The sequence below is a fragment of the Pteronotus mesoamericanus genome, unplaced genomic scaffold (assembly GCF_021234165.1).
Source record: "Pteronotus mesoamericanus isolate MK-2021 breed Mesoamerican mustached bat unplaced genomic scaffold, CSHL_Meso_final scaffold_507, whole genome shotgun sequence".
In the NCBI taxonomy this organism is placed as follows: Eukaryota; Metazoa; Chordata; class Mammalia; order Chiroptera; family Mormoopidae; genus Pteronotus; species Pteronotus mesoamericanus.
Genome location: NW_026555319.1, coordinates 13,526,620 through 13,668,845, shown reverse-complemented (window position 1 = coordinate 13,668,845; position 142,226 = coordinate 13,526,620). Strand labels below are relative to the sequence as shown.

At 51.0% G+C, this 142,226-nt stretch overlaps 3 protein-coding genes across 3 annotated transcripts; 2 read left to right on the top strand and 1 right to left on the bottom strand.

The window, feature by feature from the left end:
• Positions 1-70,128: 70,128 nt before the first annotated feature.
• On the bottom strand, positions 70,129-76,058 carry CRYBA4 (crystallin beta A4). The gene is given in 6 exon segments (XM_054593964.1): positions 70,129-70,181; positions 70,184-70,275; positions 71,787-71,929; positions 73,439-73,580; positions 75,276-75,395; positions 76,018-76,058. Coding segments are annotated over 6 exon segments (588 nt in total). The 5' UTR covers positions 76,056-76,058.
• Positions 76,059-81,555: 5,497 nt separating this feature from the next.
• Positions 81,556-91,708, top strand: CRYBB1 (crystallin beta B1). Its single transcript, XM_054593975.1, has 5 exons — positions 81,556-81,723; positions 83,473-83,597; positions 87,596-87,727; positions 90,191-90,334; positions 91,525-91,708. Exons 1-5 carry the CDS (start codon positions 81,556-81,558, stop codon positions 91,706-91,708), a joined length of 753 nt encoding a protein of 250 aa, XP_054449950.1.
• A 6,188-nt stretch (positions 91,709-97,896) lies between these two features.
• TPST2 (tyrosylprotein sulfotransferase 2) lies at positions 97,897-141,895 on the top strand. The gene is made up of 6 exons (XM_054593985.1): positions 97,897-97,955; positions 129,214-130,119; positions 133,102-133,300; positions 136,100-136,150; positions 139,055-139,103; positions 141,481-141,895. Exons 2-5 carry the CDS (start codon positions 129,278-129,280, stop codon positions 139,094-139,096), a joined length of 1,134 nt encoding a protein of 377 aa, XP_054449960.1. The 5' UTR covers positions 97,897-97,955; positions 129,214-129,277; the 3' UTR covers positions 139,097-139,103; positions 141,481-141,895.
• The last annotated feature ends 331 nt before the right edge of the window (positions 141,896-142,226 follow it).

Below are 142,226 nucleotides of genomic sequence, written 5' to 3'. Positions count from 1 at the left end.
ATATTTTAATAGAGATGTGAAAATACTTTATGTTTAATATTGCACCCTGGTTTTTCCACTTTGCGTTAAGTGGTTTTCCATGTTATTATCAACTCTGTCACGATCATTTTAATGTCATTCAACCTCTAACAAGTATTTTTCAGAATCTAATCTGTGCCAAGCACTGTGCCAAGTGGTAGAGATGTAAAGATTAGAATCCACTAAGCATTAGAATCTTCTAGGGTTCCTGACCTTATAACCCATACCTTTTATTAAACTGAATATACATACTAATCAAATTAACCATTCTGTTATTGGAGATGGAGGTAGGTTAGTGTTTCTCTTATTTGTAAATAACACCACCTTTTACATTTTGGCGGTTTTTTTAAAAAGACTTTTTAATGTATTTATTTTTAGAGTGGGGAAGGAAGGAAGAAAGGGAAACATCAATGGGTGGTTGCCTCTCATGCGCCCCCCACTGGGGACCTGGCCTGCCGCCCAGGCATGTGCCCTGACTGGGAATCGAACCAGCGACCCTTTGAATCCGCAGGCCAGCATTCAATCCACGAGGCCACACCAGCCAGGGCAACATTTTTGTATGTAAACTATTATCTCTACTCTGAAGTATTTCCTCCTTATAAATTCTCCAGAATGCAAAGAATGGGTTTGATAGTATTAAAATTTTTAGGGTTCTTAATGAGAAATCTAGTTTCTACGTAAATGGAGTTTTAAGAGTGAAACTGACCTGAAGCAAATACAAAAAAAAGAAAAAAGAAAGTCATACAAAATTCAACCCCCAGGGGCACTAATGAAAGAATAACAATATCTCATACACAGACAGAGATGTACAATTTTTAAACTGCTCACATTTATTATTTTATTTGTGAAAAATTTGTGGAAGTTGCGAAACAGTATTCTCCAAAGGGTAGTGTTAGCACTGCTAGTCATTGGCAAAGCGATTTTAGGTAGGAGACACATGAATGTGTTTTCAGTTTTTCATCGGTACATGCTTATGTATTTGTGTGTTAGGAAAAAAATACAAGCAGAATATCAAACCCACGCTTGACGAGATTAGTTCAGAACAGACTGAGGAAGGAATGAGAGAAGTGGGATTTACGATCCAATCTGAAGAAAGACACTAAGCACAGAAGTGTACGGGTGGCATGAATATGGCCGGCGCCCGCTGGGTGGTTGAAAGGGCCAGTGGAGATGCTGTGCCTCTCAGCATGGCACGGATTGGCGGTGCCAAGAGATCATGATCAAGCCTAAGCTGGCAGGTACCAGAAAGTCCAAGATCTCAGGGAATTTGCTATCTATTAAGTATCCACGTGTGGCGAGACCCTGGCGGCCAAACTTTGGATTGCCTTGGGTCAAGAGATTAAAAATAATACTTCAGGCCTCCTTGGCTGCACATTAAACTTTCCTGGGGAGTCTGAAAAGGCACCCACATCTGGGCTCCCTTCTTAGAAGTTCTGCATCAATATTTTAAAGCTTCCCTATTGGATCTAAAATGCAGCCACAGTTAAAGACCCCTGGTCAAGACTGCCTTCTTTCTGGGTGCGGTCCCGCCCACACACATGGGCTGGAGTCCATGGCCTCACGGGTCTCCCCACTTGGCATACCAACACTTCCCCAGCCGTGCGCTAGCAGGATAATGAGGCTAACGGCCAATCAAGGCCTAATGAGGATTGATTTGTTTATTAAGCTGCAATTATATGCCAGGTGCTTCCCGCTCCCCAAACCCTGGAGACTCAAGGACAAGCAGGATACAGCCCCAGACAGCTGGGGTGCAGGGGCAGCAGAAAGAAGGCAGGGCAGCTGCATCTTCAGGGATTCAGGGTGGACTTGGAACCCAAGCACCAGGGCAATCTCAGCGGCAGATCAAATAAATACCCAGCATTGCATGAGTCTGGGCATACTCAAGTCTGGATTGTGTGCATGGGTGGGAATCCCTTTGGAGCACGGACGACAAGGTTCTAGGCAGAGGATGTGCTAGAAGATGGATGGGGTAAAGAGGAAGGGGTGTTGTGTTAGGGAAAGAAGCCCAGCCAGAAGCAGAGGGCGGTAGTGGAGGGAACCATGCTCGGTTCAGCCGACTATGGGGCCCCTCCTGAGACACTAGGCTTCGGGAAAAGCCCCCTCCCTCCTGCCACCCAAGTCTCACAGGAGAACTGATGTGCAAATCTGGGAAACTGGCCTGAGCATCCCTCAAGGTTGGGGGTTAAGGTTTGGGAAGGGATTTCATGACCAATCCCTCATTCTTCTTCTGCAGTGAGTACCTGCAATATACCCCCAAAACAATATCCAAATGGACAGAAATATCCAAATGGAATGTGTGTCAATACCTGGACAACCCCCTGATCCTCCTGCCCCTGGCCTCAGGGAAAAGCTAAGCTAAAGGATGCAGCATGCCGGTGAGAGCAGACACTTGGTTAACCAAAGTGTTCTCCCCCCAAAATCAGGGTCTGCACCTCGTTCATCCTGAAATATTTAGGGCTTGGCCTCCTGGAAGCATACTGTAAATATTTCTAAGCATGATGAACATGAATAGTAAGAGTAGGGATGACATTGAGTGGGGTAGAACCTAAAGCAGTGCAGTAGAAGGAATTGTGTTCACAGAATAAAATGCAATGCCATAGAGTGGAGTGGAATGATATATTGCAAAATGGAATAGGGTATAAGGGGATGAGATGGGATAGAAAGGATGGTGGGGTGGGCGGGGTGGGCAGGTGGGGCGGGGTGGGATGGGGTGGAATGCAATGGTGTAAACTAGAATGGAATGTATGAAAAAGAGCTTAATGGGATGGAAAAGAAAGGAATGGAATAAAATGAAAGGGATGGGATGGGATGGGATGGGACAAAATGAGCGGAAGGGAGGGAAGGGATTGAAATGGAATGGAGTAGGGTGAAGTGGAATGGAATGGAATGGAATGGAATGGAATGGAATGGAATGGAATGGGATGGAAGGAGTGGAATGCAATGGAGTAGAGTAGAGTGGGGTGGGGTGAAATAGAATGGGATAGAATGGAATGGGATGGGTAGACTGGAGTAAGATAAAAAGAGTTGTGTGGGGTGGGGTGGGGTGGGGTGGGGTGGGGTGGGGTGGTGGGATAGAATGGAGTGGAATTGTGCACTACAGGATGAGGCAGGATCAATGGGATGGATGGAAACGGATTGGATAGAATAGACTAGAAAATGCCCATTTACCTAAACTGGGCCAATAGGACAGAGGATCTAAACTTGTATCCACTCACAGTAGAAGCCCTTTATCTTCCTGGCCTCAACTTCCCCATATGTAAATCGTGTGTTGGAACTAAATTACACCTAAGGACTCACCAGCTCTGAGGCTCTCTCAGTCTTTACAGCGGCCATGAAGTCATTATTCAAAGATATTTGCTACGTGCTCGTTCTATGCCAGGCCTCATGCTAGGTACTCAGCCTAGTCAGGGGTCCAGACAGCCCCACCCAGAAAGCACACAATCATAGTACACAGTGATAAGTATGTTGGCTCCAAGTGTCTAGTTGTCCCAGGGGGTGAATTTTACGTCTCCCAGAATGGTCAGTAGGCTACCACCTCTGCTGACCTGAGGCCCCAGTGGATGGACAGCTCAAACTGAAACTCGTAGGTTATGAGCCCAACCGTCAGCCCATGAAGGCTGAAAAGCACATCTGGTGAACCTCAAGGTCAAGCACATGACTGGCATTTTGACCAGCTCTCCCCAATAACCAGTAAATGCCAATGCAGGCAGGAGCCAGTCACTCTTAGCTTTTTGAGCTCTGAACAGAAGACTCCTCGGACAGCCTCCATCTGCCAAGGGTATCTTTATCAAGGTGTTTTTCTCACATCCTCAGCCTCACCACCAGATACCTGCTTGATCCTCCAAGAACATGAAGGGGGTCCCAGCTGACCTCCAGGTCACCCACTGAGGACAGAAGCTGGACTGCTGACCATGACATTCAAAGCCTGCATCACCAACCTCATTCATTTGTTCACTCATTCAATCGTTAATTTAACGCTAGGATAGATGCTAACTAAGCACCATTCTGATTCATGGAGATCCAGTCATAAGCAAGACGGACACCACGACTGCCCTCACGAACTCCCAGCTCAGTGGGAGAAACAGGGCACTAATAATGCCATAAATAACCGTATAATTATAACTGTGTGCAGTCTTGGGGATGGAAATTGGGAGACCTCTGAGCTTCATTCTGACTAGTCTCCCTGTCAAGTCCAACACCCCTGCCAGATCAGACTTCCTTCAGTTCCCTGGTTAAGCAATGCTCTCTCTCACCTCAGGCCCTTTGCACATGCTGTTCCTGCTCCCTGGAAGTGTCTCTGCATTTTATTACCCTCTCTCCTGCATAGCTCCTCCTGATGTTATGGGTGTCAGCTTAGAGGTCATGTCCTTCAGGAGGTTATTCCCAGTGTGGACCGAGCACGCCCCTTCTATCCTCCTGGGCAACATGCTGTTTAATTCCAAAACGGCATTTATTACAGTGAATGGCAATCACCTTTTGCTTTTCTGGCTACTGTGCTAGGCTAGAAATGTCACTCTTGCATCAATAGGTTTTTATGGAATGAACAAGTCAAATCCTTATCCTTTGTTCAGTCTCATTTACTACTTGACAGACCCCGAGGTCCTTCAGCCCCCCATAAAAATAAATGTTTCCCCACTTTTGCCTTATTCTGCTGCCATTTTTCCTTGACAGGGGAGACTGTGAAAACTGGAGAAACTCAAAGCAGTTTTTCAGTTCTATCTGCAGAGCTCAAAGGCCCCTCTGGGCCAGCTCCCTCATGGGCACGGGCAGCACACAGAACACCAGGAGAGAGAAAGCCAGGAGGGGTGCAGGGGCCCTGAGCCCTGTCTTCTGCTGTCACCTCCACAATAGGCTGCCTGCTGTCTTGGGACAACCCCAGTGGGTTGTTGGGAGAGACAAACAGTAGGTAGGCTTGTGGCTAAAATAAGGTCACTGCAATGTACAGACTTCAAGTTCCCTTTTGGTGGACAGAAAATGGCCCTTCTGAAGACGCCCATGTCCTAATCCCCAGAACTTTACATGGCAAAAGGGAATTTGCAGGTATGATTAAATTAAAAGTCTTAAAATGGGAAGATTATCCTGGATTAGTTGAGTGGGCCCAAAGTAACAAGCTGGAGGCAAGAGTCAGATAAAGAGATATGAGGATGGCGTAGAGGTCAAAGAGAGACAGGGGGATTGAAGATGCTATTTTGCTGGCTTTGAAAATGGAGGAGGGGCCACAAGCCAAGGAATGCAGGTGATTTCTGAAAGCCGGAAAACGCAAGAAAACCAATTCACTCCTAAAAACTCCAGAAGGTATACAGCTCTTCTAACATGCTCATTAGATCCTTGTAAGACCCATTTTGGAATTCTGGCCTTCAGAACTATCAGGTGATAAGTTTGTGTTGTTTTAAGCCAGTAAGTTTGTGTAATTCATTACAGCAGTAATAAGAAATTAATACACCTTTCCACCATTCAAGCTATGTCTGCTGAATGCTGGGATTCAGGGGGGATAAAATTTCATGGTGGATCTAGAACCCTCTAGATAACACAATGATCGCTCACACTTAGAGCCGTTCTGAAAGGATCTGACTAGATCAGCCTCTCTCTGGGCTCTGATAGGTACTTTATTAATTCTCTCCTTTCTAGGTAATGTATTTCATAAGGAATAGACAATTCATGGGATGAGACCTTCTCTCCTCTTCCACCTGTGCTTTCTGTGGCCAGCTGCTGTCCTCCATCATTAGCGGAAGGGGAGAGAAGCTGTGAGAGTGACCGTCGCCACCAAGGCTCAGACTGGGTGGGGACAGCTATTAAATGGCAGCACCCTACAGTTGTTTACAATGTCGTACCTCCCTCCTTTTCCTCCGATGCCAGTCTAGACCCATCCTTCAAATGGCATGAGCTTGGAGTCATGCCCACAGTAGTAGAACGAGTTGTCCTCACTCCCTCCTGCCCCCCACCCCTAGCATTCCAAGTGTGCTGTCCTCACTGGATAAGTGGATAGATTTGTGGATGGATCACCTAATTCACTCATGCATAGGTCAAGCCAGACCACCTTCCATTCCTACCAGGGGGCCAGCCCAGACATTCCAGAATGCTGCCTCTCCAGCACTGTGCTCTAGAAGGTGGGGGAGGGGGGAACCCACACATCCCAGGCCCTGAACCACCAGCCACTTTTCAAAGAAAGTCAAGGCTGTCGCATTTTTTTTCTTCCCTCCCAAAATTAAAATGTGCCTCCAGTATAACTTGTTATCAAAAATAGAAGCATTTTATCTATCTTTATTGCAGAACAGAGATTACATGGAGACATTCAATTTGGAGTCAATTTAAATTTCAATTGTCTGTGAAATCTAAATCAATAGGGTATAGTTCAATGACGCTTTAATAAAACAGGACATAACAGAGAAATCATTAGGAATTACATATGATAAGAGATTGGAGCAAAGCCTCCGTAATGGTGGAAGGGACATTAGAAAATTACCCCCAAGCATTCACAAGTAAACCAACTGCCTCCTTTCCTCATGAGACGACTAAGAAAGCTTAATTGTGCTATGTGCCCTGGGAATCCATCTCTGTCAGCCTAGTGATTGGGGGACAATTTACAGTGAGTGACAAAGGCAGGGGGTTTGTCTTGCCTGTAATGTATTGATCATGTTTCTCCACCCGGATGCTTTGAACATGTGTTATGCCCTTACCAGTTCTAGAACTTTCTCTCCTCTCCCCTTGCCAGTGACCTCCGCTCCTCCAGGGGACCCCTCAGAGGGTCCAAGCCAGGATAGGATGCTCAGTGCTCAGGAGGAGGAAAGGCAGTTGGATAAAGGCCCAGACTTTGGAGAAAAACAATCCATCAATGAATCCCAGCCCCTCTCCTGTGTCTTGGTCAAGTTGCTTCACCTTCCTGAGCCTCCGTTTCCTCATCTGAAAAATAGATACACAAAAATCCACCTCAGAAGCAGGCGCTTCATTCATTCAGAAAGTCTTCGTGAGGGCCTCCCGTGCAGGAGCAACCAGGTGGGGTGGGTGAGGCATTTTCCTTGAGTGCAAAATGTAAGGGAGCACCATAAACCTCAGGACTCAACATGGGTCGCGTTTCGATGCAACGTTTTTAAAAATCAAAATTAATGCAAAAAATCCATAATGACAAAAATATTAAAATTGTAGATGAAGACCAGATACGTTAAGCTACACTAAGCGGAATGAGGCTGGAAACAATGGGGGAAACTCAGCAAAAACCCTGAAACCTGTCTTGGTTTAAAATCTTGATACTTGGTTTCTTATGAATTTTTTGTAGTAATTTTTGATTTCTTAAAATATTGCATTAAAATAGTATTTCTCCTGATGACTGAAGTTTTATGTGTCCACCCCTCTTAAATTTTGCACCCCAAAGAATGTCTCCCTTGCTTCACCCTATCCCTGCCCTGCAGAATGGTATGCAAAGTATGTAGGCTCTGGGGACAATGGCAAAACCAGACAGACCCATGCGGTGCCCTCATGGAGCCCTTCGTGTAGCAAATGAGGCAGGCAGAGGGAAGTAAGCCAATCAACAGAATAATTATAAATCATCTAAGTCTAATGGTAGGAACGTGGTATCCAGAAGGGCAACAACCTACTCAGATAATGACCGCCGACACCGTCTCCAAGTTCTCCAAGCTTGAAAGTTCTTGCTATTCCCACCCACAGAAGTCTGTTGTGAATTCAAGGGTTAACTCAGTGAGTTTAGTGTGTTCAGCCCTGAGCGTTCGGAAGAAAGGACTTGACTGGCTCTTGGGAGATTACGTGTAAGCTCCTGGAATATCTTGTCTAATATGAGGGTCTTTGTTTGCCTGGCACCCTGGGCCACGCTAGTCTATACTAACAATGTGATTTCTGGGGGGCCTGGCCCATGTCCCATCACTTGACCTCTGGAGGGGTGGAGGACCAAGTAATTAAGGTCGGTTATGTGGGTGCTACACGCCTAGATAACTGGCACCCGATAACAATGCTGGACACCAAGGCTCAGGTGAGCCTTCCTGGTTGGCACTACTCTGCATGTATCATTACACAACTTTGCTGCGAGAATGAAGAATTGTCCACATGACTCCACTGGGAAAGAACAACAGCAGCAAGCTCGCTCCTGGTTTCTCCTGGACTCACCATACGCACTTTTTTCCTCGGCTGGTTTTAATCTGCATCCGTTCACTGTAATAAACAGAAACCATGAGTACAGGGTCTGGCAGAAGTATCGCCTGAGTGTGGTTGGTAGAGAAATAATAGGGGTGTAAAAATTTATAGTTTTCATTTGATTATTTCATCTAAAATGTCATATGGTGTGCTTGAGTGTGATATTGTTATGTTACAGAATGACACGCTTATGATTTTGTAATAAAGAGGGGGGCGTTATTTGTGCCAGATTCCACTGAATAACAACTCTTCAGAATTCCATTGAGTCCTTCCAGTAAACGACTTGCAAGAATTCTATGCAATGCATTCACTGAACTTAAATGTAATCGAGGCCACTAAACGTGTGCTTAAAAATGGTTAAAATGGTAAAATTTTGTTGTATATATTTTTATTACTGTACAAATATGGCAGTTATCTCTATATTCTCAGCAACTATACATAGCAAGTGATAACTGAAAGTCTTGAATAGCGCTAGAGAGAGCTTGTTGATTGTTGTTGGGTGGATAGACACACAAATAGCCGAAGGGATGAATAAATGAATCAGCTAGTGGTGAGTGAGTGAAGAGACCACATCAGTGCTTTACCAGGGCCGCCTATTTAGAAATATGTCACACTGGGGGCACGGGACACTGAGTCTCCCAGAATTAACTCTATTTGGGGCCCTTGTGCACGCTACCCTCTACACTGCACTCCTTACTCTATATTGGCTTTGAATAATAATTCTCCCACCTGGCAAGACTGCAACGGATCATCATCAGACTCCAAGTGAGATTAAATGTCCCCAGCAGTTGGTTTCGGGCCCAGATGGAGGACCCTGGCTGGAGGGGAGATGGACGGAGACGGATGAGACTCCTCGAGGGAGACCACGCAGGGCAGGCGAGCGCAGCTCGGAGCCAGGCTGCCCGGAATGGGCCCCGCCTGCGCTGCTTCTCCTCTGTGTGGCCTCTGCGCCTCAGTCTCCTCATCCTCTCCTTGGGGTACTAACTGCATCTCATTCAGGGGAGGCGTTGGGAGGACCGGGCGAGAGAAGTAGCATGGAGCCTGCACAGAATGAGAGGGTTTTTTCCCCCAGCAATTATTACAATGGAGGCGGGAGGGGCCATCTCTCAGAGCCCAAGGACCTGGGCCTGAGCCCCACCTCTACTGCCTCCCCAAGCCCCGTGGATCCCTCCAGAGTCACCCGTCGGACAAACAGAGGGACAGCATCAAGCAGCCCTTCAGCGGTGCAGTCTCCAGACCCAGATGTACGGGCTCATCTCCGCCTCGCTCCTCACCTCACCAACGGCAGCCTCGTGAGCTAAGTCCTTCTGCATCCCAAGTCCACCTCCTGGGTGCCTCACGGAGTCCAGAGCCCTGCAGAGCTGACGTCAGTGACACAGTGAATGGTGACCCTCGGAGCCACCCATCGCCCAGTGTCACTGACACCTGCCACCTCCTTTATTGGGGACTCTGATTCTTTTTCGCAGATGACTGTGGGGCCAGGTCATGAGGTCTCCCCTCAGCACCCACAGACGCTGCCCATCCCCACATGGAAACGACCCCAAAGGGAAAGTTCCCCCCAGGAGCCTAAATTTCCTTCCTCACTCAGTGCTTCACTTGTCTAGGTTTCTGGCATTTTCCAGGAAGATAAGACCCTGCTCTTGACCTACTCATGACTCAGGCGAAGAAGCCAGGGCTGCTGGGCCATTCATAACACCAAACGTTGACTGAGTGCTCACCCCGTGTTGTGCGCTGAGCAAGCCACCTTCAGAGCCGCATCTCATTCGATTCTCACGCCCTGTGAGGCAGGGCTGCTGCTAATCCATGGCCCTGGAGGAAACTGAGGCCCAGGCTGCTGAAGCCAAACATGCCTGTGGAAAAGCCCAGGGCCACACAGCTGTGAGTAGAAGAGCTGGGATCAAGGCTATGCCTGCCTGGATCCAAAACAGATAGTGAGCTCCCCATTGCTGGAGGTATCCAAGAGTCTGGGTACTCACATAGCAAGCAAATGGTAGAGGGAATTCAGGAAGAGGGAGAATCCAAGACCAAAGCCCCATGAAGAGTCTCCTTCTACAACAGGGTTTCTCAATCTCAGCACTGCCGACATTCTGGACTGGGTAAGTCTTTGTAGTGGGGCTGTCCTGTGCATCGTAGGATATTAAACAGCATCCCTGGCCTCTACCCACCCCAGATGCCAGTAGCAAACCCCTGGTCATAGCAACCAAAAATGTCTCCAGATATCGCCATGTGTCCCCTGGGGGGAGTGGGACACAAACCCTCTCTTACAGTAGTTTGAAAACTACTGCTCTGTAAGAATTTTTGGAAAAGTCAGTTGCCATCCACAAAGACCAGGGCCGCCGACAACGAGGCACAGAGCTTTACACCCCTGCAGTGCCTTCTCTGGCGACAGTTGCGCACTGCGGCAGCCCTCTGTCACGGCAGAAATGCTGTATGTCTGCTCCCACTGTCAGCGTCCCAGAGGGGCAGGAAGGATATCCTGCACATTTAGAAAATGCAGGGAGAGAACGAGAGAAGTAGGGGGAAGAGAGGGGGAGCAGCAGGGAGGTAGACCAAAAGCCCGTGACCTTAAAGCATGACGTCGGAATGCAGGCATGATTTGATCTAAATGCAACAAAATCATGCCATTAGTACCAGACCGGGGTCAGCCGACTCACAGATAACCCTGAGCCGCTGCCACTGGCCTTTGGTAAGGCTCCGCCTACGTTAGCCATGGTTTGAAATTGAAGACTCTTGCATGACAGCCCTGGAAGGACCTTAGGACGCAGAGAGCTGCTCATCCTGGGTTCTGAGGGTGTGGCCGGGTAGAGGGTGTTGCCCATGCATGCTGGGCACCTACCTCTTGCTTCCCCCACCCAGACTCCCTCTCCACCCTCCCCGCCCAGACTCTCTGCCCAGAGGCTGACCCACGTGGGCGGCAACAGGTGCCTTCTGGTTCGGTTCTGTCAATGGGAGGTCCAGAAGGCGACGAGAGGGACGGGGAGAGGGAGCTCAGGGTATCCATCTCCCTTCTCCCACTCGCCAGGATCTCAGAGGGCTGTCTGCCTCTCTTCTCCCAGAGACCCCCTGCACTGAACCCTTAACACTCCCTCGTCACCCCTTCTGGTACTGGCCACACTTCAGAACATTCCTGGCTGGCATGAGCACAAGGCAGGATCCAGGGTGAGTCCAGTTCGCGCAGAGGGCTAACAATGGAATGAGAGTCTCTAAAAGTGCCCCACACGCACCCCCGCCGAAAATACCTCCTTCAACAACTCAATGCCCTGCTGCGGTGCATGACACTCACTCCCCAAAGGAACTCCGAGAATGGGCACAAATTACCTGGTCGTGGAGACAGATTAAGGAAAGGAAGAAAAGACTAACACTCCCTCGGCATCGACTACGTGCTTTCCAACCTGAGGACTCAGCAAATACTAGCTTAATATTTCAGAGATCACATCACTTATTCCTAATGACAGGGCAGGGGAGTGGGCATTACAGTTACAAATGGAGAAACCGAGGCTCGGAGAAGGTAAGTGGCTTGCTCAAGGTCGCACAGCAGATGTGTCTCGGACCCGGGTTGGATCTCTAACCTAGCGTCTAACCTGTCTACTCTTCCTCACCCCTGCTCACCCCTAAGCTTTGAGGAACCTGCTTTAAGACGATGGGGAGAAATCCAAAGAGGTAGAGAAAGAAAAGGAGACACTTGAAGGACAGTCCCAGTCCCGAAGGCTCCGTAACATGAATGGGCTCTGTCATGGAGCCTCCCAAGCAGGACCTCAGTTTCTTTTCAAGCACAAAAAAGAAGGAGCTTTCTTGACCCACCCCCACCTTCGGTTCCTCCATCTCTGATGCTCTGCATGCTGCCAATTTACTGGTAGCATTTAAGACTAGTCTCTCCAAATCGACCCTGGTCTGTTGGCAGGTGTCAACCTATCTGAATATCCTTAACAGTACACTTTTTAAAAATATTTAATCTTTATTGTATTTTTCCCATTCCACGTGTTCCCCTTATACCCGCCTCCCCGCAGCAGTCACCACACCATCGCCCATATCCGGGAGTCCTTTTTCCTTTTTGCTCAGTCCCTCCACCTCCTAACTGCCCCCTCCCGCAGGAGGCATCTGCAGTGATGCCGGAGGGAGGGGCCTCCACTCTCCGCCCCTCACCCATGCCCCAGAGCAAGGCTCTTGTGTGTGGGTCTTTTTTTCTCAGGATGTGGAAGTAGGAAACAGGCAAGACATGAATAACCCCTCTCAGGCTGTTACTCAGACCAGCTGCTCCCGGGCTCCATCTCCAGTTACTTGTTCCACGGGGGTGGGGAGCATCATCAGGGCGAAGCTGGGTCCCAGGGAAGGGGGTCCCTGCCGCCTTGTGGTGCCCTAGCCCCTCCCCGAGTAGAGATCTCAACCTGTCCCGTCCTTGCACATATGGCCAGCTTACCCCACGGCTGTGAGAACACAGGCTTATCTCTCTGAACAGATCAATTCTCACTAAGACCCCATTTGATGGTCTGATTATTCTTGGCTCATTGGTCTTTGTTATATAAGGAAACTGCTTGGTATTTCTGAGGAATTAAAACATTCTCCCAGCCAGGTCTTGCTGGTGAGGACGATGTTATCTCTGCTTATACACTTTTACCCAATACACCCTCGTGATCCAAACCCAAAGATCCGTGTAACTAGGATGTCTCCTATTCTGAGGGATTGTCATCAAACCGTGGTTCGTGGGGCATTCCCCATATGCAGGCTGTTTGTGAGAGATTCACAGACAACAAAAAATAAATAACCACTATGGTATGAGGCTGCTATGTCCAAGAAGGGATCATAAATCAGTTGGAGAAAATGGCACGAAGAAAAAAGAAATTTGAGCTGACCTTTAATCTATAGGTAGGACTTGGTAGGTTGGTGAAAGGAATAAGGACATGCCCAGAGGGAACAGAGTGAGGCAAAGGTGCGGAGGCAGGACGGAACTGATTGTGCAGTGGGAGTGTCAGCAAGAGGAGCCGGGCCCAGGGAGAAAGGAAAGGGCCCGGGAATTAAGGGAAATAAGTTTTCATAGACACAGTGAGGCCAGATTATGAAAGCCCTTGAAAGGCAGACAGGTGGAGTTTATATTTGATACAAGAGGTACTAGGGAGCCTTAGAAGGTATTTGAGCAAGGCAATGATGCACAGTGCAGTCGATCTCATGATTCGCGGATTTTATATTTGCAAATTTGCCTGAGTGCGAAAATTTATTTGTAACCCCAAAATCAATATTCAAGGTCACTTCTAAACAAGTGCGGAGCAGCCAAAAAATTGTCACCCATTGTGAGTGTTCCCGGCTCAGGCCCAAGGAGGCCACTCTCTGCTTTCTTGTTTCAGCTCTCCGACTGCAAACCAGTGTCCTTTCTGTGGTCTGTCTAGGGCCACACGCTTTGCATTTGGACGTTTTACATTGGTGCTTTTGCTGCTTTTGTTTTTGGCTTCTATTTGATTGATTTCGCTGCTTAAGATGGCCCCCGGGTGTAGCGCTGAAGTGCTGTCTAGCGTTCCTAAGCGCAAGAAAACTATGGCGTGTCTTACAGAGGAAATACGTGGGTTAGATAACTTCTATTCGGGCATGAGCTATAGTGCTATTGGCCATGAGTTCAATGTTAATGAATCGACAATATAAATTAACTCAGGTATCTTGAAACAGAAGCACACATAAAACAAGGTTATGTATTGATCACTTGGTGAAAATGTTGTGACCACAGACTTTCAGGAACCTAACCCTGTAGGTCCCCTAGGAGCAATGGTTCAATACTCGCTAATTCAGTGTGTGAGACTACTTTATAGACCATGACTAATGGAAATAACAGGAATCAACTGCACCATGTAGTTTTGGAACTACATGGAAGCCCCAAGACCAGCAAGCAGAGCCACCCCTTCAGAGCCTGTGCTCTGGAGCCTGTGCCTGGGTTCGAATCCTGGCTCTGCCACTTACTAGCTGTGTGGCCACAAGCAAGCTGCTTAGCCTCCCTGTGCCACAGTTTCTTATCTATAAAACAGAGACAGTGCTTGTCTCTTTGTCTCAGGGTGGCGAGGAGCATTTGAATGTGTTTATATCTGTAAAGTATTTAGAAGCCTATCTGACACATAGCACATTCGCTTTACATGTTACATGGCTGTTAAGTAAATAAATGAAGAAAGGGACCAAAATAAAGTGAAAAAGAGAAACTGCCTCATTTCACAGGCAGGCACATGGAATCAGGAGCAGGTGTGACTTGCTCATAACTGAGTTATTGGCAGAAGTGGGCCCTTTCCAAGGACGGCATGGGATCATTGACACCAGGGGACACGTTATGAGCCTGTCTCAATGACTCAAGGCGGCGGTGGCAGCCCCAGACACAGGAGCAAACCCACTGTGTGACAGAGGGACCCACCAGGACCACCATGGGAGCTGCTCTGCACCGGCCCGCCACCCACTAGCCCTTCCTTTACCTCCCTCTTCAAGCCACAGCCAGATGGATTCCAGAGCACTCTCAAGATAGCCTCTCCATCCCGCCATTTAAGAATTACTAGGGATCGCCAGGCTGTGCCGCCGAAGAACAAGAAATACTGCCACAACCCGGCAGGGACCTAATGAGAAACTGAACACGGCCAGACAGAAGCTTAACAAGAAATACTGGTCCAAGAAGAAGAGCGGGCTCCGGAGACCGAGCAGGCGGCCTGCCACCTCCCTCACCACGTATCGATCCGGGAAGTAGATAAACGGGAAGATATACGACAGGAGGGGCCCAGGGCTGATGAAAGGGGAAGAGAAGGCAGCTTAAATCAAGGGGCAAGTGCTGGGAGAGAGAGGAGATAACAGGATTTGTGTTTATGGTTAACAAGGAGAACCTGCTGAGGGGCTGCAGCCGGGAACTGGGTGAGGATTCGGGAGGAGGGGGACAAGGGGTGGGGGGAGCGTCTCCTGCTCCCAGTAAATCACCAAGGAAAGGAGGGCAGCCGACATGAGCCAGGGACAAGTGCCTAAAGTGGCCAACTCTGTCCTGGTCCATTTGGTGTGTCCCCAACTGCCTTTCTACTCCTGCCCCCTGTTTCTCACCTTCCCTGGGCATCACAGAGCAGCGCGAGGAATATCCACGTCTGCCGTCTCCTCTCACCAGCAGGATGGATGCAAAACTCACCCTGAGACACCACGGACAACAGCAAATGCTTGCTGGGAGTTTCCTCTGTGCCCATGGCTGTGTTAAGAGCTTCCTGTGTCTTATTCTAACCAACATCTGCTCCAGGACTGAGGCACTGGGTCTGTGCCCATTGTACAGATGAGGAAACTGAGGACCATAGAGGCTATGAAACCGCCCCAAAGCCATAGAGCTGTGTTGGAATCTGAGCCCCAGCAGCCTCACTTCAGAGCCCACTTTCCTGTTGTGATTCTATATTGATTCTGCTTCCCTCCTCAGCAGGTAGGCTGAGTGCCTGCATCACAGCCCCTTGGCCCACCTCAGATTTCCACGTCCTTGTTCCACACGCAGTTCCACACACACCGGCCACGTCTGGTCTCCAGGAGAATCCAGAGAACTGCCCCGCTTCTCTGCCTCAGGTCTTCTCCAAAGGTGCAGAGACGGCTCAGTTCTCCAGCATGCGCAGCCTGGAAGTAGGGGAGTTCACACCCCCAGGGGGCCCGGGATGGGAGGTGGGGGATGGATGCCGTTCCCATCCCTCAGAGGGACAGTCCTGAGGCGGTCCTGGCGCAGCACCTGGGAGCCCCTGGCACTGCCTGACAGCCCCCTTGGCTGTGCTTGCCCCTCACCTGCACCTGGCTTCTAGGAGTCAGCTGATGCCAAGGCATCTCCAGAAGGTTCACTCAGGAGAGGCCAGAGGTGTGGATGGCGTCTGCATCCCCATTAGCCCTTGGCCACCCTGGCACAGAGCCAGAATAGAACAAACAGGACCCGGGAGCCCACTGCCAGTGATGGGGAGACTTGCCTCTCTGGAGATCACGTGATCCTTTTCAAACACTCCCAAGACTGTCGCTGTAACAGCTCCAGGAGACTGAGGGCAAGAAGATTGCTATCCCAGAAACAGGAACCCAAAGCAGTCCAGGTCACCCTTTTGCATGATGGTGACAGACAGTAGCTTCTCCTGGTCTGTGCTGGCTTGGCTGTGCGGGATCTAAAGACGGAAGAGTGAGAAGAGGTGCGGGGGTGTGCGCGCACTCGCGTGAGCGCCCACAAAGCCGGCCTCCTTGGCAAAACACTGAGACCGACTGAGAACTGAAGACCCCCTCCCCACCCATGGAGGACACAGTGAACATCCTGAGTGGGGGAGAAGCATGCCATTCATCCATCCACGCATTCGTTCATTCAACAAATGTTTGCTGAGCACCTACATGCCAGACCCTGCACTAGTTGCTGAGATGACCGTTATGAAAGGGCCATCCGTGGCCCTATCCCCATGGAACTAGCCATTTAATGGGGAAAAAAAAAAAAAGTCACAACCAGAGAAATAACGAAAATAGATTCTGATGAGTTCTTTTAAAAATTCATGTCAGAGGATCCTTATTTTATTATTAAATAAAAATCCCTTTCTTTCATCCAGTAAAATTGAGTTCTAGAAGCCAGCTTTTTGGTTAGGATGCCAGATAACAAAATTCAGAGCCTGGCCTTGACAACGCAGTCTTCACAATTAGCAGAGAAGGTCCCAGAAGGAGATAAAGGGGCGGGCATTTCCGCCCTGCAGTGACCAAGGCACGGACACCTTCCTGCATTAGAAAACAAAGCTCAAAGAACCAGGTTTGATAAGACGTGAAATTGAGAACATTCTCAGGAGCACACAATCTCCTTTCTCAGTGCAATATTTGTAACCGTTCAGGCTTGTGTGAATACTTATAGCTGTTAACCACTCGCAACTTGCCTTAAAAGTACACTGTGAGAAAAGAGATCTTGAAAAATTCTTAAGACTTCAGAAATGGTTGACACATTCTGTGAAGTTAACTCCTAGAGACAATCATATCACTCTTATTGATTATCTTACCTGGTAACAGGCCGCCCTGGGAAGGATGTTGCATTGGTGTATCTGTGTCCCCAACAGAAGCAGGTGCAAGACCGCACCATCATATCAGGGGTGACTCATTGGCACTTTCCTCTTGTCCCTCAAGACTGATGGAGGGTAACGTCTATGTCCATGATAGATTCTTTATTTCCAACAAAAGTCTAGTCCCCTAAAGAAATGATTCGGATTTGGTGACTAGGAAAGAAAATCTCTGAAGAGGTGACAAAAAGGCTGAGACCCAAGAGGTCCAGCCATAAAAAGCAGGAAAAAGAGTGTTCTGAGAAAAGAGATAGCAAGTGCAAAGGCCCTGGGGCAGGAGTGAGCTTGGTGTATTTGAGAAACCCAACAGTCAAGGGAAATGGGATGTAGAGGAAATAGGTGGAAGACACAGTTCTTGAAGGTTTGTGGAGTATGTATTTCATTCTTCTGGTGCTGGGAGCCCACAAATGGGTTCACACAGGAGAGAGAGCTTCCGAAAACCAGGCTCAGAAAGCCCAGCATGGCTGGGAGATCAGGATGCAAGGTCGGTGCTGACTTCTCATTCTGCAGCTCACTGGGTGCGCACGTGTAAGGCTTTGACCCATCAGCACATTGTAGCTCAGCACAGATGGATTTGTGAACTTCTCATAAAATTGCCTGCACTCCATAAATAATCCGATTCCCTGGTCTAACACAGCAGAAAGAATGTTTAAAGCCAAGACAACAACAACACAACAAACCTACCTGCTCACATCTGAAAGACTTAAGGGCTTAGAGCAAGACTTGTTCTTGGCCTGAACCTGGTGTGGGGAGCCGTGGGGAGCTGTGGGGGGGGGGTTGGCTCTCCATAGGGGGGCTTCATGGTTCCTTGAAACTGTCAAAAAAAATTGCCTGTACTTGCCACTGAGGTGCTGTTTGGTTAATGCTGACCCTCTGGGAGCCCATACTCCCCACCCTGCAGAGACCCGCTCGCCTAACACACCCAGCTGAATGGGCAACGTGTTAAAGACCAAGGATGCCAAACATCGGCAGGGATGGCAAGAAACTGGATTGTTCAGATGTTGTGAGTGGGAGTACAAAATGGTACAGACACTTGGGAAACTTTTTAGCGGTTCCTTAAAAAGGTCAACATATACATATCATATGACCAATTAATCCTGCTCTAAGGAATTAAAAGAAATGAAAACACAGATCCTCAAAAACCCTTGGGCAACAACATGCATGGCAGCTTCACTTGTGATAGGCCAAACCCAGAAGTACTTCCCAAGTCCATCAGCAAGAGGATGGATAAACAAACTGCAGTGTATTGATACCGTCCAGCAATAAAAAAGAAATGAGCTGTAGACACCGGCTACAGCGTAGATGACTCTCAAAAACATTCTGCTGAGTGAGAGAAACCAGACATAAGAGGGTACTTCCTGTATGATTCCTTTTACAAGTTCTAGACTGGAAAATAGTAACCTATGGTGCTAGAAATCAGATCAGCGGTGGCATCTGGGGACAGGGGTTGCCTGGGAAGCAGTAACGGGAATTTTCTGGGGTGCTAGACATGTTCTCCTTCTATAGGGATGTGGGTTACACATCTCTACTGTGTCCACCTTTATCAAACTGGCTTAACTGTATACTTAAGATTGAGAATTTCACTGACTGTAGAGTATATGTTATTTTTTTAGTGTAAAAATAAATAAAATTACTCTGGAAATCTTCTCTATCTCCTCCAGACTAGAGCAGGGGCTTATTTTAAACTGGACGCCCCTGGAAGCGGACCCAGAGTGAATATTTGCATACAGGTGGTTAATCTGGTAGGAGAGAAGGGAAGCAAGACAAGGAAGGAAAGGTAGCCAGCAAAAGATGCATTACTAAGCAGGCAACCACCATAGGTCCCAAGCCTGTTACTCCAATGACACTGCGAGACACTGTCACCCGGGGGTGGTGGGGAAGCTGGGGATTTATACACCAACTCCTGTAAGTCGTTGATTGGGGCGTAATTCACCAGCGCTTCTAACTGACCACAGGCAAAGCAGGCCAGCGGCCAGAAAGAGCCCGCTTGGGAAAGATGCATGGAAACAGGGAAGTCAGCTCGGTGCGGGCCAGGGGAGCCCAGGCAGGGACCCCCAGCCAGCAGGGGGCGCCGTCTTGTCCCCACCCATAGCCTCTTTCATGCAGAGCCATCCCATAGAGGCAGAAAAGGCGATTCAAAGCTCAGGTTACAGCGTGAGGCAGATTTGACCTCAAATTCCAGCTCTGTCACATTCTACATGAAAATTCGGGCCAAGCGTGCTTCTTCCCTGAAACGGGGTCCTGCGTCGTTGAGGGGACTCAATGAGATAATCCTGTTCCACGCTTCCCATGTGCCTGACATATGAGGGGCGCCGATAAACAACAGCAACAAGTAGTATTGTTACGACTACAAGTGGTCTCTGATTCACGCTGCTTTGACTCATGATTTTTTGACTTGCTATTTTTCCACTTTAATGATGTGAAAGGGATATGCATAATAGATTACATGAGATAGTCAACAACTTTATAATAAAATGGGCTTAATGTTAAATGATTTCGCCCAACTGTAAGCTAATTTAAGTTTTCTGAGCACATTCCAGGTGGGCTTGGCTAAGCTATGACATTCAGTAGGTTAGTGTATTAAATGTATTTCTGGCTTAACGACATTTTCAGCTTACAATGGGTTCATGGGTTTATGGCGATGTAACCCCATGGCAAGTCAAGGCATGTGTACGTTCACTCTCTTTGCCCCCCAAAAAGTCAAAATTAACATTTTTCCATTAGAATTTTCCTCTCTTCAATTATTTTTAAAATTTAACTGCTGAAAGAGAATACATCTGCATAGTTTGAGATCCAGAAACTACGAAAGGATGAACTACGAAAAGCCTCTCTCTCCCTGTTCACCAGCCACCCAGCGGCGCTCCTCACACGGAACCAAGATGGTCGGCATGTTTGTGAGTTTTTCCAAAGATATTTTCACACAGCATTATAACATATTTTGGGCTTGCTTCTGTTTTTCTATGGCTGAATCCAGTGCATGATGGTATTTGATTTGGCATAAACAATGTATGCATTTTTAACATTTTCTGTTGAAATAATTTTAGATTTACAGAGAACTGCAAAGATTATATAGACAGTTCAAATGTATCTTTCACCCAGCACCCCCTCCCCAATGTTAACATCTTACATAACTGTAGCTCATTGATCAAAACTACGAACTTGACATTGCTGCCATATTATTAACTATACTAAAGATTTTATTCAGATTGCACTTTTTTTTTTAAACGAAGAGGATCCAACCCAGGATAATGTGCTGCATTGAATTTCATGTCTCTTTGGTCTCCACCCATCTCTGTAACAGTTTCTATCTTTCCTTGTTTTCATGACCTTAGTACTTTTGAAGGATATTTTGCAATTAAATTTAATGAATTCATATGCATTGCTGTCCCTGAAGGGCACCGGGGTGCCCGGATGCTCCACATTTAGAATTGCTAGTGCGAGGAAGGGGCAGTGAGCACCTCGTTGCTGTCACTAGCACAGTAGGACTGGAAATTCAGATCTCCGCTATTGCCTTGTGTCTTGTACAAGTCGCATTCCCTCTCTGGGCTTCAGTACAACGAAGCAGTCCCAAAGCCCTCAGCATTTCTGAGTTGAATGGTCAAAGCAGTCTACACAGTCTAAGACCTCTTGGAGATCCCAAGGTATGTTAGCATATTAAAGCCACTAAAAAGTAAAAATACCTGTTTTTTTTTAAATATTTTTATTTATTTATTTTTTAAAAGGGAAGGGAGGGAGAAAGAGAGGGAGAAAAACATCATGTGTGGTTGCTTCTCATGAGCCCCCTACTGGGGACCTGGCCCCCAACCCAGGCACATGCCCTGACTGGGAATCGAATCAGTGACACTTTGGTTTGCAGGCTGGAGCTCAGCCCCCTGAGCCACACCAGCCAGAGCAAGATACCTGTTTTAATACTGTTTAACACAGCATTGCTTTGAAGTATTTGGCTGAGGGAGCTATTGTTATCTCTCACCGATTTACTTTCAGAGAAGTCCCTTTGGGACTTATGAACCAAGTGATACGTGAAGCCCGTGAGTGGAGCTTCTTGAGTGGGAGGCAAGCTCACTCCAAGAGGACGTTGGTCATGAAGATGGACTGGGGAGAGACCTGGAAGGAGGGACACAAAAGGGAAGCTGCGTGAAGACTTGGAGGCAGACAGCCTCTTGGCTTCTCAGCCCTCCTGAGCCAGCCCAGACTCTGTGGAGGGATCCACATAGAGATATATGTGGCCACCTCCTTGGAAGAAAACATGGCCTATCCATCAAAATTGGAAATACACGTGCTGTTGAACTCACTGATGAGGGGAACATATCTCTCGACACCTGAGCAAAGGCGTCTGTGCAGGCTAATCACTGTTAGAGGCTAAGAGGAAAAAGAAAGCATAAGCCTGTGTATACGCATGCGTGTCCACACACACACAATACACAACCCATCTCAAGGAGGAGAGTGTGGCACTTGGAACAGCAGTAACTTCCAGATGGAGCAGCTGAGTGATCTGGAGCTGAAGTGGGAGAAAGAGACTTTTTGATGCCTTCCCCGCTGCACCTTCTGAGTTTTATACCTGTAGATGTAGTACTTATTTAATGAATTAAAATAATATTTCTAAAAGAATGAAACACATTTTGATGTAGTCATACAGTGGAATTGTGCACTATATACAGATGTTAAGAAAGACAAAGAAAGAAACGTACTAAAATGGCAATATCTCCAAAATACAGTGTTAAGTGAAAAAAAGCAAGAATAACAAGTGTGTATCTAGTATATTATTCTTGAGTAAAAAAGGGAGTAAAATAAAGGTGTAGATATATATGCAAATAAGTGTATAAAAACTCTGGAAGGATATTTAAAAACTGAGAATCATAATTACTTGTGGGGCAGAGTGATGGCATAGAAGTAGGAGGGAGAGTTTACACTATATCCCTTAAAATATGTTCATATGTATTACACATGTGTATTTAATGTATCTTATTATATATATTTTAACAATGAATAGATTACCTCTTCAAAATTAAATGTATAAATATGTAAAAAAATTAAATGTATAAATGTGCTGAAGATCTATGTGGACTTTCCCACACATATTGTTAAGTGAAAAAGAAGTAAGTGTCTAGAATGGTGTGTATTATAAAACTTGCGTGCCAAAAATGTGTATATATGCATGTATGTGTGCACATACTGTATGTATGTGTGTGCTGTGTGTATAGGTATATACTCCAATGTTTAAGTGCATCACAGGAACAAGGGGGCTGGCAGTGATCACACCACACTTCTCCCTGGTTCCCCTAGAATGTGGGCTTCAAGGGGGGAAGGAAGGACTCACTTTCTATTTTATTACACATTTCTGTATTGTGTGACCCTTTTTTACAACAAGCACACATTACATTATAACCAAGAGACAGGAAACAATGAAAATAAATCAATGAGTTGGGGGGCTGGGTGGGGAAAGTCCATAGGAGCCACAGTGGGGAACAAAGGGGCAGCCAGCCGTGCGCACATGACTCAGACCTCCCACCCATAAAGCAGGAAGACAGGACCCAAACCGCCACGTGGCACAGTCCCGCAGCTAAACCTGTCCACCTTCTCCTTCCCCCTGCAAGACGCAGGTGACCAGACTCAGAAATTGCATCCAGGATGTTCAGATTTGTGGCCACACTGCCCAGTCACTCAGAGCCCCGGGAAATTCAGCCCCTGTTCATCAAGAGCCACAGAGGGAGGAGGGTCAGGGTGGGCAGGGGACATAAGGACGGTGGTCCTGGCTCTGAGGCTGTCCCAGACCTGGATTCACCCACCAGGCCCTGCACCACAGATCCCTCTGGAAGGGCGCTGCGGGAAGCGGCGTTTCTCCAAGTGCCTTTGCAAAGGGCTTCGGTTACTCCCAAAGGGCTTCGAACCGTCAGCTCTGACATCGTTCAGCAGCCCCTCACGAGGAGGTGACATCCAGGATGGAAATGTTTTTAAACCCGTCACAGAATCCTGCATCTGAAAAGTTTAAACCAGCTTCCTCTAGCAGAGATGCAGGCCCACTTCAGAGATGGGCCCAGGGACTCCTGGTGACTTTGGCAAAGCCCTGCAGCCTCGTGGCTGCAGACCAGATCCCAATACCCACAGGGGCCCTCTGACCCCTTCCACAGTGCTCGCAGGCTCCCCTGTCTGGACTGACTACCTAATTTATCCCCAAGCCTCCCTGAGAGGCAGGAGGGCATGGCAGCCTGATGCAGACGGGATTCTAGGCTCACATCAGGGCCTCTGAGTCTCTAACCCCGCGGGAGAGGGAGGTGAGGCAGGAGCCAGGCACCCACGTTCCTCCCCAGAGACTCTCCTCTTGGCTGGAACACTCCCCACAGACCCAGCGGAGCCCCCAGAGTCCTTTTCAAGGAGAGCTGAGGCTGGTGGGAGAAGGGACCATCGCTCAGCTCTCAGCAGAGAAATTGATGGAAACAAGTCTATGCGTGGCCTGCGTGAGGGAAGGACAGTTATGGCCACTTTTCTGCTAAGCAGAGGATGCTCCTGAGCCCAACAGATCCAGCCAGAGCCCCACTGGGGGCAGTAGTGATCATAGTCAACAAAAATGAACTGATCTGAAGAGCTCGTGCAGCTCAACAGTCAAGAGACAAACCCCACGGTATTTTTAATGGACCAAGGAGTGAAACAGACATCCCCCCCAAAAAAAGTAATGCAAATGACCAAAGAGTGCATGAAAAGATGCTCGGCGTCACTGGTCATCAGGGAAATGCCAACCGAAATTACAGTGAGACATCATTTTATACCCAGAGGGATGGCTAGACTCAGAACCACGACAATGACAAGTGTGGGTGAGGGTATGGAGCAGCTGGAAATCCACTCCCCCCCCCACACACACACACACTGCTGATGGGAACGCAAAATGGTGTGGCTGCTTTGGAAAACGATTTGGTTGTTCTTCAGGTTGAACTTAGAGTTACTGTATGACCCAGCATGCGTGTGTGTGTGTGCGCGTGCGTGCGTGTGTATAAAATACACCCAAAAGAATTGAACACATGTGTTCAAACAGATACTTTAAGCCAATGTTCATAGCAGCATTATCCACCATGGCCAAAGATAGAAACATCCCAAGGATCTGTCAACGGATGAGCGGAGAAACAAAATGCGGTACATCCATACAACGGAATACCATCCAATCACAAAAAGCAATGAAGACAGATGCATGCTACACCGTGGATGAACCTAAGAACATCATCCTGAATGAAAGAAAGCCACACACACATTGCATGATTCCATTTATACAAAATACCCAGACTGTGATTTCACTGCTATGAAACACTGGACTACCCAGACCTAGGGACAGAAAGCCGATCAATCGTTTGCCTAGGGCTGTGAGGAGGAGGGAACAGGGAGTGACTACTAATGACTATGAGATTTCCTTTTGGGATGATGAAAATATCCTGGAACTAGGTAGTGGTGAATGTGCCATCTGCTTCCTGCGGGGTCCCGATGGGTACATTATTTAACTTCTCTGTGCTTCCGTTTCCTCCGCTATAATATGAAACAATGGTAACAAAGCTATTGTGAGGAGGCAATTCAAAGTGCATCGTACATGCTGAGTGTCCTCCATGCGGAGGGAGAGATGATCGAGCTGACCCAGCCCCCTTTCCACCACACCAAGCAGAATTCTCTGTCGGGTTCCCTGCCCTGTTATGGCACCACTAGACAGCAAAGCGCCCAGGGTGGCCCAGTCTCTTCCTAACTTCCAGATGCCCAAGTGCCTTTGGGATGAATGTGCTACCCTTCATGCGTTCATTGTTTAGACTGACGATTAGGGGATCTTAGCGCTCCTGGGGAGTAAAGAGCATTTGTGAACGGTTTATGCATGCTGAATTTAACCCAATTTCCAACACAAGAGCTCGCTCAGCTCCTCCGCAGAGAAGCCCATTTAAATAGCCTCGGCACAGCTCTCTTCAATCCCCCGGTGGCTGAAAGCAGAGAATCTGGAGCAATGGGAAACATCTCATCTTAACCGAAACTCTCGGGAGGGCTTGTACCTGGAAACCCAGTTTGTTAAGAGGCAAATCCCAGGGTAGCAGCAAAAGAGCAGCTCAGAGAAGGAGCTGGAGTGTTAGCACCCACCGCCCCCTACCCCCGCCGTCAACCAAAGGCGGCTCTCCAGACTCCCCAGCTATGACCAGCGGTGGGACGCAATCAGAGGGTTGGAAGCTGGGAAGACTGAGGGGAAAGCACCCTCTCTAAGCTTTAAATCACTCTCCTGAGTAACAGCGGTGCTGTTGGTGGGCAGAGAGTCCTTCTCCTGTTCAGAGATGATTGTAAGAGACAAGCGTTTACTTGGGCTCTGTTTGGGGGCTATCGTAAGGCAGACACTACCCTGGTCCTCTGGAAGAGAACAGCCCAGTGGACTCAGTAACATGGTAGGAGAAGCAGGGGAGAAGCACTGGAATTATGAGATGCGTATAAAATTATTAAGGAAAGATGTTGGTAGACACTCTCTGACCAGTGGGCCTTGTAAAAACAGGCATTGTGCAAAAATGAAAGGATAAAATGTGTCCAAGTAACTTAGGTACACTGTGTTCAATGAAATTAACAGGTCTTTGTTGCAGGATTTATCAGTGCCTTTAATGGGATGTGGTGCCCTGTGGCTCTCCAGATCTGGCCAGAATCCTCTGGGAAGCATCTCAAAAAGACAAATGTACCACAGACCGATCGAATCAGAGCCCCCAGAGGTGAGACTCGGGAAACTGCAGTGTTAAGGGCCTCCCGGTTGATTTTTGAGGGTCAGCCAAGTTGATCTAAAGATCGGAATTTGGGGTTGTTAAGGATTGAATGCTTGTGTCCCCCCAAATTCATGTTCAAGTCTAATCTCCCCTGGGATGGCATTTGGAGGTGAGGGCTTTGGAGGCGATTAGGTCATGAGGGCGGAGTCCTCGTTAATGAAATTAGTGCCTTTATAAGAAGCCTGAGAACTAGTTCACTCTTCCCACCACGTGAAGAACGGAGGAGACACTGGCAGTCTCCAACCCAGAACTCTCCAGAAGGCCATTCTGATCTGGAACTCCCAGCCTCCAGAACCGTGAGAAATAAATTTCTGTTACTTATATGCCACCCAGTCTATGGTATTCTGTTATAGAGCAGCCCAGCCTCAGTGTCTGTCTGTCTGTCTGTCTGTCTGTCTCTCTCTCTCTCTCTCCGCCCTCCCTCCCTTTCTGTGAGAATAAATGAGAAGGGGCTGTCTGCACACCGGGAGGAAGCTCTCACCAAGAACCTGACTTGCCAATGCCTTGATCTTGAATCTCCCAGCCTCCAGGACTGTGAGAAATGCATGTCTATTGTTTGAGCCACCAGTCGAGGGTATTTTCACCACAGTAACCGAAGCTCACTAAGATAGGGACTCCCAAGCATACGTTTTGTTATATGTTCAATCACTCTTCAGTATGCATTGGCCTGCATGCCAGGTCCTAGCTGTGTTTATCATCCGCTCCCCATTAGGAGACCTGCTGTGGAAGCCCAGCCCGATCCAGATGCGCACACAGAAGGGAGCTGGTCCGCCCACATCCCTGACCCAGTGCCGGGAGCCGCAGTCACCGAGCACTCCAAAGCAGATCGTGCACCTCGGTCCACTGGGACCGCAGGGCCTCTTTTGGAAGATCTGGTTTTGCTCCTGCCCTACCACACAGGTACTGGGGCTCGATTGGCACTCAGGGAAGCCACCAATGAGAAGTCTCCAAAGGCCAGAGTAGAGCTCTCTGGCGGCCTCTTCTGGGGGGCCCTGAAGCAGCCAGAGACCGATGAGTGGGTTCCAGAAGGAGACGGTCTTTGAAGGCAGGGGTCTCAGCCACGTCTGAACTCTCAGTGCTGTCGCTCTTCCGCAGAATTTCAAGGGGCTGACCTTCAACCGGTTGGTCAATTTCCCCCTCAGGCCCACACTAGCTCATTCACCGTCTTCCACCAGCCTCATCCTGGTATTCACAGCAAAGCAGCATGGGAACTAGATAATCGTAGTAGTAGTCCAAGCAATTTTTTTTAAATCTGTTCTACCCCGGACAAGTTATTGAACATTTCTGAGCCTCAGGGTCCTCGTCTGCCAATAAAGAAAGCAGAATAAAATCTACCTACCCAGATGGCGGAGATTAAACAGATAACATTCCAACGCACCTAGCAGATCTTCAATAAATGTGAGTTAGTCCTGAGTCCTTGCCTCTTTCTTCCCACAAAGGGCTTTCCATTAGAGAAGTGAAAGGAAGGGGACGGTTCTGCCACCGGCCTGCAGTGTGACGTGGGACGTCTCTGCGGATCTGAATTTGTTAGGATACTTTCGGTGAAAAGGAACAGACTCACTCAAATTAACGCAAGCAGGGGAGGGAGGGAGAAAGAGTAATTATTATTAAAATGCAGGCGTGACTGACTCAGAGAACCTGAGCTGAAATGCAGCCAGCTCTCAGAAAAGGGCTGGAACTAGGGACCAGGACGTACTAGGAAAACTTTCCTTTCCTTTCCTTTGTAACTACTTCCCAGTCCACAGGACAGGTAATGGCCTTCAACAGAACCCAGAATACCCACACTGGGCCAGTGGGACCACTTTCCTTAAACCTAATTCCCAACTCCCAAAGAAGGCTTTCATTGGCCCCCCCCCCTTGATTTGACTCTGACCCCGGTCCAATCAACAGCGTCCATGGGTAAGACAACGAGGCTTCCGTCAGGCCAGACTGAGTCGGCCTCGACCCCGATCCAATCAACAGTGTCCAAGGGTGGAACCGTGTTGCACAGCAATTCCTGCTATGATCATGCGGGTGGAGAGAGTAAGGGACAGTCCCAGAGAACAGAAAGTGGATGTGCCAAACCATGAGTGGCGTGCTGAAATGAATGACACATAATGCCTGGCCTCAAGGACTTCACATTTCCAAGAGGGGACAGACCAGAGACAGATAAACCCCATTCCTACTTAGAAAAGGCTATTCCGGTGATATGACTCAGAGAGGCCCACACAACCAGCATTTATTTGGTGGGAGAACTTCCCAGAAGTGGCACCGACTGCCACCCCAAAGCCATCCGAGGACATGACAAGCTAATTAATCACAATTATTATTTATGGCAGTGCCAATCCACCTGCTCGTGTCACAAGACATTAGTTATTGCCAGGAATGATGAGTCCCAGGATGTAGAACACGCTAAAAATATTAATCTACAAGTGAAAATGATTTTAATTGGATTTCGCCCTTGGGGTCGTGTCAGGGGCCCGCTTTCAATCAGACTTGTCCAGTCAGCAAAGCAGACCCCAGCCTTCCAAATTGAAACTGTGATTGGCTGGCAGAGGTTAATAGAAATGTTGGGAAATAAATAGGTTATTGATTGATCATAACAATCAGCTGGCTCCGGGCTTACCTTCCTGACCTCGCCCACCCAATTGTACGGCAAACTCGGTTAGCATCTAATTATAGATCACTTTTACAATACTGTGTATTAATGAGCAGATTATACAGTGGGGGGCAGGGGAATTCCTACTGGGGAACTGTGCCCATGGCAGAAAAATATGGCGAAACCTCATGTCCAACTCGGGGGGGAAGGGTGCTCCGAGGAATAAAGTCACTCCCTTCACATCCCTGCTAAAACCTCATTCTTTCACTCAACACTCGTTTGTGGGGCATGAGCTCTGTGCAGGGGACCAGGGGCGTGGCGCTGTGTTAGGGGCAGCGCCCCCCCCCTCCCCGCCCCCCCGCTCAGGAGCTCACTCATTCTGAGATGCGGTGGTTCCAAAGCATCCGCGAGCATAAAAGTTACTTGGCAGGTGGCTTATTAAAAAGGCAGCTTTCGGGCCTGTCCTCTGAGGTTCTGATTCAGAGGGGTCTGCGTTTTTAACGAGCGCCCCCGCCTTGACAGTTTTGATGCACTTGGGGAAACTCATTTTGATGCACACTCGTCTAACTGGAGAGGAAGAGCCACATAAAGCAACGGAAGTCGGAGCTCAGAATGCTTGGCGGGAAGCTGGTTCGGACCCCAAGGGGACACGAGGGAAGTGAACACAGCTGAAGCCGGGCGTCGTTGTGGCGCAGGTGATGCTGGCACTGAGGCACAGTTCCCAAGGTGACCTTGAAGAACAGCGAGCCCCCATCGAAGGTCACCTTTCATGGGCTCTGGTGTTGTGCATGGCGCTTCCCCCTAGGAAGACAGTGGATGTCTGTCTTTGCCCTTCAAGGGACTAGCAACCTGGCTGGAAAAGCAAACGTATGAAAAACTCTGGATGGTGTCCTTGATCCCAAAGGGCGTGCGCCTCACAGCACACAGACCCCCCACTGGCCGTTGTCTTGCTGAACCAACCTGATGGTGGCACTTGTGGGGAAACCGAGGCTTGGCGGGCCGAAATGGCCTGCTGGAGGTCCTTCCGGACAAGAACACATGTCCAACGGTCATGTGCTGTGGGGCTGCAGCCATCTCATCAGGGAAAACAGCCCCTCCAAAGAGGGCAGGGCGGGTCGGGGCGAGGGCGTGGTCAGGGTCAAAGGGTGCGACAGTGACAGATGGCCCGGTCAGCCTGTAAGACAGCACTGGGAAGACCTGGCTCCCGGCGAAGCTGCGCTTCCCGAGGGCTTTCAGGATGCTGAAGTGAGTCTGTTAAGAGAGACTGTCTCACCTTGGAGGTGGGGAGGGAGGACGTTTTAAAGAACAGACTGAAGGTCTCAGACGGGGTAGCTGAGCGGGGGTAGGAGGCCGAGGAGTCTAGGCTGTGCCATTTCTCATGCAGACCCTCTGCAGACTCCTCCCTGGGCTCCCTGCTCGCCCCTCCACCCTCACGTCCCCACAGCGCCCTGCACCCTGGCCTTACTTCCATCCCTCCAACACACCGACTCTTTCCCACCTCAGGGCCTTGGCCCGGGCTGGTGCCCCTGCCTGACCATCCCTTCCTCCTAAGGTCGCATGGCTGACCCCACCTCTGAAACTCAGATGTCACCTCCTCCCCTTCATGATCTGGTCCACCCCGGGCCACATTGTCCCATTGCCCTGCCTTTACTTCTTTCATAGCAATCAACGGTGATGGAAACATCTAACGTGTTTGTTTCCATGTTTAATGTCTGCCTCCTCACTGGCCTAAGGGGGATGTTAAGCACAGAAGGGATGTGGTAGCCACAGGGCCTTCTCCTGAGCTCATGTGAGGAACAAAGAGGACAGGCCAGGAAGAGACAAATACAGACCACGAGCCGAGACCCAATGCACAAGCCAGATGAAATTGCGTGACTAGGATTTGCCTGCTCTGTGCATCACTTATATGTCAAGATTCTTGTTCTGCTTAAGAAATCATGAGGCTGGTGCAGAAGCTGCCATGGTGGTCCAAGACGGAAGTGCTGGTGGCTTAGATTAGGGCAGGGAGATGGGAAAAAATGTACAGAACCAAGAGGTAGTTAAAGGTAAGGTGACAAAACTTGGGCAAAGGTTATAATAGAGGGCGAAGGAAGGGGGAAGAATGTGTGCCACACTTCTCCTTTGGGCAACCAAAGATGAGACAGCGGGGCTCCTCATTGACATGGAAGGGGCTGGCAGAGAAGAAGGCTTGTGGGGGGTGGGAGCAGAGATCCTGAGTTCAGCTGAGAACGAAGCAAAGATGAAATATATTCATTGTCTTTTATTATGCAAGACATGGTGGTTTAAAACTAGAATCATTTTTTTTTTTTTTTTTTGCTCCTGAACCTGCCCTTTGGAGATGGCTTGGTGGGAACAGTGCATCTCTGCTCCAGGCAGCATTCACTGTGGCGGCCAAACCAGAGCTGAAAGATCCACCTTCAAGAAGATTCACTCTCATAACTGTCCAGTTGGTGTGGGCTGGGAGCTCAGCCAGGGCCGTGGACAAGAGCCTCTTCACAGCTGCTTGGGCTTCCTCACATCATGGCGGCTGGGTTCTACTGTAGTCACAAGCCCCCCAGGACTCAAGGGGAGGGAACAGAGGTGACGTCTCCAAGAGTGAAGGGCCAAGTCACGGTATCAGAAGGGCATGTAGGATGGGAGATGTTGTTGCTGCCATTATTGGAAAATACAACTAACCACAGTAACAATACGCTTACTGCACACTTTGCCTGCACCGAGAACAACATGTGCTTGGGGTTCTTTTATTCTCACAATAATCCCAAGAAGGAGGTCCTGTTATCATCCCCATTTTATACGCACAGACAGGGGTAAAATGACTTGTCCTAAACTTGAGCGTCTGAGTCAAGATTTGAAATGGGCTCTCTCCTACTTCCAGGTGGTTCAGAGCAGAGCTCAGCCGCGTTTCTCTCTGTACCTCCGTGCCCAGCGTAGCGCTCGGCCCCAGGCCCTGGGGTGCTGGTGCAGGGCGAGAGGCTGAAGTCAAAGACCACTGGGGCCCAGGAGGGGCCCCAGCACTCCCAGGCTAAGAACCTGGGAAAGCTTCCAGGCAGCTGAGGCCTGACCCCAGTGCCAAGAGGTGATGTCTGGTATGAGTTCCCTGGTGGCCCGGTGGCCTGACAGCCCCTGAGATCACTGGGAAAATGCCCCCACCACCCTCTGCTTCCAAGGCATCCTCATCCTGGGGCCCAGGCTGGAGGTTCCAGTGCATTCCTTACATTCCAGAGCTTTTCCCTGGGAGGAAGCCTCCTTCCCACAAGAAAGGCTTCTAGAGGGAGGATGGGAAAACCACTGGTGCATTTCGGCTGAACCAGCTCTCCACAGGGGCTTCACTCCCTGCACCGCCCTCCCCCCACACCATGCGGCTTTGGCCATGTTGTAGGCACTTTGCATGGGAGAATCAGTTTATCGGCCATGGGCCTGGCGAGAAATGTCCACAGGGAGCTGGCCCCCATGACTGCAGCTCCTGGAGGCCCCCTTCGGGCGGACTCAGGAGCTGGGGGAAAGCAGAGGCTTGAGCCCCAGCTGCACAGCCTGCCCACTTGCTTGGTGACATAGTCCAGTCGTTTCCCTGTCTGATCCTCAGGCCCGTCTGCCTTCCTCCGGGATTCTGTTGGCAGGGCACACCTGCCCAGGGCCGGAGGAAACCACAGGTGTGTCAGAGGGATCGGGGGCCCATCATATGCTCATGCTTTGCATCCACCCTCTCTAACAAGGGGACAGTGTTATCCCCATTTCACAGATGAAGAAACTGAGGCTCCAAGAGGGGCGGTCACCAGCCTTGAGTGGCACAGCCAATGAGGAGTGGATCGGGCCCCTCCTGAGTCAGCCTGGGCCCTACCCACTCCCAGGGCTCCACTGGCCCCCCATTCCATTCATTCAAAAAAATCTTCTTGACCTCTGACCCTGCAAAGGCATGGCTCTGGGTTCCCAGGCAACAAACATGAAGCAGGCAGGCATCATCCCGCCCGTGTGGGATGCGGTAAATGGGCGAAATAAATATGAAATCGCAAACTGTGCTCAGCTCTCCAAGGTCAGGGACCACCTCAGAGGGAGGAGGAGTAACGGGCGTGAGAAGCCGGCAGAGACGCGGATTGGGGTCTACTTTACTGAGAGGAAGGAGTCAGCATTTGGGGGGGACAACCCCCCAGGGGCGTGATGACCATATGGAAGCCAGGTTCCCCATCCTCCAACTGTGCATCTTTGGGCAAATCTCTTCACCTCCCTGAGCTTCAATGTCATCCTCCTGTGAAAACGGGGATAGTGAAACCCACCTCTCACCCTATTCCAGGCCCTTTGTGAGTCAACATGTACAAACCATGCAGAACAGAGCCTAACAACAGCCTTTTATGTCAACCCAGGTGGGCTAAGGCGCGGGGTCTGGAGGTAGAATAGGGGGGATGGGCCTGCTTCGATGAGAACATCAGGGGACCCCGCAGTGCCAGAATCACCAGGGTGATCCAACTAAAGTGTCCCTTGCCGAGAGAAGCACAGTGAAGTGGAAGCCAAAGTCATAGTTTTCCCATTTTGCAGAGAAGAAAACTGGAGCTTAGAGAGAAAATATCACTTGGCTTGACTTAAGAGCAGAGGCCCTCAGCAGAATCCAGCAGTACTTTTCCAGAACTGCTCTCCTCAGCTGCCTCCTCTCCAGCCTCTTCCTTCCCCAGCCCACGCAAGGTTCTACCCAACGCCGTAAAACTCTGGAGTCCAGAGTATCCCCATAGAGCATTCCCAAATACCCCCAGAGAGGAACTCGGCTCCCAAGAACTGAGGCTACTAGGTGGTCTTGGTGCAATGCCGCCATCTTCTGGCCATCCCTAAGAACTGCAGCTGTGGCTTGGCCTCTTTGGGCGCCTACAATGGGCTCTGGGACCCCGCCTTCCAGGAGTGTGCAATAAACAAGGAGACAGACAATAGACAGGAATCAGACAAGTAGGCAAGGTAACTTAAGATGAACATAAGTTTTAAGCAGTAAGTAAACAGGTCTTGTTACAGACCAGCAGTCCTTGAGATGCGGTCCGAACATCTGGGGACCCACAGAAATATTAATTTGCCTTTTTCATTTCATTCCTGCACAAGTTAAGTGCACAGTGGAGTTTGCTTGCAACAGATTGAATGCAGAAGCAGATACCAGAATCCAGCAGAATCTGTCTTCAATTAAGCTAAACATTAAAGAGATTTACAAAAAAAAGAAAAAAGTAAAACAATGCCTCTCACTAAATTCATTTTGTTTTGGAAATAGACTTGTTTTTCATAAAGAATGTTATTTACAGTGGCATGTAATGAGTTTCTTTTTATTATTAGTTATTTTTTGATGAAATAATAAAAAGTCTTTTAAAACATCCCAATTCTAACTCCCAGTGTGGTAGACTCTACGCTGGTTCTTCATTCCTGTCTCACCTTCTCCCGGTGAAGTGTCCCCTGTCCTTGGAGAGCTGGGCAGTTTGTGATTTCTTTTTCTTTTTTTAATCCTTAAGGCAATGTATTCGTTTTTTAATTTTATTTTTAAATCATGTTTATTCTATTACAATTCTCTCAGTTTTTCCCCCTTTGCCCTCCTCCACCCTTCCCCCCCGCCCCCCACTCCCACAGTCAATTCCCACTCTGTTGTCCATGTCCATGGGTCATTCATACATGCTCTTTATTTAGTCCCGTCCCCTTCTTTCCACCGTTGTCCTCCTTTCCCATCCCCTCTGGTCACTTTCAGTCTGCTCCATGTTTCCTTGCCAGTGGTTTATTTTGTTCATTAGTTTATTTTGTTGAATCTATTCCACTAATAGGTGAGATCATATGGTATTTGTCTTTCACCAGCTGGCTTATTTCATTTAGCATAATATTCTCCAGTTCCATCCATGTTATTGCAAAAAATAGAAGTTCCTTCTTTCTTTCTTTCTTTTAAATGCAGATTGATTTTATTTATTTATTTTTTTAAGGTCAAAATCCATTATAAAATATTAAAAAAATTTAAATCCATTAGAAAGTCTCAGCAATCATGACACCTGCACAGAAGTAATCAAGTAGATCAATGAAATAAAATGAGTATTCTAGAAACAGACATATATATCTTCCTAACAATGTAATACATAATTAAATTGGTATTTCAAATCAATGGGGAAAATAAGGCTTATTCAACATATAAGGTGCATGGATCACTATTACTTGAAATAAAACAAATATAGAGCAGTATTTCACACATTATAAACAAATATTCAGGTGCATTAAAAATGAATATGTAAAATCTAAGGAGTTTTAGGAGAAAATACAAAATAATATTTCTCTTACCCTGAAATAACATTCAAACCCAGGAGCTATAAAGTAAGATATTGACAATATGACTGTATTAAACATTTAAGACTATACAGTAATATTCATGTAAAAGACAGTTAATGGACAAGTAATAGAATAGGAAAGTATTTGCAACACATCTATAAAAGGGTTAATAGTTTTTTTTTTAGGGGAAAAAATTCTGCGAACATTTAATCAAAAAATAGATAAAGAATAACAAAAAGTTATTTAAAGCTTTTTTAAAAATAATAGAAATAGGCAAGAAATATACAAAAACAGGTTTAGTTTCAATGAATAATAAAGCATCAACTAAAATAACACATCATTGTCACAATCAGATTAATAAGTATTAAAAATATTGGTAATATCAAGTATTGGTGACCATGAAAGGAACTGGGTATTCATAGACTCTTTTCTTTCATCTTCTTAAAACAGTCCCTTTAGTATATTTTGCAATGCTGGTTTGGTGGAGGTGTATTCTTTTAGCCTTCTTTTGTCTGGGAAACTCCGTATTTCACCTTCCATTTTAATTGAGAGCCTTGCTGGGTAGAGCAGTCTTGGTTGCAGACCTTTGCTTTTCATGACTTCAAATATTTCTTGCCATTCCCTCCTGGCTTGTAGTGTTTCTGTTGAGAAGTCAGCTGCTAGCCTTATGGGCGCTCCCTTCTATGTTACTACCTCTTTGTCCCTTGCTGCCTTTAGGATTCTTTGTTTGTCTTTGCTATCTGCCATTTTAATGATGATGTGTCTTGGAGTGAGCCTCACTGGGTTCCTCTTGAATGGGACCCTCTGTGCTTCCTGGACTTGTGTGACTTTTTCTCTTCTCCAACTGGGGAAGTTTTCCATCATTACCTTTTCAAACAGGTTCTCTATCCCTTCCTCCACTTCTCCTTCTGATCCCTATTATAAAGATATTGTTACATTTCAAGTTGTCCTGTATTTCCCTCAATGCGTCTTCATTCTTTTTGAGTCTTTTTTTTTTTTTTTTCATTTTCTTGCTCTTTCTGGAAGCTTTTTTCTACATTATCCTCCAGCTCAATGATTTGTTCCTCTGCTCCATCTAGCCTGCTTTTGATTCTTTCTACTGTGTTCTTCAGTTCAGAAACTGTATTCTGCATTTCCTCTAGTCTCTTATTGATAGTTTCTATGTCCTTTTTCATGCTGATATAGTTTGCAGTAAGTTCCTTGTAGTTTCCCTGAAGTTTTTGGTAATTCTCTCTGAGCTCACTGAGCTCATGGAGCTTCCTTAGAACCATTGTTTGGAACTCAATATCTGATAGTTTACTTGCCTCTATTTCATTTAGTTCTTTCTGGGGATTTCTCCTTTCCCTTCAACTGGGGTGGTGTTTCTTTGTCTTCCCATTATTTGTGAGACTCTACCTTTTTGCTTCTGCTTCTTAAATCGATCTGTCTTGATTTCCTGACTTTGTGGTGTGAAATTCTATGGTAGGAGACCGCTGTTTTCTTTCTTTCTGGATCTGCCTCTAATGATGTCAGATGTTGACCTGGTCCAACCTTAAGTAGTCTGTTCGAGACTTCCAGGAATCTACTGTCTCTGGCTGTTTCCTTCAGCTCTTAATCTAGTCACTCTTCACTCAGCAGGCCAGTTTAGAGACCCCACAGGGTGGGGCAGAGTCCCTCCTGGGGGCGGGGTTATTGTTTCCTCTCACGCTGCTTCCACTCAGGGGAGTGGTCTCTGCCTGAGCAAGATGGTTGCTGCCGGTCAGAGGATGAGTCAGCACCAGGATCCTGCCGGCTACTCTCTCAGTCCTCTCCCCAAAGTCTCCTTCCCCAGTCTTTCCTCAGGTGTCTCCAGCCCACTCTGCCCCCGCCTTTGCTGGAGCTCAGGGTAAGTGGCTGCAAAGAAAAATTTATGTGTTGAACCTTTAAACAGTTCTTTGCGTCTCCAGCTGCCTGTGTCTGGCAGAGAGCAACCCTGCCGCTTTTCGCAGCTGGCTGTTATCTGTGTACTTCTTGGGCTCTGGTTCTGTAGGCTGGAGATCCCTGCTTATGGTTCAGAACCACTCTTCTCAGGGAGATCCAACTGGCTGTTTCAATATCCTTCTGGTGCTGCCGCCAGTGGGCGCCCTGCCCGCCTTCTTGAGTCTGCACTGTACTCCTTACCAGTTAGGTTGTGCTAAAACTGATTATTCTGTCTGTCCAATGTTAAAGGCTCTTCTCTCACTATTGCTCAGTTGTTCATCCCACGTGATTTCTCCACAATTTAGTTGTAATTCCAGTGTGGTCCTGGGAGGAGGTCAGTGTGACTTCCACTCACTCCGCCATCTTGATTCCCCCACCAGTTTGTCATTTCTATCAATGTGCTCATTTACTGCCTCCCTTGGATTGTGAGCCCCGCCAGGGCGTGGGTGATGCCTGCCTGTGTCATGCCTGCCCCCTGGGCCCCCAGCACCACGCGTGGCATGTGTGTAAGGATAAGAACATTTTGTTGAAAGAATGAAACAGGGAGCCCGTTGAAGCTTGCAAGTGGGCGGTGCTCAAGCAGACTCAGAAGTGACCATTTACTTGAAAGCCAAAGTATAAAGGAGTCCTGAGACCAAGACGTTTGAGAACCACAGTGATAGAGTAACTACAGGTGGGGTGGTCAGGGGAAACCTCTCTGGTGGGTGATGCTCAGCTGAGACCTGGAGGCCACAAAGAATTCAGCCATGTGAAAGCAGAGGGACATATATTCCTAGCAAAGGGAGCAGCCAGTGCAAAGGTCCTCAGGAGAGCATAAGGCAGGTGTGTTAAAGAAACAGAAAGGCTAGCGTCCCAGAGTCTAGGCCAGCACCCAGTATGCAGGGAGGATGCAGTGAACGTGTCTGGGTGGGGAGAGAGAGAAAGAGATTAGAAGAGACCAGTGGGTGGCTGAGAGCTGCCACCAGGAGCGGGAGGAGGACATCTTCTAGTTAGGTATCTTCTGGTCCTTTGAGGGCAAAAGGACCTGAGAGGTCCCCTGTATGAACTTGCTTCTTTTACAGAAGAGACTGAGGCCCAGAGGGAGAAAGTGGCTCCACAGAATCACCCAGACGGGACAGCAGTAGAATTAAAGCCAAAAGCCAGGACTGCAGGCAACAGAGACAGTGTCGTTTGGGGCTGTGCAGAGTCCAGCAGCTGTGGGGAACCGTGTGTGTGCAGGTATGTGTGCACTCTCAGCCTCTGGGTGCTGTCCTGGCTGCTGTGGGCCTGCCTCTGCCCCCGACTCCCAGCTCCTTTCCTCCCCACCCCAGTGTCCAGAGCTTGCACAAGACTACCAGCCCCCTCCCTCCTCTGGCGCTGACCAAGCAGGAGGCGCTGGCCTCTCCTGGCCCTCAAGTCCTGCCAGCCCCGCAGGATTCCCAGGTCTTCTTATCGCACCTTGAGTGTGGCTGTGCAGACGGGCCTCCGCCTCTTACCTCGGGCTGCAACCTCCTCCGGAGAGCCCACATCCACACCCCCATCTGCTGTCAGGCTGGTCTGAGGAAACTAGGAGGAGCCGTTCTGAAACACTCTGCACCGCCATGACCGTTTTATGTACATTCATTAGTTGCCCCCGTCCTTCAAGGCTTTGTTCATGTACCAATTCTTCCATCAAGCCTTCCCCTACCGCTCCACCCTCACTTCGCCTCCCCCTGACAGCTTCTAAAACAGCCCTCACCCCTGCAAGCATCCAAGCAGGCGCATGGAATGGGGGGGAGCGGGGGGGACATGTGCGTCACATCAGGCTCTGTCTCAGCTCTGCAGGAACACCCCCTTGTGATGCCGCACAACAGTTCTCTCAGGTGAGAGAGTCGTCCTGGCCTTATAGGGCAGATGGGGGCTCGGAGAAGGAAAGTGAGCCCCAGGAGCTCACAGCAGGTAAGTGGCAAAGCTGGGATTTAAGCCAAGGTTTGTCAGGAATCTCAATCGTAGAACTGACTTCAAATTCTTAAAAATACCCCAGTGGTTGGAGGGGGGAAGTAAATGGTGATGGAAGGAGACCTGACTTGGGGTGGTGAACACACAATACAATATACAGATGATTATAGAGTTGTACACCTGAAACCTATATAATTTTATTAACCTACATCACCCCAATAAATTCAATTTAAAAATACCCCAACAGATTGGTCTTGGCTACCTAGAACACTACTCTGAGAAAGGTCCTGAAGATGCAACCAGGTTCCCTAAGAGAGATAGGTGATCAACTAGCAATGTTTGCCACGGGTGCTGGAAGGGACCGTTGTAATGCGTGTGTCAGGTATTTGCCACACACTGAAGTCTTTGTACCTTTTTCTCTCTCACCAAAGAGCTCTTTGCCTTTCCAATGAAATATAAGCTCCCAGACAAGAAGAACCTGACTTTTCTTTGAAGCGCTGTCCTAGGCACAAAGTAGTGCTGATAGATACATAGATAGATAGATAGATAGATAGATAGATAGATAGATAGATAGATATGATGACTGCACAACAATGTGAATGTACTTAATGCCACTGAATTGTATGCTTAAAATTATTAAGATGGTAACTTTTATGTTAAGTGCATTTTCCTACAATTAAACAAAAAACTACCCAATTGTATTGACATCTAAGGTCACAGTCTTGAAAAAAGGCTGGCAGAGCCCACCCACTCCTGCTCCTTGAAAATGCTACTGCTCCCACCCTCCCCGAAACTGCACGTCCCTTTTGCCAACTAAGAAATAGTCATCCTTTGAGTGTGAACTGGTTTTAATATCAAAATGGCATTTACACAGAAGATGCAACACTCATGGAAGAAAACAAAAAGCCAAGTTTACGCTCTGTTGTTGGATCCATGGAAAAATCTGATTTTTAATCTACAGCGGAATTTTTGTTCCCACATTCAGCATCCCCAGGAGGCAATGACACAGAAAATGTCTTCTCTGGTCTGTTAAAGTAAAACAATGGGTCCCTGAAAAGACTTTCAAGAGGGCCTTTGGGACCCTTTGTGGGGATGAGGCCAGCCCCCACCCTGGGCACCCTCCCGCCGCCGTGTCAGCACTTGTGACCGCACGGCCCTCAAGCAGGGTCCACAGTGGCCACGCCCTCTGTGCCACCCATTAAAGGGTCAAAATGCCCATTCGGACTCCCCCACTCATGAGACCCTCTCCTAAGGAGCCTGAGTTTAGTGGGCTCAAGGCCAGCGTGCCCATCAGCACGGCCGGTTGGGGAGCGGGCAGGGCGGGCAACACACAGTGTGCCTACCGGGGCTTGCTTTCCTCTGGTATGAAGTCAAGGACACACACCTTCATCAGTCTCAAAGGTGGCCTTTTCCCAATCGTCCTGTCTCCAGGGACAGAAGGCTCGTTACCTGCCAAGCCACATTTTTTTTCCCTCCCCAGGACCAGAATATGCCTCTTAGGAGTTTACTCCTCCATGCTGGCAGGTCCCCTTTGCAGCCACCCAGGACAAATGGGTTCCCATCCCAATGAAATTCTCTTAGAACTTGCAGCTCATGACCACAGCCCCTCAGATCTTCTGTGGAAGCCACCGACCCCCAGGGACCTGGGATGACATGCTTTCGAGACGGCTCCTCTTCCAAGGCGTCACTGTCAGCTCAGCCAAGCTGCAGCCGGGCATGAACCCTGCCCTCTTTGCTTTTTAATCATGGCAGCGCTACCTCGAACTGGGGCACGTTTATCTCCAGATGGACCTAAGGGCCCTCCGAGTTTCAAGATGTTCTAATCAGTTACCTAAAATGTGACCAGAACTCATGATAAGCTCCTCAGAATTCCACCTGGGCCAACCTGTCAGCCTAAAACTCCAGTCCAACACCTCCCCACCTCAGGTCACATCCACAGCCCCCCACTGCCCTTAGGACAAAGCCCACACTCCCTGGCCACACAGCTGACGACATGTCCATTTCCCATCTGTCTCCTGCTACATTCCCCATGAACATTCCAGAAACTCCCTGATCCTCTCTGATCCTCAGAACCCTGTGGCCACCACCCCTGCTGCCCGGAACGCATCCCCACCACGCTCCCCTCAGCCAGGGCTCAGCTGCAGTGTCTCCCTCTTCAGAAAGGCTACCCTGACTGCCCACGCCACATGCTACCCCACACCCCACACCCCACCCACCCAACACACTAGCATTAAAGCACCGAGAACCAGATGTTGTTTAATCACCACTCACCCCCGATGCCTGGCACTGCGCCTGGCACAGAGTGTGTGCGTTATTATCCTCGCCTATCTCCCGGGTGCTTCCACAGCCCCAACTGTCCCTCCCATGGCACCCACGCCCCCCACTGAGCTATATGAGCACCGTAATGGGTAAGCTCCTGTGTGGATCCCAGCACCCAGAGCAGTGCTTGGCACAGAGTAGGCCTTCAGCAGCATCAAATCTTTGGGGTTGAATATAGAGGAGTTCCCTAGAATGGGAAGTATTTTGAGCTTCCTGCTTCAAGTGAAATGGGGCAAGACAGCCACTAGAGGGCAGCAGGCATGTGTTTTCCCCACCACAGATTCTGTGCAGGTCCTGCCAGCAGCCTATGCACCTTCTCCCAGCTCTTGCTGGTGCGTTCCCCTCCTGTTCTCTTCGCCACTCTGGCCTCACTGCCAGCTCCATTTGGTTAGCTGAGTCCTGGCTGCCAGAGAGACTCTCGACCCCAGACCAGCATCCAATGACCTGAGCAATTTGCCTGCAAGACCTCCAGGCTGGCCTCTGACCCTGTCCCGGAGCTGCTCCAACCGTCCGGGTCCTGCGTGAGCCACCCTCTCCCACATACCTTGCCTACCAGACAGAGCCAGCAACACCGGTCCCTCTTCCCATGCCCTCCTCGACCTGGTGCAGCCTCTCACCCCCACCCAGGGCCCCCTGGCCTTGCGGCTTCTCCTCTCTGCTCCCAAAGGACACTTCCTCAGCCCTTCCAAACTCCCTTCTAGTCAAACTCATCACCTCAATGCAACTAAATTGCATGGAAGTTAGAAGAGGAGCTGAGCTAATTCACGCTAAGGTACAACAGGTAAATACTCCAAACTAAAACTTTATGCCCTAGGACTTCCAAAACTAAAGTTCTTTCTCCAAGCAAAGCCTCTAGGCCCTGGGCTGGTAACTGATGCCAGTTTCATTCACAATGGCACAGTCTCTGGAAAACCAGAGAGGCACTTTAAGGACTACAAGAGCTGCATCCACTCATTTTGACTGTTACAGCTTTGAGGCTATAGTTTTAAGAACCAAAGCCCAAACACATATTATGAGGGGTTAACAGAATATGCCCAGGGGCCAATACCGTGGAAGGCTTTCGATGCTTCCGACCCCACCCCAGCGGACGCCACTCCCCGCCCCTGCATCAAGCCTGAGCCACTCCCCAGCCCAGCACCTCCTTTACAGCCCCTCGCCCTTTACTGACTTCAGATGGTTCTGACCCAGAGCAGCCACCAAGTCCAATGCTACTAGCTACACCTCTCCCTGTGTTAGTCAGATTCAAACGTGTGTTAGCCCCATCCCAGCCATGCCGACATCCAAGCTGTTAATAATAATAGTAAGGAGGAGCATTAGACCTGTTGTTAGTCAGAAGGAAATCCACAAGCCGTTAGTTTCTGCTGAAAGGAACAGACCAGGAGCGCAGGAGTTAGTTGAGGTGAAGGAGAGGTTAATTAAGAGTCAGTTGGATCCAGGCAGGAAGCCTGGAGCCCCAAGATGGGCAGGGTTGGCTGTTACTGGTCAGCCCCTCAGGGGCAGCCAGGGCAAGGCGGGGATTAGCTGGGTGAGAGCAAGAGTTAGTGCAAGGGAGCCAGAGATTAGCCCAAAGAGACCAAGGTGCCTACTGGAAGTGAGGTATAAAGTCACCCCCAGGTGTGGCCCTGGCTTAGCAGCTGGCGGGCTCTGGGTGAGGCAGGCTGGGGCCAGGGTGTGGGTAAGAACAGGCCAGGGAGCCAGGGACAAGCTCCCTGAGGGGTTGCAGAACCCTGTGGGGCCCTGGAGTTCATTTCTTGCTTCCCACTTCCTCCTCCTGCAAACTCCAAACCCAGGGTAGATGTGCTTTCTTCCCTGCCTTTTCCAGCTTCCCGGCAAGGACAGCCTTTCTCAATAACTTCCGGGGGTGGAAAAAAATGGTCCTCGCCTGCTTCCGGAGCGGGAGATCCAGATAGTCCAGCCTGGGGTACAGGAAGGGCCCCTCTAGCCAACTTCCTGTTGTGGGAGCCGCCGCTCTCACCGATCTTTTGGCCATTCTTTTTCACTGCCTTGTGATGAGGCTGGAAATGGCCCTCTCGCTGACTTCCGGTGTAAGAAGTGCCCTTCTTCCCAACCTTCAAACATGGGAAATGTTCTCTCTGGCTGACTTCTTGTACTAAATGCTCCACTCAGTAATTTCCAGTAGGGGGAAAACCCTTGTATCGGCTTGCAGTACAGGAAAGGCTCCCTTACTGACTTCTAGTGTGAGGCGAGCCCGTTTGCTGCCTTCCGGTGTGGGGCACGCCGCCCCGACTCCCGCCCCATTGGCTTCCTGTGCCACACCTGCTTTGCAAAGATGAAAATTCTACCTTCATTTCCCTCCAAAGAAGGACACACGGGCACCTTCTCTCTGCTCTCTTGGCTGGGAGAAGCCCAGGGCTCCGCACTCTAGACCCACAGGCCTCCACACGCACACCCCAGAGGTTTCCCTGGTCCCAACCACTCCCAATGGCAACCAGATTCTTCACGGAAGAGAGAGATGCTCATGCCCGGAGGCCAGCCTCCGGTATCCACATGACCACCTCCTCCTCGCAGCCACTCCTATGGTCAATAGGGCTGTCCCCTGCCTCAGACCTGGCCCAGTGGGCTCTGAGCTCACAGCCACTCGGGGCGGCCAAGTGGAGCATCTGCCAGCAGGGCCAGCCCCAGGACATCTGCTTGCCAAAAGGAGGGAGGACCAGCCCCCGAGGGGGCCCAGAGCTCGGCAGGGCTGGGGTTAGTAAGAAGAGAAAACAGGGTTAGTAGAGGCTGGGTTAGTAAGTCAGAGCACAGCACCAGCAGACAGGGGCACCTCAGCAGACACACACAGGAGTCACTAGGAGAAAAGGAAGAACACACGCGGGTCCGTTAGTTTGTTAAGGGATGGTCGGGGTGCACTTGAGGCCCCTCCAGGTTAGACGGGTTAGTAATCGAACACAAGAGCCGCCTACAGAAAGAAGGCTGAGAAGGAGGAAGAGTGTGGGGAAGAGACGGTTAGGGGTTCAAAGCGAGTGTCTGGCCCCAGGCGGAAGGGTCTATGTGCAGAACACCCGGAGGGACCAGGGCCTAGGCAGAGGTCATGACCAACCAGCGTTTCTGGGCCTCGCACCCCCAACCCCAGCCCTTTTGGTTTTTTAAGTATCTGCCACCTGTCAAGACCTTAATAGTCATGGGACTCCTCACTGAAGCCTGTGAGGTAAAGATCAGGACTCCCAAACTACTGCTTAGTTAACGGGGTTCAGGAGGTGAGGTGGCCCACTCCAAGTCACCCACCAGGAGGTGGCAGAACCGGTAAGTCCTATTGCACGCCCTGCCCTGGAATGCAGGTCTGCACAGAGATCCCAGGCCATGGGCAGGGCCTTCTGGAGCCTCATCTGCCCCCACGTTCCCAGCCCCTTGAAAGGCCCTTGAGCTGCAAGGTTAGTAGGGTCAGGCTGCGGGGAGTTAGTAGGGCATGCTCGGGCCTGGTTAGTGGGTTAGTCGGTTGGCAGAAGGCCAGGCACCTCGTCACACGCCACAGCGTCCCGGCCGAGCCCTGGGTTAGTAGGTTAATCACACCATGCAACACTGCCCCGGCCCCTCCAGCTGCGGCTCCAGAGGCCCCCCGCCCCCACCAGCCCGGGAGCCTGGCCTGACCAAGGCAGGGGGTCTGCCTCCCGGCCCCTCAGCCCACCCGAACCAAGTCTATCCATGTGGACGCTGGCCAAAAGCATCTGCTTCCTGATTTCGTGACTGTGGGCCTCGGAGACCTTCCCACCAAACAGTGCAGCTCCTCTGAAAATAGACCCTGCTTGTCTTGGCTAGAAACCCCCTGCTTCATTCTGGTCAGGCCCTTCCCAGAGGGCTGGACCCTGTCACACTCACACACCACATCATCCCGTGACAGGTCCAATGTCCCAGAACCACTGTGTCCAGTGGCCTTCTCTTCGGATCACCCACAGCTGGGCCTCTGGCTGCTCCAACCACTAGCCTGTCTCCTCCTCAACCCAAAACTGCGCAGAGCTCATGGACACCCAGAACCAAGGTCAGGCTTCCCTGCCCCTCCTGGTCTATGGCCTTTCCAGCCAATGCTGCAAAGCAGCTGTGTGCGCCCTACTAATGCCATCTCCTCTCATTGCTACAATTTTCCCACGGAAACCTCAGCATTTCCCAGTTCTAAATGACACTCTGGACAGAGAGAGAGAGAGAGAGAGAGCGAGAGAGAGAGAGAGAGAGAGAGATTGATTCTGCCCAGTAAAGTTTGGGGGAAACACCTTATCCTCTGCCTGTCCTTGAGTATTCACAATTTCCACCAGCATTTTACAGGCTCAGATAGGTCCTGCACTACAGAAACCTACTGAATTTGAACTTTCTTGTTTCTTTCTTTTTTTTTTTTTAAGAGCAATGACATCTCCTGGAACTCACTTTGGAAATCCCTGCTCTAATCCCTCCCACCCCAGGGCCCCACTGGAAGCTCTCAGCTAAGCCACATCTTTCTCAACTTCCAAGGCCCTGATTGGGTCAGCCTCGCTGGGAATCCTGTCCAGACTGCTACAGCCCGCTCTGGGATCTTACCCCCACGCCCAAGCTCTCAGAACCTGGGCTTCAGGAGATGGTTGCTGCCCCACTCTCTAGTTCTCTCTGGGGAACTGGCTTTCTCCTGCTCAGCATGGCTGTGAAATCCTGAAGGTTAGACCCACGGCTAGATCTTCACCTGTGTCTCTCCCCAGTGGCTGCACAGGGAGGGGCTCCTAGTCAGTGCTCAATACTGATGTAAGGAGTTGAGTTTAGATACCCTAGGAAGCTGCAGCTACTCTGGAGGCCATGAAATGCAGCCACTTCCCCAAGCTGCTCAGAGAAAGATATTAAGAAAACTGCGCTACCCAGAAAAGGGCTAGCCAGAAACGCCTCTGGATTGGAAGGCGCTGAGCTTACAGTCCAGAGCACCGAAAATAGGCAGGTCCTAGATCTAAACTCCCAGGGGGGTGGGAGTGTTAGTGAGCACCTATTAAAAGGCAGGCCCTGTGCCAGCACCTGATTTGCTCTGCATCTTCCCGACCCCCACCCCCCAGGGGAGCAGATGGCCCCTGCTACCGAGTGGAAGTCAGAGCCACAGAGGTGAGGTGACATGCCCAGGGTGGTACAGCAGAAGGCGCGCCCTCCGTCCAAAGCCCAGGCTCTTCCCAAGACATCGCTCCCCTGGGGCTCCTCCTCCCTGCTCCGGGTCCCGCGCATTCTGGGTATCCCCAAGGTACCCCAGGCCACGCTGGCCCGGGCCCTCTGCCCTCTGTTACGACTTCCCATTTCTACGCCTCCTCCCCTTCCCCGTGAGTGTCAGGGTTGTGAAGAGGAAATGGCCCCAGCTTTCCATGTTTGTGGTGACCGCCTGCTATGGACTGCATGGTGTCCCTCCCCAAATGCATAGGTTTTAACCATAATCCCCAATGCAACTCTATTTAGAGACAGGGCCTTTAAAGAGGTAATTAAGGCTAAATTAGGGTGGGGCCCTAATCTGATAGGACTGGTGTCCTTATAAAAAGAGAAAGAGACACCAGATCTATTCCTCCCCACCCGCACTTCCTGGTGTGAGCACAGAGAAAAGGCCATATGAGGACACCAGGAAGGTGGCCGTCTGCAAGCGGAGGAGTGAGACCTCAGGAGAAACCAACCGTGGCACCTTGATCTCGGACTTCCAGCTCCCAGAACTTTGAGAAAATACATTTCTGCTGTTCAAGCCACCCCATCTCTGGTATTCTGTAGCGGCAGCTCAAGCTGACGGACCGAGTCTCCCTCCCCACCCTGGGAAAACAGCATCTAGTTTTGAACTCGCCTAAGGAAGTTCGAGGACTGGTATTGTGCAAACACTGGGACCAACCCCTCTGGAAGGGGCAGGAGTGAATGGAGAATGGAGGGCTGGGCGTGTGAGTGAACCTATGTGATGGGGGAAGGCGCACGTGATGGGCCGGCCCTGCCTGCCTTCGCCCCACGATGACAGAATCAAGGCTCGTTACCAAGGGCAGGGGGCTGAGATCCAGCCCGCTCCCTTTGGGTGCTGGGAACAGGGCCTGGCGTCAGTCTCCTGGGGAGCCCCTGGCCTGGGTCTCCTCCTGTATTGGACACCCTCCTCTTTCAGGATAGCACACCCCTACCCACCTCTCCCTGACCCCAACTGCCTCCCCCAGTGACCATCAGGAAGAAGAGAAGCGCAAAACATCCCCATCCAAAAAGCATCCCCCACAATGAGCGTCACCCACAAGGCAAATGGCGGAAGACAGACTCAGGCCACGGTGCCCACTGAGCTGCAGCTCCCTCCCACTGGGAGCTCCTCACAACTCCCACCCCATGTTCCTGCCCCCCGCCTCCCGCCATCCTGTAGAGTCTTTGGGACCTGGCCTTGGGGAGGGTGCGGTCAATGGGGCCTCTGCCCAGGCTGAGCTCTGATCACTGGCAGAAATTCAAGGAGGAACCAAGTCTGCACAAGGTCAGAAAGTGAAGACCCAGAAGGCAGGTCCTGGCAGGGCACAGGGGCCGCGGCCGCGGTCACAGCCCTCGCGCTGGCCTCCCAAGCCAGGTCCTGATTGCACTGAGCATCGACCGGCAGGGCCCGTCACCATCCGTGAGAGGCCCCCTCCCAGGAGTCGGGGAGGATAAGGCCTTGAGAGAAACATCCACGGTTCCAGGAAACCTCCGAAGCCTGCTTCCTGTGTCACTGTGGCCAGAGTCACCCGGGCTCCAAGGTCAAGGCCAGGCCAGGGGTCCTGGAGCTGCGGAGACACCTGGGGGCGGCACAACGAGTTAGGATAAGGGCACAGCCTCCATCCCCCGCGCCTCACATGCTCCCAACCTCACGCCCCATCTAAGGGGGGACGCTGTCAGAGACTCCAGGCTCCCTCCTGTGCCCCCCACAGCTAGACAGGGTGGGCGTGAGGGCTCTGAACACTTCTAACTTTTAGAAGAAACTTGGGGATAGAAAGTGATCCAAGCCGCGGATGCCCCACCTCGACAGGGCGAGCTCAGAGGATGAAAAAGCAATCAGGGAAAGCCAGAGCCGGCCCCGAGGGCGTCAAGAGAGAGGGACAGGGGTGCTGGGGGGCAGAAAGGGCCTTCAGAGTCCTCGGGGGGCCTGGGTTCCTTTTACAACATTCCTGCCAAGGAGACCTCGGCCTCACCCTCCCGAAATTCACACCACACACACGTACGTGCGCGTGCATACCTCCGAGGACGGGGCGCTCACTGCCTCGCCGAGACTGTGATGAGGCACGTTCTTATGGATGATCTGAGAGGGCAGAACCACGTCTCTGGTGTTCACCTCTGGAGCATCAGGCTGGGAGAAGGGCTTGGTCCACGTTTGTACTGAACGAAGGGAGAGGCTGAATTCTCACCATCAGCCCACCCCCACCAAGAGCACACAAGACAAGCCTGCTTTTCCAAGGGCCAGAGACTCAGGCCAGGCCCAGACCTGGGGAGGGGTCTGAGTGGGGGAACAATCTCCCTCCGTGTAACGAGTTCAGCGGAGCCTCCCCCTCCCACACCTGCCCAGGCTTACCTGGCAGCACCCAGCCAACACATTGGCAGCCCGGGCCCAGCTCCCGGCTCCCACGTAGACCCCCACGGGCCCATCCTGGAAGACAAAAGAGCCAACCACACTGCAGGAGAAAACTGCAACCAGGGCCCCTCGCCAGACCCGGACCCGGACCTGGGCAGAATTCTCTGCCAACAAGAGAAGGCTCGAGAGCCAGAGAGGCTGGGCCCAGGCACGTCACCTTCCCCCTCCCTTCCTCCCACCCAGAACATCCTTCACCCACCTCCCTGGTCCCCAGCAATAGCAGAACGGGACCCAGGAAAAACTGGACAGAGTCAGGAATCGGGAGTTCGGATCCCAGCTCTGCCATGCTGCGTAGCCCTGGAAAGTCTGTCCCTCCCTCTGGGCTGTGGTTCCGTCCAGCCCTGACAGTCACCCATGGTGCACAGTAGTGACCCATAGTCTGAGGCGATGGGTGGCGAAGAGCAGGGGCTCTTGTGCACAGCCGCAGTTATTTTTCTGCCCCCCCGCCATTAGATGCCCACTAATTCTGACCCGGACCACCTGCCGGGTTTTGCTTTTGGTGACAGAGAAGCCACCTTCGTTGACTGGCAGACCTGGTCTCGGAGACTTGGTGACCCTCCAAGCATATTTTCAGACCTTGCTGTCTGCCCATGGGACATGGGGACAGGTAGAGGACTTGCACTGAGAAGCATGTATCCTACAGGCACGTGGCTGCAGTCCCCACTTGACTGCCAAGCAAAGGAGCCCTGGCCGAGCGTTATAAATATGATGACAAAGGGCCAGTACTGAGAAGACAAGGGCCGGCCCAAGTCACCAGGAGTCCCAAGCTCCTCCTGACACCAGATCTGCTGGTACTCAAGATGAAGTCATTAAACTCAGCTCCTCAGAAGTTCCTGATGGTGGAGTTTATAAAATACTAGCCTGGATGCTAAAAGTGGGGGGCAAAAACTACCTTTTCTGGGGCCCCCTAAAGTGGGGACAAGCTCTTTCTTTGTGGTACAGAGGTAGCAAAATGAATGAGCTACCTCACCAATCTCCCCTCCCACCTGGGGACACTTTCCAGCGCAGACCAGGAGAGGGCAGGCTGGGAGGCTGCGGGCTGGTGAGTTTGAATACTTATCTCTGCAAGGCTGCCTCCCCGCGTGGTCTTGACGGTCCAGAAGCATCCAGAAATTCCCTTCTCTCACTTCTGTCCCAGGAACTTGCTGCGCTCTGCAAAGACACCCTCAGAGGAGCATTGTTTGACCACAAGGACCCTTGCTCCTGGCCCTTGTGTGCCCATCCTTGATGTCAATAAGGCAGTGGCGTTCTCAAGGACAATGTTAGCTCCTAGGTCAGGCCAACAGCTGTCTAGGAGGGTAGAAAAGAAGGTTCTGAGGCCAGATAGACATGGATGAGACTATGGTCCCCAACCCCACGTATCCAATACATGATTCAAAGTTAATTCTCCAAGGCTTAGCCAGTGAGTAGCACGCAGTAAGTGTTCCAAAAATTACTCTCACCAGTTAATGATTTCAACTTTGAGTAAATCTTTGTGGAATACTGATGTCCCAGAAATATGAGCCATATTATTCCCATGGCGTGTGTGCCCCTGGGATGGGGGGGTGTATATACCCAGTTAGGAAGCACAGATCTAATTCAAACCCCATTTTAGGGACTGGACAGACCAACCACAGTCTCTGCATACAATGACATCTGCTCGGCAGTAAAAAGTGGCAAACTGTTGATACATACAACAACATGCATGAACCTCAAAAATATAAGGAGTAAAAGAAGCCAGGCACAAGAGACCACGTGCTGGATGGTCCCATTTATATGAAATGCCCAGAAAAGGCAAAGCGATGAGACAGTAAGTAGATTTGTGGTTGCCTGGGATTACGGGTGGGATAGAGATTAACGGTAAATGAATACAAGGAATCTTATTGGGGCAACAGAAACTCTAACACTGGTCGCTGGTGCTGGGCGCGCAACTTTGTGTGTTTACTAAATAAATCATTGAATTGTGCTCCTGAAAGGGGTGAGTTATATGGTTTAAATTATGCCTCCATGAAGTTAGACAAAACGTTTCTGATACATGGAAAGACAAGGACAAACCTCAAAAACCATGGTGCTGCTGAAAAAAAAAAAAAAAGGCGCAACACACGTTTCCATATTAACAGCGCTTTAGAATTATCGCTCTTATCCGTAAGCACAGAAAGCAGATCAATGGTTTCGCGTGCCTGGGCCCGAAAGGCGATTGATGGGGGAACACTTTAGAGCGATTAATGTTTTATGGCATGACTGCATGGTGTTTACATAGCTGTATACACATTAAAACACATTGAAATGTATGCTTTAAAAGGGTGCATTTCATTGTATGTAAATTGTGCCTCAGTCCGGTGACTTTTTGCAAAACTTGTTTAAATGCGATGACAGAGGACAAGAACCAAGGAGGGCTGGATGAAAAGCCATAGAGAGACCTGGCGGGGGGCCCCAGGGCCCCAGCATCTCAGCCTCCACTAGCCCACAGGAGCCACACGCCACTCACTCCAAGCCAAAGTCAGGTGCCCCACTGGAGAAGCTTTGAGGGACTGGACCGCAGAGGATCCTGGAGGTCCTTCCTACCTCTGAGATTCAGGTCTCGGCACATAGGGATTTCATGATGGAGAGCAGGGTGCTGGTCTCTACCATCCTGTGGGTGCACAGAAGGAGAAGGAGGGTCATCTTGGTGACTCCTTTGATGATGTTAGGGTCATGGCGGCCTTGTGAACGTGTCTGGAACTACATGGGTGGGCAGAGAGATGCCTTCACCTGTCATCAAGAGAGACAGAGAGAGGGATGGGAGAATAAATACATACCCATGGGCAGGTTGGAGATCAGATGCCAGGGTCCTGGTCTGAAATCACAGCCTGTGCCAAAAACTGATCTCTTCGCATGCAGATCAGAAACAAAACAGGAAACCGGGAGGTATCTCGGTCAGACCAGCCCCAAACAAAACACCCTAACACCCCAGAAACGACAGAGGCTTTGCGGCATGGATTCCTGTCCTGCTCTGCACCCCTGAGCAAGTGCATCGCCCCCCTGGGCCTGGCTTCTTATCCACGACTTGGGGACAATAAGTGCCTGCCTCCCAAGGCTGTTAGGAGGATTGAATGGGACGATCAATACTATCTATCCACTTGCATTCTATTCTACTGCCCCTGTGCACACCGCTCATTAGCACCACCCGGAGGCTATTCATTTTCTCCCCCTAAACTCTGGGCGCTGTTCCTGGTAATGACAGACAGCTGCCCGGAAAACATGCATTCGGCTGCATCTTAGGATCCCTCTGGGTTTGGGGTTTTTCCCTGACTCTGGAATAAAACAGCTGAGATAGGAGGCATAGGGGAACCATTGGCCTAAATTGCTTTGGATGAGTGAGTGCTGAGACATGAGGGAAGCTCCTGGGAATAACAAGATGTGCGCGAAGACACGTGCTGAGGGGAACAGAGGCTTCTGCAGAGGCGCAGAGTGAGCTGTTTCTGAACAAAGTCAGACAACATACACAAGAGTGGAACGTCGGAATTCAAATCTCCCTCACGCAAGGGAAGGTCTGAGATGTGGGGGCGGGAGGGGGCAGGGGAAAAGCAAGAAGGAGGGAAAGGAAAGTCAACTAACATTTCCTGAGGATGCGTACTAATTGGGGACACCTTTATCTACCTGACGAAACAGGAGTTGGGTTTATTGTCCTCATTTTGCAGATGAGGAAACTGAGGTTCAGGGTAAAGTGCCTTGACAACCCAGAACGTCCAAGATCACCCAGAGAAAAAATGGTGTAAATGGATTCTAAACAGGTCTGTTGGACCCCAGCAGGGCAGAAGAATTCTGTTCAAGTGCGGGATGGGGATTAAATGAGTAAAGACCTGCAGAAAGTACATGTAAATGGCGAACACTGTAGTCATCAGCATTACTATTACTGTGAAGAAACTGGACCACGACTGTTAAAACATCTCAGATGGGTTTACTCTAATTACTTCTACAATTAGCCTACTTTTAGGAGAGGCAGTACTGTAGTGCAGCGTCGTGTAGTGTAATAGTTACAAACATGTTTCAGGGTTCTACTAGATCCCAGTTCAAATCCTGGCTCTACATTGAACTTTGCTGTGTGACCATGAGCTAGTCACTTCACCTCTCTGAGCCTCAGTTTCTCTTCTGTCATGCCCAACTCCCAGCCTTCTCATGGACGAGGCAGAGTCCAGCAAGAACCTTGGTAAATGGTTACTAGCTAGAGCTGGTTAATGAATGATCAACTCCACGCCCCTGAGCACACAATAGTTCAGCCCCTCCCTCCTTTTCATGTATCATTCAGTAGCCTTCCAAGGAGCCCACCTGGCACCACAAGGGAGAAGGGGACACCTGCCTCATGTGATCCAATCAGCCAACAGAGGGATGGGGAGACAGATGTCACCCTCAGCGGGCCTTTGCCTCTGCCCCTGAGTATCTCTGGCTATTGTTCAGGAGCTCCAGCTGACAGATGAGCCAGGCTAGGAGCTGAGAGGAAGGACCCCGGGGAACAAAGGCCTCTGCTGTAAGTCATTCACCAGCCCATTGACCCCACACAATGGACCCAGTGCTCCAGAAACTCAGCTACTCAAACAGCCCAAGGATCACCCTGAAAAACCAACAGCCCAATACAAACAAAAGCAGACAGCTAAGCATCTGCACAGGACCAGGGGCTGTGGAAGTGAACTCAGCATGTACAGGGTGGCTGCGCTATAGCAGCAACGTCTTTATGAAGCCCCTACTGGGTGTCAGGCATCTTACACACTGGTTCACAGCCTTAGCCTTTTAAAGCAGGGACTCTGATTCCCACTTTACAGATGAGGAGACTGAGGCCCCGGGAAGGGAAATCACCTCCTTACTGAAGCTGACCCAGAGAGCGGGTGGAGAGAAGGATAAGGTAACTCTACCCTTTCTCTTTCCACCGCAGACACCGCCTTGAGGAGTGATCAATTTAAAGACCGTAATCCTGCCCTGGGCGAGGCATGGATCAGGTCCGGAGAAAGACCCTTAAAAGTGAAGGCGAAAAAAGAGAAAAGAAAATAACTGGCAGGCCCAGCAAGAGGAAACTGAGTAGAGTGTGTATGTTTGTCAGTTTCAACAAATCCCAACCCGCTCACAATGATTTCTGCCAAGGGTATAAAAACACGGAGGAACTCGTTTGATGCAACTTTTTTAAAGCTGTATATGTATAGCACATTTTAAATAAATATTTTCCATTATAGAAATAGATATCAGAAGATACATCAAAATGGTAAATACAGAGGTTATTCTTGGGTAATGAAACTACAGTTTTCTTCCTTTCTTTTTTCCTCAAATCTTCTGTAACTATCATGTATTTTATTAAACTTATCAAATTCGTCAAAATCGCCAAAAATCACAAAATTCTCCTTTTGGAAGCGGGGAAAGAGAGTGGTTCTTATAAGGCTTGCGGTGAGTTCTGTGAAGACTGAGCTCTCTCCTCCACTAAAAAGTGGAGAGACGGGTCAAAAATGGAGGAAGAGGGGGATGTAGGGTAGATTTCAAAGTCTTTCTCAATGGAGGGTCATTACATAAAAAATAGGGGGGCCTTGGGAGCATAGGGAATGTCACCCTAATAGATTTCATCATGTGATTCACTAAACTCGGTATAGGGTTTCAATGCCACCCAAAGCTAGGTGCTGGCAAAGTGTCTCCCAGGAACCCATTTTGCCTAGATTGCTACATGGTTCCGGGCGAAGGATGAGGGTAGATGGAGGTGGGGAACTGTCCTCTCAACCGATGTTCTGTCCACCTGCACGGGGAGAGGGAGGTGGGGGTCCGAGCACACACCCCGTGCCCAGCCCCACCCAGTCCTGCTGACTCATCCCCTGGCCACGTGGCCCGCACGTCTGCGTAAGGAAAGCCCCGCCCCTGAAGTCAGAGCACCGCTGTCCTCAGGTTTCCCTGTCTGTCAAGTGGAATTACTCATCCCTACCCCCTACCCCACCCGACACCTAGCGATCGAGAAGCCCTGAGACGCTCCTAAACGGGAATGTGCTTTGGAAAGTAAAGCACTGCGCCCCTGGGTCGCGCTCAGCCTGAGGCTGGCACCGAGAAAAACAAAGCCGCTTCCGGCACGTTAACGCACCTTTCTCTCCCCACACTGCCCGCACTACCGCCCCCGCTTCCCCCGGCAGCAGGTGGGGGCGTCCTCCCCGCCGCGGCACTGCAGTGGGGTGTGCGCGCCAGCAGTCCCGGCTCACGGCAGCCCCTGGTCTGGAGCCCGGGATGAGGGTAGGGAATCCAGGCTCCCGGGGCCTCCTCCCGCACCGCCTAAGAAGCAGTTTCTCCAGCCCACGGCCCTCCGCTGGGGGAAAGGAGAGATCTGGCCCCCCCCCCACCCCCCGCCCAGTTCTCAGCCTCTCCAGAAAATGTATTGGAAAGGAGAGGTGGACAGGGAGCTGGTGGGCTCTGGGGTCCCCTCGGCCCCGTTCGGGGATGTAACCTGGGCTTTAGAGTCCGACGTACCTAAACTCAGAATCATTGGCTGTGTGACCTTGGACGCGCACCTAACCCTCTCTGGATCCAAATTTCCTCATCCTTAAAATGGGACTGTTGTGACAACGCCTGCGAAGCACTGAGCATGTGGTTGGCATAGAGTAAGCTCTGCATCCACTGATGTATTGTTATCACCGCTATCAATGGTTTTCTGCCCCTCTCCACCCCGCTGGAGCCGCGCACAGGACGCCGGACGTCTGGAATTTGAGTCCCAGAAGTGGAGCATTGGCAGGCGCCAGTGGTGGCGGGGCGGGGAGTCTCAATATGAAGGAAGGGGGCTCCAAGACCCTGCTTCACCAACCCACACCCACCCCCAGCTCTGAGGCCATGGGGCTCTGTCCAAGATTTGGCCAGTGAACGGCTAACCTGCTGGATCGAAAAGGTCCAGGGTCCCCTCATGCCTGTCTGGCAGCGGGGGGAGAGGAAGGTCTTTGTTCCCCATCCTCACTGGACTCCCAGCGCATCCTTCCCTTTTCCTTCCCCCGTGCCCCACCCAAGCCGGCGCCTTAGCTGCATTTGACAACTGCAGGCTGGAGGGAGAGGCTCTTCATTCACCGAATCAGGGGCACTTCAGGCAGCGTTTGCCATCCCCTGAACCCTGCCTGGGACCCTGGGACCCTGGGACCCTGGGACCTACCCTCAGGGAATTAGGCTGTTCCCGGCGGCGCTGAGAGGAGGACTCTTGGGGAGGGGCTCTGTGAGGATGGGGCGGAGGCTCACCTCGGGTCGGCGGTCCTGCGGCTCGAGTGCAGAGGTCTCTTTGTGCCCGGGCTCGCAGCGCAGAACTGGGGAGCCCCTGCAAGCGCCTCCCATCGCAAACTCCTCCCCGTACTCGTCCGCAGCCTCCCTCCCTCTGGTCCCCCGAGCGCAGCCGGCACCGTCTTTGTAGCTGCTGCAGCGCCCAAGAAATTTTAATGCGGGAGCGTCTGGCAGGCGGAGGTGCCCCACCCCCGGCCCTCGCCTCCGCCCTCCTCCTGCCTCCCGCTCCCTTGCCACACCACACACTACCCGCTACCTCCTCCCCGGGGGTCCGGACCAGGGAGCAGGGTGCGGCCGGTAGTGGAGGGAGGCACGGCCGCCCCCACCGCACAAAGGGACCAGCCTTGCGGGGCGCTCAGCCTCCAGCATCCTGGCTGGCGGCGCTGCCATGGCAACGCTTACCGGGCTGGACCCCACCGCTGAGCGCTCAGAGATGGAGAGGCGCGCTTGCGGTGCGCGATCGCGACCTGGGGAGCAGAAACCTGGACCGAGGCGTTCGAGGACGAAGAGGCTGGGCCTGGAGTACCAGCTGCTTAACCCGCACAGCCTTGGTGCGCTGCGATGTGGGCATGTGCCTGTGGTGGAGTCGAGACTTGAACCCACTCTGAGAGCCTTCGCGCCCATATTCGTCCCGCTGCATTGCTTGGCCTAACTTTTATAAATATGGTCTCCCCGCCCCCCAACTCCTTACTACCTACTACTTGCAGAGCTAGAATGTGGTCCTAGGTCAGCAGTGTCAACATCCCTTGGAATGTGAATTCTCGGGCCTTATCACAGTTGCTGGATCAAAAACTCTGCTGTGGGGCCCAGAGATTTGTATTTTAATAAGACTTCCAGAATATTCTGATGCACATTCAAGCTTGAGGACGGCTGCTCTAGAACAGCGATTGTCGACCTTTTTCATCACATGGCATACATAAACTAATTACTAAAATTCTGCTGCATACCAGAAAATACATTTTTTGCCAATCTGACAAAAAATAGGTATAATTTTAATTCATTCACACTGGACAGCTATTGTTGTGTTGGCTGCTGCCTTTTTTTCAATTTAACCATCTATGGGAAAATAGGTCAGTGCCCCTGATTAAAGGGTCAGGTATTGCACACTTTTAAAAATTCTGAAGCACGCCAGCTGAAAGTCACTGTTCTAGGCCTGATGGGGTGGCTCAGTTGGTTGGATGTCATCCAGCAAAGCAGAAGATCCTGCGTTGGATTCCCCATCAGGGCACCTGCCTGGGTTTCGGATTGATCCCGGTCAGGGCATGTGCAAGAGGCACCCCGTTAATGTTTCTCTCTCACATAGGTGTTTCTCTCCCTCTCTTTTTCCCTCTCTTCCCCTCCTCTAAAAATAAATAAGTTTTTTTTTTTTAAATCACTGATCTAGATCATACCAGTGGCCTCCATAACTAGACTGTCCTGGTTTAAACTTCAGCTCTGTCCGTGCCCCTTAGCTACTTCCTGAAGTGCAGTTTCCTGGTCTATAGAGTATCTGTAGCATTAGAATCCACCTCTTACTGTTGTGTGACTTAAATAAGGAAATACAAGGTGTTTCCTAACCTGTAGGGATGCCTGGCGTTTAATAAGGACTCAAAATTATATATTTTTTGTTTTTCTTTTGTTTTTCTTTTTTTGTCTTTTTATTTTTAAACACATTTTTAATCTAGTCTCATCTCCTTTAGTTCTCACACTTTCATGTGCATTGTTTATCACCTTCCTGACCCAGATAAGGACACTAAGGCAATGAGAGAGGCCCACGGCCACTCTAAGGGACCCAGGGGGTTGGGGGGGTTGAACCTACCATTTCAGGCTCCAAGTTGACTAGCTATCCCCTTTACTGCCCATCTCTTGGGGGATCCACTGCTTTGATCTTCAGAAACCCCAAACCCAATCCAACAAACCTAGAGCCCATTTCCGATGAGCCCAGCCCGAGGCCATTGCAGGAGCCCTGAAGGTCCCAGGGCAGTCCCAGGTCCAGCTGCCACCCTGGTACAGCTAGTGGCTCTGCCAGAGAAGACCCTCGTGGAACAGCAACATGGGGAGAGGTCGCAGCCCTGGCCAGAGTGCACAGCCCAGCTGTTGTCATCCCCAGGCCTGTGACTTACCCCTGCATCCCCAGGCCACACACGGAAGAGGAAATGGGGTCCAGCGTGATGTGTTCCCCCATGAACACAGGGGATGCATAGGAATCACTCTTTCTTTTCAAGGACTCCCAAGTCGTCTGTTTCATGGTCTGTTCCCAAATCCTCCTGAGTATCAGCCTATCCCTTCCAATGTCCATTTGGAAAAACGAAGCCACTTGCCAGCTCTGAATTGTCAACTCTTCTTCTGTTCCCTGGGGCTTCTCAAAGCTGAACAATAATGAGTCCAGGGTCCTATTTCCAAGTATCTTGATTCCAGGGATAGCCTTTCAAGGAGAGCGGTGGGTGGAGGTGGCAAATGCGGTGACTATTAGAAGCTCCCATGGGCTCCCTGCAAGGAGGTCACGTCTAACTCTGGTGGATTCAGGGTGAGCCTTACGCTGAGCAATGCAAGGAGGGGCCAGACCCCATATCCAACAGATACCAAAAGCAGTGTGGCTCTAACTGCTGTCCTCTGCCCCCAGTTTTCCAACACAGCACATTTTCTTTTTATCATGGGTAGCCCAAACTGGCCATCCTGAGGGATTCAGTTGGTCCTTTGCCCTCCTTCCATCCATCTGCTGAGCGCCCTTGTGGTGAGCAAAACCTTCACTGGCATCCTCTATTGTCCTGGGCAGGGTTAGAGACCTGCAGCACCTGCTTCCTCTCCTTTGACCTCTGGGTCACCTCCTCCTTTGGGATTCACACCTAGCTTGATGGCTAGAGCTGGCATGCTTCTTGTTTCCTCATTGATGTCACTGTGACCCTCACTTTATCTTTTGGGGAGACCCAGGACACTGCAGAGCACACCCTAAGGTGGTAAATGTCATCCTCACCACATCTCACCAGTCTTTTAGGTGACATTTACGGAGCTGACCTGGACCCCGAGAGCCCATGAGCCAGTAAGAGTTTGCAGATGGAATCCCCAAAGAGAAGCGTCAATATTCTCTTCTGTCTCTCTTGAAAGTGGCCTGAGCCCAAGATTTTCGGGGGAACTGTAACCCTGGTGACATGTCCAGCAGAGGGGAGCCAGGGGTCTTGGTCTCTAAAGCAGCCCCTGGAGACATGCACGTGGCCCAGGAGGTCAGGGTTCCAGTTGCAACTCTGTCATCAGCCACTGAGCTCTCACTTTTTGGCTTGTTTGTATTTTGAAGCCAACTCACTCATGTAATACAACACTAATCACTTTAAAGGGAACAATTCAATGGCATTTAGCACATTCACAGTGTTGTGTAATCACCACCTCTACTACTTCCAAAACATTTCATTACCCCGGATAATACCCTTCACCCACTAGGCACTCACTCCCCACTCTTTCCTCCCTCGCCCCAGCCCCTGGCAACCACAAATCTACTTTCTGTCTCTGTGGGTTTACCTATTCTGTTTATTTCATGTATATGAGATCACACAGTAATTGTCCTCTTGGTCCTGGCTTATTCTACTCAGCATAATGTTTTGGAGGTTTATCCATGCTGTAGCATGAATCAGTACTTCCTTTCTTTTCGTGGTGGGATAATAGTCCACCATATGGATCGAGCGCAATTTGTTTATCCATTCGTCCACTGATGGGTGGACGTTTGGGGTGTTTCCGCCTTTCGACTGCTGTCAATAAAGCGTCTGTGAACATGCGCAGACAAGGACTTGTTTGGGTCCCTCTTTTCCATTCCGTGCCTCTTTTCTTTTTACACTCCCCAGGGAGCCTAGTCAAGGGGTTCTAGAGGAGTGGCAGGGTGGGCTTTTTCACGTTGTAACCTAAACCGGCCACACACACACACACACACCCCCAGTGCCACCTCTCTGCCTGGCCACCCCTGCGGTAACCCCTGAGGACAGGCTCTGGGAAAAGCCAGCTTTTGTTGCATTCCGGCCATGACAGCGGAGCCTGTGTTCCCATCGGGCTGTCGGGGGATTTCCTCTCTGACACCTGTTTCCCCGAGTAAGTGTCACCCAGATAAAAAATTCATTGTGACTCATCCAAGCAGCCATCCCTGCCCAAGGTGAGGGTGGGGCTCCCTAAATTCAGGGGGAGGTGTCTGTACAGCCCAGGAGAACAGTGTTCGATGTGGTCCAGAAAAAAAAATGCCATTCAACAATTCCCTATAGCTACAAAATTCCCCATAACCACTTTCAGATGTAATGAACTTGACCCCTTGACCCTTACTTGACACAGCTCTGAGTGCTTTACCCATATACACCCTCTGGGGAAGGGTTGACATCCCTTCTGTCTGGCAGATAAGGTGAGCGAGGCTCAGAGAGGGGAAGTGACCGACCCAGGGTCAGCCAGCTAGAAAGTGAGGAAGCTGAGATTCGAAACCAGCACTGTGTGATTCTAGAAGCTGCGCTCAGAAGCTCTGCAAACCTGTCTGCACTCACGCTCACCCCTTCCTTCCCCTGGGAAAGATGCACAGCTCCGCAACAGCTGGACAAGGACCCTGCCACCTTACTGGGGGCACCCTGGTGTCTGTTCAGTCGCCCTGCCCTGGGCATGCCCAGCAGCAGCTCATCCCTGCCTCAGTCCAGGAGGGACATCCTTCGTTCAAGATCATAGCCATGGGTGAGCACGGTCTAGAGCTCTCCAGAGTCTTATCTCTGTCCTGCCCAACGTGGCTGCCTTAATGTGCGAGGGCCAGCGGTCCTGCTAGATCAGGCATGGACAGGAATACTAGCCTAGATCAGCCCAGATGCAGACCCTGAGACAAGGGTTCAAATGCAAGTAGTTTATCTGGGAGGTGATCCCAGGAAGCATTGATAACAGAGGAAAGTGGTAAGACAGGGAAGACAAAATAGGTGCATTGATGAGCACATTGATCTGCGAGGGCACCGTAAGAAAATCCCACAGACTGGGTGGCTTCACAGGAATGTATTTTCCCGCAGTTCTGGAGGCTGGGAGCCCAAGACCAAGGCCCCATTAGGGCTGGTTTCTCCTGAGGCCTCTCTGCTTATCTTGCAGATGGCCACCTTCTCACCGTGTCCTCACGTGGTCCCCTCCATGTGCATACCCGTGGTGTCTCTTCCTCTTCTTGTAAGAACCCCGGTTCTGTTGGGTTAGACCCCACCCCGGGGCACCATTTAATCCGATTGACCTCCGTAGAGCCCCATCTCCCAGTGCAGTCGCGATGGGGAGGTCGGGCTTCACCATACGAGTCTCAGGAGCACAGCTCAGGCCACAGCAGCGAGCACATCGTGTGGACAACCAGGCCCTGCTGAGTCCTCCGGGAGGCTGTGTGGGGCACGCCTGACGTCAGGGAGGCCAGGGGACTTACCCACCCACTCTCATGCGTCATAGTTGAAGGCTACTCCCTACACATCATCACCCTCTCGCAACTTCCCGGCTGCCCCAGGGGCAGAGCAAACATGTGCCCTTTGCCAAAAAACCATCAGAGAGTCATAGCGTTCTGCAGTTTAAAGCCACTGTGGTGCCCTGGGCATGGTGTGCATCAATGGGACATCCACAGCAGGGAACAGTGGGTCATTCATTCCCACGTCACCCTCCCACTGCCCAATGCCACCCAGCGGAGCCCTCCCTGACCTCAACAAATCCAGGGTCTCCCCAGTGTGAGAAACTTCCCCCTGCCCCCGCTACGTGCCCACCTAACATAGGCTGCCGAGCCACACAGGGCCCTACCAGGAGCTCACAACCCAGTCAGAAAGTATAAGTCACTGTGATCAACGCCATAATAAAGGAAGTTCAAGAGTTTATGAGAATATACATTAGTGGCACAACTGCTCTTCAAGGTCAAGAGAAGGCCTACCAAGTGCCAGACGCTGCACCAGGTATTGAGAATCAAAACACATAAAAAGAAGTACAACTCTTTCAATCACTGATTTTTTTTTTTTCCAGGCCCTTTTCAGTTTCAAGAGGGCAGAAACAAGTCCCAGGCCTAATGGTTTCAGGCCCAGCTGTATCCAGGTGTTCAAACACTGCTAGGCATCTGTCTTTCTCTGGCTGTCTGTAGGGGTTGTGGGGATGAACCCACCAGGGACTGCCTGGCCCACAGCCACCTGCCTGTCTCGTTTCCTTTCTTTGCCTCTGGGACAATCAACCAGGGCCAGGAGCCAAGACGTGGACACAGAAGTCAGACAGACCTGAGTTCGAATCTCACCTCTGCCCTTTACTCTACCATGTGACTTTGGGCAAAGAACTTCACCCCTCTGGGCCTCAGTGGTCTCAGTGTGGAAAACAGGTGACCCTGTCATGGGCTCAGTAAATTCTCTCTCTCCCTCTCTCTTCATCTCTCTCTATTAGAAGGGTCCTTAGAGACCTTCCAAGACCTGGAGTTCTTTTCCTGGGAAGTTACTATAAGGGGCCTGGGAAACTGAACAAACCGAACGCTGTCTGCAGAGCGTGTAAATAGCAAGTCCCGCCATGCAGATGTACTTGCTCTTTTCCACTTGTGCATCGGGCTGTTGGTTTGGCTAAACACAGGTGCATGTCCACTCCACACCTCATTCAGGGTCACTTTCTTTATCATCAGGGCTTTCCCCCATCCCCACAACCTAAAAGCGTACCCTCAACTTTGTGGCGTCCATGATCTATTTTCCCCTAAGAAAAAGTCCAGTGGGACTAGAGAGGTCTGGGGCCCAACCTCTTTGCTGAGGTCCAGAGCAAGGCTTAGAGACTAGGAGGCCTTGCCTGAGGTCATAAGAGCCTCCCCGCCCTCACCCCTTGTTCCGAGGGAGCCTCCCCCGGCACCCCCGCCTTTCTTTGTCTCCAGCATGTGTGTGCTGTGTGGCTATGGCCTGTATTCCCGCTGCTTCTTTGTCTCGGCTTTTGTGTGCAGACAACAGAGAAGGGGGGCAGGGTGTGTGCCGCTCTCATCCATTCCGTCTCATTATCCATCTGTCCATCTGCACGCAGACCCCCTCCAGATGCCCCACACCTGCTCCTGGACTCCCAGCAGCCACAGCAGGTGCTGCAGCCGGCCAGCCACTCGCTGCTGCTCCCGCCGCCAGAGAAAAGCAGGAAGGCGCAGCCGGCAGGCCCCGCACAGCCGCTGTGCCCCCTCCCCGGCCCTCCTGCCTCATCTCCTTTCCCGTAAACACAGATGCTGGCAGAACCAGAGAGGGGGCCCGAGGGAACGGGGTAGGGAAGAGCGGCCTTGTAGCAGATTTTACAAAGACCCCCCCCACAGCCAGTTGAAGTCATCACCCTCCCCTCTTCCTCCCTCACTCCCCGTCCCATTAAGGACCTTTTGGAACATTTCACCAAGTCACCCTCACCCCACCCATTGCCACCGTCGTTTCTGCCTCCATCGTCCTCTACTGGGGCCTCCAGCTTCCATTCCAGGACTTAACAATCTGTTCCCACATCCAAGCCAGAAGATTCTCAAAATGCAAAGCTGACCTCCCCACTGCCCAGCCCGCAGCCCCTCAGCGATGTCCTACTGGTCGCAGGATGAAACGCAAGCTCTTACCTTTACCTGCAAGGCCCTGCCCTGCCTGGCCCCTGCTGACTGCTCCACGTTCATCCCTCACCGGGCTCCTGTCCCAGCCGCACACTGCCCAGCCCAGCCCAGCCGAGCCCAGCCCAGCCCAAGCCTCGCCGTCTCCGGGAAACGTTCCCTGACCTCCGGCGAAAGTGAAGTCCATTAGTTACACACACTCCTTGACCGACCCATGCCCCTCTCTTTCGGGGCCATTTCCATTTGGGACTGTATGTTCATTTGCTTGTTTGCTGTACACACGCCTGCGCACAGACACACAGACACACTCCACCACCCACCCGTGCCATCCCTCATGGAAGAAATCTGCCCTCTCCTTCCACAATGTCACCGCCAGGGCTTGGCACCTGGCCTGACACACAGGAGGCCCTCAGTGTATGTTTGTCAAAAGAAGAACTAAACTTAAAATGCTGCAGTTCTGGAAGGCCCCTCTGAAACCATTTTATAGACGGACAAACGGAGGCCCAGAGAAGGAAAGTGACTTACCCAAGGTCTCTCTTCCAGTGCGGCCGTGTTATCGGGGTCATCCTAGTGTCACTAAGGCTCCCAGCTCCTTCTACCTCCCAAAGGTCTGTCCCTCCCTTAGAAGCCGATCCAACATCTCATGCACCCACCATGAAATAGCTGCAGATATTTGGTCCCCTTTCAGAGACATGCCTGGCTCTGCGCATTGGTAATTTTGTGTTTGTCTCTTGCTCCAAACGCCTGCTCCTGTCCCCTTGAGCACCTCTACTGTTTGTCCCCTTTCCTGTAGCCTGCAGTCCTCTCCCCGGACACAGAGGCCATCCTAACGCCACCCTCAGTGCCCCTCCCGAGCAGGAAAAACACAAAACTCTTGGGAAAGACACTAAGGAACAATACTCACTGAACATTCACTGTGTTTCATATTCTGGGATAAATGCTATAAATGCAATAGCTATAACAGCCCAATGGTGCCAGCTATTGATTTCATCTCCATTTGACAGATGAGGAAACTGAGGCTAAAGGGATCCAGCTACAAGGTGTCTTGAGCTGAGATTCGGCCCCAACAGCCTGGATCCAGGTCCTGGCCTCACGGAGCCCTCACCACACCCTGGTCCCATTGCACCTCGCCAGCTCTCATCATACCCTGACGGACCAGCCACCCCGGAACAGCCCTCCCTGCCTCCGGTGGCTTCACCTAACCCAGCCGTCCCATCCCCACATGGCCACACCACAGCCATCCTGCAGAACAGGACATTCTTTATTTATGAGATGCATCTGGGCTTCCTGCAAATCAGCCGGGAATGCTGCAGCGCCTGTTTGCAGTCGGGAGGCGGAGGTGGGTTGAGGCCAACCGTCCTCCAGGAGGGTGGCAGGGGCTGGGCTCAGGCACCAGGCCCCCGCAGGGGCACCCAGTGGGCCTGCAGAGCACAGAGTAGGACTGGGGATAAAGGGATCTGTTCTTTGGCTCCGCTTTGCCTCCTGGCCTGCCCCAGGCAAGCAGCCAAGAGCCCTTTGTTGAGGGGAGGCAGGTGGAAAGGTGGGAAATGGGGTAGGAGCTCATTAACTGAGCATCTCCCGAAACCCACACAAAAACCCTGCAGGGCAGGGAGGCGAGTGCCTGCTTTCCAGGAGAGGAAACTGAGGTTTGCAGAACATTGGCAAGCTCTTTCTGAATGTACAGCTCTGGCTCGTCTTCCCTCCCCCCGCCAAAAAAGAGGGGATTTCATGTGGTTTATAAAGATGTCCTCAGCATAGCCAGAAGACTAAATATATTTTTTAAAAAGACAGAAAAATCAGGCCAAAGAATATAAAGTCAGGAATTAAGTTCCAAATGCCTGCCACATGGTTCTATCCAGTTGCTAATAATCCTATGAACATTGGTTCTGAGCATCCTGACAGCCAATGAAAAAAAGAATGCAATTGGTTTTGCAAGTTTCCACGGTCTACACGGAAAAAAGAAATTAGATGCACAAAGACATAGCTGAGGCAAGAATTAAGAACAGAGAAGTACTCTCAGGCCCTCCCATCAGATATCATAGCTCTAATTTCCCAGAAATCGGTCCATTGATCCCTTCCTTCCTCTGCCCTCTTCCCGGGGCCCCAGAATTATTTTGACAGTATTTTTTGTATCACCACTAGGTGGCAGTGCGGCGCAAGCCTCCGGAGGTTATTTTAGAATGGGAGACAACCTTTGCCCTCGAGCGGCCTAGTGGTGGGAGGGGCCATGATGGGCCCGGGGAACCTCAGTGAGTCGGTGCCAAGTTTTTGATTGAACCTCAACAAGGAGATCCTGTCTCATGCTGGGCATGAAGCTAGAAGGAAGAACCCTGGGCAGAGATTCAGGAGTCCTGGGATCTCTGTGCCAACTTGAGCACATCAATTTGCCTCTGTGGGCCTCAGCCTTCTCATGTGAGCAAGGGGTGAATATGCCCTTTGGAGGAAGAGGAAGCTGAGACAGGGATGGAGAATGACCATGGTCACTAACACCAAGGACAGTCAGAGGGCAAAGGACCAGGAGCTTCTGAGCTGTGGCAGAGAAGATAAAAGGAGGCCCACCTTCTTGGAAAGAAAGGCCACCAGGGTCCCTAGTTGGGGACAGGAGGGGAAGTGGTAAGCTTTTTGTTTCCTTGGTGGGTTTAGGGGAGTAAGAGTAGGCACTTTCTAAAATATAAATGACAGAAACTTATCTTAAAATGTCTTAAGCCAAAAAGAAAAAGCGGGGAGAGGGTGGTGTTGGTCCATGTGCTAAAAAGCACGCGGGTGTCTACACGTCAGGGTGGCTAGGCTCATTCTCCCGGGAGCGGGCCCCGCCTCCCCCTGCCCTGCCTTTGTTTCCAGGCTGCCTTCGGTGGCGAGTTCCAAGCTTCCACCCTCTCGCCCCACAAGCCAGGCTCCTGGAGAGCTTCTTTTTCCAGACAGTTCCAACCAAAATTCCAGAGCTGACTCTCATTGGCTTCAGCTGGATCTTGTGCCCATCCCCGGCCCAGTCTTAGTGACTGTTATCGGCCAGACATGGGTTATATCCTTGCCTCTGGAATCAGGACAAATCAACCCCTTTGGATGCATCGACTCGGATGGGGGTGGGGGTTCTTTAAACTAAAACCAGGACTCCTCCCAGATGGCTTGCTCAAGGTCCCCCGGGGTAAAATCAGCAGACTGCCCGCTCTGGGAAGAAACTGCCATGACCCCCAGGCCTACCTCCAGGACCTATTGTGTCAAGGGAAGATTCAGGAGCACCTGGCAGGGAAAGACAGAGCCTCCCCACCTGGGAGATATTTCCCCTCCATCCACCTTATGGTTATGGTGACTGTAAACAGAGGCCCCAGGAAGCAGGGATGGGTGGGCACAGCTCAGGTTTGGGCAAGACTCATCCCCCGCCCCCCTTTCCCCACCAGGTGGGGGCCTCCCTTGCTCATTTCCCTGTTAGGCAGCAGCGAGACAGGCTCAGGCGTAATGGATGTGTGAGTACCTGGCCCTGTGCCCAACGTAGAATGGACGCTCAGTGGATGCTGTCTCTTCCTTCTTTCTACAAAGGGCTGAGGCGATGAGCTGTGATTGCAGGAGCCGTCACGGGTGCTTCGGTCCTTGTTAGGAACAGTAGGTGTTCCACACAGTCGCTTCTCAAAGGGTGTGAGGAAAAAAACATTCTCTCTCCCTCCCTCTCTTCCCTCCTCTTCTCTCCTTTATTCCTTACTTCTCTCCCTCCCTCTCACAAACACACCCAAGATGTGAGATGCATCTTCACCATCTCACCCCTTTTCCTTTTTGGTGGTTTCTGTTCTTTTATTTGACTGTGCCCACCACCAGCATAGTCCCTGCTGTTTTGTTCTGGGCGGGGGGCGGAGGAGGGACTCAGTGAGGCAGTAGTGAGAGGAGCATGTGGACAAGAGAAAGAACTGGACAGACCAGGTGGAGGGACCCAGAGAGAAAGCAAGCGAAGAAGAAGAAAGAGAAAGCCTCATGTGACGTCGCATCTTATTTGCCACAGCACCTTTTGAGGTATCCCTTTCCTTGACCCTCGCAACGGCCTCGCCTTGAAGAGGTGAGGGAACAAGGCAAAGCAGCCCCCAAAGCTCACCCTATCCCAAAACTCGGGATCCCAGATTCAGACCCAGGTGTGTGCAACTCCAAATTGCCGTCACCTTCCGTGCCACACTGCCCACTCTGGGTGGGGGAGCAGGGTGACGAGGCTAGAAGAAGCCGCGATATGGATCGTGTTTGCTGTGTGGTCTTGAACAAGTGCCTCCCCCACGCTGGGCCAAGAGGATGCTGGTTTGGGATTCACAGGCGCAGACCTTGTGATCAGTCCTCTTGGCTGAGTGCTGTGTTCTGGGTGATGGGTGTTCTGTGCTTACCACTTACTTCTGAACAAACACCATCAATAATTCAAGTTCCCTTTCCTTTATAACCAAGAAAAATTGGTCTCCTGGCAAGATATAAAAAATAATTTCACGCTCTCCTTCCTCTCCTCCCAAAATCACCCCTGACAAATCGTCTCTTTATTGCCTGTCACTCCAGCCATCATAGCACATCTGGGGTCCCATTTTTTATGGTTGCCGGCCTCACTCTCGGCTCTGCCTGTGGCTGGTCCTTAATGGGGCCATCATCAAATGCCAATGAGGCTCCCTCGTTCGTTTGTTCATTCATTCATTCATTCAGGAAATATAGCCTCCTTGTTCCCAGAGATCCAAGGCTTTCCTGTGACAGATGAGACGCTCCCCAGTTTGTTATACTAAAGTGTGAGGGGCTACTTTCTGAACTCTTTATATATTTTTTATCTTTGTAAAAGCAGACCTTATTTATCTTGTATTGACTTCATTGGGGTGGCATTGGTTCACAAAACCATGCAGTTTCAAGTGTAAAACCCAATAAGACATCATCTGCATGCTGCACCCTGGGCCTACCATCCCGAGCAAAGTCTCCTTCCGTCCCCATTTCCCGCCCCCCTTTATTCACCCCCACCCCCCACTTCCCTCTGGCTATCGCCACACTTTGTCATCGTCTGTGTCTATGTGTTATGCCTGTATGATTTTGGTTAACCCCTTCACCCTATTTTATCCAGTCCCCTACCCACCTCCCCATCAGAGCTATGAGCAGAGGTCTGCAAAGAGATAAACGCCAAGGAGAACCAGCCTCCCTGCCTCCCCCATCACCTGTCCCAGGCCCATTCTTGCCCCCTGCAGCCCCACAGCCCCCACACGCCCCCACCACAGCTTCTGTCACAGGATAGGGCAATCCCCTGCAGACATGTCTGCCTTCCCTGTCCAGCTGGGTGACAGAAAGGACTTTGTCTTGCTTACCAGTTCCCAGGCCCTGGTGCCCAGTAGATCCCAGGCAGGCAATCATTTGAACAAACAAAATGATACAATGAGGCGTTAAAAATTAAATGCAAATGTTCCTAAACACGTCCCTCACTTTCCTGAGTCAGATAATGGTAGCTTTTCCAGCAGGCTGTTCAAAACGCCACCCCTTCCTGTCTCTGCAAGACTCGCTTATGGTAGAAAAAGATAGTGCAGAAAAAGAGCCAAAGGGCTTATGACTGTTACAGATAATCTATGTAATAAAGAACCAGCAGAGAGTAAGGAGTAGAGGAGAGAGAGAGAGAGAGAGACGAGGAGAATGAATATGATCTCCCACTTAGGCTGCAAGTGGAATGGAAATGCATTTCTTCATTTCAAAGACTTTATTTAGAGGGTGGAGGATGTTAAGTGAGAGACTCTGGGGCAGTGTGTATAAGAGAACAGGGGAGAAAAGGAATCAAAGTTTTGCTAGGGGACTGGCCTTCTCCATGCATGGCTTTAAAAAACGCACACTAGGAACAATTTATTGGGAAAACAGCAATCATAAATACATGTGCATCAAGTAACAGAGCTTCAAATTCTTGAAGAAAATAAAATCAGTAAGAAAAATGGGCAAAACTAAAGGGAACAGATTAACCCAAATTATAGTAGGAGTATTAACAGCCCTCTCTCAGTAACTGATAAGAAATCAGCAAAGGTATAGAAATATTGAACCAATAGTCAACCAACTTAACATAATCAACATTTACAGAACACTATACCCAATAACTGCAGAACTTAATTAATTTTCAAACCTATCAAAAATAGACCATACGCAGGGCCATAAAAGAAGTATCAACTCATTCCAGATTATTGAAATCTTGAGTCTGTTCTCTGACCACAATGGACTAAACTAACAATCAGTAGCAATCAATTATGTAGACAAATCCCAAGTATTTAGATAACGCACCTTTAACCCCTGGGTCAAAGAAAAAAACCACAAGGGAAACTAGAAAATATCAAACTGATTGATAATGGTGCTCACTTCAGCAGCACAAATACTGAATAATAATGGAAACACATCAAATTATAATTTGTGGGAAATAGCTAATGTGGTACTAGAAATTTATAGCTCTAAATGACTGTGCAGGGCAGGGGTAGAGAAAAGGAACTAAGTTTCGTGGTTCGAGTCTACCTTTAAAAGCTAGGAAAATGAAAAATAAAGTAAACCTGGAGTAAATAGAAGGAAAAAATACTAGAAAACAAAACTCAGTAAAATAAAACACAAATAGTAAAGGAAATTAACAAAGCTAAACATGGGTTCTTGAAAAGGATTAATAAGACTAAAGAGCACAAGCTAACACTGGATTTCTTTCATGACTTTTTTATTACTTTCAGTGTTTGGTGATGGCCGTGCACATGGACTGGCTCCCGTAGGTGCTGGGCTCCTATAGGTGCTGGGCCCCCGTGGAGTTGCAGGGGGAGGGAGGACGTGACAACCTCCACAGCATCTCTGCTCCGGACAAACACGGGTTCCCTGCTCGGCGCCGGCCCTCCCGCTCACTGCTGGACTCTGCGGGCACTCTGCACCTGGAAGCTCTGGGCATGAGCGCCCACTCCCGGAAATGCTTGTAGTCCCCTGAGTGGTGAACACACTCCAGCACGTACTGAAAACCTCGGTAGCCAGGGAACTGGGAACACCCCCAGCTGGGGGAGGGAAACGGCAGGTTGTTGCCCTAGAGAGGCACCAGCGCGGTGATTGAGACAGGGACAAAGACACCCGTTCAGGGTCTAGAATGTGCCTTGCTCTTTCTACCACTGTGCCTTTCGTCATGCTGTTCCCTGTCCTGGGAACACCATTCCAGCCATTCTTTGCCCAGCCAAGTTGTATTTCTCCTTCAGGTCTCAGCTCAAGCATCACTCCATCAGGGTGGTCTGAGCTGCTCTCCACATTAGGCCACAGTCCCTTATTGTACCTTTGGAGCTCTCATGTGATTAGGTAATTAAGAGATTACTTATAAAATGCCCCCCTCCTCAACATATAGTGAGCTCCTGGTGCAGGGGTGTGTGTGCCTGGTCCATTGTTATCTCCAGTGCCTAACATAGTGCCTGGCACAGAGCAGGGGGCTCAATAAATGCTTGATGAGTGAATGAGTGAATGAATGAATGAATGAATGAATGAGCGGGGAGTCTTTCCCCCTCCTTCCTTACCCAGAGGCACATCCAAAAAAAGCACTATTCTTTCAACTCATTGACCCCTATTCTGTCCAGAAATGGACAAAAATGGCCAGCTCATTTTTCTGAGTAGACTCAAGAATCACAAGAGGTTCATTCTACTCTGGAACAACATAATTCTCTGGTGATATCTGAAAAAATTAAAAAGCAGAAACCCCACCTTGCCTACCTCCCACCTTCACCCCTGCCTACCAGGAGCCAAAGGGCACCTCAGCAGGTATCTCAAATGTCCTCCCCAACTGAGGACCTCATATCTCGGCCTTCACCTGCCATCTCCTAGGTAAAAGGGATGGGAAGGAACAGTCATTTCTGGGCTTGAAGCTGGGTTCAGTCACCTCCCTGCTGATGGACTTGGAGCAAGCTGCTTGAGCCACCTCTGGGTTATGGCTGGCCACGCATTCTCTGCTCTCCCCTCCCCCTCTCAGCCAATGTGGGAAAATGCTCGCCCCAGCAATAAGCATGTGACGAGGCCCAGTCAATCAGAGCACCCAATGACTGTGGTCATGGCGATTGCTTCTGAGTTGAACACATGACTGAGGTTGGACCAATAAGAGCCTTCCCTGGGACCTTTGGGGGGATCCCTGAGAAAGACACTCTTTCCCTCAGGCTAGCTGAAATGTAAGGATGAGGCTGCCATCCTGCCGTCACACGGTAAGAGCTTGCCTAAGAATATAGCCACCCTGGCGGGCAGGGCAAGAGGGGGAGAAAAACAGATCCCGGCTGAAACACCTGGATCCACCTGTACCTGAAACTAATTACAGGGGCCAGTAAATATCCTTTGGGTTTAACACCATTTTGACCTGGTCATCTATTGCTTGCAATCCCAGAAATTCTGCCTGATATCTCCCTATGTTTCTGTGTCCTCCTCTGGAATGTGGGCATCAGAGCCCCAAAGTTCCCAGCGCATGGCTGTCACAGGAGGTGTCCCTAACCCTCCCAATATCCTCTCTTTCCCTGCCGGACAGAGCTCTGGATCCACTTACGCCCCGGATTGGATGTGGAAGGAGCCCACTTGGTTGCCATCCCATCCCATGGCCTGGAAGGAGGGATAGTCATCAGCCAGCTCTCCTGTGTGGCCCAGGAAGTTCTCTTGCTCAAAGATGGTCAGCCTCGAGTCACAGTGGTTCTGCAGGCACAGAGAACAGGGTCGGACTGCCAGGGGCACAGCTGGAAGCCCAGGAGCCTCTGCTGCCCACCGCTGCCTCTGCCCTTGTCTTCCAAATCAGCCTTCCTTGCAATCCTTTTGAAAGGGCAATAAGGCAACAGGCACTAGAAACCTTATAAGAAAAAAGAAAGGGAAGGGGAGAGGAGGGGAGGAGAAGGGAGGGGAGGGGAAGGAGAGAAGTAAAGAGAAAAGAAAAGAACAGGAGAAGGAAAAGAAGGGAAAAGAAAAGAAAAGAAAGAAAAAAGAGAAGAGAAAAGAAAAGAAAGAAAACTCAACTTGAATATCCAGCAACAGGGATCAGGAAGTAAACTGGCACATTGTGCTGTGATTTAGAGAAGGGTGCAGAGATCTGGGTTCAAATCCTGCTCTCCACTTACCAGCTGACTGAGCTTGGACATGTCACACAGCATTTCTGAGTCCATTTGCAAATCTATAAAATGAAACTAACCACATCTGCTTTTCAGGATTGTTTCTGAGGACCAAGTGAAACCTGAAGTTGTAAACTATGCAAAAGCCGGGTTTGTACCTGCCTGAGTCCGCCCTGGGTACCACGTCAGCACAAGGCCCCGGCCGCTTGTGGAAGGAATGAACAATTAATCCTATTCACAGAATGGAATTCCACAGTGCTAGGATAAATTTAATGGTGTTATAAATTAGATTTAATCTCCTGGGAGGATCATTGTGATATATTTGCCTAGTGAGAAAAGCTGGTTTCCAAGCCTTTGGTGTGTTATGATTTAACTTTTATAATAAAATGATATGTGTGTATAGCTATACCGATATAGGCATAGATATTGAAATCTGTAGCACTGTAAACAATGGGCTTCCATCTCAGAGGTGTGGGCATGAGTGATTTTTATTTTCTTATTCTGCCATATCAGGGTTTTTCCTGAATTTTAGATGATAAATATGTGTGCCTTATATGATTTTAAATCAATAAAAGTTGTTTTTGAAGAAAGAAATAATACACCTTTCAGAGCCTCAATTTTTTTCAGCTGTAAGATGGGAATAACGAAGCCCACCTCCGCCATACTCCACAAACAGCCGCTAAAATATAAAATCGGGAACACCGATAGTGAATCAGGAACAAGAAATAGAACGCTGCCTGCCCACCTCGCCCTGCCATCTCTGGCACCCACTCCTCCCAGTATTTCTGAGTCATAAAGAGGGGGCACACAGCGTCTGTGTGTGTCCTTTGTATCTGAACTCTGCTCCTATCGTAACCAAAGTGGTGATGGGAGGGGTGTTTGCAGCGAGTTTTGCCCAGACGCTAAACGTCCTTCTTCCCCACAATATAAGTACTAGGGCCCCGTGTCATGATGAAAAAAATGTGGCTCACAGAGGGGAGGGACTGCCATGTCCCACAGCTTGAAGAAGTGACATGAGAAACTGAACTCTGGGACATCCAGTTCCCAAGCCCCCATGGGAGGGGCCCGAGCCTCCCTGGGAGGAGGCGGTAGCAGGACTCACAGTGCAGCCCAAAGGCCGGAAGGAGGTGAGCCTCTGGGCGGGGTAGGCCATGTTGCTGCTCCAGGCGGCCCCGCACGGGTACTCGCCCTGCTCCAGAACGTACTGCTGTCCTTGGAAGCCAGCGTGCTCGAAGCCCACCCACCTGTGGACAGAGGGTGGGGAGTGCAAGAGACAAGAGACCCTTCACCCAGAGTTCTAGACCGACCAATGGTTACCATGCAGGGAGGCGTTCAACAAAATCTGCAGACAATTTTCGTCATGATTCTGGAAGGTGGGAGGAGGGGGTGTTTGCAAATGACATTTAGTAGATAGAGGCCAGAGATATTGCTAAATATCCTTCAGAGCACAGAACAGCCCCCATCCAAACAAAGACTTATCCAGCTCCACCTGCCAATCGTGCCAAGGTGGAGAAACCAAGTTCAGACCTAGCAGCCCACTGACTTGCTGTGCATCCCAAAGAGAAAGAACTGCTCCATGCAGCCACCTGAAAGCCTTGATGTGTCCCTCCAGACCATGAGGGCAAAGCTTGACCCCAGGCTAATAGGAGCCTTGAAGGGACTCCATGTGACCCTCCGGGAACATGGGAAGATGGGCAACCTTGCAAGGGGCTGCCATATGCCATGTCCCACCCGTCTCCTGCTCCTGAGAAAGGCTTCTGCGGGGCAGTGCTCAGCTGCCTCCCTGGTTCCCATGAGAATGGGACTTTCCTCCTCGCCACGCGGGAGCGTACAGTGCAGGCTGTAGCTGAAGCACAGAGTGACACCCCCCACCCGGTAACAGGGTGCCCACATTCCTGCTGTCATATGATCCCTGTTGTTTTGGTGCCATCCTATGGGACAAGGGACACAGGAGGCTGACACCATGCTAACCTTGCCCTTGCTGTCTATATAAATAAAACATTGTCTGCGTCTGCCTGAGCTTGTTGTCTCCTTTCTGGCCCAATCTGTTGGCCTGCTGGGCATATCCCTGGACAGGTCACTGTTCCCATCTGAGCCCCAGTTCCCCACCTGCACAAAGCAGAAGCTAAAAGAGTTTACCTTGGTGTAAGATGCATAAACACCACCCAAGGTGACCTTCACAGACACAGCGTGAAATGACTCTGAGTCACATGGAAAGAACATTGTTCTCCTTTCAATCTACTTTCCAACCTTCTAGAAACTTCTGATCAATACCGTGGGTAACCATTAGCCACATGGTGCCAATTAAATTTAAACTTAAAAAAGTTAAAGTAAATGAAAACTTCAGGTCTTTAGTCACACTAGCTACATTTAGAGCCCTCCATGGCCCTATGTGGCCTGTGGTTCCAAACCAACTGTGCAGATGTGCAATATTTTTATCACTGCAGCAAGTTTGGCTGAACTGCGCTGATCTAAAAAGTCTCAGTATGGTATTGGTGTCTCCTTAACACTTTTGTACATCTCATCAATCAAAAAAAATAAACATCTCATGCTCAGAGCTTCAGTCAAGCAACAATGTTCAACTAAAACTTAATAGCCTTTTTTTTTTACTATCTTTTAATGGTTACCGTCCATTTTGAGTAAGTGATGTTGTTTTTAGATTTATGCCTAAGAGGGGCGTTTCAGTCCTGGCGCTCCATTCTCCAGGCCAGCGCGTGCAGCGTCCTCTCACCCAGGGGACAGGATCTGTGCGAATGGCGCCCCCTACAGGTGGGCAGTGCACAACCTACATAACGGTACACTTCGTCCTGCTTGTCCCCAGCACTTCGGACCCACCGGGAAGTACAGCCTGGGAAGTTCTCAAACATCTAAAGGTTCCAGCACCCCTCTCTAGATCCCCTCCTGTCTCCCCCACCCCGGCTCAGTACCCCTGGACTCACGCTCCGCTCAGCACTTTCAGAGCTCGCACAGTCTCGAAGCCGAGTTCCAGCACGCTGGGGCACTCCGCGGTGAACTCCTGCCGCCGGCCCTGGAAGCCCTCCTCGTCCCACACCACAGTCCAGGACAGAGGGGAAAGATGGAGACCCACATGGGAGTCCTGTGCGGGGTGAGGGCTTAGGGACTCACCCCAGGGCTCAAGATGAGGCGGGACAGATGAAGCAGGGATTGCAAACTCAGCTGCCTCCAGTGGCTGGGCCAGATAGGAGGGCGAGGGCTGGTGGGAACCAGAGCGCGCCCGGCACAGGGAGGTGGCCTCTGCTCAGCGCCACCTATTGTTGTTATGTGAGAATGAGGGCCGACTTTCTGACCCTCCAAATTTTAAAAAGGAGATGACAAATTTAAGGGTTAACACACACTCACACACACACACATACACACACACGCGCGCGCGACCAGAGAAATAACGCCTAAAGACAATACAATCACCAGTTCCCCATCTCTTCCAGAGAGAGAGTGTGTCATGGTTCAGTCTGGGGACCTGAAGACCCAAGTTCAATTCAAGGCCTCGTGTGTGACCTTGGCCAAGTCCCTTCCCCTCTTTTAACACAGATTCCATCCTCTGTGAGATGGGCCCTCACAATTGTGAGGTGGGGATCCCATGGGGGTGGAGATGGGGGCGTCCTGGACCTGGCATTGACCTGTACCCCCCACTTCCCAGACACCTCTAAGCCTCTTCCTGCCTTCCAGTGTCCCCCTGATTCGGTGCATTGCAAGGTCATGTTGCTGCCTCCCTGCACGAGAGAAGAACATGGGAACCTTAGCCCTGCCTCAGCTCTCTTCCTGGACGCTGGCATCTAGACTAAGCTAGATGGAGACCCAGATGGGGTCCAGACGTGCCTGGGCCGGGGGCACAGCACAGCTTTGGTCTGTCCCTCTCCTTCCCTTCCCATCTGGGGCCAATACCATTTTCTTTGCTTCCTTCCTGTCACCGTCTCAAAACTTACCCACTCTGATAGAAACTGAAGCAACAGGACTACAAGAATAATTTTGTTTTAAAGTGAGGATAGCAGGCACTAGTCTTGATGTCAGGGGCCTGGGTTAGGATAAGGAAGCCATGCAGGATGACGCAGTGATGTGCCCAGGATTGGGGCCCTGGCCTCCCCTGCCTCCCAGGAGATGCCCTCAGAGTACAGATCCCACCCCTTCTCCAAGCCTGGGACTTACCACGGTGGACCCAGAGACCGTGCCTGACCTGGGACCAGGCGAGGTCAGGCTCTTATAGGCAGGGAGGGGAGAGGGCCTCCGGGAGGCAAAGCCCCGACTTAGCAAGCGAATAGCGGGAATAAAAGGCAGCCCTGGCTGAAGCCCCAGCAGAGAGGTGTCAGCACCCTTGGCTTCAGCTGGGAGGGAAAGGGGCAGGTGGCCTCACTCAGGGACCTGCCACAAAAGAGGCCAGAGGAGGGAGTTCAGCCTTAATCACCTCCGTGGGGTCCCTGACTGGAACATAAGAATGCGCACTGGACTAGGAGTCCGAAAACTGGATCCTTTCTAGCAGTGTGACCTGCATCAGTTCGTTTCTCCTCAGTTTCTGCCTATAAAATGGGACAAGAATAAACTATGTCACTGGGGTGTTGTGATGTTATATTATATGCCTGGCATAACATTCAGCAAATGCCTATGGCTTTCCCTCTTCCTACACTACTTCCTCTTCCAGCAGTGGCAGTCAGGGGAGGCTTCCTGTTGGAGGTGGCATTTAAACTAGATTCTGAAGGGTGAGGAGGATTTGTGCAAAGTGAGATGGAAGGAAATGCTTTTCTAAGCAAAAGTGCCAAGGTGGGAACTCAGGACGTGTATGAGAAAGATCCTGGCTGAGCGGGAGTTCAGAAACCTGGACGGAGTAAAGGGAGCCAGGCCAGGAAGGCGCGCTGGGCCCAGGCCTCCAAGGCCCATGAAACCCGCAGAGCCATCTGGACTCTGCGGGCGGACTAAGGGGGCTGGCGGGTGCACACGTGCTTTGCAACCTGTAGCATGCCTGCCAAATAGCCAGGCTTTGGAGAATTTGCTTTGTGCGTCCTCTTCCCACACCTTCTGATTTGACCTAAAAGGGGCTTCTCACAGAGTAGGAAAGAGTGTGGCAGAGACCAGACCACTCTGGGTGAAATCCAGTCCTGCCTCTGAACAGCCGGGCAACCTGGAGGATGTCTGACCTCAGCCCCTGGCCTATAAAGGGGCAATATGTGCCCCTCTGGGAGGGTTCAATTAAAAGCAGCCCCATCCAATGCATGATTTTGATAAAGGGTTCCTGTGAGGATAAAGGGCTAAGGATGCAGCCCTCTGCAGCGAGACCACCTGGGTTTGCATCCTATTCTTGCTGACTGGATAACCTTGAGCATGTAACTTCATCTCTCCAAGCCTCAGTTTCCTCCTGCGTGAAACGGGTACAACAAGGAGATTGGGTTAGCCTAAGAGATAAGCACAGGTAAGTGAGGGGAAACGTGGATTACACGTGAACAGCACTTGGAACACAATGCCTCCATCATCATCGTCATCATCAATGTAAACAATAAACATGATTACTATTAAATCATTATTTGTTTAAAACCAGAAGTGCATACTTTTAAGAGCTTCAGTCCAGGAGTTTAAAAGATATGACCCAGAGGAGCCAGCAGGTTGAGGGAGGGGAAAGGGAGATGCTGCGGTTTCCTTGCGGTTTCCTTGAAAGCCCCGCATCATAGTAAGGATTACAAGAGCCAAGTCAGTAAAGCGCTCAGCATGGAGCCACCCAGCATGGGGGCCATCGCCCACCTCTGAGCCCACCCTTTGGCAGGCAGCCCATTGCCACAGGAGACAGAGGACTGCCCCAGACGGCCTGACCTTGAAGCCCAGACCTGTGGGTGGCCCCCCACCACCCATGTGTCTTGGCCCCGTTCCTGTGTCCCATACCATGGTTCCTGCCTGCCTCCCAGGCCTTGGCCCAGGATGAAAGGCTGAGAGAGCACCTGGGATGTGAGGGGGTTCTGGATTGGGTGGAAGGAAGAAAACAGGGTGGGCTACGGTGATCTCGAGGTGAGCCGGGCTCCAAGGGAACGTGCCTCCCCTGCAAAAGAGGCAGGAACCTGGGCAAGTCCCCCTCGCCGCCAAACCCACCTGGGGCAGGGATGGGGTCAGCCTGTGGGCTAACTTGTCTCAGCAGTTCCTCTGGGTTCCTTCAGCCCTGGCTCTGCTGTGAGTTCACACCATGTGGCCTTGTTGAAGTCATTTGTTCTACCTGGGCTCAGTTTCTCCATCTGTGAAATGAGGTTATTGGATGCAAGGACTTCTGATATCTGTTCCATTATTCTGGGTCTATTGCTCTATTGCATCCGTCTCTCTGTCCGCCACCCTCTCTCTCCTTCACTGTCTGGTCCCCTCCCCGCCCCCTCTGTATTTCTGTCTTCATCATCTTCCTCTGTCGCTCCCTACTTCTCCCAGTCAGTGACCCCATTTCTCTCTGCCCATCTTGGTTCCCCTACCTTCCTCTGTACCCTTCTTCCATTATGATCCACTGTGACCCTCTAGTCCCCCCCAAACTGATAAAGGGCCTACTGTGTGCCAGGCCCTGTGCTGGGTGCTGGGGCCCGGGGCTGACAGGCTGTGGGTGGAGTTGAGGACCTCCCAGAAGAAGTTCCGAGATGAGCAGTCACAGTCCCGGCCACCGGCTCTGTCCCTGGAGTCAAATGACAGGGAGCGGGCCTTCAGGTGGGTCAGGGGAAAGTAGGGGGAAGAACGTGGGCCCAATGTGAGCAGAGGAACAAGACCCAGGCATTAAATATTCAACCCGCTGAGCACAGGGAGATGCCCCCAGCACTATCCCTGTATCTACAAGCAGGAAATCAAGCCAGGTTCAAGGTCTGACGTCGTGAGAATGAAGCATTCAGGCCCCCTACCTGGGCCGGCTCCTGACTCTGCCCTCTCTGTTCCTTAGCTTTGCCCATCTGTGACATGGGTATAATGGAAGTGCCAAATAAGGTGGGCTGTCCTGGAGGTGGACCGAGACGGCAAGGTCAGGTGCTTGGTTCCGTGCTTCACACCCAAGAAGCACTCAGTAAGTGGGGCTGTGGGTATTCCACCCCCACCTGCCTTCACGAAGCACTTCCCCGTCTCCTGTGCTCATCGTCACCTTCTTTCTTGTTCAGCACCCAACAGGGACACCGTGCCTGCAGCCGCAGAGGTCCTGAAGAGGAGAGACCTGCCAAAAGCCACACAGCACACAGTGGCTGAGCCAGGGTTCAAATTCAGGGGCTTCTCTTTTCCCTGCCCCCAAATTGGCAGCCAGCAGGGACCCCATGGGGCCCACGCTGGCTGGGGTTTTAGAAGGAAGCAGCAGGGGAAGAACCGGGTAAAGTCCCTGCTGACCAGGTTTCGGCCGTGCATGCGGGCTCACAATGGAAAATGCTTATCTCTGCATTAAGCCAGGCAAGGCGGCAGCCTCAGCCCCCAGCTCCACGCCCCGGGGCCAGCTGAGCCACCTCCCTCTTTGTGCCACAGGGTATAGGGCCTGGTGTCTGCCAGACTATAAAATGGGGGGTCAGCCCCAGGGGCCCACAGCACCCACCCGCCAGTCTGCCTGTCCTCCAGCAGGAAGTGACTGGTCGCCAGGTAAGAGGGAACTCACCCCAACTGCTGAGAGCAGAAGAGGAGGGGAGAAGAGAGAGGACTCAGAGGAGGGAAGCAGAGAGAGCAGTTACAGAAGAGTTAGAGAGAGGAGGTAATTAAGGGAAGGGGAGAGAGGGAGGGAGAAGAAAACACAGTAATAAAGAACAGACAGAGGACTAGGCAGAGATACAAAGGAAGCAAGATGCTAGAGGGGAGAGAATCCCGCGTGGGGTGGGGAGGAAATGAACAGGCATATATCTCCAGGATGAAGTGAATCCAGCTACTAGCCCGGGGGCACGTTGATTCACGGAATGACACGGGGGAGTAAGCAAGAGCCTGGAAGCCACAGATGTGGCCCAGATGTCTGGCCTGCCCACGATGGGCAGCGCACCCCAGAGTAACAACAGTGCTTCCTGGGGGCAGGGCAGGGCGGGGCGGGATGGTTTCTGCAATCCACTGGGTCTCAATCTGCATTGTCAGGGGCTCTGCGAATGCCTGGGAATTGTCTCTAAAATTAAAGGGGGCTTTTCGCCCTGGGGACAAAAACAAGGCATCTGTCAAACACTCAAAGGCGCCCATGACCCCAGAACAACAAGGAACCACTGAAATTTGGATCACAGTCCTCTCCACCCAACGCCTACACAGCCACAGTCCTCATTTTAGAGCCCGGACACGCACCCAAGACATCCTCTGGGGACCTCCTTCCCTCCCCAGTCCCAGGCCTGCTCTGCACCCACACACTCCTTCCCAGAGAATGCCCGGGACGGCAGTTTGACTGGGGAATGAGACAGGAACGTGCATCCGTTCGCTCTCTGAACAGATGTTAGATGAGAATCCCCTTCATGCCAGGGGCTGAGCCAGGGCCTAAGCCAGGTGCTGGGGATGGAGGGGTGAATAAATCGGAATAAGTAAACAGCGGAGCATTTCATAACCCTGCTGCTGGGTCCACCCACTTGAGCTGAAACTGGAGCCCTACCATTTAGTGGCTGTGTGGGCTCGGGCACTCTGGGCCTCAGAGAGCTCAGCGGCGGCGGCGGGGGGGGGGGGGGGCGCGGTAAGAGGGCACCTGGGACACAGGGTTAGGATGAGAACAGACGAGTTCGCCACCGCGCGCAGCAGAGTCTGCCATATCTACACTGCACCCAAATGTGACTTCCTGTTATTAACCTAGTGAGGCAGATTGACGCTGCACAAGCAAAGAAGTGTAATCAGGGGTGTGAAAAACTACAAGTGTAAAGGAAGAACCTGGCAGGGGGATGGGGGGGTAGGTAGAAGGAGAGGTGGAGGGACTGGCCCAGTTAAAGGCCTAGAGGAAGCGGTATCAGGGATGCCTGGTCCCCAGTCAGGAACTTCTTGCTTGGGAAGGGAGGTCAGGCCACAAGACTTCAAGACGTATGTTTCAGAAGGAGAAAATAAGAAATGAGTTGAGGGTGGGCAGGGCAAGGGATACTAATGGGTGGGGGGTGGGGAATGGAACAACTGTCATTAAACAACAATAAAAAGTTTTTAAAAAGGAAATAAGTTGAAAGGATCTTGAAAAACACAGGGGCAGGGATTGTGAGTGGGGAGACGGCGGCTTGGGGGTGCCACCCCTAAATTCACCCAGGCCAAAGGTTTCTTTACAGGCATTTGCAGGTGGGAACCATGTCTCAGGCTGCCAAGTCCTCAGCAGTGGCTGCGGTGAACCCGGGGCCCGATAACAAGGGGAAGGGGGCCCCACCCGCAGGACCTGCCCCCAGCCTCGCCCTGGCCCAGGCATCCACGCCCAAGCCCACCGCCACAGCGGGGGACTTGCCTCCTGGGAGCTACAGGGTAAGCGCCTGGGGGTAGGGTGACTGAGCACCACCCCACACTTCCTCCTTCCTCCTCCCCTCCTCCTGGCAGCCTCTGACCTGCACTTACACTTGTTTAGAGTTTGTGAAAGCAAAAAACAAAAGGGAAGAAAGTGGGCTGGCTTAGCAGCAGGAAACACCTGTCCCTGGAGGTTCTCTAAAGACAGCAGGGTGGCCCCAGATCCTCCTGAAAATTGTCCCAAGCAGTGGGTCAGTCTGACTGCAAGGCCATCTGGAGAGCGCAGGCATTCAGCAGGCCCCTGGGGTTGGGCTGGGGTTTGCTTTCAACCTCAGGTGCGCTGGACTGGTTCACCACCTTTGGTCCATGATGCTCTCTCACGTGGTCCACGCATGGCTGGCTTTTATTACATACTTACTGAATCGTTTATTTTTATCTAATTTTTAACACACATCTACAAACCCACCACCCATATTAAAAGCCAGGATTTGGTAAAAAAAAAAAAAAAAAAAAAAATCCTCTAATTCTAAGGAAAATGTCCCCCAGAAGCCCACGGCCCTCCTCCCCCCGCTCCAGGCGACTGCCATCCTCACCAGGTCCATCTGCTTGCTTTGCTCGCTTGTTCATGCATTTTTAGGCATTATTCCTTTAAAAGTGTTTATTTGTTATTTATGTGTCTTTAACTTACTGAAATACACCGTATGTAAGCCTTTGGGATTTTGCCTTGTTTTTCACTCGCTCTGAGATGCCCAACAGTCGCCCATATTGTTTCGCATTGTTGGGGCCATTTGTTTCCTCCGCTGTACGGTTTCTCAGAGTGTGACCGTCGCTGCTGTGGACCATTTGGGTGGTTGGTAGCTTTGCTGCGGGAAACAGCTCTGGGACAGGATGTTCTTATCTATGTGTCCTGGGCAGGAATTCCTCAGGGTGGACAAGCACTAAGTCAAGCATATGTGAACCTCCTCCTTTCACAGCTGGGGAAACCGAGGCTCAGAGAAAAAAAAAGACGCTTGTCTTCGTTCAAGTAAATGGCATGGTTTTCCCAACTTGAAACAAGTGGATCATAAACAAAACTGGGGGCTTAGTGAGGGGAGGGGATTGGCCAATGTTCACACAGTGGCGTCTGCTTCTGGGTCCCCATATTGTGGCAGGTAGATGGGCACGTGCTTCCCGAGCAGCGGCCCTGAGGCAGGTGCTGGGCCAGAGCTGGAGATACAGAAACAGGTCAACCCCACGCACGGTCCTGGAGGAGCCCTTGGTCTTCAGAGGGGTTGAGTGAAGAGGAAGGGGCGAGCATTGAGAGAGGCCCAGAAGGAAAGCCAGTGCGACTGTGTGGTGCATTGCTTGTACTGCTGCTGAAGTGAGCACACTAGGGGGCACTCAACCAAGCCCACCTAAAGAGAGGGCATCACAGAAGGCTTCCTGGAGGAGGTGATGTCTGAGCCTAAAACGGAACAGGGAACATGCGCTCTGGCGTGGGGATGTGTGGTGGAGAGGGTGTGCCAGGCAGAAGAAACAGCACAGAAGAAGGCCTGGAAGGAAGACTCCCCTCAGTTCCTAACAATGGTGTGGATATTAACTTCAGAGGTAGAGGGAGGGGCTACAGAGTCATTCCACAGACCTTGGCTCATGACACACTCTCATGTGATCTGTGCATGACCTGCTTTCACTTACATAGGGACTTAATGAATTTTTCTCCAGGTTGGAGGTGCTCCTTTCCACTCACTCTGCCCCTACACCACCCCCAGGCTTGGGGCTTCTCTCCTCCAGCTGGTGGTCTTTGAGCAGGAGAACTTCCAGGGCCATCGGGCGGAATTCCCCAGGGAGTGCTTGAACCTGGGAGACCGCGGCTTCGACTGTGTGCGCAGCCTCATTGTCGCCTCTGGACCGGGAGTGCCAGGCCGGGGAGGAACACTCTTGCTGCCAGAGGAAAATAACAATAAAACAGCAGCAGCTGCCATCTCCCGGGGCGCCTGCTCTGTGCTAGCAGAGACACACATAGTATTTCTAGTCCTCGTTTCAAACCCAAGACGGGGGAGGGAGAAATTCTCCCCATTTTACTGAGGAAACTGAGGCTCAGAGAGGTGATTCGATTATCATAATGTCACACTGATAATACGTCATGATCCTGGGCTCCAGAGAAATTCGGCTTCTGCTATAAAAGGAGCCCTGCCCCTCGCAGAGGGCAGGGGACCTAAGAGCCAGTGTCTGCCAGCTGCCTCCGCTCCTGGGCATTAAGGAACCTTGAGAGTAACAATAAGTATCCGTTGAGCACCCACTAGGTGCCAGACACAGACTGACGGCTTTACCTAGATGACTGTACAATGCTCTTTGAGGGAGGGGCTGTTCTGATACCCATTTGACAGATGGGCAAACTGAGGCTCAGAGGGCTTAAGTCGCTCAGCCAAAGTCACCTACTGGCAACTGGCAGAACCTGGGTTCGACGCCAGTTGACCAAGTTCACCCTTCATGCCCCATGGCCTGCCCTGACTTTCTGGGCTTCTCTGGGCCTTAGTGACCCCCAGGAATAATTCTCCCTTAGAAATCGTGGCTGTACCACCTCTAGCCCCTGTGGACTGAAGTGAGGGCACACGACCAGACCCCCGTGGCTGCTTTGCTGCTTGTCTCCCCAGCCCAAAAGCCCCCAACGGGGATGATCAGCCTGTATGTCCAGCATCCTGGGGTTCTTTGCAGTGCAAAGAGCAGAGGTGGGCTTTAAGGTCAGACAGGTCTGGGTTCGAGTCCCAGCTCCCCCAGACCATGCTTAGTCTCCAAGCCTCAGTTTTCTCATCTCTGAAATGATGTCCCCAGTACTCTCCGCTGATTTATTCTGAGCCCTGAAGGAGACAATGCAGCTTGGGGCTGGCACTTCCTGGGTGCCCACACATGGCCGGGACAGAGATGATTATTAGCCTTCCCCACTGCCCTGTGAGTTTAGCTGAGTCACCCTGGTTGAATGGAGGGGGGGGCCGTTTCTATATCCTGCAACCACCCCCATCCCCAGTGTGGTCAGCACAGCCTCAGCTCCACCCCCATTCCTAAAGCCCAGCTGGGAACAGAAGCTGCCGGATGTGGCCACTTTGGGTTTTTAAGCTTTTTTCAGTGCCAGTGATTCAAACCCAAAGTATTTCCCCTCCAACAAAGCTGCAGCTGGTCTTTGGTGTGTGTCTCAGGCTGCGCCTGGAGGGGAGAGAAAAGCGCCTGTGGTCCAGGGCCCCTGGGCCGCGTCAGGACCAGCAGGGGTGAGGGGAAATCGTGGTGGGAAAAAGGTTGCAGAGGGTGAGGCTGGCAGCGGGGAGGGGAGGCGAGGCATGACTCCAGCACAGGGGCCTGCCTACCTGAAACCCAGGAGCCCTCAACCTGCCACCTGCCACCATCCTGTGACCTTAAACTGGTGACTTAACCCCTCTGAGTCTCAGTTTCCATATCTGTAAATTAAGATTCCTGTCTTACCTCCCTCCTTGCTCCTAAGGCTCAAATGAGCCACAGGAGATGAGGAAAGGCATTGAAATAAATATTTAAGATGTCTTACTCATGTAACAGGTCCTCTCTGGGCACGATGAAGAAGACAGGGGACCCGGGGGGAGACGGGCAGGGTGGCAAGACCGCATCAGTGTCTGCCTTTCCCTAAGCGCAGCCCTCAGGAGTTTCCCTTGCTCTTTGATCATAAAATATATTATTTATTGTGCTTTCTCTGTGCTGGATGTGTTCCGTAGATTTCTTGCGTAGACCCTCAAAACATCCTGACAAGGTAGACGCAGTCATTTCCTCCCTTACTGAGGCTTAACAAGCTTAAGTGACTTGCCCAAAGTCATGCTGAAAATAAATGATGAGCTCGGATTAGAGCTCGGGTCTCTGTTTCCAGATTCTACACTCTTAACTCCTGCATAGCACCATCTTCCAAGGATCCCTTCCCCATCCACCCACCCACCCATCCATCTATCTATCCATTTATTCATCCCTCTGCTTACCCTTGCTTCCACCCCTCCATTCTCCATCACGCAGATTCGTCCATCCATCAGTACACTCATCCATAGAGCCAGCCATCTACCCAACTATCCATCAACCACCTACCCACTTACTCATCCATTCACCTACCCATTCATTCAACCAACAGTTCATCTCTCCATCCACCCACCCATCCATCCATCCATATCTCCACCCTTTTCTTACCGACTCTAGACCATGCAGGGCTGAGGTAGATTCAACTCCATTCTGGGAGGATAAGTCTGCATCTTCAATTCTGTCACTCCTGTATGGGTCAGTTCATTCCTCAGACAAGACCTGAGACTTCAGGGACACATTCTGTTTCAGTTCATGGTGGTAGCCAATTCTCTACCCTATCTCCCTATCTCCTTGGGTAGAAGAAGGTCCCAGAGAGATGATACTGATGTCAGTGTCCTCTTTTGTTCCTGAAAACACATAAAGAGCAAAGGTCAAGGGGTCCCTTAGTCTCAGCCTTCTCATCAATAAAATGGGGATCATCCCATCTCCCCCAGAATCCCTGGTCCTTGTAACACAGCCTCACTTCCCGTCCTTAATCAGGCTGCAGAGGGAAAGGCAGGCAAAGCCCCCACTTGTCTTCAAGCTTATAGTTAGTTTTTGTTGAAGGCTGAACACCTTCATATCCATGGTCGTGTTTAAGTCTCACAGGTATCTGAGATGTAGATATTATTATCTATCATTTCCCTTCTACTGCCTGCATACCAATTACTGAGTGTCTTCCGTATGCCAGGCCAGTCTTTTATTTTATTTTATTTTTTATTGATTTAGAGAGAGAGGAAGGGAGGGGGAGAGAGAGAAACATTGATTTGTTGCTCCACTTATTTATGCATTCATTCGTTGATTCTTGTATTTGCCCTGTTGCCCTGATCGGAGATAGAACGTGAAACCTCAGCGTATCGGGGACGATGCTCTAACCAACTGAACAACACAGCCAGGACCGCCAGGCCAGTCTTTACCAAACATATGAATCAATCACCTGTATCAATTTTTCCCTGACCTCTCTACCTTGAGGACGACTTTTATTTAATATATTTCATTTAAAATAGCCCTTTTTAACAGAAATAAGTATATTTTAAAAGAACTTTTACATCATTTTTGTAGAAGGAAGGCTGGTATCACTTGCTGTAAGAAAAGGTATCCATAAAAAATGAATACGATGAGCTCAGAGCAGCGCTATTATACCATTGTCTGCTGAGGGCTCTGTGCTAGTGGCCAGCTCCTCTTTTGTTACAAAAAAGCAGGTTAGTGACAAGAGCACATTGGCACCCAGTAGAGACTTTCAGTTAACTCTAATCAGGTTTAAAAGGAAAATGTCTTCTTTAAAAAAAAATTTTTTTTAAAGATTTTATTTATTTTATTTTTAGACAGAGGGGATAGGAAGGAGAAAAAGATGGAGAAAAACATCAATGTGTGGTTGCCTCTCGCATGCCACTTACGGGGGACCTGGCCCGCAACCCAGGCATGTGCTCTGACCAGGAATCAAACTGGCAACCCTTTGGTTCACAGGCTGGTGCTCAGTTCACTGAGCCACACCAGCCAGGGTGGAAAATGTCTTCTTATGGGTCCTTTTATGCCAGGTCCTCCTAGTACTCAAATCATATGTGAATCCTACATCTGGGGAAACTTTTTGCTCACTTGATTACACCTATTGTCTCATTCAATCCTCTAACTCCAGGAAAATGGGGGAATTAGATGAGGAAACTAAGGCTCAGGGAGGTGAAGCCACTCGCCTACCGTCATGAAGCCAGCAAGCAGCCCAGACTAGAACCAAACCACTGGGCTTGGGGCTACCTTGCGAGTGGGTGAGGGGCCTCTGCTAACGATTTCTCTCCTTTCTGCCTTGGCCCCTCCCGGTCCTCCTCACCCTCCCCATGTCCCTCGCCCCCAGCTGGGTCACCTTTGAGCAGTTCAACTTCCGGGGGGAGATGTTCATCCCAGAGAAGGGCAAGTACCCACGCAGGGGCACCTGGTCCAGCAGCTACCACAGCGACCAGGTCATGTCCTTCCAACCCATCAGGATGGTGAGTGGCTCCTGAACAGGGCCTGGGGCATCACGGGGGCGGGCAAGTTTGAGGTCTGACAGGGAGCAAGAAATAGGAGTGAGCAAGGGAAAGAAGGAGGGAATGGTGAACAGGGAGGCATGGAGACTTCTGAGTTGTCCAAGGACAGGGAGTTCTTGGGTTCCTAGATTCATAAGGCTTCTCTGATGTGTCCAGCCCCAGCTAGGAGCCCAGGGCAAAAGAGAGACATGAAACCCATTTGTTTCCTTCCCTGCTGCTATCAAGAGTGGACTCAACCCTCCTTGGGTTGGAGTGAGGAACTTCAGCGCCTTCCTTGATTCTGTTTGTGGAATATGTCCAATTCCCGGCTGCCCAGGATCTGCATGTACCTCCAAAACATCCAGCTTGCAGCTTGAAACCTGTGCAGAGTCTGGGAAGAGGGATCTTGTAGAAAGGCACCTGGAACTTCTCAATGAGGAGACAATATACTGAATTAGCCCCTTTACGATATTTAATGAGGTTAAATAGTATGACTTAAAAAAGATTCAAAGCCAAGACAGGTGAAGTTATCCCTAAGCAATTCAGTTTCTCCAGAAGTGTGCTGATCATGACTCGTGAACAAACTACATTTTCACTCGCCAGCATAAGATCCTAATGGTAACCAACTCTTTCCTCCCTGGAAGGGAATTTCCTGAAGAATTTTCACGGATGGCACCCGTGAGGCAGTTATGAAGAGACAGGTCTTCGGGCACCACCAGGCTTATCCTAATGGATTACCCAACCAGGTCATTTCCAATGTTTTTCTCAGAATCTGAGCCTGAATGGTCAGTTTTTATAACAGACCTTTTATAAGAATTCATAGGTGCATCTTTCTATCATGGAAAGGTCTTTAAATTTCAACCTAGGTCGAGGGAGCTTTTTGGAAGAGCCGCCAGCCAGGGCATTTCCAGTAGTTCCTATAGCTTTGCTGTTCCGTTCGGTGGGCAGGGGCCATGTGTGGCTGTTGAACGCTTACGTTTGGGCTAGTCCGACTGGACACATGCTGCGTCACATACACACCAGACTTTGAAGACATACTAAAACAGCAAACTAAGAATGTAAACTGTCGGACTTATATTGTTATACTGGTTACAAATTGAAAGTATAATATTTTCAACATATTCCCTTAAATCAAATATATTATTAGAAAAAATTCCCAATGCCCAGACCCCTCCCCAGACCGATGAAATCCTAATCCCTGGGGCTGAGAGTCACCGGTCTGGTTAAACCAGTCCCTTATCCCGGCCTCCATCTTGCTGTGGGCCACCTTTATTTCGGCCCCGGGGCAGCTCCAGCTCCCTCCCCTCTGGGTCCCCTGTCTCCTTCCCAGCCTCCTCTTCGGGGAAGTTAGAAGGACTCTAACCCAGCCATCTTCCACTTACAGTCATGTCTCTGGACACTCCTGGTCGATCTGTTTGTGCTAGGCTCTGCGGTAGGCTCTGGGTGCAACTCTGCACAGGACAGGCATGGTCCCTGACTTCGTGGGAGGCAGCTAATGAAACCTTATCATGAAAATCAATCTGTTATGGCTAACCACTGCGGCGTGTGCTGCACAGAGACCACGCGATGAGTACACTAGGGGAGCGGAAGGGAGGAACTGGAGCTCTGATGTTGGGGGACAGGAGTGGTCAGGGGGTGGCCAGGGAACGCAGCTCCTGAAGGATGGGGACCAAGTCAGCCTTGTGAAGAGTGGTGGAGCCTTCCAGGGAACAGTGAGTGCAAAGTTTCTGACTCCAGGAGGACTGGGTGTGTACGAGGAATTAAACATTGGCCAGCATGGCTCTGGCTGGCTGGCTGGCTCTGTTGGTTGGAGCATCATCCCATACACCAAAAGGCTGCAGGTTCGATTCCGGGTCAGCACACGTACCTAGGTTGTGAGTTTGATCCCCAGTTGAGATGCATACAGGAGGCAACCAATTGATGTTTCTCTCTCACATCGATGTTTCTCTCACTTTCTCTCTCTCTCCCCACCCCCTTCCTTTCTCTCTAAAAGCAATGAAAAAATGTAATCAGGTGAGGATTAAAAAAAAAAATCAACCAGAGGGAATGGAAAGGAGAGGGGTACCAAATCAGGTGGGAGAAATAAAATGCTTTTCTGAAAGGTTCTGCCCCTCACTGGCTGTGTGACATCCATCAAGAACTTACCTCTCTGAGCTTCTGCATCCTGACTGTGGTAATAAAAATAATGAGTAAGAATTTTGAAGGTATGCTAGGCTTGCGCTCAGTGCTCTATATGGATCAGCTCATGTAATCCTCACAAGTGCAGAGGTGGAAGCGGACAGCTGTTCCCCCAGGTGAGGAGGACCCTGCCGGCTGGACAGCAGCGACCCTGGGAGAGTCCCACTGTGGCCTGAGCAGACTTTTCACCTCGAGGAGGCCCTGGGAGGTTCCTTCTCTTTGTCCTGTTCGTACTTCCCATGCTTGGCTCGGACTCTCCTTCCCTGGGACTCCCAGGAACACAGGATCTGCCTGTTGGAAAGAGCCAACTTCAAGGGCAACACCGTGGAGATCCAGGAGGATGACACCCCTAGTCTCTGGGTCTATGGCTTCTGTGACTGCGTGGGCAGTGTGACGGTCTCCAGCGGAATGTAAGTGTCCTCCTGCCAGATGCTCAGCCCTGCTTCAAGCACAGAGAGACTTGAAGCCTCTGCCCCTTAGACGACACAACATCAGACGCATAGGAAAGGCCACAGCCCCTCCCTAACTCTTGCAGTGCTGGCAGCTGGAATCTCACCAACAGAGCTTTATTCCACAGGGAGGTGGAGGCGTTCTTTGATGAATTACAAGGCAGTGTAAATAAACCTGACAACTGCATCTAAAAAGCTTGGAGATGGAGCGAATAGGGGCTTCTAAACCCATATTGGGATTGAAGAATAACTAAGTAAGAGGGGCAGAGTTGATGCAGATAGATGGGTTTGGATGGATCTAAGGAAAGAGGATATTCAGAGAATCCAGAGGAAATGAGCAGAATGGTTTCTGCGAGATGAGACTGTGTAATGAAAGAGACGTGACTCTGTCACTGATCTGCTGTGAAACTGGGAGAGCCCCGTGCCCCTCTCTGCACCTCAGTGTGGCCACCTATACGACAGGTACACCAAACTCCTTGATATAAAAAAGCTCTTTCTGCTCTGAACTCTCAGGATTTGAAATGACCTAAACAGAGCCCTGTGATCCCATGCCTGTGAGAATACAAGGGAGGGATAGATGCCCGAAGGACGTCATTTTATCCACCCCTCCCACACCCAAACCACCAGACACCCCTGGTCTCCTCCAGGCAAATGTAAGGACTCCTCCCCTCTATTGCAGACTCTTGCTGAGCTCCTGTAATACCGTCAGGGCTCTGGCCTTTTTCTTGTTTCTTTCTTCTTCCCTAAACTCATATCTCTGCATTCAAGCCATCAGAAATGGACAAGGAGCGCTTGGTGGCACACTAGGGAGGCAGAGATGAGTAAGGCTTTAGGGGACTTACTCAGTCTAGCAGGGAAATGCAAGTATATCTGTGAGATGATGTCTGACAATGCTAAGTAAGAGATGGTCCATACAGGAGGTCAGAGGAGGAAGGACAGTTTCCGGGAAGGTATGCTGGAGTGGAGGTCAGGTCAGAGGCTTATCTGAGGAGTCTAGGACTTAAACCAGAACTTGCAAGGTGCGCACCCCCACTTTGTAGCGGAGACCACAGGGAGACACGGAGAACTGGCTGGCCCAGGCAGAGGCCTGGATGGGGGGCAATGAGGCTGGCCATCTTTACCTAGCGCTTCTCGCTTCCCCCCCACCCCAGCTGGGTAGGCTATCAGTATCCTGGCTACCGTGGGTACCAGTACCTCCTGGAGCCTGGTGACTTTCGGCACTGGAACGAATGGGGAGCCTTCCAGCCCCAGATGCAGGCAGTGCGCTGCCTGAGGGACAAGCAGTGGCATCGTGAGGGCTTCTTCCCAGTCCCGGTCGCTAAGCCCCCCAAATGAGTCCGCACTCCACTCTTTCTCCCTCCTCTCACCCCTTCCGTAGGCGCAATGTCCCTGCCTTTCTCATGCAAATAAAAATTCCTAAAGCCAAAATGTCTTCTGGGTCTGTGATCAGATCAGATGTGTGCCTGGAGTTCCTTCATCGTTGCTGGCATGTGACCTCCTCAGTCTCAAAAATGATAATAAAAATAGGAAGCTCTGCAAAGTTCTCTACACATATGCTCTTGATATATCTTTCGAACTACTCTAGGAGGCTGGTATTATAATTATTCCCATTTAACAAGGAAGGAAATTGAGGTTCAGAGAGGGAAAGTGACTTGCCTAAGGTCACACAGCTAGCGCTTGGAGAATTGAGCCCAGACCGTCTGGCTCCAGGGCTGCACTCTCGAACAAATGCGTTTTCAAACTCTACTTCTTCATGCACCGTTCTCATGATTTTTTTCCACTCTCCCTACTTACCACCTGCTTTGTTATTTACTTAACGTTTTTATTTAAATGGACTTACTATATTACGCTTTCATGCATTGATTTGTAAATAAGGCTTTATAACACTACAGGAAGTGGAAAAGCAGCATCATATGCCATAGATAGAAAGCAATCTTATAAATAAATACAACTTAAAGAAGGCCAAGTAGAGAATACTCAGCAGACACCACTGCCTCAGGGAGGCTCCAAGCCTGCAACCTGCTCGCTCTTTGACAAAATGGGTGATTAACAGTGTCAGAGCAATGAAAGATGTGCTTGCACCAGACAGAGATTTTTCTCCCCGATTCTATCAAAGGAGATTGAAAGAGCATTGTTTTCTTGTATCAGATTCAGTGTTATTTAATCCTGGGTCCAAATTCCACCTGGAATCATCTCTCCTGCTGCAAATGGTACATGCCCTACTTTTTGGAAATCTGCACCAGGCAATATTGACTCCCATATCACCAGTTAGCATTGATTGATGTTATTAACCTTTAATCCATGCAGGAAGCCTGGGGGAGGTGTTGCCATGGTTATCTTCAGGGAGGAAGGGGGGATAGTTGAAGGAGGCCTTGAAGGATGGAGTAGGAGCTTGCTCAGTGGAGAAGGTGGAGGCAGGGGACATTCCAGGCAGAGCAAATAGTAGGGTCCCTGCTAATGATAAAAAAGGATGTTTTTTCCTTAAGACGTTTGACTGCCATCTGCCAGAAATGATCAGTATAAATCTGTCACGTCTGCAATGTGGATGTGGCACCCTGCGCTGCGCTCAACTTGAACTGTCCGTGGCCAGCCTGAAGCACCGCGGACAAAGTTAAAGGCACAGGGGTTGGGAATGGTATGGCGGGCCAGGCGAAGCTCACTGAGGTGGAAGCAGTAGCTTGGGGTGGTTGTGTAGGCAGAAGAGGGGGGTGGGAAGGGGGAGCCGAGTGGGGCAGGAGATGAAGCTGGAAAACAAGGTGAGGCCTCACGACACTCACCCTGTGGTTCTGCTGAGCTTCCAAATTGAGGCACTGCCTGACCTAGAAGGCCTTTCTGTCTGGAGCAGGCAGGCTCCCTCTTCCTGTCACCCTAGCTCCCCCACCTCCACCCTCCAATTTGCCCAGCAGCTTGTGCTAGAAGGAAGGTTGTCCTGCCTTGGCCCTGAAGAGGGGATTCCTGGGCAGGAACCAGGAGGGGCCTGGATCAACCCTGTTCTACTGTTAGAAGCTGCAGTGTTGGGCAAATCCCCCCCCATTCCCTGGGCTGTATTCGTCTCGTCTATGCGATGGCAGCTCAAATGACCCCCCAGCCCCGAGATTCTGAGGCTGGTTCCAAAATTCCACGATTCTTCAAGATTCTGAAATTTATCTCCAAGTGTCCACGGGACTTTGATTTCAAAGTCAAGCTACATAGATTCCCACCCTCAGTTCCTAAGGTGTGTGATTGCAGCTCTAAAATTCTACTGTAATGGAGCCAAGACTATAGCATGAGCCACAGGAACCAACGGCCACGTTTCCTCAACGCTAAGACCTCACTGATGGCAAGACGCGCCATGATTTTTATGGCCCAAGAAAGACAAATACCATCCATTCACAGCAAACACAATTGCTTTCTGGTCACTCAGAATGCGTATTCCATACATATTGAAAAACTATTTTGGACTTACTTAGACATAAAAGGTTTTTTTTTTTCAGTGTATTCATCTTGTGAGTCCTATAAACAGAAAGCATAATAGAAATGTATTGGCTAACTTTGTCCTAAAACGTCTTTACATTCTTTCATAGTCTTAATCTGGATGGCTTTCATCTCAAAGTTGTCAATATCGTTATTTTCTCAAGGGTGTTATATGAAAAATATGTGCATATTAGCATTGCTGAAACATGATATGTACATTTGGCAACACAAACAAAAACTGGGAGAAAGTAACAAAGTATTACATCATTTTACTTTTGTTAACAAACGTAGGAATAAACAAAACATGTAATAAAAAACAGAGAAGTTATTAAAATTACAAGAGAAAAATAAATAACAAAGATAAAAAGAACCATGTAAAAGAAAATAGCACGGAAAAAGGCCAGGAGGGAGTGAGGCAGAAGAGCTCTACATGAACCTGTTGCTCCTTCTGTGGGTCCCAGTTCCCACACACCTCTTGAAATGTGAGGCTCTTACCACCCAGGGCAGAATTTCAGAGCTTAGAGATGTCACATTGTTTGCCTCAAAGCTGAAACTTGGAGTTGGGTACGATGCTGACGGTGATCAGTGGAGCTGAACTTGACCCAGTAGCCATCCTGCTCACATCTGTCTTGAGGCTCCTCAGCCCTGGCTTCAACTCTGCATTATTTGCCCTAAGCACAGGCTTCCGAATGCAACGCCGGGCAAGCTGGATGTCACTGTGTTTCATTGCTAGATCCCAGCTCGGGAGTCTGAGTCGCAGGCCTCTGGAAAGACAAAGCACCTTGGTTACGGGACATCATCTGCTAGCCGCAGCAACAGGGGGCAGCCCACAATCTTCTGGCCATTAAGCCAGGGACACAAAGCCAGCAGTGTGTGCTCAAGGAGCAGGGTGTATGTGTGGGGGAGGACAGCCCAGAAGCACGATCTCTTTTGTGCCAGAGCCAGATGCTAATGGACACACGGGCAACTGAGTTTTGGGGAAAGGGCATGGTGCGAGGGTGCCCTGAGGAGGTTCTAGAGAGGTCAGCATCTTTTATAGCCGTGTTGCCATGACAGCCAGTCACCCGGATCAGGGAGCTTTGTGAAACCTGGGTACCCAGCTTGGCATGGTAGCCCTATATCCTTCCCGCAGGGGGACAGGACCTGCCCCTCTACCTTGGCTTCCTGCCCAATGCTGGACACCTGCTTCCATCACTGTACTAAGTTTGTATCTCCGCTCTGACATTCACTAGCTGTTGCTCTAGGTCAAGTCAAATTACCTGATGGAAACTCTGTCGTCTCTAAAATGGGAGTAATGATAATAAAACTTCAACAGGTAGTAGGAAGGGGTAAATGATCAGCTTGAATATAATGTTTACAAGGTGCTTAGAGCATGGCAGACACCTGGATCATCATCGATATCATCTTCTCAGATGTCAGAGCTGGAAGGAGCTTTAGAATCAACGTGTACCTTGTCCTGCATTTATTCTTCTTGCTTTATTTTTTTTTAATTTTCATGTGATCATTTCTTTTTTTAAGATTTTATTTATTTATCTTTAGAGAGAGGGGAAGGGTAGGGGGAAGAGAGGGAGAGAAACATCAATTGGCTGTATCTCTCAAGCATCCCAACGGAGTGACCAGTGACCGGCCTGCAACCCAGGCATGCACCCTGACTGGGAATGGAATCAACAACCCTTCCCTTTGCAGGACAAAGCTCAACCAACTGAGCCATGCTGGCTGCTTTAAACAAATGTTGACTGAGGACCTCCCAAGTGTCAGGTTTGTCTAGATCCTGGGGACACAGGTTGCAGAAAAAGAGAGTAGAGGTCCTGCCCAGCTGTTTACAGAGTAGGGGAGCAGACAGGAATGAACTCTTTCATCTGCCTTCAAAGTCACACCAAATTCCAGTATCTGTCCCATCAGGATGCCCTGGGGACACTGTTAGGCTTCCTCAAAGAGTTAAGAGCCAGCTTGAGACCTGAGTGGGTTTGCTGAGTTGGGGTGGAGAAAGGATCAGGCCCAACCTAAAAACCAGGAGACTTTTCTGATCCCCTTCCTTAGCCCTGCAAAAGATTTGCCAATTCTGTCTTCCAAACATCGCTGGAACTGGATGTTCCTTTCCCTCCATGGCCCCAGCCTCTCTCTGGGTTAGCCAGCCTTCCCTTGACTATTTCAACAGCCTCGAAAGCAGTCTTCCCGCCTGTCCTCCACCATGCAGCGGCGAAAAGGATCTTTGTAGGAAGCAAAGCAAACCATGTTCCTCCCCTGTTGAACACCTTCCATGTCTGCCCGTCGCTGCAAGATGAAGCCCCGACTCCTCCCCACAGCCCAGGATGCCCTGCAGCATCCAACCCCTGCAGGCCACACTGACATCCTCTCAGCCCTCCTCCTATATCCTGACTACCTTCTACTTTATGCAAGGTCCAGCAGCAATGGGCCTTCCTGCTGAAACTTTGCACCTCTGGGTGCCTGTCACTGGTGTTCTGTTTCAAAACCCCCACTTACGTTTCAGGCCCCAGTGTAAGGCATGGTGTAAACACCCCTGGCCTTCCCTTCCTGGACCAGGTTAATCCCCTCTGTTCCCAGCTCCCCAGTGATTGTTGGAGGGTCCAGCTTCCCCTTCTTGGACACAGGGCCCTAGTCCTCTTGTTACCTGCTGACTCCCAGTGCCCAGCCCAGGGTGCCCAGAGCGCCTTACTCAGAAGTCTTCCTTTGATCTCTATTTCTCCACCCACAAAGGGACACAATAAAATACCCAGCAGGGCTACAATGCAGCTAGTCATACAAAATCTCTAATATGTGCACAATTAACACTAGATAATATTGTTCTGTTGATTCCAGACCATTAACAGCCAGCTCCAGGAAGGCAGATTTCATTTTGTCAGTTCCAGCACTTTCTGCATGGCGGGCTCTATTTATTGGACATATGAATGAATCAATATATGAGCAGTGGAGGAACATGTGGCTGTCTGTGGACAATCATTAAATAATCTGTATGCCTTGGTTTCCCTACTGTAAGATGGGGATGATAATAGACCTATCACAAGGCTAATAAAGGTTTAAATGTATAAATATAAAGTATTGAGAGAGCAATGCTGGAACTTAACAGGTAATTTTTACATAAATATACAGTGTTTGTTGTTATGGTTGTAACTCTTACTAATATTTCTTTTAAACAGGTAATGTAGCCCTACAGTAAAAATCAAAAATTCAAACAGAACAAACAACCAAGGTTTACAGTGAAAAGTAAGCCAGCATCCCTTGCTGTCCTTCCTTCAGGTACTCCGTGCATGTGCATTTATGCATACATAGATCTATTATGTGCCCATTTTATAGAAGGAGAAACAGGGGCACAGAAACATTAAATATCTTAGACTGAACTCAGATCTACCAGCCTGGAGTTTTATCTTATTCATTTATATCAGGGTTTCTCAAACTCAGAACAATCTACATTTTAGGTTGGATGGTTCTTAGTTGGATGGGGAAAGGGGGCTGTTCTGTTCATTGCAAGACATTTAGCACCATTCCAGGCCTCTACACACTAGATGCCAGCCGCCCCCCACCAATTATGACAACCAAAATTGTCCTTCAGACATTGCCAAGTGTCCCTGTGGGCAAACAGAGCAGGGCAAAATCATCTCCTCCTTGAGAACCACTCATATATTTAAATATATATGAATATTCCCTCCCTCTTTTTTCTTTATTTTATACTAACAGCAGCATACATGGACCCTTCTCAGGGTCTGGTCTGATTTCTTCTCTTACACCACTTCTCGGTGATCATTCTACTCATTGCTTATCGACAGCAGAGAATGTTTCTTAAGCAGAGGTGTCTCGGGAGGAAAAGGCGGTGAGCGTCGGTGCTAGGAGTAAGCCAGCAGTCAGACTAAGGCTTCCGGGGTGGGAGACACCTCCCCGTGCGGGGGTCAGCTACCGGGGCCGCCCCTCCCCACCGCGTAGCCTAGAGGCGGGCCTGCGGGGGCGGGGGCGGGACCGAGGGCGTGGCTTACTCGGGCCCGCCCCTACGACGTCACGGCGCCGCGGGCCCGCCCCCCGTGCGGGTGCCTCCCCTCCCTTCCCCGGCCGCGGCGGCTGGCGAGCCGGGAGTTGCTCGCTGGTCGCACGGGCCGCTTAGCTGCGCCTCTGCACGGTAGGTGGCCCTGGGGCGGCGCGGGGAATCTAAGCGGCAGCCGCTGGCAGGGGACCCCCGGCGGGTCGGCCTCCGGCCCTGGGGAGCCCTCAGCCCTCACGGTTTCCTGCCGGGCCCGGGCTGCGGGGCTGGGTGCAGGCAGGGAGGCAACGCGGGCGGGCGTTTCGAGGATCCCCACCCGCCCGGCGCTCCTAGCGCTTTCCGCGTGGTGCGGCGGGAGACCCAGTCCAATTCCTGTGCGTCCCGCTTTGTACTCTGCACCCGGGAGGCGCTGTGTGTGTGGAGGGGGCGGGGGCAGAGGGCAAGGAGTTGGGGGAACGCAGCATGTCATCTCTATGCGAGTCAGGGGACCTTTTCCCGGCGTGCGGGGACCCCAGGCGGGCGCCAGGATGGACGGGGGGTGGCGCTTGCAAGTTAACTTGCAGCCGTCGTGGAGTTACGAGGCGTATCAAAAGTGAGGCATTAGGAGACGGCTATCGCTTGCTGGGGACGGGCGCGCAGAAAGCATGGGGTAAGGGAAACCCTCATGAACTTGGGGGTCACGCTGGAGGAGTGGGGCGAAATTTGGCCAGAGGATCCCAACTCCCAACAACCTCCCCCTCTCGATATGAGCTGGACGGAAGGGACCTCCTAAAGCTGGGACTAGAAGGGTCACCGAGGCTGGGCACGCCTGACCTGGCAGTCTTTATTATTGTGTGGGAAATCACTCAAAGGTACGTCCCCGCGGGAGGAAGAGGGAGAACCACTTGATTCAGCAGGCCTTACAAAGCACTGTGCCTATCACCTTGCCCCTCCAGCTTTTACAGATGGGGAAACTGAGGCTCGGATAGGTCATGTGTCCGTGGCCCTAGGTCCTGCAGCTAGGTTGTGGCAGGAGTTAAACTAACCCTCAGACCTCCTGACTTCGGTGGTAGAGGGATGTAGGAGACAAGACTGGTCAAATCTACTCATCCTTCCTACGCCTTCTCGCTTGGCACCCTGTCCTGAAATCCTTCTCTGGCATTCCCCAGGCGTGTTGGGTGCTTCCTGTTTTGAACCCCAAAGATATAGCTGGGCCTTGACCTCAAGTACCAACTTCCTTGCACGTTTGTCTCCCGCACTGGGCTGTGGACACCTCTCGCATGCCCCATCTCATATCCTTTCATTCCAGCCTGGTTGCCTGGTGGTTAGGCCAAGCTTCTGGATTTGGGCAGATTTAGGTATGGCTCACTCCGGTTCAGGAGTGATGTAGCCTGGGGGAGTCATTCTTTCTTACCCAGCCTCAGTTTCCATAACTGAAATACAGGTTCAGTTATTAACCATTTTACCCTATCAAACCCCAGTTGTACTGTTAAGTACTTAATATGTAGGTTTCTATCACCTTATTTTTAAAAGTCTCAAGTGATTTGTTTTATAGTAGCTTCATTGAGACATAATTCATATACCATACTCTTCACCATTTTAAAGTATTCAATTCAGTAGTTTTTAGGATATTCACAGAGTTGTGTAACCATCTAATTCTAGAACATTTTCATCACTGAAAAAGAAACCCTGGAACCGTCAGTAGTCACTTCCCAATCCCTCCTTCCCCATCCCCTGGCAACCACTAATCTGCTACCCGTCTCCTTGTATTTGCCTGTGCTGGGCATTTCCTGTAAATGGAATCGTGCACTCTGTGGCCTTTTGTGACCAGTTCATCCATGCGGTAGTACCAATATTTCCTTTTTTTTTAGTATTTCATTATTTTTTAAATTTCATTTATTTTTAAAAAGAGGAGAAGGAGGGGAGAAAGGGAGGGAGAGAAACATCGATGTGAGAGAGAAACATCAATTGATTGCCTCTTGTATGCGCCCCGAATGGTGACTGAAACTGCAACCCAGGCATGTGCCCTGACCGGGAATCGAACTGGTGACCTTTTGCTCCCTGGGAGGATGCCTAGCAAACTGGCCCATAGCACTTCATTGCTTTTTATAGCTGAATAATATTCCAGTGTATGGGTAGACCACAATTTATCATGTATTAGTTGATGGATATTTGGGTTACTTTCACTTTTTCGCTATTATGAGTAACGCTGCTATGAAAATTCATGTATAAGTCTTTGTAAGGACATATGTTTTCAATTCTCCAGGACATATCCCTAGGAGTGGAATTGCTGGGTCATATCGGGAATTCTTTGTTTAACCTTTTGAGGAACTGCCAAACTGTTTTCCAAAGTAGCTGCACTATTTTACATTCTACCAGCAGCATGTGAGGGTTCTGATAATTTTACATAAGTTTAAGCCTTCACTTAAGCAGTTATTATCTTTAAGATCACTGGCTTTGATATGCCAGTTCTAAATTATTTTCTAGTTATAAGTTATTTGCTAATATGCGTGAAATTAAGGGCCTCATTAGCAGACTAAGGAGTGTCCTGCAGGGCACCAGCACCGTCTGAGACCATCAGCTAGGGAAACAGGTCAGGCCTGTCCAGCGCATAGCTTAGCCTGAGGTATGTGTGCACTTTGTCCTCTCTGTAATGGTGACAGATACTTGCTGAAGGTATTCACCCAGGCCCTGGGTGGGACAAGAGGAGGCAGTGAGGAATCCAGGCCCTCACAGTACCCGCCCTAGGACCTGCACAGGAGTCCTGGAGGGAACCTGTGGGCAGAGTGAAGGAAAGGTGTCAACTGCTGGAACCTTCCCACCCCAGGCCAGCAGGGGGTCCCGTTGAGAGCTGACATCCATAGAGGCCCTTGGGTTTCCTAGACTGCAACCCACAGGGAAGGCCTGTCCCTTGGCCTTGAGAGGGAATCTGGACCTGCCCCACCCTGGCCCCCCACGCTCACTCTGAGGGTGAGCTTTCCTGGTGGCCATCAAGTGCCTTAGTGGGACACTTGAGACCAGGCCTTCTGGTGGCTCTATCTAGCCTATTCTGCTTTTATTCATTTGTAAGCACTTTTCCTCCCTACGAAACCCTGAATCCCTGTGCAGGAAGGAGGCAGCCTGGGGAACTGGACCCGGGGTTGAGGAGACGAGGCAAGGGACTGCCCCCTCTGGGCCTCCGTGTGCCCTGCTGGGCAACGGGCATGGACCGAGCAAGAGCAGGTGCAGTAGCACAAGCAGTAAGGCTGTTATAGGCTGTTAACGACGGGGCTCTGTGGATCCATTTGTAGAAAGAGTGGCAGTTTACATGTGGTCAGTATTGGTGATTTGAAAGCCCACATGTGGCTTGGTGGCTGGGACTGGCCGTGGGGCATTGTGGAAGCTTGTCTGGGTAGCCACGGCTCCTGGACTCCCCACTTTCCGCCTATTCCTACGGCCTGCAAGGCCCCTTGTTCTCTGTAAACACATCACCCCTGTTTGAAGCCTCTCTAGAGAAGGTTCTGGGATGCCTGCCCCTTGCCATGCCCATTCTCAGGTATCCTCCATCCCAGGGGCTGTGGCCTGCGGAGGAATCTTGGGAATGGTTCATTCAGAGTATCCCCAGAGCCGGGCCCTGGAAATTGCAGGGAAGGACCCTCTAGGGTAGTGTCTTGTGCCGTGGTTAGCGCCTGGGGCAGAGCTGTGTGCTCTCCTGTGGTCCGATGGAAGGTGGTAAGGGGAGAGTATCTGGCCTTTTGTCAAGTGACTTCTTGAGCTGGCCAGACGTTAGACCCAGGCTGCTGTGGCCAGAAGGCAGGCTCAGTGGTAGCAGGCTCGGAGGCTTGGGTCTGCATTAAAACCTCGCTGCTCTATTCAGGGCTTGTGCATCTGGAGCCATTGGCGGCCTTCCCTATCCTTCCCTATGGGCCAAATTGGAGTTTTCTCATCTGCGGCACAGAGGTGCAAAGAGGACCCAGCGCCTGTGGTTGTTGGACAGGAGGGATGGGGGTACAGTACGTACGTACGTGCCACCGGGCAAAACGTGGGGCCCCTGTTCAGACAGGCTCTTTGGACTTTGGAGCGTGTCCCTTTGTGAGCCAGCTGTCAAAAGGTAGTAATTATAAATGCCTTTTATGTACTTTAACTCATTTAATTCTCCCACCAGCCGTATGGGGTGATCAGGCTGAGGCACAGGGAGGTGAAGCAATTCGCACAAAGTCGCCCAGCTCGGAAGTGGGAGGGACAGGATTTAAATCCACAGTCTACACTCGTCATTACCGTCATTACCGTCTCGCCCCGTCGCCACCCTGTCTTGATGCCCAGCACATAGAAAACACTCAGAAAATGGCCGTTATTTTTACATTGTTATGTAATTATTATTATTTATTATGTCATAACATTATTGTATGTTCATAACAAATGTTCTTCCCTGGCCCTTTGTCCACACTCCCTCCTGGGTGGACGGAGCAAGCCAGGTCTCGGCTTGTGACATCAGTATCCCCGTCTCCCGCGCCCCCCCCCCCCGACTCCCCACACTCTCACGAGCAGTTGGGGGTGGGTCAGAGCTTGGAGGCAGCTGAGTCCCAACGCTCCTCCCAAATCACTGGGTCCACCCTGGGCAAGGTGCGTCCCCTCTTCAAGACTCAGTTTCCGCCCCCGTGAAATGGGTGTGTTGGGCTGTCAAAGAAGCTGCCAGTTGCTGGTTTCGACCCACAGGGTGGTTCTTGTTTGGCACCTATGGTGTTTTATTTTACATTGAGCCAACAGTCAAATATTTTTAAGAGAATAATTCCAATTTCTCGCTTCTCTTGGAAACTCAGGAGATCGGGCCAAACTGGAGCGGCCTGACTCAGGGGGCCGGGGTTCTCCTGGCCACCACTCCCCGTCGTGGCATGGGTGCCCTGCCCGGCCCCAAGGGCCCTGTGGCCCAGTGCAGTCATCAGAGCCCTGAGGACACGACAGGCCTGCCTGGGTGTCACTTGAACAAGCACTCCCATTGCTTTAAGGGCTATTTTTTTTTAACCACTGCTTCCCATGCTTCCTAAGAGTCCTTCCAGCTCTGCGTTTCCAGGCCCCCGGAGGCTCTCTGAGGCCTCTTGATGCCCCTGAAGACCTGCAAGGCTTTCAGTGCACTGGAAGCCTGTCCCCATCCCACACTCCCTGGATGAGGAGCCCCTGTCTGGGCCCCAAGGTCCCCTCTGACCTGGTTCAGGCCCCCAACTAACCCGCAGTGACCTATCCGGGGCCAGCCTCAGTCCCCGTGCTGTGAGCACTGGCGAGTGTGTGCCCGGGTCCCAACACGTCGGCACAGCTGCCGCGGCCCCATCTCAGGCCTTGATCTGCCCCCCCGAGTACCAGGGAGGCCACTCCATTTCTCAGAAACTGAACCTCAGAGACACTTTCTTGAGGTCACGCAGGCCCAGCAGGGCAGCACCAGGATTTAAACCCAGATGACCCCACCTCCAGAGGCTACCCACTGGAGTCATCCATCTATCCCATCACAGCGTGGTCGTCTGCTGAGTGACGCCCTTCACTGGCATCTGCAGTCACTCTGCGTCGCCAGCGCCTGGCACTGGGCCTGGTTCCTACCCCGCACTCGGTACCTACTTGATGAATAGGGACACGTGGCTTCCAGGATTTAAGGGCCACCAGGTCTCAATTTTCCTGGAATTTACCTTCTGGTGGAGGTGTCAGGTGAGAAAAAGAGTGACCCACATCTCTGACCCGAGGTGCTGAGCAAGGAAGTTGGGCACAGCGCCTCTCAAACTTTAATGCTTACACAGCCCCTGGAACCTTGCTCAAGTGCAGACCCGGGTTCAGCAGTTTGGGGCTCTGCCTGTGACTGCATTTCTAACCAGCTCACATGGGACTCTGGTGCCGCTGCTCTAAAGCTCACACTTAGGGCAGAGAGCATAAGTCAGAGGTCAGCGAGCGGGCCACATTCGGCCCACTGCCCCTTGGTATAAATAAAGTTTTATTGGAACACAGCCATGCTCATTTATTTACATTTTGGTCCCTCTTTTTCTTTTTGGCTGCTTCTGTCTACAGCAGAGCTGAGTAGTTCCTACAGACACCATATGGTTCACAAAACTGAAAATATTATCAGGCCCTTTACAGAAAGTCTGGCAGTAGCTGATATAATCAGTTCTTGGGTGCCTGCAAGTTCTACTTTGTGGTTTGGTGAGTGTATGGTGGCGATAAAAATAATGATTCTAGTTAAGTGAGTGTCTCCTGGGTACTTGGCTCAACTCTATCCTAGGTAACACTACTGTCTCCGTTTTATAGATGAGGAAACTGAGGCTCACAGGGGCCTGGGCACTGGCCCAGCGTCTGTGGGTCGAGTAGGTAAGGCCCACTGGAGCTGAGTGGGCTCATTCTTGTTTTATAGGAGCTTCTGCCTGGAACTTTTTCACAGAGCACACAGAGGGTTTTGTTTTTATTTTTTAATTTCGACCTGTCCAAGGGTGTGAGGGTGTCTTCTCTTCTTTATTTGTCTGTTTTCCCATTTAGTCAACAGCTGCACAGCCCATGCTGGGAGTTGGCACCTTGCTGAGTCCTGAGAAGATGTGGAGGATTCACACCTCCATACATTCCACAGAGGTCACACAGGGTGCTAAGCGCTTTGGGAGATACTGGTACAGGAATGAGAGACAGTCAGGGAAGGCTTCCTGGAGGAGGGGGTTAGCGTTATGCCAGTAGAAGTTAGCTGGGTAGAGGAGGGCAGGAAAGGTTTTTTAGGGGGTGCAAGTTTGGAGGTATGATATGCTGTAGCCTTGTAGGTTTGGTTTATGGCTTAGAGATTTGAGTGTGTGTGTGTGCGTGTGCGCGTGTGTGTGTGTGTGTGTGTGTGTGTGTGTTGGAGGTTGGGTGGTGGGGGCATTAAAATTGGAGGTCAGCTGGAGTCAAGTCACAACACAGCCTCAAGTGCCACACCAGAGAACCCAGATTTCATCCTGGAGAATGAGTTTTCCTTTCCAAGTCCCCCTGCACTCTCCGGTGACTTCCAGGAGAAAGCCTCCACTTGGTGCTAACCTAATGCTTCTCTCCAGACTCCCGTCCCTTAACAAGAGCAGACTGGTGCTGGGCTCCCTCTGGACCCCTTGGGCAGGCGGCAGCCTCCAGCTAGGAGGCCTCAGGATTGCTTCCTTTGCACATGTTTGCAGGTACTTTTTAATTATGGCATGTTCTTAAATTTAAGCCAGTGGGTTATAGTTTGCTTTGAAAATATTGAATCCATTTAACAAAAATATTAAGTGAGAGTAAAGGGGTTTCTAGATGTAGCCAATATCAGGAAGGTGGTCCTCAGCAGGTGGGAATTTGGGGAGCCTGGTGACATGAGGTGGGAGGCCTGGAGGGGGTCAGTCCAGCAGGGACTTGGAGCCGAATGTTCTGCTCCTTCCCCTAAGCGTCAGGAGCCTTGGCTGCGGGGCTGGGGGTGACTCTGTTAGCTGTGGCGGGTGCAGCTGCTTCTAGCTGAGGCTCCTGTCTATCTTGGTCTTTATTTTTGTCTTTCCTCGTCTCCCTTCCATCCTTATCTCCCTCTGTTTATGCCTCTTCCTCTGACTCTGTCTGTCTCCCCGTCTCAGCCGCTCATTGTTCCCGCCTCCTCCCGCTCCCTGTCTCCCACCCCCGGCGTTGTCTCTCCCATCTCCGTGCACGTCCAGCTGGCTCTGCCCATCTCTGTGACTCGGTCCTCTTCCTCCCCCACCTCCTGCACTACTTCCCCTCCCCTCCTCCCTCCCTTCCTTGCACAGGTCAGCAAGCAGAGCTCTCTTCCTTTCTCTCTGTGTCCCACTTCCTTTGGCTGTGAGTGACATCCTGCCTCGGAACCGTTGGAACCCTTGCAGAGCCCGTTGGCGTGGGAGATGGTGGTATGCCACTTCCCTGTGAAGAGGTGGAGGCTCAAGGGAGATAAGGAGCCTGAGAAGGCCACACTGCGCTTCTAGGGTTCTGGATCCCACCCGGCAACCACTCACTAGCTCCTGGCCACGCCATCCCCCCCAACCCCCGCTCTGGCCCCGGGGCCATGGGGGAGGGAGAGAAAGAGGAAGCCTGGGTTAGGCTGGATACCATTTTGGGTTTGATTTGGTTTGGGGCCTCAGCAAGGCTCATCACTTGGGGTGAGGAGTTAATTACCCTGCCTCTGGGGCTCATGCAGGCAGTGGGTACGTGGCCCCGCCCACCCGCCGGCCCCACGCTGTGTTCGTTATCAGTTGGCTAAACATTTTGGGCAGAACAGCAGATTGGAGGTTGAGTCCAGCTTCTTCTTGTCACAGATGGGGAGAGAAGCCTAGAGAGTCAGGATGACTTGCTCAGGATCATGCGCACAGCTTTGCAGTACAGAACGGGGGGCGGGACCCCCTCCCCTGCTAGCAGTGAAGGGACAGTGTGTAGCTGGTGCATGCTCTGAAGGGCCCCCCGTGGGTGTCATGGGAAAACTCTCCCTTCCCTAGGAGGTGGGAGACGCGGGTTGGAAGCTGGCTTGCCCTCCCCCACTTCTGGGGGACCCTGGACAAGCTGCCCCTCCCCTGAGGTCCTGGGGGGGACTCTGTGCCCTCTGGGCGATGACAGGTACCTCAGGTTGGCCCTCGGGCAGGAGCTGCGCTGCCCAGGCTTGGAAATCCCCATCTCCGGTCTGGTCTGGTCTTGTCTGGTCTGTCTCGGATGCCAGGGATACTGTTACATCACAGGGCCTGCGGCAAATGAGCCGAGAAAACCCAGGAGGAGGGCACGGGGTCCGTCTCACGTCACTGGAGCCTGAGATCTGCCCCTGCCTTCTTCTCTTGCCTCCCCACCCCTCCTGGGGAGGCGCACAGGAGGGCAGCGCCTTTGAGCAAGCAGCGTCCCCAGGTCCGCTTGTTAGCACAGCTTGCTGCATCCCATGCCCAGGATCCCCCATTCAGAAGGTCTGGAAGGGGCCCGAGAATTTGCATTTCTAACAGGTTCTCTGGTGCTGCTGATATTGCTGCTCTGGAACCCACCTGGAGAACTGCTCTAGTAGAGGCGAAGGGCCTGCTGGGTATAAACCACCTCACTCTCCAGAGAGGCGCTTTTAACATCCCCATTTTCAGATGAGAATAATGGGGCACAGAGGCATGGGGCCACTTCCCTGGGGAAGTAGTGGGGGGCAGGATTCGAACCCAGCCCTCCGTCCAGGGGCCTGAGGGCTCCTATAAGAGAGTGATGGGAGGTGAGATGGGTGGGGCCTGGGCCTGGGCCAGGTGAGGAGGGCCTGAGTTTTGCCTTGAACCCCAGAGGCCCGGAGCACATCCTCCGACCGGAGTCCCTGGGCGGCCCTGGTGCACAGGTTGGGGAGGTTCACAGCACTCCTTCTCGTCCTGTGGTCCAGAGAGCCAGTGTGGTGTGAAGCCCAGCAAGTGGGGTAGGAAGGGATGGCTCCCCCTAGCTCCCTTCTGGTGGGGTCAGCAATGGGCGGCAAGTTCCTGGTGGGGCTCATTTGGGGCAGGAAGTGGTGGGTGCAGCAGCCCCTGGTTGGGAGCCCACTGTCTGGAGGGTGAGGGCACTCAGGTATGTGCCCCTTCATTGAAAGGCTGAGGGCGTTACTGTCACCTTTCCCGGTTCTGCTCTCTGGGCCCTACCCCACTGAGAGCTAGAAACTGGCCACAGGTGGTAAGGAGGCCTCCAGGGCCTCATGTCAGCCTCCAGCCATTCATTTCTCGAATACCTAAAATACCTGTGACTTGCTGATTGCTGAGCAAATAGGTGTATGCTTCCCTTTTTGTGTGTAATGTCTCTGAGGCGTCACAGTGACCCAGGAGGCAGGAGAAGCCTTGATGTGGGAGAAAGATGGGGCCTTCGCAGTCAGACGCACTTGAGTTGGAACACCAGCCGGCCTGTGCACACGCTGTGAGACCTTGGGCCGGTCCCTTGCTCTCTGGGCCTTAGCTTCCTCCCCTGTAAAACAGGCATTATAATAGTGATCATCTCTTGGGTTGCTGTGATGGTTATAGGCAAGGCTGTGGTGCTTAAGCAGAGAAGTTCTCAATACTTCATAGCAACAAGGACTGTGTTGTGCACCCATTTTATAAATGAGGAAACTGAGGCTTGGAGAAGTTCAGGGACTCTCCCACGGCATTTTGCTCCCTGACCTTGCTCCTGGCAATGTCCGGACAAATCTGCAGATGGAAATACTTTGCCAGAGGCCCCAGGCCCCCTCACAGCCCCGAGCCACTTTCCTGTAGGAAAAGCCCAGTCACTCATTTTGAATCAGGCCCTGAAGACAGTGAACCTTAGGGAGATGCCCCTTCTTCCATGCGGGTTTCTCTCGTGAAGCCTTTGAAATTCTTCTTCTCTCTCTGTCCTAGGAGCAGGGGACAGGGAGGAGGGTCTCCTAGTCCTGGGCTGCCTTTTTCCAAGAGGGAGGCCAGGGGGCAGGTCAGTGCCCTAGGAAACTAGATTCACTACCACGTGCTGCCTCATAACCTGGCCTGCAAATTGTGCTCTTAAAACCCCCACCCCACCCTGACCATTGTGGCTCGGTGGATGGGGCATTGTCCCCCAAAGCAGACAGGTCCGATCCTGGCCAGGGCACATGCCTGGGTTGTGGTCCTGTCCCCGGTTAGGGTGCGTGTATGAGGCTACCAATCAATGGTTCTCTTCTCTCTCTCTTTCTTCCTTCTGTCCTCTCTTTAAAAATAAATAAATACAATATTTTTTTAAAAAACACAAACCCACCTGCCATACATGCCCAAAAGATCACCAGGATGTAAGTCTAATGCTTCTTGGATGAATCACAAAAGCAGGTTTCCACCGTCTTATCTGGGAACATCACATCTGGGAACATTGCATCAGCAAGTACTTAAACTTGCTTCCTGTGTTCTTGGTCAAGCTCTTCCACCCTTTGGCCATTGGCCATCTCAGAACCTCTACAACAAAGCAGTGGAAGGTAATGCAATCAAAAAAGCCATAAACCACAGTTGGGGGCAGGGGAAGGGGGCAGGGGTAGGGGAATTTTGCTGAGGAACTTCCTCAGCAAAAAGGATCGCCACAGCCCTGTGACCTTTGTGTACGGATATTCTGCAGGCAGCCTCCCAAGTAGGAAACTAATCCATCATCGTGGGACAGAGGTGAGAGTGGTCAGCTGGTTCCAGCCATCACCCTGGGTCTTCAAATAAGGCTTGGGAAATTTATCGCTTAGTTTCGCCAAACATTTATTTATTTAAGATTTTATTTTTAAAGAGGGGGGCAGGAGGGAGAAAGGGAGAAAAACATCAGTGTGAGAGAGAAACATCGATTGGTTACCTCCTGCACGTGCCCTGCCTGGGGACCGGACCCGCAACCCAGGCATGTGCCCTGACGGGGAATCAAACGTGTGACCTTTCACTTTGTGGAACGACGCCCAGCCAACTGAGCTACACTGATCAGGGCCATTTTTTTTTTTTTTTTAAAGTCACACTGGAGCCTGGGAGAAGACCACTTGAATGGTAAGGATTCAGAGGTCAGAAGAGCCTGTTATGTGTCTGTATCAGTTGACTGTGAGTGGTAGCATCCCAGTTTCAAATAGTTAAGGTAGCAAATGAGGAAATTTATTGGCTCAGGTAAATGGAAAGTCCAAAGGCATTGCCTTCAGGTACAGCTGTATCCAGGCTCTCCGATGTATCAGGGTGCTGTCTCTTTTGCTCTCTTAGATGGGCTTTCTCCTGTGATGGCTTCGTTCTCAGACATTAACTCTGAGGTACCCGCTCATTGCCCAAGCAGAGGTGACAGGGAGACAGTAGATGTCTGAGTCTTATTTTGCACAAGGAGATCTGGCTTAGAGATGACAGCCCAGGAGTCATCGGCCTTCAGGAAAATAGGAGAGCCTGGCGGGAGGGACAGGGGGGTGGTGGCAGAGACAAATAGAGAGCACAGAACGCCTGCAGTCTGTGCCAGAACGGCCTGGCCCAGCATGAAGAAAAAGCCTGAAAATTGTCATGTGCCAAGGGGTGGTTGGGGGCAAGGGGGGACAACAAACAGACATCACTTCCTTGGCCCCTGATCAAAAGCCACCTCAGCCCGGCTGCACATTTATTGAGTGTGGGCTCTGGGGTGCATGTGCCAAGAACTGGGGTGTGAGCAGCACGGTCGGAGGCTGTGTCTCAATTCACCTTTATGTTCCCAGCGCCCGGCACCAAGCCTGGCCCTGGGAGAGCTCCTGCCACTGCATGTTGATTGAGTGAATGAATGGAGGCCTGTGTGTTTCTCTCTAAGCAGACAGGAAAGGTGTGTGGGTGGCAGGACAGAGGACACCCAGCCAGCAACATCATTTCTCAGTGTTGGACGACGTGTGTTTCTTTAAGACTGTGTGTGTGGAAATCTGTCCTACCTAGAGAAAGGTGCACACATCCTAAGTGAGCGGCCTCATGAGTTTTCAAAGCCCATACCCATCATGCCCCCACCGAGAGGCCTTGTGCCCCCTCCGATCATGCTCCCCGCAAGGGTAACCGCCATCGCGAAGTCTCCTACTGGCGATTAATGGGGCTTGCCTTTTTACCTTACGTACGTAGGAAATATTTTCCCGTGCATAGAAATGCACATATATCTTGTGTATCGACTTCTTTTTGCTCAGCGTATCTGTGAGATTTATCCATATTACAGCGTGACGCTCTGGCTTGTTCTTTTTCCTGGCAGGTTACATTTATTTATTTGTATTTACTTACTTATCCATCCTCTTGTTAATGGGCATCTGAGTAGTTGCCGGTTGGGGGCTGTCGCAAATAGTGCTGCCAGAAACAGTTCAGTACGTGCCGTCAGTCAACAGTTAGGTGCATTTCTGATGGTGTATACTTAGCAGTGGAACTGCTAGGTCATAGAGAAGGGGAATGTTCAGCTTTCATCTCTGATATGCCGAACAGGTTTCCAAAGAGTTTGTACAAGGTTACTCCTACCAGTGGAGCATGAAAGTCGTAGATGCATCTCATCCTTGTCAACAGTTAGTATTATCTTTTTTAGCCATTCAGATGTACAGCAGCCCCCATATTGTACTGTTAATTTATATTTATTTTCCTGGCGGATGAGATTGAGTACCCATTCATATGCTTGTTGACTATTTAGATAACCTCTGGTGTGAAGTATCTCTCTAAACGTGCCCAATTTTCTATTGAGTTGTCTGTCCTATTCTTATTGATTTCACAGAGCTCTTTATATATTCTGGACACAAATGTCTTGTTTGATATATGTATTGTAAATGCCTTCCATGTGTGATTTCTTTTGATCAGTACACAGAGAAACCAGGGATTCATTTATTTGACCACAGGTCAAACCCTTCGTCTGTCTGAGCCTCAGTTTCCCTCTTTACACCCAGCAGAGTATTTAGCCCAGTGTTGGGTGTATAAACCCAGCTGTGACTCTTACTGGCACCTTTGATGGGATGAAAGAGCCCCGAACTGAAATGGGCAAAACTTACCCTGTGGGGCTTTTCAACCTGAGTCATCCCTTTTTCTCAGGTCAGTTCTATAAATATCTGTTAAGCGCTTACTATATATCAATCTGTGGGCTAAGCATTGAAACTACATCAGTGAACAAGACTCACTTGGTACATTTGGAGGGGGTTGCATTTGGGGTGAGGGCAGGGGGCTGTGGGAGCCCAGGGGAAGCACTAGCTGGGATAGGGACATATGGAAGGCTTCCTGGAGGAGGTGAGCTTCGTGGTAGAGAATACCTGGGCAGCTGTCTTCTGTTCTGCATACTTGGTGCCTTTCGGGTGCCAGGCACTGATTCCCAGCAGTGGTGAGTGCCCCCAGGGCACACTTGGCGATGCCTGGAGATATTTTTGCTTGTCATGACGTGGGGAGGGGGTGCTCCCAGCATCTAGTGGGTAGAGGCCAGGGATGCTGCTCAGCATCCTTCAATACACAGGACAGCCGCCGCCACAGAGAATTATCTGGCTCAAATATCGAGAGTGCTGGGGTTGAGACACCGCGAGATGGACAGTTACAATACCATGTGACATTGCAATTAGGGGAATGAGCGGAGGGAGCAGCAATGTTATCCAGTCCAGAGCATGTCAGGGAAGGCTCCCCAGAGGGAGGAACCTGGAGCTGAATCTGGAAGGAGTGAGTGGGAATTGCCAGGACGTTGGGGATACGGAGGAAGGGTACACGGATGGCATGGGTGACACTTAGAGATGGGACACTCAGTGCGTGCAAAGAGGCTTTGCTCACTGCCTGGGACAGGCCTGGAAAGCAGGTGTGAGGGGGCCGTGGCGAGCAGAGGGTAAGGACTTCATCCGCCTGTGTGTCCCCTTCAGCGGGGAGCCACGAGCTACCGGTGGCTGTTGAGCCCTTGAAATGTGGCTGGCGAGGCTGAGGAACTTAATCTTTTATTTTAATACTATAATTTAACTGTAGATTTCAAAACAAATACTCGATTTTCTCAGGAAACATTGAAATGTGAGTGGAACGGTTTGGGGATGTGAATGTACTTTTTGAACTGCAAGTTTTATGAACTCTCAACGCAGATCAGGTAAGTCCACTGAAGATTTATCGTCCACACCAAGAGGTGCTGAAAGTAGAACATACACCCAGATTTCAAAGGCCTACTACTTAAGGGGGGAAAAAAGAAAGTAAGATGTCTCATTAATCTTAATGTTTATATTCTTGTTACATTCATGTTAATTTTTATATTCACTTCCATTACATTTATTTTAATTTTCATTGATTAATGATAATATCTTAGATATAGTCATTGAAATAAAATCTATTATTTTCATTTTTAAGATTTAAAACATTTTAAAATTATAGTTGGCAATATATATTAGTTTCAGGTGTACAACAGAGTGAGTAGACATTTATATATAAATTTACGAAGTGATCACCCTGATAAGTTTAGTATCCACCTGGCCCCATACATAGTACGTACAATATCATTAACTGTCTTCCCCACACTGTACTTTACATCCCCGTGACTGCTTGTGTGACTGGCAAAGTTGTACTTTTTAAGCCCCTTCACCTTTTCACAGATCTTCCCCTACCCCACCCCCTTCTGGAAACCACCAAAATGTCCTTTCTATCTGTGAGTTTATTTCCGTTGTGTGTGTTCATTTGTTTTTTACACTCCACATCATAAGTGAAATCATGTGATGTTAGTTTTTTTCTTTTTGACTTCATTTAGCGTAATGCTCCCTAGGTCTATCCATGCGGTTGTAAATAGCGAGATTTCGTTCTTTTTTATGACCGACTAAGTGTGTACCACGTCTTCTTTATCCAGCCACCTGTTGGTGGACACGTAGGTGGCTTCCCTCTCTTGGCCGCTGTAAATAATGCCTCAGTGAACATAGGGGTGCGTGTCTTTCAAATGAGTGTTTTGGATTTCTTTGAATACATACCCAAAGGTGGAATTGCTGGGTATATGGTAGTTCGATTTTTAATTTTTTTGAGGAACCTCCACACTGTTTTTCATAGTGGCTGCACCAGTTTGCATTCCCACCGACAGCGCACAAGGGTGTCCTTTGCTCCACACCCTGGCTAGTGCCTGTTTGTTGATGCACCGATGATAGCAATCCTGACAGGTGGGAGGTGATATTTCATTTTGCTTTTATTTCCCTTTTTTCTTTTTACTTTTTTGATGTATCCACTGGAAAGTCGAACTCCACATGATGACAATTGGATGTTTGTCGGATGTCACTGTTTGTTGTAAACCGTGGGGAGGAGCTGGAGTGTCATCCTGAGCCTGAGGGCCCTGGAAGGGTCTAGACCAGGGTGATGTGGTCCGGTGTCTGTGATAGCTGTACCCTCTGGCCACAGTGCTGATAGAATGTTCCAGAAAATGGGCAAGTCTGGCCCTGAGGAGATTGCAGAGCCTAGGAGGCCTGCTCTATAGCCAGAGAGAAGCCCTGATCCCCAGACAGGTAGCGCCCGTTGTGGATCCCTGAGCAGGTAACCAGGGAGCCCCAGAGTGAGGCAGAGCCTCTGGGGAGAGGCAGACACATCCCAGACTGGCAGACCCTTCAAAAGTCCTCCCTGCTAAGAGTCAGCAGGAGAGACCTCAGCCGCTGCAGGTCTGCCTGTTCCTGGGAGTCATCACTCCAGGCGCCTGCCAGCCCCAGCCGGGCCGCTCCCGGCACCCCACGCAGGTTTGGTACCCTACCTGTTGCTGCCAGCCCTGCTTGCCGCTGCCGTGCAGCCTTGAGCAAGTGGCTTTCCCTCTCTGGGGGCTGTCAGTTTTGCACGGCCTCACCCGTGTCACACCTAGAGCCCAGGCAATACTAGAGATGCCTGTGGGTGACAGGTCTTCCTGGACTGGGTCTGTGGATGGTGACAATATGAGGGAGGGGGGTGCACGGAACTCTCCATTTCGCGGGGTGGGCTCCCCCCTCCAAGCTTGGCGTGGTGTCCGCCTTTCACTGCTGAGAAAGTTGAGCCTCAGAGAGATGAGATGGCTTGTCTGGGCTGACAGAGGCGGAATTCACAGGAGTGCTGACCTTTTAGGCTCAAGGCCGCCGCGCGCATGGCTGTATCTCAGGGCGAGATCAGGGGCAGGATGCTGCACCTCACACTGAGCCTCAATTTCCTCACCTGCCAAGGGGGAGGGTAGCAGTGCTGACGCCAGCTGGTTGCTCTGAGCACGTAAGCTGAGTGACGCAGCCCGGTGCCAGCACAAGGCAGGGCGCCAGGTGGCGACTACTGTTTGTTGACTCATCTGCACGTAAGCCCTCCAGCAGCTCTCTGCAGTGAGTGGTGTGAGCCCACTTTTCAGGGGAGAGGACTGAGGCTAAGATGTGTAGCTGGTGAGAGCAAAGGTGGAGCCCCAACTGGCCCTTGGCTTCGGCCCCCGTTCCCTCTGCTCCCTGGCCCTCACCCCAGAGCTCTGGCGTTTCCTGTTGTGCTTGAGGAGGGTAGGCTTGCCCTGTTCCCCACCTGGTCCTCTGTCCTGGATGACTGAGCACGAGAGGGCCCAGGGCAACCTCTGCGGTGGCAGCAGATGTCCAGCCCACAGAGCCTGTGCCCTCCCTCGGAGCTCTCCTTCCTTTGTTGGGGGAGCCTGCAACCTTTCCGCCTTCCCACTCTGAGTTGCTTTCTGTGGCCAGAGTTGGGTGGCAGGAAGCTGGCTCGGAACATCCCCAGGAGGTGCCCAGATCCTAAAAGCTAGAGCTGAGAGACGCCTTAGAGGTCGTCGACACTGGTTGTCTAGAAGCTTTGTTTGGCCTCAGTCTCCACATCTGGAAAATGGGAGGAATCATCAGCTCTGGGTAAGTGGAAGCATCTGAGGATGCAAAGTGGGTGCAGAAGGGGAACTTGCAGACTGCGGGGTGGGTAGGGAGGGTCTTTTGGAGGCACTTTGGAGGTTTCTGCTAAAATGGAAAGGCTGCACGACCCCTAGGCCAGCTGGCCTCTCTTAGGTACCTACCGGAAGCTGCGCTTATGGAGTTTTAATGTGCATGAGAATGCCTGGGGCTGGTTCAAATACAGAGTCTGGTTCAGTAGCTCTGGGGAGAGACTAGCGAGCCTCCGGGGGTGCTCCTGATGCAGTTAGCAAGGTCCTAGGGTGGCTCTTGCACAGGTTCCTTTGTGACAGGGTGCATATATCAAAGACAACAGCCTAAATGTCCCTCAGGAAGGCCTGGGCCAAATGCATGGTGGGCCCTCCCTGCCGGGGATGCTCCAGAGCAGTTAAAAGAAGGGAGGATCCATCAGGGTCTCAAATCGATGTGTCTCGTCCTTCATAAGGATGGAGCACCCTCTGAGTGCCGGGACTCTGTGTGTGTTGTTAACCACCATGGCCCCGTGCTGGAACGGTCTGGCACACGGTAGTGCTCAGGCAACGTCTATTGAATGTCTGAACAAATATACTGGTGTGGAAAGACCTTGACCTAGTTGGAGGGAACCAGGCTTGCTTCAGAAGGATACGCGTGACTTGGGGCCTCTCAGCCTTGGCATTACTGACCTTTTGGGCCAAACGATCCTTTGTGGTGGGGACTGACCTGGGTGGGCATTGTAGGCTGTGGAGCAGCATCCCTGGCCTCCAGCTGTGAGATGACCCCTCATTGTGACAACCAAAACTGTGTCCAGATATTGCCAGTTGTCCCTGGAGGTGCAAAATCGGCCCTGGTTGAGAACCACTGGTGTGATGTGCTAGCGTCGGTGTCGGGGAGGGGAGGAGGGAAGGATGGGTGTTTGGGAGTGTGGGAGAGGGGCCCTATGTGATTTCCAGCCAGGCAGGTCTGGCTGTGACCTCAGAAGGCAGGCGAGGGTGGCTCCTTAGTAAATTGATCAGCAGTGGTTACGTCTTGGAAATGAGGATGAGGATGGGATTGGAGACTTTCCTCCAAAGAGACTTAAGCCTTGTCTGTTTGGTTTTTTTTTATTAAATATAGAGATTGTATCTGTAACCTGAGTAATTAACTACATTAAAAAATAGGAATGGTATAAGAACCCACTTCTAGAGATGTGAGGATTTAATGAAAGCCTAGTGCCTGGTGCAGAGTGGGAGCGCAGCCAAAGGGAGACGTCGTTTCGTTGCGTTGCATCCCTGTGGCAGCCCCTAAGCCTAGACCCTCCTTACATCTGGGCCACCTGGAGCTCAGAGAAGGGGAGGGACTTTCCCAAGATCACACAGACATCCTACAAATCACACCTGTGTGTCGGAGGCCATCATACCTGTGGTGGGTTTCAAGTCCCCCCGCTTCTTGATCGCATGCAGTTCAGCAGCCCAGCCGGCACCAAGGAGGCGGGCAAGGCTGGGAGTGGCAGGAGGATAGCCCGTGGGGGTCATGCTGTGTCCCTGCCCAGCTGTGATGGGAGGTCTGCCCCGATGCGGAGCCTGGGAGGGAGGCCCCGGGCGGAGGCAGCCGCTGGCTGCCAGCCCTGCACAGCTTCAGGACCATACTACACCTCTCCTGCACAACCATCTCCTGTGGCTCCCCGGGACCCAAGGCCAAATTTCCTTTTTCTGCCTGCTGGGTTAGCATTCCATGACCTACCAAAGATTCTCCATGGCATAGCTAGATTCCAAATACTGGTAATAGTAACAAGGATAATAATTAGAGCACCTGCAGTTTGCCAGACATGCGTGGTACTGAGCACTTTACATGCATTATCTTACTGAATTTTTACAAAAGCCCTAAGCCACGGCTGCTAGTCCAATTCTCATTTTACAGATGAAGGCAGTGATGCCCACAGAAATCAAGTGTCATGCCCAAGGTCTCATAACTAACCCAGCCAGGGTCGGCAGCCTGACTCCAGAGCCAGACTTTTAACCAGGAGCCCCCCTTCCTAATATTGCTGGGAGAATGAAGCAGCATGCTGCCAGCCGAGAGGACCCCAGGTCCGGGGGTCTGGAGAGCCAGGCCTTGACCCCGCTGTGCAGCCTTGGCCGGAGTCTCTGCTCCGGGCTTGCTCCAGGCTTTGTCCGAGGCTGCCAGGCTTTTTCTAAGGCTGGCTCTGTATTGCAGGACTCAAGGTCCCAAAATTATGTAACAAACCTAGAAATCACCCTGATTTCATTTTTCCATTCCTTTATTTGGCACCGCACCACTGATATATATCTGCTGGAGAACATAGAATTCACTGGGGGGAAGGGGGATAAATGGAGCTCCTATTAGCCTTTCGCGGTGTATCTTTCTGGAGTATTTTTTCCAACATAAATATTTACCAGAATGGAATCAGATAACCTATTTATCACCTAACATCTATTCCCAGATGTCTGTCAGAGTAATGAATCCTTTTTTACAGATGGATCCAGGTCTGTTAATGTTGTACCATGAATATTTAATTAGAATATCTAACTAGAGGTGAGGCTAGATAAATAGCTGGCATTTACTGAAACCCTCTTCCTGCCGAGTCCTGCCTGGAGCATTTACCAGTCATCTCAGCAACCCTCTGAGGCAGGCGGTTCAACCCCATTTTACAGATGAGTAAACTGAGGCTGTTGAAGTTAACGGGCCCCCAGTCTCATGGCCAGTCCTTGGCAAAGGCTGCTGTGGGCGTGTCCCTAGCCCCTCTCAAGCCCTCCTCCCATGGCCTTAATCATTGGGCAACCGGGCTGTGTGCCTCCATGTTCTCATGATTCCATGTGTCTTTGAGGCACGTGAGCTAGGCAGGTGCTAGCCAAGGAAGAAAGACCAAGTAGGAGAAGTCGCCATGGTCAGCGGTAGCTGGATATGCAGCCTTGGCCAGAAAGGACGAGTGTTCCTGTCGGAAACAGCTCCTCCTCCCGGGCAGGAGGAGGACCTGCCTGCGCGGATTTGCCAGAGCTGTCTGTGGGGACATCCTCAGCTGGTGACTGAGATGCAGAGCTTTGATCTGCCTCCCACCAGGCCATGTGTGCAGCGTCTGGGGCCAAGGTCAGCCCGCTCCAGCCCCTTGTGTCCTCTCATCCACTTCTGACTTAACATCCGAGGTCACGTGCTGGCGTGTGATACCAGCGTGGGTGGACACCTTGCTTCTTCCATAATAGAGCTATTGTCTCCTACTTTTTATAATAAAATCAAAACATGTATATCATGCTCCAGAATATGCCGTCAAGCCCTTCTGGGTACAAACCGCTGCTGCTCTTGAGTTTGACGGTGGAGAGAGGAAATGGGCTGGAATGGGGCCCAGGCCCCTCCCCAGTGCAGCTCCTTGGTCTGTGGATGGCCCCCGAGAGGCCCCGGAATGGGGATGGGGAAAAAATGACATCTTCATTGACTCAGTTTAACACTTCCTCCAAGTGTCCGCGAAGGTGGCAAATCGCTGCAGCGGGGCCCTGATATCCAAGAGAAGCCATGTGTATCTTTATATCACACGTCAGTCGCTACAAATACCGCTTCTCACTACTGCAGGCAAATTGTAGTCCTCATTTTGTTATTTATTGCTCTAATCAAGGGCCATATGGGTTACTATATCACGGCATTTTTTTAATCTGTGTTCTTAGCCAGATTTTACTATGGTATTTGGTGTCATTATCATTCTCTGTGTTTTATCCCATTTAATAACACTCCTCTGGGCCCATTGGTTTCACCAGATGGTCAAAGGCCCACGGCACAAAAACAGTCAAAGAACCACTGGGCCTGTGTGTGAGCCCTGGCGCCACCTTGTACGCTGTGAGCGTGGGCAGCCGCCTCCCCCGGCGGCGTCTCTTACCTGTGGCCTGGTCAGAGGGGAGCTCTCTCCCTCGTGGGTGTTTGGGGAGATCAGCGGTTGTGCTGGACTCAGTCCTGCGCTGCTGTCCATCTGTCTGTCCAGAGGGCGTGGCTCTAGCAATGCCCTGTGGGTGCTCCCGCAGCCCGCTGCCTGTCCCCCATCCTGGCGTCCGTCCCTCTAGATGTGGCTTATCTGCCTCTCCCGTGACTGTTCCTGTGACATGCCTTAGAGGCAGGCGTGCGTCCCTTAAGAAATAATAGTATGTAATCGTTGCTGATGTCTGAGCCCATGCCCTGTGTGAGCGTCACAGCAGCCAGCCGGGCGGGTGCTGTTTGCACCCTTACTTTGGAGAGTAGAGGAGAGGAGAGGTTGCCAGCACGGGGTCACAGTGGCTGGCCAGGGGCTGAGCCCAGATGGCCCTTGGAGTTCAGACTCCTAAGCAGTATTTCATAGAGCAGGATGAGGGGACCATCTTCTAACTTCCAAGTCAGAATATTTGGGGACGGGCCCCGGGGATGTGTCTTTTAACAATTTCAGGAGGTTCTGATATACTTCCAAGTTTGGAAATACCTTAAAGGGAAGAAATAACATTGATATAGTAACAAAGCTCTGTTCCTAGTGCTGTGTATCAGTTCATGTATTTAATCCTTGTTACTGCTGTTAGCCTTCCCATTTCACAGACGAGGAAACTGAGGCACAAAGAAATCTGGTACCACCTTCCTGTCCCCTCTACCCGCCCCGCCGTAGGGCGTCATTGCTAAGAATCAGCAGAACCAGGACTCAAAGCCAGGTGTGTGGACTCCCACTCCAGTGCTCATCTCCCACGTCTGGAGACAAGGCCCCGTGTGCGTGCGTGCGTGCGTGTGTGTGTGTAGCAGGTGCAGGAAGCCCTGGCCCCAGAAGATCACTCTGGGTCTTCCCTATTTGCATTGTTTACCAGGCAAGTGTCCCATGTGTCCCCAAGCAGAAGCCTAGAGCAAGGGCTATGCCAGGTGCTCGAAGCCGGGCTGGGAGATGGGGGCCTGGCATTGGATGTGGTCACCACCCTGAGCTTGACCTTGGACAGATAGCTTCCCCATCTGTGTATTGGGCAGGGTAGGGATTTGGGGGGCTGGTTAAGAGCTTGGGTTCTGGCATCCGACAGACCTGGGTTCCACTTCAGGCTCAGTCAGTCCCCGCTGTGTGACCTGAAGCTTAAGCACTTCCCCTCTGTCAAAGGGGGCTCATGGTAGTGCCTACCCTCAGGGTTATTGTTACAGGCAAAAGGTGTATAAAAGTGCCAGACACACGCAAGTCTCTTTCCTTAAGTCTTTCCTTGATGTCAGACCAGGTGCTGGATGACCCCGTGTGTTTGCATGCGTGTGCTGCTTTCTCCAAAAAAAAAAATTTAATTATTCGTTTTCCCAAGATGTACATTTTTCTCTCACCCACCAAAGACTGGCCGTGAGCCCTCTTCCTTGGCCTGAGATGGGGCCCAGAATCGAAACATGCTGTGGTTTCACCGAAACTCCTGCATTTGCATTGCGTGGGCTTGTCTGAGCTCTGCAAGGACAGGACAAGGCACTGGCCACCTCTGGCCCTTGGGGCGAACCTCGCTCGTTGCCCAGTTGTGTAAGCAGCCTTCCCTGGAGTGAGTGCCGCCCACGCACTCCTGTATGTGTTCCCAAGGGCCACTCTCAGGCACAGAGGCAGCGAGGGGTTCCTGCAGGAGACAACAGCCACCGGGCCAAAGTCACTGGCTTTCTGGCCCTGTGCTACCCCGCCTCCCCAGGCCACTCGTTTCGCAGGCTGTGTGTCCCTTTCGGTCCCCATCCCTGTGCTGTGATGGCAGGGGTGATGATATTCAGTGCCAACATTTGTGCCTGTTCGCTTAGTGCCAGGCGGGATGGGAGTTAGGCAGTTCCTTCCAGCTCCTTCCGCCAGGTGTTGTTCCCATTTCTCAGATGGGAACAACGAGGCTCAGAGAGCCCCAGAGTCACCCAGGATACCCAGCCTCTGAGTGGGGAACCGCAGTGTGACCCCTGACCCCATCGCCTCCCACCGCCAGCTTGTGCTGAACTGGGTCCCCAACGGGGAGGTGGGCAGCGTGGAGGGTTGGTCCTGCTTTGATCGTTTTAGGTAAAAAATGCAAAACAAGTTGGGAAAGAGAGCTCCTGGATCTAGGAGTGGGCTACGGCAGGGAGAGAAGGGCTCCTGTGCTTGCCAGCTGTGTGGCCTTGGGCAGCGGCCCCACCTCTCCGAACCCCAGGAAATGGATGGTTAACATGGAAATGTGAAATGGGGTGATGGGGGGCACCTGTGAAGACAAAATTCAATGACGTATTGTGACTCCCTCGCTCAGTGCCTCACCTACAATAGTGCTCAATAAGTCAGAGCTTGTTTGTAAGGCAGCGCGCCAGCCTCTCTCCTCTTTACCCTTCTTGAACCACTGCTAGCACTTCTATGCTCAAGCCGCGTCCAGACCCTCAGAATTACTAGTTTTCTCGTCCTCTCGCCTGTGGAATCTGGCAGGCTTTTCTTGGCTGGCCGCCTCCCGGAATGGGTCAGAGGTCTCTGATTCCCAGGGGCCCTGCCAGCGAGCCCTGGTCTTCCCCACCCCGCGTCTGAGGGCTGGGGCTTGGGATAGTGCGGGCGGCGGGGCCCACTGGCGTAGGTGGTAGCCATGGCAATGGAATGTTTGGGAGCTGGTTCCCACGGGGAGGGCTTGCGGGAGGGATGGCCGAACTCAGGCACATGGGCACTGGGCACCCCTGCAAGGCCGCTCTGTAAGTGTGATGACCTGCCACCTTTGCGGGTGGCGCGTGCCCCGCCCGCGCCCCGCCCCCCCCCCGCCCCCGCCCCGTCTTGGAAACCTCTTGATCAGCTGAGCTTAGAGAAGGCCTGCTGAGTTGGAAAGTTCAAATGAGTTGGAACCTAAATTAATGTGGTATCAGTGTGAATGTCACCTCATTCTGTGACCCTCTGTGGCATGGCTTCCCCTCCCGCCAGGGGCATTTCCCTCTGAACATGTGTCGCAAGTGTAATTTCTGTTTTACACGCTGGATTTTTGCTTCCCACGAGAATGCAAGCTCCAGGAGGGCAGGGCCCTCGCCTGCTGCTCTTGATGTGTCCTGCAGCTTGATCAGTGCCTGGCACATAGTAGGCTCTCAGTAGACATTTGCGGCATGAATGAATCTGAGTCTAAAGGGATCTTGAAGCTTGAACAGCTCTCTGTCCCTTCCCCACCAGGGCAGCCCCTGGTTGTGGAGAGAGCGAGCAAGGCTGCCTCCCGTCCCTTCCTGCTGGGCCCATTTTTATGAGCTTCCATGACACGATGCCACAGAGATGGCCTTGGGGACAGAGCAGATTTGGAAACTGGCCTCTCCTCTTACTAGTTGTGGCGCTTCTAACCACTCCAGCTTTCAGAGCTTCAGTCTCCTCAACCAATCAGATGGAAATAAAAATCTCCACCTTAAAAGTTTCCCCAGAGCCCTGGCTGTGCAGCTCAGTGGGTCAGAGCCTCTTTGCGATGTGCCAAGGTTGTGGGTTTGATCCTCGATCAGGGCACATACATACAGGAGTCAACCAATGAATGTGTATATGAGTGGAACGACAAATTGATGTTTCTCCTTCTCTCTATCTGTCTGTCTGTCTCTAAAAATCAATGGGAAAAAATTTTTCAAAGTTTCTGCAGAGGATGAAATTAGAAAATGAAAGCCAGCATGTGAATGCCACTCCCTGTGTGCCAGGCGGTGCTCAAACACGTCCTAAGTTATTTACATCTCCCAGCTCCTCTGTGAGACAGGTTCATTGTTCACAGCGGCCGCGCTCCAAGGGCCCGGGTGCCCCTGGTGCGTTGTTAGCACCTCCATTTTATACACGAGAAGCTGAGGCTCAGAGAGGGTAAGTGACCAGCTAAGGGTGCACAGCCAGTGACTGGGGGAGCTTGGATTGGAGCCCAAGCCACCTGGCCCCTTACTATCAGTTTTTAAAATACTATGATTTTATTATTATATACAAAGACGCTCTAACAACACCAAGAAAGTTTGCTTTCAGGAGAAAAATCGTCTACCACGGGCACATCACCCCTGGTGGCGTTTTGAGTCTGTTTCCTTCTTGTCTGTGTTTTTTTTCACCTGTGGTTGATATTTGCTGGTTATTTTGTTTGATTTGGCACCCACATTTTAGCAAAGGCTTGCCTGGCACGCCCATGGGCCTTCGTCAGCCGTGAATCAGAACCGGGGTTCTCACCCACCCACCACTGGGCTCTTGTGAAGATGAAACAAGCCGGAACATCAAAAGCCCTTGGCCTGGTATTAAATATACAGCGGAGCATAATAAGTGCTAGTGTTTCTCCTGTAAGACAAAGAGGGCTCATGGACCCTCCCCATGCCTCTCACTTGCTTTCGAAGTCAGCGCTGTCCGGCAGGACTTTGTGCAAATGATGGAGAACGTCCCAGACCAGGCTCCACGGACTTTTTCTGTAAATGTCCACATAGCATTTCAGGTTTTGGGCAGCACATAGTTTTCAGTGTTGCTTTTCTCTCTCCTCTCCCCCTCCTCCTCCTCCTCCTCTTTCCCTTAAAGAAAAATGTAAAAGCCATTGTTAGCTCCCAGGCCATACAAACATGGGCCCAGGGTGGGCCGCGGCCTGAGGGCCACCGTTCGCTCACCCCATTCTAGATCTGCAGTGTCCGGGACAGCAGCCCTGGCCGGCACGCGGATACGGACACTCAGCCTGTGGCCAGCACAAATGAGAAGCTGAAGTTTAAATTTCCTTTCCTTGTCTTTACTTTAAACACCTATGAGTGGCTAGTGCCCCCCTTTGGACATGCAGCTCTAAGTGACTGGAGGCCCTGGGCATCCTGTCTCCAGCCGTGCACGGCGCCCCGTGGTAGAGGGGGCTGCCGACGGGCCGGCCTCTCCAGCTCCCTGGCACCTCAAGGGCTGCCTGGAGGCAGCTGGGCCCGAGCCATCCCGCCTCCCTCCCGCCACCTCCCTCTGGAAGAGCTTCAAGTGCCTGGTCCCTGATTGGTTGTATTTGTTCCGAGGCAGGCCTGCCCCCATTGGCCACCCTGCCCGGGAGTGCCCGGCCTGTGTACTGTTCTGTGGCTCAGAAGCTGGGGGCAGGTGGCTGTGGTTGCACCTGGGAACCCTTCACCATCCGGGATGAGATGCACTAATTGGGCTGGTGTTTAAGGATCAAAAGAAAAAAAAAAAAACTGTACAGAAGCAAGGAACCAGGGACCAGGAAGGGAGAGAGGACAGAGAACGGCACCCACTTGATCTCCGCCGTGGCTCAAATGAAACAATAGGTGAGATTTCTGAGCACTTACTGCTATTTCTTACTGAAACCTCTCCACAGCCCATTTTACAGAAGGGGAAAACCGAGGCTCAGAGGAATGACAGGCTGTAGCTAGGGAGCCATCCAACTCCAGGCTTTGTCCTTAACTGCCCTCGCCTCCTGGAATGGCAGACCCAGAGGAGGGAGGTTGGGCGTCAGACTTGGGGTGGGATTGTGTGGAGTGACTTCCCTTCGTGAGCCTCAGTTGCGCTGTCAGTAAAATGGGTGGACGGAGAGCAGGGAGCTCGGGTTCGCAGCTCACACCCCGAGAGGTGGGCCAGTTCGTTCCCTGCAGGAGCGGGTGGGGTCAGACCCCAGCTGTGACATCTTGAGCTGAGATGGTCTCCACTGCACTGCACCTCGTCCCCCAGAGTCCTTTTTCCCCCAAAGTCACTGTTGGGTGCCCTTGGGGAGCCCAACATGCCCCCGGGCTCCTATGAGGGTCCCGGGCCCTCTCCATGGCACCCGCTCCTGATGCAGCATCCCCTCCGCTCTGCAGGACTCAACGGGCAGACGGCCTTGGTGAGCGGTCACTGGGGCTGGAGTCCAGGGCTGACCGTGCCTGGAGGAGGTGAGGGCAGCCAAAGCCCCCCAGAGTCTCTAGGCCCGGTCACCTGCACAGCCCTGGCCTCCATTGTTGGGTGGTTCAGCAACCCTCCGGGCAGTGCCAGGCCCCAAACCCTCTGTGCCCCCTTTTACCAGTGCTAGTGCTTATGGTGTGTTTGCTCAGCACTTCCCTGAACCTCCTGATAGCTCCTTGAGAAAAGGTTATTATTATCTCTTTTTATTTTTGGAGAAGAAAGTAGAAGTTAAGAATAATGAAGTTCCTTGCCCAGTCACCAGCTGGCAAGAGGCAGAAACAAGATTTGAACCTGGATCTGTGGGGCCTTAAGTCTGAGGCTCTTCCCCACCCTCCTCACTGCCAGGATGCCAGGACACCTCCTTCGAGGGAGCCCTCTGGGGGGTCGGTGGAGGACAGGCCCAGGTTCCTGAGTTGCACCCTCTGGCCCCTCCAGGAGCGGGTCCGGGTGCCCAGGAAGCTGCCCTCTGCGTTGCGGTTACCACCTGCCAAGTCACCCTGCTTTTGCTTCTCAAGCCACCCTCCAGGTCTTTGCTGTCTCTTGCTCATGTCTGACCTGCCTGCTTTGAGCTGTTTTGCTCCGGTGGCAGCGATGGGCCTCTTTCTGGGGCCTGTCCTCGGCCTGGTCCCTCTGGCCAGGGGACACTGAGCAGGTGGCTGCTTCTCGCTGAGCCGCTGGCATGAGGAGTGCCTGCCCCGGAGGTCAGAGGGGCCTGTCGGAGGACACGGAAAAAGCTTTAGCACAGTACGTGCGCAGTATGTGTAAAAAACAGAAAACTCAGGAGCTTTGTTTGAAAGTGCTGTGGCCAAATGAATGCCCAGTATTAAGCAAAACTGGAGGGTGGGTAACAATTTTTATTCCGCCCATCCCTTCTTCCAGCAGCTTTCCCCGTGGCCTTTAGTATCCAAATCACATCCAACCCCAAAGAAGCTTGAAAGGACAGTAGTGGCCGCCCATCCGTGGTTTCACTTTTTGTGATTTCAGTGACCTGTGGTCGGCCGTGGTCCAAAAATGTTGTCTAGGAAGGTTCCAGGAATAAGTCATAGGTTTTGAAGAGCATACCGTTCTGAGTAGCGTGATGAAATCCCTGGCCCCCTGCCCAGCTCCAGGCGGCCTGTGCTCCCTGCCTGTCAGTGGCCACCCCGGGTATCAGAAAGCGAGTGTCGCATTGTCACAGTGCTGGTGTTCACGGACCCCTTTTTGTGCTTAGTAATGGCCCAAGTGCAAAAGTAGTTTAAAGTTTTCATAGGTGTGTTTGAATAGGAAAACACAGAGTATGTACAGTGTTTGGTACTATCCACAGTTTCAGGCATCTGCGGGGGGTCTTGGAGTGTATCTCTCGGGATATAGGGACTACTGTATACAGACTCATGCACACAAACACAGTAATGTGCACACTATACCTTTCCTTCCTGGAAAGAACTTTCCCAAATTATCACCCTTTTTCCCTTTCTCTGCATGCGCCCTTGCCCCCCCCATCGGCATCTGTTCCCTCAAAACTCAGTTCTCTCCTTCCCCACTAAGTTTCAGGAAGAAAAGGCAATTATGCTAATTCAAGCTAAAGTGTGACTGACAGTTCCCCAGGAGTATGGACTCGGAAGTAAGAATAATAAGCAGCACAATTCTAGGTTCAGGTGTAAGGAGAGAATCTCAGTGGGCACCTGATGAAGCTGAGGGACCCCCCTGCCCCCCGCCGTGATTTCTGAGTGGCTTGGTGTCCTTTCCCACCCCACCCCCTGCCAAAAGTAACCCTGGAATTAGATTTCCCCATCTCAGATCCTGATCTCGGGGTACCTATGAGCCCGAACATTGTCAGCAGCGAGTTTCTGGGGAGAGGGTCCAGAGCTATTTTCCGACACTCAGAGGCCAGTGACCCCAGGAAGAGACTCACCCTTGCTGTGTCAGTCCCTTCTAGAACCCTCCCAGCACCTCTGAGGTCAGTGGACCCACCCACCTCTTTGCTGGGGAGGAAACTGTGGCTTAGCTGGAGGAAGTGACTCTCCCTAAGCCACGTGGCCAGGAAATGCTAGGGCCTCTCAGCAGTCGGGAAGAAAGGGTGATTATGCTAATTTAAGGCCCCAGGCCCAGGGCTTTGGTGTCTATTTTCCATTTGCTGTGACCTGGAGGGCACCAGGCAGACGGGCCCTTAAGGGTGGATTGGCCCTTGGGTGGTTTTGGCTGAATCAGATGTGCAAAGAGGAATGCTGTCTCCCCTCCTCCTCCCCTCCATACCGGACTGGTCCCCAGGCTGCTGGCCGCTCCCCAGCCCTGTGGGACTTTGCCAGGCACGCTCTTTTCTCTCTTTTCTACCTGGCTGTTCAAAACTTCACCTGCTCACTATTCAGAACTTAGCACGAGGGCTGCCTCCTGCAGGAAGCCTTCCCTCACTTACTCAGGAGAACCCATCACCTCCTCCCAGGTATTGGTCCACGGTGTGCATGGACTTGGGGGGCTGAGACTGTGTCTCTTAGCTTCATAGCCCAGTTCCTGGCACACAGTAGGTGCTCATTAAATGTTAGAATAAATGAATGACCAATTATCATGGTAGAAACTGCTCATATTCCTTCTAATGTTTCCTGTGTGCTGAGCGCATTCTTAAGTTCTTAGGTGGTCATTTGATGTTTATGATTAATTGTTGATGTTGACACTCTTAGGAAACTCATCATTTTACAGATGAGGTTCAGGGAAGTAAAGTCCGTTGCCCAGGCTCACACAGCCAAACAGGAAGTGGCAGAGCTGGGATTTGACCCCAGGTCTGCCTGACTCCTTGAATGCCCAGGGACCTCAAGCCCAGGCTTGGATTCTGGAAAGAGATGGGAGAGGAAACGAAGTCTCAGAACCACTGCAGGGGCGAGGCAGGGAAGGGCTGGTGTGGACGGAGGTTGGCTGAGTGTCCGGCCTCTGCGCCTGCATCTCCTATATTGGCTGCGGTTGCACAGTTGAAGGGCCTTGAGGGTAAACTAGGGGGCGGGGGCCGATCTGTCATCTGATGTGACCAGAGAAGGGAGTGGCTGGGCTGGGTGGGCCCTACTTTTCCAAGCCCTATCTAAAGAATCGCCACTGAAGTCCGATCAGGTTTATTGTATTGCCTGGGAGGGGTGGGGAGCGTCCTAGGGTCAGGGTTATAGTTCCTGTCCTAGGTTACACCCTCCCCCCATTTCCACGTCACCCCCACCCCAGTTCCAGGACACCAGCAGGAGCCTCCAGACTGGCCTCCCTGCCTCCGTTCTCTGTCCACAGGCTGTCTTTGCAGGGACTGCCCCCGTCCCCCAAGGATCTGCCTGGCACCCCGCTTTGGCCCCAGAAGCCTCCTTTAAGCCTCTTGAACACCCTGCTCCTCTCCCATTTTGGGGTCTTTGCACCATTTGCTCCTCCTGGAGCGCCCTTCCCACACATCTTCACATGGCCAGCTCCTCTCATCCAGGTCTTGGCTTGTTTGTCACCTCCTCCGGGAGGCCCTCCCTGCCTGACCTCCCTCCTGCGTTCCGACTTGATCCCTCTCGTGGTGTGCAGCTCATTTCTTTGCAAGCCGTTACCATGGTCTCACCATAGTCAGTGTACCGTTTGCATCCCCTGCTAGGACATGAGCTCCTTGAGGCCAGAGGCCCAGCTGCCTCACCTGCTCTCCTGTCCCCAGCTCTGACCGCAGTGCCTGGCACCCTTCCGTGTTTTGTAAGCATTTACTGAATGAAGACTGAATGGGCGGGGGTTCTGGAAGCAGCCCAGACCGGGATGTTCTGCACCGTCTCCTGAAAAGTGTCTCGGACCGAGGCCGAGTGTGTTCCTTCAGAGCAGATGCTGCTGTGGGCTGGCCTGGGTCCCAGCCTGGACCCCAGCTTGGCCGCTTCCCAGCTGGGCGCCTAGGAGCAACCTCTCCGGGCCTCAGTTTCCTCTTCTCTCCACAGCGATCATTTCACAGCAGTTAGTCTGTGCTCATTCAACCAACGTACATTCCGTAAATATTTACTACACACCTACTAAGTGCCAGTCACTGTGCTAGGAGCTGGGAGACGGCCCTGAACAAAACAGGCAAAAATCCCGCGGGGAAACGATGTGCTGCTGGACTGTGATTTTCTAGTGCATTATTATTGCCCACATTTTGATTGTCAATTTAAAAATAATTACTTCCTCCATTGATCAGAGGAGGGAACTGAGGTGTTGAGCGGTTAAGGAACTGGGCAAAGTCCCACAGGCAGAGAGCGGTGAGAAGGGATTTGAACCCAGGCTGTCAGGCCCCAGACTGATGGGTGATGACAGCACTTACCCCTCAGTAAGTGGACCCCTCATCCGGGTGAGTGGCCCCCCCTAGGGTGGTTGGAGGACCTGGTGAGATCAGGTAGACGAGGTGCCTGGCCTGGTGAACAAGTGCCCTGCTGTGACGGTCACTGTCCGCACATTTGCTGTCATAGGGGTCTGTATGGCGCAGGGCCAGCTGCTGGCAGGCTCCCTGACCACGCCTGTCCCTCTCTCCCCAGATGTGAGCCCGGTGGGCCTCCCGCTGACCTGTTGCTGAAGCAGGCCCCCCACCCCAGGCCCAGCATGCGCCTGTCGGTGCGGAGGGCGCTGCTGGTAGCCGCCTGCGCCCTGGCCCTGGTCCTGGCGGTCCAGCTGGGGCAGCAGGTGCTGGAGTGCCGGGCGGCGCTGGCGGGCCTGCAGAGCCCGCGGCGCACCATGCGGCCGGAGCAGGAGGACCTGGTGATGATGGGCATGGACCACGTGGAGTACCGCTACGGCAAGGCCATGCCGCTCATCTTCGTGGGCGGCGTGCCCCGCAGCGGCACCACGCTCATGCGCGCCATGCTGGACGCCCACCCTGAAGTGCGCTGCGGCGAGGAGACCCGCATCATCCCCCGCGTGCTGGCCATGCGCCAGGCCTGGTCCAAGTCCAGCAAGGAGAAGCAGCGGCTGGATGAGGCAGGCGTGACGGACGAGGTGCTGGACGCCGCCATGCAGGCCTTCATCCTGGAGGTGATCGCCAAGCACGGCGAGCCGGCCCGCGTCCTCTGCAACAAGGACCCCTTCACACTCAAGTCCTCCGTCTACCTGTCGCGCCTGTTCCCCAACTCCAAGTTCCTGCTGATGGTGCGGGACGGCCGGGCCTCGGTGCACTCCATGATCACTCGGAAGGTCACCATCGCGGGCTTTGACCTCAGCAGCTACCGCGACTGCCTCACCAAGTGGAACAAGGCCATCGAGGTGATGTATGCACAGTGCATGGAGGTGGGCAAGGACAAGTGCCTTCCCGTGTACTACGAGCAGCTGGTGCTGCACCCCAGGCGCTCCCTCAAGCTCATCCTCGACTTCCTCGGCATCGCCTGGAGCGACGCCGTCCTGCACCACGAGGACCTCATTGGCAAGCCTGGTGGCGTCTCCTTGTCCAAGTGAGTGAGCCGCCTGACGGTCCTCCCAGATCCCTGGCCCTGGGGTGGGGGGCACTCGGTGGAAAGATGGGCTCCCTGAGCTGGGTGGCATTGCGCAAGTCACTGTACCACTCTGAGGCTCAGATTCATTGTCCAAAAAGAGCAGGGCAATCCCTCTTTTCCGACAGAATCAGCAAATTTCAAATATGCTTCGCAGGAAAGCTTTAGTGATGCAGGTTAGGAACACAGAGTCTGGCCATGGTTGGTGTGGCTCAGTGGATTGAGTGCCAGCCAGTGAAGCAAGGGGTCACCAGTTCGATTCCCAGTCAGGGCACGTGCCTGGGTCGTGGGCCAGGACCCCAGTAGGGGTGTGTGAGAGGCTACCACACACTGATGTTTCTCTCCCTCTCTGTCTCTGTCCCTTCTCCTCTAGAAATAAAAAACAAACAAAAAAACAAAAACACAACACAGAGATTCTGGAACCGGTCTTAAAAACAACACACACACACACACACACACACACACACACACACACACACACCCCGGCTTTGAAACACACACACACGCGCACGCACGCACACACGGCTCTCTGGCTTTGAATCCCGGCTCAGCCACTTCCTAGCTTTGTGACCTTGAACAAGTGACTCGACCTCTCTGCCTCCTAGCTTTGTGACCTTGAACAAGTGACTCGACCTCTCTGCCTCCATTTCCTCATCTGTAACGGGGCTATAGTCTACCCTATAGATACTAGACACCTGTGAGTATCAAATAGGGTAATACATGTTGGGAGCTACTATTATTATCATTGTTGGTGTTGACACTGCTTTCATTGGAATACTCATCATCCTCACCATCACTACCACTTAATAAGGGCCGGCTACATGTGGCAAGCATTGGATTAAGCCCCCAACAAACATTATTCCTTTAATCCCCACAGCAACCTGAAAACATAGGAACTTTGCTTATCCCCCTTTACAGACGAAGAAACTGAATCTCAGAGAGGAGAAGCTGCTGGCCTAAGGCCGCACAGCTAGCAGCGTGTGATGCTGGGGTTTGAGCCCAGGTCTGTTGGACTCCAGAGTGTGTGCTCTCAAGCTCTTCCGCCCTCCTTCTGCCCCGTGCTTCCTGCCTTCCTCCTCCGGGAGGCCATCCCCCTCCTGGGGCCCAGAGCACTGGAAGTGGGCAGGGTGAGGGAGCCAGCTCCGCGTCTCTGGTCTCCGTCCTAGTCAGGCCGGAGCATCCTGGAGAACCCAGTGAGGGGGTGGCCCTTCCCGGGACCCGCCTCCCTGTTTCTTTCACAGCCGGCTCCTGCCAGGCTCCATCCCCAAGAGCTCCTGAGCCCAGAGGGGCGCCTCACTCTGGCCAGTGGGTGCTGTACCTGGGATTTTGTAAATTCTCAGGACAACACATCCGATTACCAAAGGAATACATCTTTATTGTTGGGAAGTGGAAAAAACACACAAAACAAGAAACAAAACCCACAGTTCCACCCCCCAGATTTTGATATATGGCCTGCTGGTCCTTTGTCGGGGGTACTGACAAAACCAGAACCCTCCTGAACGTGTTCCTCTGTAACCTTTCCCACGTTGTACCTGGGCCCGCGCGCCCCGGCTGCCGGCACTCCCTCGCCCCGTCGTGTCGGGTGGCCGCGCAGTGCTCCACCACGGGGTCACTCTGCTCTAGTACCGTCCCCTGTTTGTGGGTGTGGGTTATTTCTGGTTTTGTTGCTCCATATCAAGCCCATTCATGTTGTGAGATGCATCTATGCTATTTCTGTCCTGGAGATACAAGGGTTGTGGCCGAGCCCGTGCATGTGTTTGAGATTTTTGACACATTGGCTAGAGTTGAGATTTAAGTCCAGGTCTGCAGGCTCCCCGTCCACGCAGTTCCCACCTGTCCACACTCGCCTACCCTCCCCGGTCCTCACGCTCGGTCCTGTCTTCCTTTCGCTCCATCTTTTTGATTCTGTTCTTTTCCCCCAAGTTATCTCTTAGTTGGGATGGAAGTACCTAGAAAAAGGCCATTCCTCCTGCAAGGCCCCTGGCGTATGCCTGGTAGGCTCTTCATGATGCGGATGGCTGGGTCAGCCAGGCACAGGCACAAGAAGGGGGCAAGAAAGGTGATGGTTGTTCCATGATTACAGTAAAAAATTAAAAACAACCTCAATGTCCAGAAATGGAAAAACAAACTATGCAGGAATGCTACACAGCTGGAAAAAAGAATGTGTTGAATAGGAAAAAAATAGTTACCAATGCATAGAGCATATCATTTTTGTTTTAGAAACTATAGACAGAACTATAGATTTTCTGTGTGGGAGTGGGGGAGGGAAGGAGAGAGAGAAAGCTAACACCAATCTACCATATACTGTTCTATTATTAACTCATTTACTCCCTGCAACAGCCCAACCGATGAGGTGAGTGCTAACATTATTCCCATTCATAGAGGCGGAAACTGAGGCCCAGAGAGGTACAGTAACTCTTCCAAGGCCACACAGCTGGTGTTAGTACACCTGGCATTTGCTCCCAGACATTCTGGCTCCTGAGTCAGCTCTTAGCTTCTCTACTATTTAAAGCACAGAGAAAGGGTTGGAAGGATGTGCTCCAGAATGCCAAGACAGGGTCCCTATAGGGAGCTGATGGACAGGGAGTCTTAGCCTTACCAATAGTGTTTGATAATTATTTCCCACAAACAAAATATCCACCTCAGTCACACAAATAAAAAGCTATTTGTAAAAAGTCAGACACATCAAGAAAGCAGAATTTATGCACCACCAGTGTTCACAGCCTAGCACTTTCCTCCGATTTCCCGTCACATGCTGCTACCTGCACTGTACAGCAGAGGTGCAGTAAGGTCAGGGCACTCATCCACAGTCTCAGCTGATAGAGGCAGAGCTGGCTGGGAGCCAGGTCCCCCCAGTCTTCCTGCTGCCCCTGAGTGATGGGGCAGGGAGCCTGCCCAGGCGCCGTCGGCCCGGGTGCCCTCCAGCCTGTCCTCTCTCCCCAGGATCGAGCGATCCACGGACCAGGTCATCAAGCCTGTAAACCTGGAAGCACTCTCCAAGTGGACCGGTCACATCCCTGGAGACGTGGTGAGGGACATGGCCCAGATCGCCCCCATGCTGGCTCGGCTCGGCTATGACCCCTATGCAAACCCTCCCAACTACGGCAACCCTGATCCCATTGTCATCAACAACACGCACCGGGTGAGTTCGCGTGTGTGCGTAGACGTGTGTGCCTGGGCTGTGGCAGGGCGCCAACCCCAGCTGTCGGAGAAAGCAGTCTCCTGCTTCCTGAGCCCTGGCCATGGTCAATCATAAGACTTCTTGCATTTCCATTTTCACTTGGGCCACAAGGAAGCTCAAAGCCGGCCGTCTCTCTCACTCTAGAATCTGACTCGCAGGCCCACCTGAGCACTAGTTTTGCTTTATTTCTCTATACTCTTTTACTCTTTCCTCCCTATTTCCCTGGCTGTTTGTCTGTTTATAAAGCACTTCAAGTCTTTGTTGAGACCGAGCATAAATAAACTATTGGTCCCTTTATTACCCCCATAAGGTTTCTAATATTGATTTCTTAGACAAGTGTGCATTGAGGATAGTTCGAGTTACTTTTTAAGTTCCCCTTACTTAAAGTTGTCAAGGAAAAGGACTTTGACTAGATGTTTTGAAAGCATAAAAAAAGGAGGCTAATTCTGGGTCAAAGAAAGCTCACAAGTTCACGGTCTTATTTACATGTTGCTGTCACAGCTTCTAGTTTTCTCTGGGTGTTGTCTTCTGACTTCCTTAAGGCACTAAGTTAGAGAACACATTTGAAGACGGGTCCCAGGCCTGAGGAAGAGGCCTGCTAGTCCCAGGAGTCTTCACACAAGCCGCACTCAGCCTCTTACACACACGCTGTCACGGCCCTTGTGTTGAGTCACAAAGAGAAAAGATCATTCCTCTTTTAAGCCTCCCGGAATCCTTCGGTGGCTTCAAGGAGAGGGACCCCATTTGGTGCTAACAGGCCCACACTCCGTGGTGAGGGCTCTGCCCGGGTAGTGCAACGTAAGCCCATCTTTAGGTCTCCCCACTTCCCCTTCCCTGTGACATCAGTGGGTTTTGCAAACATCTATTTATGGAAATTCTCAGAGACCCAGTGTAGACACCCAGACCGCATTGACCATGTGGTTATTTGCAACCTGGATGTGGTTTATTTATTTTTATTGTAAAAAGTGATTGTTACTTATTTATTATTTTATAGCAATAGTTATTCTTTAAACTGTATTTCAGTGTTTTATATACTTTTCTGTACATAGGCTATATTTCACAATAAAAAAAATTAATGAACTGGATTAAAAGGGAGAAGGAATCTTCCTGAAGTGACTTTGACGTCAGGCCCCTGGGTGCTTCTGAGAAGCAGCGGTGGGGGCCGGACAGGGCCCTCAGCCCCAGCAGGCTGGGCCCTCCGGAGCCCACATTCCCAGCCTGAGGTCCAGCAGCCGCCCTCTGAAGTCTCTTCACAAGGTGGAGGCCCCTGCCGTGCCCCCGACTGTGGGGTCAGAAGCTCCTGGAGCCAGGCCTGACCTTGTGTGTTGTGTAAAAACTTCTGATGGGCACCAATGAGTCAGATCAGCTCTTTGCAGCTCTGTCGTGTGTTTAAAATGGAAGATGTTTCCCATTTTCTTCAAAGAGGCCTCCTCCCTGGGGCTTCTGCATCCACAGCCTTGGCAAGTGACACACGGTTGTTCAGTCCTTACAGTGCTTTTGATGTTACTACAAAGTTAAGTCCCTTGTTGGAAGCTGTGTGTCTGCGCATGCACACGCACACATGTGTTCCTGTGTATACTGTGTGCACTCCATGTTCCTGTAAGGGATCCTGGGGTGCCGGCAACTCAGTGATTAAAAGGACCCCGGTGTTAATGAAATCGTCGGTACCTGGGTCATCCGTTTACAGCCGCTACCTACTAACCTGTATGGCCCTTAAATGTGACTAGTGCTGTATGTGTCAAAGACACACTGGATTTTGAAGTTCTAGTACAAAAATATATATATACTTGCCCTGGCTGGTGTGGTTCAGTGGATTGAGTGCTGGCCTGCGAACCAAAAGTCGCCAGTTCAATTCCCAGTCAGGGTACTTGCCTGGATTGTGGACCAGGTCCCCAGTTGAGCACAGGCTAGAGGCAACCAATTGATGTATCTCTTGCACATCGATGTTTCTCTCCCTCTCTTTCTCCCTCCCTTGCCCTCTCTCTAAAAATGAAGAAATTTAAAAAAAATGTACAATTTCTCATTAGTCATTTTTATATTATTATATTAACATTTTAGATATATCTGGTTAAATAAAAGCTATAACTAAAATTAATTTTAGCTGATTTCCTTATTAAAAATTGACTTTGGAAAATTGGCTACTGGAAAATTTTAAATCACATCGTTTGTTCACTGTACGTTCCACCGGACAGCGCTGGCCTGAGCTGTGTCCTACGTCACGCGGCGGGGGAGGCCTCGGATGGGCTGTCTCCCATCTCAGCGCCCTCTGCCTGGAATGCCTTTCCGTCAGAGCTCAGCCTGGCTGGTTTTCTTTGTCCCTGAGGTCTCAGCTCAAAGGTCACCCGTCCCAAGAGGCCCTTTTTGTCCAATATTCAAAAGAAGACCCCCGGTCACTCCTGATCACATCCCTTGTTTTACTTTCTTTGTAGCACTTCCGGTGTTTTGATGTTCTTCCTTATTTGTGTTTATTGTTACTTGGGGATCATCTGGCCGCCCCCCGTAAAGTGGATGCTCCAGGAAAACAAGAATTTTAATTGTCTGATTAATGTTGTACCTCCAGAGCTTAGAATAGTGCCTGGATATAAGAGGAGCTCAATAAATATTTGTTGGATGGGCGGGGTGGGGGATGGGAGGGAGGAAGGATGGAAGGAAGGAAGGATAAATGGGTGGGTGGATGGATGGATGGGTGTGGAGGTAATGGACTAAATTTTATTTTTTGGACATTTCCATGCGAGTGATTTTTTTTCCCCTCTTTTTTAGGTCTTGAAAGGGGACTATAAAACACCAGCCAATCTGAAAGGTTATTTTCAGGTCAGAAACCCCAGGGGGAATTTTGAATTCTGTTTACTTGGCTCTACCACTAACTCTATAACTTTGTACTCCTCGCTTCTATGGGTGATAACTTCCCCGTGAGAAAATTGGGTGGGGGTGGGGGTCCGGCCAGAGACCCTGTAAGTGTCTGACCAGCCATAGCCAGGTCTCAGCTGCCCACTGCCTGGGCCCCTCCCTTTACCTGGTCTCCGAGCTGAAAAGCAGTTGAAAGGAACTTGGTGGCAACTTTCTGTCTTTTGCCTTAAATTCAGTTTTATTTAAAGCAGCAGTTCCTGAACATGACCCAGCGCTAAGTTTTCATCAAGTTTTCATCAGTCCACCAAAGAATGAGAGCCGCTAGGTCAGGCAGTGCCTGCGAGGGTGTCCGTGCAGCTGGAGACAGGCATGCGCTCCTGCGTCCCCTCGCACGTCCCCACGGCCGTGCGGCGCACGCCTCCGGGGGTGTCCCTTGTCCCAGGGGGGGCGGTCCGTGGGTCATGTCAGCAACTGCCCCTCGGCCGACAGCAGAGCAGTCCTCCTTTTGGTGCAAAAGTGCCCCCTTATAAGTGAAGTGGCGGTGCTAAAATTGGTGCTTTCAATTTGTGTGTGTTTTATTTAATGTGGCAAATAAGGGGTAGACCACCCCATGCCATCCCGTTTAATCATCCAAGTCAAGAAGTCTGTTTGCCCCGGGGACTTGGCTCTTATGCTCACCTCCTTTGGGGAGGGGCCCACACTCCCGTTCTGGGCATCAAAGACCCATCTCTTGCCACGGTGAAAAAATGTTTCCAGAACTAGTCAGCACTCATTTCTTACCTGTTTTAACCAAAAAGATGATGTACCAAGAAAACAAACAGAAACGGGGCTTGGGGAATGAGCCGCAATCAGAAACTCTTCATTTTTGCCTATTGCCTTTCTTTACTCACCTAAATCTGCACTTTTGCATTCTTGGTGATTCCAATGTACGAGCTGCTTTGTTTATAAAAAAGCGGATCTCACATTTGCCATTTTGGATGGCCACACAGTACTCCGCGGGATGCATTATTGTTATGTGCCACCAATTCCTTAGCTGTTTGCTCTAAGATTGTTTACAGTTTTTGGAACTATCCTGAATGACATCATGTGCACATTGCTCTGATTTTGCCTCTCTCCTGTTTGGCAAGGGGTTTGGGGTGGGGCTCTATTGACTCATTTCCCTAAAATACATTTTTAAGGAGCGGAATCATTGGGTAGAAGGGTCCGAATATTTTTAAGACAAAGTACGAGGCTAAAATTGTTTCACAAAAGAGTTGGACCACTTTCCAGCCCCCTGCAGCGCAGGGCATGTTCAAGCCGTCCAGCTCGCCTGGGGCTGTTGTCTGCTCTTTAAGGAATAAAATTTGAAGGAGGGGCATGTGCTTTGTCGTTGTGAGTACTCTTCGCCCAGGACAGCTGCCGTGCACATCCTCGCTCTCCGCGGCCCTCCCAGGTGCCCGCGACTTCCTTCAGGATATTGCAACAATTGGAAATGACTGTAGGGCAACAGTTAAGTAAATGGTGGCACATACATTGTACAGAACCATAGCTAACCATCCCAAATGGTCATCGTGAAACCGAAAAAAGGGAAAAAAGCCCGCAAAACAAAGCAGCCCACATGCTGGAATTGCAACTAATGCAGAAGTGTATGCTTGCTACCTGGGCTCCAGATCCCCTCCCTCTTCCTGGCCTTTGCTGTTCCCTCTGCCGAGAATGCTTTTCCACCCAGATCTTGCATGGCGGGACTCATTTTCATCTTTTAGATCTGTGTTTACAGGGTGTTCTCGAACAGTAACAACCAGTTCTCTGATTCTCTGGACCCTGAGTGGGTAGTGAATTACTCCGTTCAGTCCCGACACCGACCCCCAGAGATAGCACCGGCCCCTGCAGTGTAAGGACGCCGTCCCGTAGACTGCCCCCACCTGAGATGCCAGCTGCAGTGGGGTCCCCAGGATGCCCACATTCCTGCCTAGGCACTACACGTTAGGGGGTTCCCTATGACCCTTACTCCTCGGGTTGGATAATTCTTTAGAACAACTTAGAGGAGTCAGGAAAATACTTCATTTCCTAGATTATCAGTTTATTATAAAGAATACAGTTTAGAAGCAACCAGATGGAAGAGACGCACAGGACAAGGTGTTAGGGAAGGGGTGGGGCGCCCATGCCCATCCCAGGTGCACCAGCCCCCCAGCACCTCGGTGTTCACCGACCCGGAAGCTCTCTGAACCTGTCCTTTAGGGATTTCTGTGGAGGCTTCACAAAATGGGTGTGATTGATTCCATCATTGATGGTTGGTTATTAACTCGATCTGCAGCCTCTCTCCCCTCCCCAAAGGCTGGGGGGCATGGGGCTGAAATTTCCAGCCCTTTAGCCATGCGGTCGTCTTTCTGTGGCCAGCCCCCGCCCCCCGTCCTGAGGCTCCCTTGGGTCTCCCCGCCGTAGTTATCATTAGCGCACAGAAGATGCTTGGAGAGTCTAAGGGCTTTAGGAACTGTGTGGCTGAAACCCAGGACAAAGATGCGATGTTTTTCATTGCACTACAGCTGAAATATCATCCCCCTGTAGAGGCCTGCCCTGGCCAGCCAGTGTGAATTGGCCCCAACAACAGCCCCTTATACCAGCCCGTTGTGTCCCTAGGGTTGACATGATCTTTCTGTGTGTCTGTTTAACAGTCTCTTCCCCGCCTTAGGATATAAGCTACATGAGCATAGGATTGGGTCTGTCAGGTTCACATGTCCCCAGCACCTGGCACATAGTAGGTGTGCAGTAAATATTCGATGGGTGAGTGTGTGCGCGCCTGACTGTGATGCTGAGGAGTGAACCTCAGGGCAGTGAGACCCAGGCGCCTGACCTGGCCGTGACCCCTTCCTCTGTGTCGTCTTCCTCCAGGTGAACCAGAACAGCACCTCCTCCCACTTGGGAAACTCATGATTTCCAGGTAGGCCTATGGACTTCGCTGGGGTCTCCCACCACTTTTCTGAAAAGCTTGTCCTTCCAGAGCCCCCCCGGGGAGGAGTGTCCCCCAGAGTGGGCTGACCCAGTCCGCTGGGAGGTTTCCATGGTGACAGACTAGGGAGCTATTTATAGAATCAAGGCTTGGTCTACTAGCTCTGGACAGGGGCTGGGGGCGGGGATCAATGCTGAGCCAAGCAGGAAGAGGTTTGTCTGGCGTTAGGGAGGGCCCACCGAGGACCCCTGTGATGGTGGATCCCAGAACCATTTTCTGCACAGAATGCCGTCTGCTAGTCCAGCTTCTATAAACAGCTATGGGTTTGGCCCAAAGCAATTAATGTTCTAATAATAGCCACAAGCACTTCTGGTCTAAGAATAACCCCTGTAGCATTGGGCCAAATGCTCCCCCGAGCTGCTCATTTTAACCCTACGCGTCCCTGGGAGGCGGGCGGGTGGCACAACGGTCCCATTTTATGGAGGAGAAAACCAGCCCGGAGAAGGCCTTTGAGTTGCCCGAGGCAGACAGTCACCAAATGGCAGGATTCCCCGCCGAAGTCATCTCCTCCGGAGTCTGCTTTTAACAAATGGTTTTCAGTGCATATTAACGCACCCATACTTTGCTAAGGGGTAGTGGGACGGGCTCTGAACTTGGATTTGAACTGAAGTCAACGAATTAAGGACTCACACCAGGTGTGACTGAAGCCTCCGTTTTCCACCCCCGGGGTGGTCGTGAGAGGGAGGGAGCCCCCCGGGGGAGGACTGTGGCCTGGCCGTGGACTCGGGCGGTGAAGAGCCAGTGACTGACTCTCTTCCTTATGTGCCCCAGCCTCTCCGATCAGGTTCGGGGACACTGATGTGCAAGATAGTCCCCCTAGTCCTTTACATGGAAACAGAGCTTCTGGCCCACACTCTAGTTTTAGTCTCCTTATTTTTAAATAATCGGCAAATTTTTTCATTTAGAAAAAGAAATCGACTTTGCATCAGCCTGCAAGGCTGGGGACACTCAGTCCCTATCATTACCAGGGTTCTCATCTTAGGAAAGAGTATACTTTTTAATAAATTGACTTTTAAAGAGAAAGGGAGGGAGAGAGAAACATTGATTTGTTGTTCCACTTCTTTATGCATTCATGGGTTGATTCTTACATATGCCTTGATCGGGGATGGAACCCACAGCCTTGGCATATCGAGATGATGCTGTAACCAACTGACCTATCTGTCCAGGGCCACCAGGGTTCCCATCCTAAACTGTGCTAAGATCCTGGAGTTCTATTAATTCCAAAGAAAAGAACCCTCACATGGAAAACAGGATTTCTCTGTACTTCTCTCTTCCTCTATTTCCCTTGCTCTGTTTCTGCATATTTATTAGTAGAATTCTGAATGTTCTCCCTGCCAAAAGCCAGATGCATTTCTTGCCTTACTGTTTGAGTGAGATTCCACATAGAGGGCGCGTTAGTTAATTCCTGGTATCGTCACCGAACACAGGTTCTGCTGCAATGAAAGCCAAACTCATGAAACACGTGCTGGTGAGAAGGAAAGCGGTTTGTTCAAGTGCCAGTCACTTCAGAAGATGGGGGACTCTTGTCCCAAAGGCCATCTTAACAACTCAGAGCAGGCAGGGGGTTTTATCAGGAAGGAGAGGGAGAGCAGACCCAAAGAACCAGGGCGAGGGGGCTGTGGACGTGTGGGCAGTGTCTTTGCTGGTCCTCATACACATCTATAGTCAGCGTCCTTGAGGCGGCCACCTGATTTCTTATCAGCTGAACTCCTGGGGTCTAGAGGTCAGGCTGCTTCGTAGGTTCACACAGCAATGGAAACTGCTGAACTGTAAAGGATAGTAAGAAAAAAACTTTGTACACACAAGCTCTAACTTTGAGAGAAAAAAATCAGGTTCGAGTAACAAGCTGGGTTTAACACTTACGAAGAGCAGCATGGGTAGTTTTAGATGAATTCTTTTGTAAGCTTACTTTGTTGGTACAGTTCCTTTTAGCGCTGTTCTTTGGCTAGTTGGACCAATATAAGGAGTACAGCACATTCATTCCCTGCCGCAGTATGGAACTTGAAGAAATGCTAATCCTTCCCTTGCCCCCAGACATTCATTGGCATTTGCCACACCATCACTGCCACTTGCTCTTCATCAGTAAGAAAAGTGTGTCTTTGAGGTGGGTGCAGGTTGAGATGTGAGGAAGAACCCAAGAAATATAACTTAAATTCTCTCTGGCCATTGGGATGCATAGATATAACCTCACATCTCATGCAACTGCATGAAGCCCATATACTCTGCAATCACAAATATAAATATAAACAATCTATTTATTTCAGAATTGTTACTCTGGGCCTAACATGCTTTTCTCCCTGACTTTCAGATCTCTGCAAGTGGCTTTGTTGCCAAGAAGGGAAGAAACTTTGCATTGGAGTGGAAATCGGACCTCTAATCCAAGCATATTGCTTGCTGTTACGGGACTGCTCACGAGGAATGTATTTGCATATGTTTGCAAAGCCTGAATCATTGAGAACTTCTCTTGAAACACTCTGTCTTCGGACACTCTGGGATAGAGAATGAAGAGTGTGGAAGTAGTCAGGCCTTTGAAACTTAAGTATTTTATATTTTTCCCCTCGAGAACTTTTCTTTTTTTTTAAGAAGTGAATTTGCCACCCTCCTTCATTGGCAGGACTGCCTTGGTGGCTTTGCTTGCTGGGACAAGGCCCACCACCTGTGCCTCTCCTATTGACTCTTATTTTTGAATTCAAAGGATCTATTTAAAAATTTAATATATGAGGCTTTCTTTGATTCCTCCTCAGTTCTCAATTTCACAAAGAAAAAAAATATATTATTGACTAAAGTGAACAGAGACTCATTTGTCTGTGCCTTTCTTTACAGAGTGAACAGATCCTGTTTTTGCATTTTGAATTTTGTCGGGTGGACTGATGGCAAGCAAAGGCTGGAGAATGGGTCCGTGCAAGGCACAGCTCTAGCCTGTGTCTGGGGTCCCCAAGGGCACCCTCAGGTTCAGTGATCTGCCAGAAGGACTCACAGAACTCAGGAAAGCCCATTAGACTCATGTTTATGGTTCACTGCAGCAAAAGGATACAGATTAAAATCAGCAAAGGC

What these genes read in the sequence shown, in the direction of transcription:
- CRYBB1 (XM_054593975.1), top strand. Translation starts at nt 81,556, where the DNA reads ATGTCTCAGGCTGCCAAGTCCTCAGCAGTGGCTGCGGTGAACCCGGGG. An exon ending in TGCCTCCTGGGAGCTACAGG is followed by an intron (nt 81,724 to 83,472) that starts GTAAGCGCCTGG and finishes TCTCTCCTCCAG; the next exon opens with CTGGTGGTCTTTGAGCAGGA. An exon ending in GTGACGGTCTCCAGCGGAAT is followed by an intron (nt 90,335 to 91,524) that starts GTAAGTGTCCTC and finishes CCCCCACCCCAG; the next exon opens with CTGGGTAGGCTATCAGTATC.
- TPST2 (XM_054593985.1), top strand. Translation starts at nt 129,278, where the DNA reads ATGCGCCTGTCGGTGCGGAGGGCGCTGCTGGTAGCCGCCTGCGCCCTG. An exon ending in GGTGGCGTCTCCTTGTCCAA is followed by an intron (nt 130,120 to 133,101) that starts GTGAGTGAGCCG and finishes CTCTCTCCCCAG; the next exon opens with GATCGAGCGATCCACGGACC. An exon ending in TCATCAACAACACGCACCGG is followed by an intron (nt 133,301 to 136,099) that starts GTGAGTTCGCGT and finishes CCTCTTTTTTAG; the next exon opens with GTCTTGAAAGGGGACTATAA.